Raw genomic sequence first — 106,258 nt, 5'->3', positions numbered from 1 at the left:
TGTGGTACCGGACTGGAGACACGCACCTCAAGGCTAGTGCGGGGCAGGAACAGGGCACACTGGACTCTCGAGGCGCACTATAGGCCTGGTGCGTGGTACCGGCACTGGTGGTACCGGCTGAGGGCACGCACCTCAGGGCGAGTGCGGGGAGAAGGAACAGTGCGTACAGGGCTCTGGAGACGCACAGGAGGCTTGGTGCGTGGTGCCGGAACTGGAGGTACTGGGCTGGAGACACGCACCACAGGGAGAGTGCGTGGAGGAAGAACAGGGCTCTGGAGACGCACTGGAAGCCTCGTGCGTGGTGTAGGCACTGGTGGTACTGGGCTGGGGCGGAAGGTGGCGCCAGATATACCGGACCGTGCAGGCGTACTGGCTCCCTTGAGCACCGAGCCTGCCCAACCTTACCTGGTTGCATGCTCCCCGTAGCCCGACCAGTGCGGGGAGGTGGAATAACCCGCACTGGGCTGTGTTGGCGAACCGGGGACACCATGCGTTAGGCTGGTGCCATGTATGCCGGCCCGAGGAGACGCACTGGAGACCAGACGCGTTGAGCCGGCTTCATGGCACCTGGCTCAATGCTCACTCTAGCCCGGCCGATACGTGGAGCTGGAATGTACCGCACCGGGCTAAGCACACGTACAGGAGACACCGTGCGCTCTTCCGCACAACACGGTGTCTGCCCGTACTCCCGCTCTCCACGGTAAGCATGGGAAGTTGGCGCAGGTCTCCTACCTGCCTTCGCCACACTACCCTTTAGCCCCCCCCCCCCCCCCCCAAGACATTTTTGGGATTTCTTCTCGGGCTTCCAGCCACGCTTCCGTGCTGCCTCCTCATACCACCGCTCCTGGGCTTTAGCTGCCTCCATCTCTTCACGAGAGTGGCGATATTCTCCAATGTGAGCCCAGTGTCCCTTTCCCCCAGAATTTCCCCCATGTCCAGGAGTCCTGTGTAGTGGGCCGCTGCTGCTGCTGCCCGTACTCACGCTGCAGTCTAGCTCTTCCTCCTCCTCGGACGAGGAGAGGCGAGAAGGATCGGAGGACCAATGTGCAGCATGGTAAGTTTCCATGATTTAATATACACGAAAAACAATACACGATACAAATAACAAACGAACATACCGTAACAGTCCCGTGTGGCACAAACACTGACACAGGAAACAACCACCCACAAATCCCCAACACAAAACAAGCCACCTATATATGATTCTCAATAAGGGACAACGATTGACAGCTGCCTCTGATTGAGAACCATATTAGGCCGAACACAGAAACAGACAAACTAGACACACAACATAGAATGCCCACCCAGCTCACGTCCTGACCAACACTAAAACAAGCAAAACACATAAGAACTATGGTCAGGACGTGACAAAAAGGCCAATGTGGGTGCAGTCAATTAGCTTAATTTCTCAGATAAAATTATATTTCAACAAAATAATGTTGCAGAGATGCTAATCCTATCTGTTTCTAACAAGCAATTTCAGAACAATCTGAGATTGTGGGTGTCAATCTTTAACATGCGCCTAATACAACAGGTGTAGGTAGACCTTACAGTGAAATGCTTAACTTACTTACAAGCCCTTAACTTCTTATGGCTGCAGGGGCAGTATTGAGTAGCTTGGATGAAAGGTGCACAGAGGTGCCCAGAGTAAACGGCCTGCTCCTCAGTTATAGTTGCTAATATATGCATATTATTATTATTATTATTCACCACCCAAAGTCAATACTTTGTAGTTTTTTGTACCTTTTGCAGCAATTACAGCTGCAAGTCTTTTGGGGTATGTCTCTATAAGCTTGGCACATCTAGGATTTTTGCCCATTCTTCAAGGCAAAACTGCTCCAGCGCCTTCAAGTTGGATGGGTTCCGCTGGTGTACAGCAATCTTTAAGTCATACCACAGATTCTCAATTGGATTGAGGTCTGGCCTTTGACTAGGCTATTCCAAGACATTTAAATGTTTCCCCTTAAACCACTCGAGTGTTTCTTTAGCAATATGCTTATTATCCTGCTGGAAGGTGAACCTCCATACCAGTCTCAAATCTCTGGTAGACTGAATCCTGTTTCCCTCAAGAATATCCCTGTATTTAGCGCCATCCATCATTGCTTCAATTCTGACCAGTTTCCCAGTCCCTGCCAATTAAAATTATCCCCACAGCATGATGCTGCCACCACCATGCTTCACTGTGGGGATAGGGTTCTCGGGGTGATGGGAGGTGTTGGGTTTGCGCCAGACATCGCGTTTTCCTTGATGGCCAAAAAGCAACATTTTAGTCTCATCTGACCAGAGTACCTTCTTCCATATGTTTGGGGAGTATCCCACATGCCTTTTGGCAAACACCAAATGTGTTTGCTTATTTTTTCTTTGAACTATAACTTTTTTCTGGCCACTTTACCGCAAAGCCCAGCTCTGTGGAGCGTACGGCTTACATTTACATACATTTACATTTAAGTCATTTAGCAGACGCTCTTATCCAGAGCGACTTACAAATTGGTGCATTCACCTTATGATATCCAGTGGAACAACCAGCTTTACAAATAGTGCATCTAACTCTTTTTAAGGGGGGGGGGGTTAGAAGATTACTTTATCCTATCCTAGTATTCCTTAAAGAGGTGGGGTTTCAGGTGTCTCCGGAAGGTGGTGATTGACTCGCTGACCTGCGTCGTGAGGGAGTTTGTTCACACCATTGGGGTGCCAGAGCAGCGAACAGTTTGACTGGGCTGACGCGGGAACTGTACTCTCAGAGGTAGGGAGGCGAGCAGGCCAGAGGTGGATGAACGCAGTGCCCTTGTTTGGGTGTAGGGCCTGATCAGAGCCTGAAGGTACGGAGGTGCCGTTCCCCTCACAGCTCCGTAGGCAAGCACCATGGTCTTGTAACTGTCTTGTCTCCTCTCTGCACAGACCATACAAACGCTTCACACCGCGTGGCCGCTGCTACTCTAACCTGGTGGTCCCCAGCGCGCACGACCACGTGGAGTTCCAGGTCTCAGGCGCCTCTGGAACTGCCGATCTGCGGCCAACAAGGCAGAGTTCATCTCAGCCTAATGCTTCCCTCCAGTCCTCGACTTCTTGGCACTGACGGAAACATGGATTACCACTGATAACACTGCTACTCCTACTGCTCTCTCCTCGTCTGCCCACGTGTTCTCGCACCACCCGAGAGCTTCTGGTCAGCGGGTGGTGGCACTGGATCCTCAATGGCTCCACGCTGTCGTACCATTCTATATTCTTCCCCTGACCTCAAAGGTTCTGTCTCTCGCCCTGGGTCCTTTGAATTCCATGCTGTCACAGTTACAAGCGCGCTTTTTTTTTTCTTCTTCAAGCTTAACATCCATCATTTGTATCGCCTCCAGGTGTCTTGGAGAGTGTCAATCAATGAGCTTGACGCCCTGATAAGTTCGCTTTTCCTGAGGAGTGGCTCCCTCTCATGCAGTCGGTGGACTTTAACCTCCTACGTCTACTTTGACTGGCATTCCTCTGCCTGCTCTTTGTCTGTTACCACACTTGCCTTCGCCTCTATTTGACCTCACCCTTCACGGCCTTATCCCCCGGCAAATCAGCAAACGTGCATGCAGAGGCATGAGGCGCGCTTAGGTACCGATCATCATCTTTACATCGCATGCTTGTGGTTTCTATGGGTTTAGTCCACTAGGTGAATTGCAACTCCCTTCAAGTCTCTGACCATACCTTGTATAGCTTTTCCTCTAGCTCATCCAACACGTCCAACTGGGACCCCGGTACTCGGATGGATATCTGTCAGGCGCATTCCCAACGCTTCGCTCTGGTTCCCGGTACTCCGCACTCGATCCGCATGGCACATCTATCAGTGTCTTCCTCATTTGCCTCACACCTTCTCCAACCTAATCTCCTGATGCTGACCAGAAAGCTCTGCTTCTCGAGGGTCCGCTTCTGTCCGCTGCACACTATCTCTGCATCTTGTTGACTCTCTAGTGTCCCCGATCTCCAAGACCGGCTGACGCGGGTCACGCATGCGCGCAGTCTAGGACCTGTCTACGCATCGTGTTACTGCGAACGCGAGGCTCCCAGTTGCGAGGTTGAGAGAAACAGGGCATCGGAGAACGACAAATGGACGGAATGCCGCGATCCCTGCGGACATGGCCACTACGGTTCGGACTACTTCGCTACTCTGGCTCCTCATTCTCCTCGTTCTTCTTTGGCTGCCTGAAGAGCCAATTCGATATACTCGACGTCCTAAGTAATTCAAGCATCTGCCTCTTACCGCTAAGGAACTCTGCTGTGCCCACTGTATCTTCTTCACCTCTGGGAAGGTTCGTCGCTCCTCCCCTCCTCGCCGTCGCTTCCGCCTCGTGGGGCTACGAACTGACGGTCTAGCGTAGTGCCAAACGATTGGGCTTCGGGAATAGAGCAACGGGCTCTCGATTTGCGATATCCGATGCTCGGTTTGGCTCAGGCTCACAACAGAGCAACCTCACCCTGGTCTGCGTTTCTGCTCACATTCTGCTCCTAGCCTGTGCTTTGGGCTTGGCCATTGGCGGGACCGCCTAACTCCTCTTCACGCAGTGACATTTCTTCGGGGTCTCTGTTGTAGGGTCAGGCGCCTAAAACCAACACTCGCCGCTTGACCCTAACTCCTCGGCTCGGTGCTAATCTAGCGCAGACGCATTTTCCGGGCAGCCTTCTCACCTTACAAATCACCCTCGCTCATCAACTCATCCTTGACCGCTGCGCTACGATACCTTTCCGCTTCATATTTGAGGGCACTTGGCGAGCAGTTGCTCCCCTTCTTGCACAACAACCTCGACGGTAAAGTGACATTAATCGAGTCGCCCGGGTTCCGATGGTCACACACTACAGACGTCAGCTACTCACCTTGCGCTTCTCTGTCTTCTTTCGTTCCAAAACTCTTGAACGTGCCGTCCGATCGCCAGCTCCTCCTCGCGCCGTATCTGCTCTCTCAAGCAATGATTCCTTCCTTGTTATACAGTCAGTAGGTCTCAGGAGACTAGATGCCAGATTCGAACCCATGAGACTTTCCCGGCGTCAATACCTCATCTGTGTCTACGGAGCCGCGGCTCCGCATGCTCCTAGTACCATCCTCCTCTGCTTCAATCGATCTCATTCTATTGACCTACTGGTCTTCTTGCAATTATACGCTACTGCCCTGGCTTACCACTGCAGTATTACTACCTCTCCATCGGCTCCCTTCCGATAGCTGGTGGCATACGTGCGTTCGCGGCGCGTCACGACTTGGATTGAGTTCCTAGGTTGACTGCACACTGATTCAGTTTGTCGCTTACTACAGGTGCGTGGCGAGAATCTTGTCTCCGCACACGTGCTCTCACGCACTGGTGTCCCCTTCAGGGCGGTCTCTGTTCTTAGCCCTCCCTATTCTTCTGCAGCTATAGCTCTACTGACTTCACACAAGGTTCAATTGGATCTTGTACATGTATTTACTCAGCATGGTCTCGGTCCTATACCATATGCGTATCTTAGACGCAGTACAGTCGCGATTACATCTCTTCTCATCTTCCACCCCTCAATGATAACCACAGCCCGTGGGTGTCGCATTCTATGCACGGCGTATGGCGCATAAAATGTGTGGTGCAAGAGATTCACAGCCGAAATCGAAGCTGAACTCTGCTAAAGCCGAGCTTTGCGTTCTCATCCTCCGGGGAAAGGACTGCGTTTTCGATCGATATCGCCACATCGACGGTTGACAACGTCCATGTGGCCTGCTCCACATACAGAGTAGACATAAGAACTCTGGCCAGCTGAGTCCTGGATAACAGGCACCCACCATGTCGCTTCTTCGAGGCTGTAAGCATCCAGGGAGGCAGGTGAATTCCGTCTCCTGGTAGGTTCATGCTTCTATTCACATCATTCGCAGAGTGAGGAGTAGCGCCATCGCCCGCAGATATAGGCAGGTTGATACGGAGCGTCGGAATCCATCAGGCAGGTGTGGTCTATCTCTTCCGCCGGTCATGGATGTACTGGCAAATTCGCGTGTTTGGTTCTGGCCTCCCTGCCTGTGCCATTAAGGAGAATTCTCGTAGCAATCATCCAGAACGGCAGTCACCGCGTCTGTGATATCTTTACCCACGTTCTCTCACACGCAGTCACCGCCGCTCATCGCGGTCGGATCTCCACTGGGCGGCTATCGCCGGAGGTTGGCAAGGAACGCGTGCGGGTCCGTTAGCAAGAATGGTGGCTTAGACCATACGAGAGAGCCGGTGAGGGACACAGCTTACCTCCAAGTACCGGGTCAGGCTCTGATGGAGGCACCCGCAATACACGCCAACGAAAGGAGCAGCGGATTCGTTACCTATGCACCGCTTAGAGCCATCGGCTGTCTGCGTCTCCTACAGGCCGGTACTGAGCGTAAGATACAGTTGCTTCTGTGGTGCAGTCTTCGTCAGATCACAGAGCTGTTCGCTTGCCCTAATCTTCTCGGAACCTCCATATTTGTTGCGGAATCACAACTCAGGCAACTCTTGGAGAAGCACGAGGGGTGCAAAGCCGGAGTCATATCCCACTGGCATCGGAGAGCGGACCGTTGGTGCGATAGAACTCGTAGGATTTGGTCAAAGGAAATCTTTAGACTGCTATGGCGCGAAAGGCTTATATAGGATAAAGTAAATCTTCTAACCCCCCCCCCCCTAAAGAGTTAGATGCACTATTGTAAAGTGGTTGTTCCACTGGATATCATAAGGTGAATGCACCAATTTGTAAGTCGCTCTGGATAAGAGCGTCTGCTAAATGACTTAAATGTAAATGTAATGTAAATGTAACGGATGCGAGCTTCAACTGGAAGCCAGTGGAGAGAGCGGAGGAGCGGGCTTAACGTGGTCCTATGGACAGATACTCCAATATCCACTGTGGAGCTTTGCAGCTCCTTCAGGGTTATCTTTGATCTCTTTGTTGCCTCTCTGATTAATGCCCTCCTTGCTTGGTCTGTGAGTTTTGGTGGGTGGCACTCTTTTGGCAGGTTTGTTGTGGTGCCATACTCTTTCCATTTTTTAATAATGGATTTAATGGTGCTCCGTGGGATGTTCAAAGTCTCGGATATATTTTTATAACCGAACCTTGATCTGTACTTCTCAACTTTGGCCCTGACCTGTTTGGAAAGCTCTTTGGTCTTCATGGTGCCGATTGCTTGGTTGTGCCCCTTGCTTAATGGTGTTGCAGAATCTGGGGCCTTTCAGAACAGGTGTATATATACTAAGATCATGTGACAGATCATGTGACACTTAGATTGCACACAGGTGGACTTTATTTAACTAATTATGTGACTACTGAAGGTAATTGTTTGCACCAGATCTAATTTAGGGGCTTCATGGCAAAGGGGGTGAATACATATGCACGCACCACTTTCCCATTTTGACATTTTTTATATTTTTGGAAACGTTATTTTTTTCATTCCACTTCACCAATTTGGACTATTTTGTGTATGTCCATTACATGAAATCCAAATAAATGTCAGTTTAATTTACAGGTTGTAATGCAACAAAATAGGAAAAACGCCAAGAGGGATGAATACTTTGCAAGGTGACTTATATCTTCAGGTTTTTTAACTAGCCACTGCCAACAAATGCTAATTGTAATTTCTTCACCAAACTGTCAATTTCCCCTCTTTGCCACATTCATGGCCAAATAATCTCTTGCGTAGATTGTTGGTGAATGATTTCACCTAGAATGTAATGGAAATGGTTAGTTAAACAAAACTCAATTCTGGATTGTTGAGCTATCATATAATGGAATCAATGGCCTCATTGACATTTACTTTCACAGATGGAGTGCTCCACATGCTCCAGCTGGTACTACACCTCCTGTGCTGGGGTATCCATCACCATTTACCATCAACACAGAGATAATCCTGCCTTACAATGGATGTGCCCACTCTGCCACCATTGGAAACCTGCACACCAAGGCTACTATTGCGTTGATACTGTGTCGAATCGATATAATGTCCAGAGGTGTAAACTAATTACAACTACATGGCATGTTGGCCCTGTCCGGGGGTATCATCGGACGGGGCCACAGTGTCTCCCTATCTCATCCTCCAGTATTTATGCTGCAATAGTTTGTGTCAGAGGGCTAGGGTCAATCTGTTATATCTATTTCTCCTCTCTCTCTCTCTCTCTCTCTCTCTCTCTCTCTCTCTCTCTCTCTCTCTCTCTCTCTCTTCCTCCCTCTTCTCTCTCTCTCTCTCTCATCTCTCTCTCTGCTCTCTCTCTCGTCGTCTCTCTCTTCTTCTCTCTCTCTCTCTCTTCTCTCTCTCTCTCTCTCGCTCTCTCTCTCTCTCTCTCTCTCTCTCTCTCTCAATTCAATTCAAGGCGGCTTTATTGCATGGAAACTACGTTAACATTGGCCAAGCAAGTGAAGTAGACTAATATACAAAAGTTGAAATAAACAATAAAAAATGAAACAGTAAACATTACCACTCACAGAGAATTCCAAAAAGAATAAAGACATTTCAAATGTTCACATTATGTATATATACAGTGTTGTAACAATGTGCAAATGGTTAAGGTACAAAAGGGAAAATAATAAACATAAACATAAAATATATTTTCGCTCTCTCTTCTCTCTCTCTCTCTCTCTCTCTCTCCTTTCTCTCTCTCTCATCTCTCTCTCTTCTCTCTCTCTTCTCCTCTCTCTCTCTCTCTCTCTCTCTCTCTCTCTCTCTCTCTCTCTCTCTCTCTCTCTCTCTCCTCTCTCTCTCTTCTCTCTCTCTCTCTCTTCTCCTCTCTCTCTCTCTCTCTCCTTCTCTCTCTCTCTCTCTCTCTCTCTCTCTCTCTCTCTCTCTCTCTCGTCTCTCTCTCTCTCTCTCTCCTCTCTCTCTCTTCTCTCAACTTCAATTCAAAGGGCTTTTTGGCATGGGAAACATACGGTTAACATTGCCAAAGCAAGTGAAGTAGACTAATATACAAAAGTGAAATAAACAATAAAACAGAACAGTAACATTACACTCACAGAAGCTTCCACAAAGAATTAAAGAGCATTTCAAACTGTACATTAGTATTATACAGTGTATGTTAAAACAATGTGCAAAATGGTTAAGGTACAACAGGGAAAACTAATACATTTCATCCTTCTCTCGCTCTTCTCGCTCTTCCTCTCTCTCTTCTCTCTCTCTCTCTTCTCTCCGTCTCTCTCTCTCTCTCTTCGCTCTCTTCCCTCTACTCCCCCCCTTCTCATCTCTCTCTCTCCTCTCTCTCTCTCCTCTCTCTCTCTGCTCCATCTCTCTCTCTCTCTCTCTCTCCTCTCTCTCTCTCTCTTCTCTCTCTCTCTCTCTCTCTCTCTCTCTTCTCTCTCTCTCTCTCTCTCTCTCTCTCTCTCCTCTCGTCTCTCTCTCTCTCTCTCGCTCTTCTTCCTCTCTCTCTCTCTCTCGCTCTACCTTCTTATAGCCTTCGCCTCCTCTCTCTCTCCTCTCTCTCTCTCGTGCTCCTCTCTCTCATGATCTCTCTCTCTCTCCTCCTTCTCTCTCTCTCTCCGCGCTCTCTCTCTCTCTCCGTCTCTCTCTCTTCCTCTCTCTCTCTCTCTCTCTCAGAGAGGACACTGAGCTTGGAAACGATGTGCCTCAGGACTTCCTGGCCTTGGATGACAAACAACTCCTCCCCTCAATAGTACGGTGCAAGACAAAGGGGCTTATCGGGACTATAGGAAAAGGAGGGCCGAACAGGCCCCCATTAACATCGACGGGTTCCAAGTTCCTTGGTGTCCACATCACCAACAAACTCTCATGGTCGAAACACACCAACACAGTTGTGAAGCTGCACCATCGAGAGCATCCTGAGAAGTTGTATAACCGCCTGGTATGGCAACTGCTGGGCATCTGACCATAAGGCTCTACAAAGGGTAGTGCGTATGGCCCAGTACATTACTGGGGCAAAGCTTCCTGACATCAAGGACCTATATACTAAGCGTTGTCACAGGAAGGGCCAAACATTTGTCAAAGACACCCCCCCAAGTGTTTTACACTGCTCCTACTCACTGTTTATTATAACTGCAAAGTCACTTTACAAATTACCTCAACTAACCTGTACCCCTGCACATGGACTCCGTACCGGTACCCCATGTATAAAGCCTCGTTATTGTTATGTAATTATCTTGTGTTACTTATGGATTTTATTACATTTTTTGACTTAGGAATTATCTATTTCTTGACCTGCATTGTTGGTTAAGGGCTTGTAAGTAAGCACTTCACGGTAAGGTCCACAGCTGTTGTATTCGGTGCATGTGACAAATAAAATTGTATTTTATTTGGCTTGGTTTTTGGAACTTTTTGGACCTTATATAGACAGGTGTGTGCCTTTCCAAATCATGTCAAATCATTTGAATTTACCACAGGTGTACTCCAATCAATTTACCACAGGTGTACTCCAATCAAGTCTCAATACATCCAAATGCTCAGGGTTAACTCAGTCTGACTGCTAGAGTAGTGGTTAAGGTGGTTGCTCTCCAAATGAACATTTGAGAGTTCAAATCCCAGAGGAGCAATTAATAGAGAAACATTTTTGTTATTGCCTTTTGGGCATGAAAGACCAACTTGAGGTTTGTAGGGGAATAGGGGCTAGTTCCCATAAAATAGCACGAATGAAGTGACACCTTGTATAGAATGTCCTTTTAATAGTGTTGTGATAACATAGTATGTCGTGGAGTAACAAACAATCCTTGTCAGCAAAAGCCTACTTTTACCTGGACTTAAATAAAAGTGCAATGCACAACTTTCATTAAATAAGTAAAGAACCAACTTGGAAATAAATGGAGAGCCCACAGCAATTCTGAACAAGCCTTGTAGACCATTCAAAGGCGTTCCGATACCTGGTCCCCCTGAAAAAACCCACATGTTATGATAGCTTAGAAACAGTAGTAGGCAAATGAAGGGAAAAAAGTACAATAATAAGCTAATGGTATAACTTTTCTAGCGTCTATTTGCTGGTAATGTGAAACACGTACCTTTCGAATTTCGTCCCCCATTCCTAATCACATCCATCCTATAGTGTAGGTTTTGAAGGTTCATATTCTATGATTGTAGTCATCGGAAGAAGATTGAGGAATGGTTGATAGATCCAAAAAGTACCAGCCCCCACACCATTCTCCAACCTCTGAAATGTTGTCTTTGGTATGTGCATTTTGAAGTACCCCTTAACATTTTGAGTTGTCTGACCGGTAGAGTTGTGGTTATGGTGGTTGATCTCCAAACGAGGATTATTATCCATAATCTTATTCCGGAGAGAACTGATTCAGTATGACCTAGGGTCGTAGAACAGTACTCCTCTGTACGCATTTATGAAATGTCTCAGGCTAAGAATGCTGAACTCGAATCAGCCCCCCCCACCCCCCGTCAAAGTAATGTTATTATTTCTACTCCGAAATGCTAAACAGATCCTAGTTCAGCACTCCTACTTCAAGCCATCAAGTGAATGTTGGGTCTTGGGTGCTAAATGTCTTGAACAGTGGTTGAAAAAGTACCCAATTGTCATACTTGAGTAAAAGTTAATAGAAAATGACTCAAGTAAAAGTGAAAGTCACCCAGTAAAATACTAAGTTAATGTCATTGCTAAAATATACTTAAGTATCAGTGGTAAAAGTATAAATTTTTCTCTTATTTTTTTATTGAAGAAATAGCCATGGGAACACTCCAACATTCAGACATAATTTACAAACTAAGCATGTGTTTAGTGAGTCCGCTCGATCAGAGGCAGTAGGGATGACCAGGGATGTTCTCTTGATAAGTGTGTGAATTGGACCATTTTCCTATCCGGCTTGGTATTCGAAATGCAACAAGTACTTTTGGGTGCCAGGGAAACTATGGAGTAAAAAATACATTATTTTCTATAGAAATGTAGTGAAGTAAAATTAAAAGTTGTAAAGAAACAAAAAGAGTAAAAGTACAGATACAAAAAAAACAGATATAAAGGGAATATAGTGGAGTACTTTAAATACATTTTTGTTAAGTAATTTACACCAATGGACTAGAAAGGAACACAACAATTACCTCGACTAACCGGTGCCCCCACACATTGACTCTGTACCGGTACCCCATGTACATAGCCTCGCTATTTTTATTTTACTGCTGCTCTTAAATTATTTGTTACTTTTATTTCTTATTTTTTACTTAACACATATTTTTCTTACAACTAAATTGTTGGTTAAGGGCTTGTAAATCAGCATTTCACTGTAAGGTCTACACATGTAGTATTTGGCACATGTGACAAATACAATTTGATTTGTTACACATGAAAACATGTTGTGAACCTGGTGTGACATTATTGAAACTGTGCTCACACCTAGTGGACATCAAGAAGAACTACACCACACACACACTCTATAACCTTAAAACAGCTATTTTTTATTAGACACTAATATATATGTCCAATAAACAGACTTTCAAAAGTCAGAATGTAAAGCACAAACGACTGGAAAGTTCTTCAAAAGCAGCTGTAGTGAATCAAGCATCTTGAGGTTACCTGAAATAGGTCAAATCATATATTTTACATTTTCTAATTTATTTAATCTTTATTTAACTAGGCAAGATGAACTCAACAACATCCACACAAGTTACCTGCTATAATTGGGAAATAGGATTAACACAGAGAGAACAATGTATGTTTCTGTAGTACGAGTAGGCTGGTATATACAGTATCATCGGTAAGAATTGTGTAAAAGTTACCTAGCTCATAAAATACTGGGGCTAGCGGTCATTAGTTACATTTCAACCATAGCGATTCCCTAATTGAGGAGCAACAGAGTTCACCGGCGAAGGCAGGAACACCGGAAATTATACCCACCCTGGAAATATATATTTTTTAAATGTCCCAAACAACAATGCATTGGCAGGTAAATTCAAGCAAAGTCCGTTTGCGGTGATATTATATTGGGCTTATAGCTTACTGCACAAACATCATTGCTACAGTACTGTTTTTAATTGGTTAATGTTGCATAGTCTTAAATTTTTTAAGTCATATTAATTTAAAAAATCAGAGCGGTAGATCTCGGCATGCATTTTGACTGAAAGTGACCTTGACTCAGAAAAGGTTGGTGACCACTGGGTTAGAGCGTTGGGCCAGTAACTGAAAAGATGCTAGATCGAATCCCCGAGCTGACAAGGTAAAATTCGGTCGTTCTGCCCCTGAAAAAGGCAATTAACCCACTGTTCCTAGGCTGTCATTGTAAATAAGAATTTGTTCTTAACTGAATTGCCTAGATACATTTAAAAAAAAACGTGTAGTAGTAGATTTTTTTTGTTACTTATTGATCTCCTTTCCAGTATGATCACAGCCAGGTGTCCATGTTGGCAAACCGCCTTGTACAGAAGATCATATCAGAGATCCCTGATGTTGTGATGAATGGTGATCCAGAGCAAAGATACTCAGGTGAAGCACAGAGCAGGGGATGTGTGGGTAGAATTATATTTTTCACAAGAACCATCTCGATGTAATTGACATAAACAGAACAAGTTCCACAGACATCTGACTAACAGAAATGGAATAATGTGTCCCTGAACAAAGGGGGGGTCAAGTAACAGTCAGCAGTAACAGTCAGCATCTGGTGTGGCCACCAGCTGCATTAAGTACTGCAGTGCATCTCCTCCTCATGGACTGCACCAGATTTGCCAGTTCTTGCTGTGAGATGTTACCCCACTCTTCCACCAAGGCACCTGCAAGTTCCCAGACATTTCTGGGGGGGAATGGCCCTAGCCCTCACCCTCCGATCCAACAGGTCCCAGACGTGCTCAATGGGATTGAGATTCGGGCTCTTCACTGGCCATGGCAGAACACTGACATTCCTGTCTTGCAGGAAATCACGCACAGAACGAGCAGTATGACTGGTGGCATTGTCATGCTGGAGGGTCATGTCAGGATGAGCCTACAGGAAGGGTACCACATGAGGGAGGAGGATGTCTTCCCTGTAACGCACAGCGTTGCGATTGCCTGCAATGACAACAAGCTCAGTCCGATGATGCTGTGGTACACCGCCCCAGACCATGACGGACGTCCACCTCCAAATCGATCCCGCTCCAGAGTACAGGCCTCGGTATAACGCTCATTCCTTCGACGATAAACGCGAATCTGACCATCACTCCTGGTGGGACAAAACCGTGACTCGTCAGTGAAGAGCCCTTTTTGCCACTCCTGTCTGGTCCAGCGACGGTGGGTTTGTGCCCATAGGCGACGTTGTTGTCGGTGATGTCTGGTGAGGACCTACCTTACAACAGGCCTACAAGCCCTCAGTCCAGCCTCTATCAGCCTACTGCGAACAGTCTGAACACTGATGGAGGGTTTGTGCGTTCCTGGTGTAACTTGGGCAGTTGTTGCCATCCTGTACCTGTCCTGCAGGTGTGATGTTTGGATGTACAGATCCTGTGCAGGTGTTACACGTGGTCTGCCACTGCGAGGACGATCAGCTGTCTGTCCTGTCTCCCTGTAGCGCTGTCTTAGGTGTCTCACAGTACGGACATTGCAATTTATTTCCCTGGCCACATCTGCAGTCCTCATGCCTCCTTGCAGCATGCCTAAGGCACATTCACGCAGATGAGCAGGGACCCTGGGCATCTTTCTCTAAGGGGTTTTTCAATCTGTAGAAAGGCCTCTCTTTACTGTCCTAAGTTTTCATAACTGTGACCTAAATTGCCTACCGTCTGTAAGCTATTAGTGTCTGATCGACCGTTCCACAGGTGCATGTTCATTGTTTATGGTTCAATGAACAAGCATGGGAAACAGTGTTTAAACCCTTTACAATGAAGATCTTCATATTTGGATTTTTACGAATTATCTTTGAAAGAGAGGGTCCTGAAAAAGGGACGCTTTTTTTGTTGTTGCTGACTTTATGAAACACTGTTCATACATTGATTCCATGCAGTGCCTGCACCTCTGCTTCATTGGAGCCTTCATGTGTCTTGAGAGCAATTGGAACAGATGAGGACCTGGCCCACTCCTCTGTCAGGTGAGTAACAGAAACACAAACCGGGGGACCTCACATTGATGGTCATGGGATTTGAAAGATGTAAACTTTCCTTTTTATTATTCCTAATTGAAAAAGTGCAGGGTCATGAAGAACATTTTGCAGCTGAATGGTATTATTTTGGTGTCTTACCTAGTCTGTTTTTGTTTCTCCAAATTGCCTGATGATTTGGAATTGGCCGATTTAGCGCAGAAGTGGACTATACAGCGGACAAGTGCATTCAGCAGGTCAAACGCCTGAGAGAGATGTGAGAGATTATGAGTAGAACATTCTCATACAAAGTTCTACCAGAGACAGATTAAGCCCAGTCCTGGACTACAAAGCAAACTCAATGGAGAATCTCCATTGAATTTGCCTTGTAGTTCAGGACTAGGCTTAATCTGTGTCCAGGAAACCGGCCCTTTCTAGGACTGTGGATCAATTTCCAAAGACACATATTTTTTGGGAGGAACTCCGATGTTGAGAGTTAGAATAGTAGAATACACAATTTGCAGTTTATGAATTTGGTCTTCTGGTCCACTGACAGTCACTCAATTAGCCCATGTCAGCTAACATTTTTTTAGATTGACCCGTGAGCCATTGCGGTCCTCATGAGTTCTTATTTTTGTTGTTGTGTCCACACCCCCATCAAAGTTGCCCATCCCTGAGCTAATGGAATACTATATATTAGCCTTTTATTTTGCAACATTATCAATGCACTCTAACAGTTCTCAATGTCTTCATTGTTCTCCAACTTATTTTTCTCTTCAGCACCTTATGGGAGATGATGCAAGAAGGGATCAATATAAAGAGCATTAAGTGGATGCAGCACTAGAGAGAGCCTTCAAGAAACATACCTAAGAGCAATGTGAATACTGAACTTGCTCAGTTTTCCACCTAATATGTCACTCCTGGGATGACTGGAAATAATTTATACTGTTTAGAAACACACACAACTTCCTGACTTATGTTAGTGTAGGCCTATAACTATATTTTGTATTGGCAGACCTGAATAATTTGTTCCTTTTTGTATTTGACAAAGTATTATTATTGATACAGAAATTATGTGCTCTTAAAGCAGGAATCCGTTACCCTGCTTGTGTTGTGCGCACGGTTATTAGTATTACTGTTCGCCCCAGCAACTTAATTGTTTTTGTTTCACCATAGTGCTGGGTCGAACAGTACTACTAATAACCGAGCACACAACACAAGCAGTGGGGCGGTAGCAGATTCCTGACTTTAAGTAGTTCAACAGCATTGACCATTGGATTTCATGACTGAGCAAGTTACAAAATGGTTAGTTTATGTAGTACAGTTGAAGTCGGAAGTTTGCTTACACTTAGGTTGGAGTCAATAAAACTTGTTTTTCAACAACTCCACAATTTAACAAACTATAGTTTTGGCAAGTCGGTTAGGACATCTACTATGTGCATGACAAGTAATTTTTCCAACAGTATTTTACAGACAGATTATTTCACTTATAATTCACTATCACAATTCCAGTGGGTCAAAAGTTTACATACACTAAGTTGACTGCCTGTAAACAGCTTGGAAAGTTCCAGAAAATGATGTCATGGCTTTGGAAGCTTCTGATAGTCTAATTGACATAATTTGAGTCAATTGGAGGTGTACCTTTGGATGTATTTCAAGGCCTACCTTCAAACTCAGTGCCTCTTTGCTTGACATCATGGGAAAATCAAAAGAAATCAGCCAAGACCTCAGAAACAAAATTGTAGACCTCCAACGTCTGGTTCATCCTTGGGAGCAATTTCCAAACGCCTGACGGTACCACGTTCATCTGTACAAACAATACGCAAGTATAAACACCATGGGACCACGCAGCCATCATACCGCTTAGGAAGGAGACGCTTTCTGTCTCCTAGAGATGAACGTACTTGCTGTTGTTCTGGGATTGATTTACACTTTTCGCACCAAAGGACCTTGTGAGGTGCTGGCGGAAATGGGTACAACAGTATCTATATCCACAGTAAAACGAGTCCTATATCGACATAACCTAAAGGCCGCTCAGCAAGGAAGAAGCCACTGCTCCAAAACCGCCATAAAAAAGCCAACCGCCATAAAAAAAAAAAAGCGAGACTACGGTTTGCAACTGCACACGGAGACAAAGATTGTACTTTTTGGAGAAATGTCCTCTGGTCTGATGAAACAAAATAGAACTGTTTGGCCATAATGACCATCGTTATGTTTGGAGGAAAATGGGGGGCTTGCATGCCGAAGAACACCATCCCAACCGTGAAGCACGGTGGCAGCATCATGTTGTGGTGTGCTTTGCTGCAGGAGGGACATGTGCACTTCACAAAATAGATGGCATCATGAGGCTGGAAAATTATGTGGATATATTGAAGCAACATCTCAAGACATCAGTCAGGAAGTTAAAGCTTGGTCGTAAATGGGTCTTCCAAATGGACAATGACCCAAGCATACTTCCAAAGTTGTGGCAAGATGGCTTAAGGACAACAAAGTCAAGGTATTGGAGTGGCCATCCCAAAGCCCTGACCTCAGTCCCATAGAAAATTTGTGGGCAGAACTGAAAAAGCGTGTGCGAGCAAGGAGGCCTACAACCTGACTCAGTTACACCAGCTCTGTCAGGAGGAATAGGCCAAAATTCACCCAACTTATTGTGGGAAGCTTGTGGAAGGCTAGCCAAAACGTTTTAACCAAGTTAAACAATTTAAAGGCAATGCTACCAAATACTAATTGAGTGTATGTAAACTTCTGACCCACTGGGAATTTGATGAAATAAATAAAGCTGAAATAAATCATTCTCTCTACTATTATTCTGACATTTCAGTCTTAAAAAATAAGTTGGTGATCCTAACTGACCTAAGACAGGGAATTTTTACTAGGTTAAATGTCAGGAATTGTGAACGGAGTTTAAATGTATTTGGCTAAAACTTCCGACTGCAACTGTTTAGTTGGCAGAAAGAAGAGGGACAAAGTGGGACAAATAAGGACAGAAAAAAAGGGAAAGGGGCATTAAGGTGAAGCAGTCCTCTAAAGACACAAAGACAATAATACAAGAAACAACACTTCTATTGCCTCTCCCTTTAACGATACGCACTTCCGGTTTGGTTTGGAGCGAGTAGTTGCATTCCGCTTTGCTCCACAGGTAGTATTACAGGTAGTATTACATTTCATTTCATTACAGTACAAAACAGTTTGATTTGTTTGATCTTAGCTGGCTACATAGCCGTCTTTGTATCCAGATAATTGTGTAGTCTAGAGTAATTGTCGAGGTTACCTAGCCAGTTAGAGGTTACCTAGCCAGCTACACTTTCAAAACAAAGTCAACAACGCAGCCACTGCTAGCTAGCCTATTTACCAGCCAGCAGTACTATATCATTTTAGTCAATAAGATTTTTTGCAACGTAAGCTTAACTTTCTGAACATTCGAGACGTGTAGTCCACTTGTCATTCCAATCTCCTTTGCATTAGCGTAGCCTCTTCTGTAGCTGTCAACTAATGTGTCTGTCTATCCCTTGCTCTCCTCTCTTGCACAGACCATACAAACGTTTCACACCGCGTGGGCGGCTGCTACTCTAACCTGGTGGTCCCAGCGCGCACGACCCACGTGGAGTTCCAGGTCTCAGGCAGCCTCTGGAACTGCCGATCTGCGGCCAACAAGGCAGAGTTCATCTCAGCCTATGCTTCCCTCCAGTCCCTCGACTTCTTGGCACTGACGGAAACATGGATTACCACTGATAACACTGCTACTCCTACTGCTCTCTCCTCGTCTGCCCACGTGTTCTCGCAACCCCGAGAGCTTCTGGTCAGCGGGTGGTGGCACTGGATCCTCATCTCTCCCAAGTGGACATTCTCTCTTTCTCCCCTGACCCATCTGTCTATCGCCTCCTTTGAATTCCATGCTGTCACAGTTACAGCCCTTTCAAGCTTAACATCCTTATCATTTATCGCCCTCCAGGTTCCCTTGGAGAGTTTCATCAATGAGCTTGACGCCTGATAAGTTCCTTTCCTGAGGATGGCTCACCTCTCACAGTTCTGGGTGACTTTAACCCTCCACGTCTACCTTTGACTCATTCCTCTCTGCCTCCTTCTTTCCACTCCTCTCCTCTTTTGACCTCACCCTCTCACCTTCCCCCCTACTCACAAGGCAGGCAATACGCTTGACCTCATCTTTACTAGATGCTGTTCTTCCACTAATCTCATTGCAACTCCCCTCCAAGTCTCCGACCACTACCTCGTATCCTTTTTCCCTCTCGCTCTCATCCAACACTTCCCACACTGCCCCTACTCGGATGGTATCGCGCCGTCCCAACCTTCCGCTCTCTCTCTCCCGCTATCTCTTCCTCTTCCATCCTATCATCTTTCCCTCTGCTCAAACCTTCTCCAACCTATCTCCTGATTCTGCCTCCTCAACCCTCCTCTCCTCCCTTTCTGCATCCTTTGACTCTCTTGTCCCCTATCCTCCAGGCCGGCTCGGTCCCCTCCCTCCTGCTCCGTGGCTCGACGACTCATTGCGAGCTCACAGAACAGGGCTCCGGGCAGCCGAGCGGAAATGGAGGAAACTCGCCTCCCTGCGGACCTGGCATCCTTTCCCTCCTCCTCTTACATTCTCCTCTTCTGTCTCTGCTGCTAAAGCCAATTTCTACCACTCTAAATTCCAAGCATCTGCCTCTAACCCTAGGAAGCTCTTTGCCACCTTCTCCTCCCCTCCTGAATCCTCTCCCCCTCCTCCCCCTCCCTCCTCTCTGCTGATGACTTCGTCAACCATTTTGAAAGAAGGTCGACGACATCCGATCCTCGTTTGCTAAGTCAAAACGACACCGCTGTTCTGCTCACCTGCCCTACCCTGTGCTTTGACCTCTTTCTCCCCTCTCTCTCCAGATGAAATCTCGCGTCTGTGACGGCCGGCCGCCCAACAACCTGCCCGCTTGACCTATCCCCTCTCTCTTCTCCAGACCCATTTCCGGAGACCTTCTCCCTTACCTCACCTCGCTCATCAACTCATCCTTGACCGCTGGCTACGTCCCTTCCGTCTTCAGAGAGCGAGAGTTGCACCCCTTCTGAAAAAACCTACACTCAATCCCTCCGATGTCAACAACTACAGACCAGTATCCCTTCTTTCTTTTCTCTCCAAACTCTGAACGTGCCGTCCTTGGCCAGCTCTCCTGCTATCTCTCTCAGAATGACCTTCTTGATCCAAATCAGTCCAGGTTTCAAGACTAGTCATTCAACTGAGACTGCTCTTCTCTGTGTCACGGAGGCGCTCCGCACTGCTAAAGCTAACTCTCTCTCCTCTGCTCTCATCCTTCTAGACCTATCGGCTGCCTTTGATACTGTGAACCATCAGATCCTCCTCTCCACCCTCTCCGAGCTGGGCATCTCCGGCGCGGCCCACGCTTGGATTGCGTCCTACCTGACAGGTCGCTCCTACCAGGTGGCGTGGCGAGAATCTGTCCTCCGCACCACGTGCTCTCACCACTGGGTGTCCCCCAGGGCTCTGTTCTAGGCCCTCTCCTATTCTCGCTATACACCAAGTCACTTGGCTCTGTATATCCTCACATGGTCTCTCCTATCATTGCTATCCAAATAGGTAACTACTTGTATTCTCTAGACGACACACTTAATTAATTTCTCCTTTCCCCTTCTGATAACCAGGTGGTGAATCGCATCTCTGCATGTCTGGCAGACATATCAGTGTGGATGACGGATCACCACCTCAAGCTGAACCTCGGCAAGACGGAGCTGCTCTTCCTCCCGGGGAAGGACTGCCCGTTCCATGATCTCGCCATCACGGTTGACAACTCCATTGTGTCCTCTCCCAGAGTGCTAAGAACCTTGGCGTGTCCTGGACACAACCCTGTCGTTCTCAACTAACATCAAGGCGGTGACCCGTTCCTGTAGGTTCATGCTCTACAACATTCGCAGAGTACGACCCTGCCTCACGCAGGAAGCGGCGCAGGTCCTAATCCAGGCACTTGTCATCTCCGTCTGGATTACTGCAACTCGCTGTTGGCTGGGCTCCCTGCCTGTGCCATTAAACCCCTACAACTCATCCAGAACGCCGCAGCCGCGTCTGGTGTTCAACTTTCCCAAGTTCTCTCACGTCACCCCGCTCCTCCGCTCTCTCCACTGGCTTCCAGTTGAAGCTCGCATCCGCTACAAGACCATGGTGCTTGTCTACGGAGCTGTGAGGGGAACGGCACCTCGTACCTTCAGGCTCTGATCAGGCCCTACACCCAAACAAGGGCACTGCGTTCATCCACCTCTGGCCTGCTCGCCTCCCTACCTCTGAGGAAGTACAGTTCCCGCTCAGCCCAGTCAAAACTGTTCGCTGCTCTGGCACCCCAATGGTGGAACAAACTCCCTCACGACGCCAGGTCAGCGGAGTCAATCACCACCTCCGGAGACACTGAAACCCCACCTCTTTAGGAATACCTAGGAATAGGATAAAGTAATCCTTCTAACCCTCCCCCCCCTTAAGAAAGTTCACGCATGCACTATTGTAAAGTGGTTGTTCCACTGGATATCATAAGGTGAATGCACCAATTTGTAAGTCGCTCTGGATAAGAGCGTCTGCTAAATGACTTAAATGTAAATGTAACTGTATGTGTTACATTCCATTTAGTTAATGGATCATTATTCACTATACATTGACAACATTCAGCATGCTAATGAGGTTGACAGTAACACTGGTTTCATGTCACAGTAAAGGAGAAAATGGAGAATTTGTTTTTGCCTCATCTCAATTTGTGAATTTGAATCCCAACCTTGTGGAGCAATATTTGTATATAATAATTTTTTTCATTAGGGAGAGAAATGCTGACATTTTACTAGCTAGCCACACAAGCAGAAGCTGTTATTTTCTTTCTAGATTTCTACATGGCATTTGATACCATTGAACATAAATTCCTTTTTCTTTGGAAAAATGTTGTTTGTTGGAAAAAAATTGAAAACTGTCAATGAGTACATAAGGACATTAAGTTCAGTAATTTTACAATCAAACTATTTATCAATAGTAACTGGTTTGCCAGTTATGCGGAATTTCACCTTTTCTGGTTTTAACTTTGGAATTAATATGTCTAAGTATCCTTAATGACCCATACATCAAAGGTCTATCAATATTTGGGAGAGGTTAGGATCTCACAGTTGGCTGACAATATTCCTGGAAAGCAAATATCAAATTGCCAAAGCACTTGACACCTATTGATTTGTTTTCTGTTATATGATTAAAGTTGGAACGTCTCAGTGTGATCTCTGTTTATATGATAATGAGAAACTACAATAGGTAATATTCCTGTTAGAGACAGTGTTGGTATCTGGGTATTCATATTCCCAAAAACCACATTGTCAGACAGCAGATTAATTTCTCATCCAGACTTAAGATGACTCTCCTGTTCAATAATTGGTTACAAAGGGACCTGTCTATACTAGGCAGAGTTATTTTGGTTTAAGTAGATGGGTTGTCTTGTTTCATATACCCTGCACTTTCATTATTTGTCCATGAAACTACTTGCAAAGACATTAACAAGGCCTTTGTGGATTTCTTCTGGAAGAATAAGCATACAAATCTTAAGGAAGCAGTTAAAGCTGGGAAGAAAGCAGGAGGGTTTGATATGTTAGACTTTTTTGATGGAAATAATACCTTTTAAAGTTAACTGGATGAAGAGGTGTATCGTTGCATCTGACTCCATTTGGTACTTCGTTCCACAATATCTTTGAGAAGATTGTTGGTTAGAATTTGTTAACATGTGACTACATCTAAATTGCCCATAAAACTATCAAAACGTCATGAATCTACCTACCTCATCCCCATATTGTTTTTATTTACTTTGCTGCTCTTTTGCACACCAGTATCACTACTTACACACCATCATCTGCTCATCTATCACTCCAGTGTTAATCTGCTAAATTGTAATTACTTTGCTACTATGGCCTATTTATTTCCATACCTCCTCATACCATTTGCACACACTGTATATAGACTTTCTTTTTTTCTATTGTGTTATTGACTGTACACTTGTTTATTCCATGTGTAACTGTGTTGTTGTTTCTGTCGCACTGCTTTGCTTTATCTTGGCCAGGTCGCAGTTGTAAATGAGAACTTGTTCTCAACTAGCTTACCTGGTTAAATAAAGGAGAAATAAAAATGAACATCTGTTGGTGTGGAAGTTGAGCTTCGTACACAACTTTTCTCTTTATCAAACCAAAATCTTGAATAATAAGTTACTTCATTATAATACAAAACATACATACATACATAATTTGGTGCAGTGATCAATGCGATCCCCAATGGCCTTATTCACCTAATGAGGTCATATTGGATCTGAGATTCTGAGACTTAACCATAAATGTTTAGTTGGAGGAATGGATATTTATAATGATCCAAGATGTGGTAACAAACAATTAAGAGGTGTTTCATTGTCAAAAGAGGGTCACCCCAAGAGAAAGTTTAAGTTTAACTCTATTCAAGACCCAGCATGGTTAATGCCTTGCATGTTTTGTATACCAAACAACGTTAGAAAGGTCCTTTAGAAGGTGCTACATTATTTACACTGTGTACAAAACATTAGGAACACCTACTCTTTCCATGGCATAGACTGACCAGGTGAAAGCTATGATCCCTTATTGATGTCACCTGTTAAATTCACTTTTATCAGTGTAGATGAAGGGGGAGGAGACGGGTTAAAGAAGGATTTTTAAGCCTTAATGGATTGATACATAGATCAGTTGTATTTGTTTTTAAGGAAATATACAGATGGTTCAAAGGATGCAGTCAGTGATATGGTAGGGTGGGGGCAAGGGTGTATATCCCAGATTTAAATGTCAGTATGTAAGCGGTTAACTGATTGTGTCAGTGTATGTGGCCGAGTTGATGGCCGTGATTATAGGTTTGAGATGGGTGGAGGAGATGAAACGCTCTGAATCGGCTGCAATGTTGTAGTGTGAAGACAGGCTGGTCAGATAGGGGAGAGTTGTTTGTGGAGATGATGGTGCTGTTAATGGGATTGGAGAGGATGGGAGTGGTGGTAAGCCTTTGCTGGGTTCCTGCCCATGTGGGTGTGGAGGGTAATGAGAAGGCTGATGTGGTGGCTAAGAGTGCATGAGGAGAGGGGTTAGATATTCAGGTCCCGTTGGGCCGCAGGGAAGTCAAGTCCTTGATCTGGGCAAAAGGGCTCCCTTTGGCAAAGGGAGTAGGATGCTAGTAGTAAGGGGAAACAATTTTATCGCAGTTAAGGAAGAGGTGGGCAGTATGGGATTTAGGAGAGGAAGCTGTGTAGAGTAGACTATGGTTTGGGCACAGGTTTGAATGCCACGTTGTTGATAATAGGGATACATGAAAAAGGTCTGTGTGAGGGTTTAGTGGAGGAAGGGAGAGTGTGTGAAAGGGTTAGAGAGGCTGGGTGGGGTTTGGGTGGTGTAGTGGGGGCAGGGAAGTGTTGTCCAGGGCTCTATTTTACTTTCTTAAAGGAACCGGACTAATGAAGACAATTGAATGTAGTTAGGCTGTGACTGGCCTCACAATCCAGTACAGTAATTGGCAGTGTATGCACTTTAAAATTTGGTTGCGATCCGCCAACCCAATCTAGAAGAAGACATGGATTGTGTATGTGTGCAATTCAGAGGGTGAATGGGCAAGACAAAATATTTAAGTGTCTTTGAATGGGGTATGGTGGTAGGTGCCAGGCACACCGGTTTGTGTGTCAAGTACTGCAACACTGCTAGATTTTTCACACTCAACAGTTTACTGTGTGTATCAAGAATGGTTTCGACACCTTGTTTTACATTTACATTTAAGTCATTTAGCAGACGCTCTTATCCAGAGCGACTTACAAATTGGTGCATTCACCTTATGTTTTAGTCCATGCCCGACGAATTGAGGCGTTTGGAGGGCAAAAGGGGTGTAACTCAATATTAGGAAATTGTTCTTAATGTATTGTACACTCAGTGTATATCCAACAAACGCCTCTATTTAGAAGTTGTTTTGTATCAATGTAATATCCAAATTCTGGGATCTTGTTGGACATTTCTCAAATAAGTCTGTTTAAACCTTACCTTGAGCAAAAAAAATAAAAAAAATAAACATTAAGAAGCTAGATTTTATTGTTAACTTCAATACTGAGTAAATTCAAGATATGTACATTTCCCAAGAACCCAGATTTCAAGCCTTCCCCTATGAATTTGTAGCTTTTAAATTACTTATGTTACTATGTAATTTGGAGGATCTGTACTGTAGAATATTATAATGTTATATTTTATGTATGATGTGATTAGCTTTTTAATAAAAAATAAAAAAATTGTGTACGGTGGTTTTTGATGTGTTCTTTCCTGAATTTAATATTGTATTGTCTATTTATTGTTACAAAAAAGAAAAGCTACACAAGCAGAGAGAGAAGAGCAAGAGAGGAGGACGCACCATAAAATACAGATCTGTTTGTTAACAGATATTTCGGTAAGGACCAAATAAAAACACAGCAGACATGCAATTACAGAGACAGTAATAATGAAATGGTTGTTACAGATGAGGGAAAATATAAACCTGCATTTAGTGGTGACTATAGCGTTAGATATTTATTTGGGGGTGCATTTGAGATGTTCGGCCTGCCCACATGGGGTAACGTTAGCTAGCTATGTGTTTAGCGAACAACAGGCTATATCACTCATGTATTACGTTATGCTTTTCGTGAGCTTTAGAAATGTGGGAACTAGCTAGCTAAACATTTGGGTTTGCTGTTCTCGTGTTTCGCTAGGTAGCTACTAGTCTGAATAACTACGTTGAAGGGCAATTGTTCTCTTTAGCCAATGATGCTAGCTAGCTACCCATCTTGCTAATTAACTAGCTAGCTTCTAGGTCGGAGAAGGGGGTTTCATTGCAGGACCAACACCATATTGGCTGTCTGCTCTTAATATCAATCCAAGTAACGTTAGCTAGCTAGCACGACGCCCTTACTCGAGTAATGTTGTACACATCCAAATGGATATTGGCAAAAATGTTGAAATGGCTGGATATAATTTGTCTGTGGTCTCTTCCTGTAGCCTTGCATAATTTGCTGTCTTTCTGTAGCCCTTCACATTTGGAAACCGCTTTAGTACTGTGACAGACTGAGCTTTTAGCTACGTTATTGGCAAATGTGTTTTACAATGAAGTCTCGTTCATGTTGACAGCGTTTTCGTGCCCATGCAATTCCATTGATATTTCATCAACTTCCCCCAATGTGTGCTATTTGTCGTGACCAGAGATTGGGGGACAACAACCATGGATTGGGCAGTCCAGGGGTGTATTCATTACGTCTTGCAGCGGAAACCGTTCACCGTTTAAGAACGAAACAGGGAGGGACCTACCTGGATTTGTCCAATAGAAACTCGTTTTCGTTGGAAAGGGTTTCTGTTTGGAGTGAACGATTTCTGTTGCAAAGGTTTTACAACGGTATACCCAGCAGGGGTGTAACCATTAGTCCAAACATGGTTGTAATGCACAAATTGAATCATTGAATTCATAAATTGAATTTATATTTCATGATTTGAAACTGAATTGAATGAATATTGCATTCAGTTTTAAAATGTGATTTCAAATTGAATATTTATATATTCAAATTTGAATATGGTAGATTGCATTCATTGTTTGTATCAAATTTACAGACTATCATTTAAAGTTGATCAAAGTTTCATAATTTCAGATTAAAAACCAGAGACAACACCCTGGTACTTTGCCAGCCAGGATAGGTAAAGGAGCACGTATCGAATCAAACTGTATGGTAAACAAAAGCTTCTGGTGGTTTCTGAAGCCAATGTGGCATGATGACCACAGGCCTCGCCAGGATACTATAGAATGGAGTGGCACAAAAAAAACATGGATAAACTTTTCACTCTATATTTAATCTTTTGACTGACTGGGTTCCAACCAGGTCTCCTGCATGTCACAAGACTGTGTTGGCCCACTTGGCTAAAGCCTATAGGGATAAGTTCAGGAAGTTAATGTAAAGGACGACACGCTGCTTTCTTATTGAGTACCGTTTCCCCCCGATTCAGCTCATATCGAGACTCGAACTCAGGACCTCTGCCTCGCAAACACATGTGACTGCCCTCTTGAAGAGTTCCAACCCCCCGCGCTGTTGAAAAAGTCCTTCAATTGCGCAAGGGGTCACACTTCAGGCTGATGAGTGAGTTTCACAGATCCCCATCTGCTACATTCACCCCCCCAAACTCACTCCATAGCGACTCCAGTGGTTGAGCTGAGCGCAACTGTAGATCTGAGTCCAGTGGCACCATTGTATATGAAGATGGCGCCGACAGACATGGCAGCTCTGCTTCTAGCTCCTAAGCAACTTTTCAGTATTTTCTTTTTTTGTTGGTGTGATTTCTTACATTATTAGCCCAGAACGGTTTTTGTGTTATTACATACAGCCAGAAATAACTTTTGGATATCAGAGCGGCGGTAACTCACCAGCATTACAACCAGAAATATGACTTTCCCAAACTGGATCCTTTGTTCGTACCCTCCAGGGCAACTGAACTTATCCCAGAGGCTGCTCCAAGACGCTGCTGGTGGAGAAGAGGTATTCTGAGTGGACTTGTAGTCCAACTCAGGAGGCGTGCACACCATCCACCGCTAATGTTCAGTCCCCGGACAATAAAGTAGACGAGATCAGGGCGAGGATCTCCTTCCAGAGAGACATCAGGACTGCAACATACTGTTTTATAAAATCATGGTGCTCTCCAGATATGCTGTCCCCGTTCATACAGCCAGCTGGGTTCTCAGTACATCGCTCAGACAGGAATAAAGAACTCTACGGGAAGAAGAAAGGTGGTGTATGTTTCATGATTAACAACTCATAATGGGATTGTGATAACGTACAGGAACTCAAGTCCTTTTGTTCCCTCAACCTAGAATGCCTCACAATCAAATACTGACCGTATTACCTCCCAAGAGAATTCTCTTCGGTTATAGTCACATCCGTGTTTATTCCCCCTCAAGCCGATACCACGATGGCCCTCAAGGAATTACACTGGAATTTGTGCAAACTGGAAACCACATATCCTGAGTCTGCATTTATGTAGCTGGGAATTTTAACTCAGCACATTTGACACATCAAAACATTGCCTATAGTACTCGCACATCAGACTGGGATATGTTCCGGGTAGCCTATGAGAATAACATTGGCGTATACCATGACTGAGTTCATCAGGAAGTGTATAGGGGATGTGGTTCCCACTATGACTATTAAAATCGACCCAAACCAAAAACGGTGGATAGATGACAGCATTCGCACAAAACTTAAAGCGCAAACCACCGCATTTAACCACAGCAAGGTGACTGGGAATATGGTTGAATACAAACTGTAGATATGCCCTCCGTAAGGCAAGCAAACAGGCAAAATGTCAGTACAGAGACAGTGGAGTAGCAATTTAATGGCTCAGACACGATACGTATAGGAAAACCAGTCAAGACACGGACACCAGCGTCTTGCTCCCGGACAAGCTAAACACCTTCGCACGCTTTGAGGATAACACAGTGCCACCGACACGGCCCACTCCCAAGGACTGTGGGCTCTCGTTCTCCGTGACCAATGTGAGTAAGACATTTAAGCGTGTTAACCCCCGCAAGGCTGCCGGCCCAGACGGCATCCCTAGCCAGGTCCTCAGAGCATGCACAGACCAGCTGGCAGGAGTGTTTACGGACATTTTCAATCTCTCCCTATCCCAGTCTGTTGTTCCTACTTGCTTCAAGATGTCCACCATTGTTCCTGTACCCAAGAAAGCAAAGGTAACTGAACTAAATTACTATAGCTAAGCCTTCAACACAATAGTACCCTCCAAGCTCATCATTAAGCTCGGGGCCCTGGGTCTGAACCCTGCCCTATGCAACTGGGTCCTGGACTTCCTGATGGGCTGACCCCAGGTGGTGAAGGTAGGAAACAACACCTCCACTGCTGATCCTAAACACAGGCGCCCTACAAGGGTGAATGCTCAGCCCCCTCCTGTACTCCCTGTTCACCCATACACGCCTCCAACTCAATCATCGAGTTTGCAGACAACACAACAGCAGTAGGCCTGATTACCAACAATAAAAAATGACGAGACAGCCTACAGGGAGGAGGTGAGGCCCTGGAGGAGTGGTGCCAGGAAAATAACCTCAACGTCAACAAAACAAAGGAGCTGACCGTGTATTTCAGGAAACAGCAGAGGGAGCATGCCTCTATCCACATCGACGGGACCGCAGTGGAGAAGGTGAAAAGCTTCAAGTTCCTCAGTGATGCGTACACATCACTGACAATCTGAAATGGTCCACCAAATCAAAGTTTATTTGTCACGTGTGCCGAATACAACAGGTGTAGACCTTACAGTGAAATGCTTACTTACAGGCTCTAACCAATAGTGCAAAAAAGGTATTAGGTGAACAATAGGTAAGTAAAGAAATAAAAACAACAGTAAAAAGACAGTGAAAAATAACATTAGCGAGGCTATATAGAGTAGCGAGGCTACATACAGACACCGGTTAGTCAGGCTGATTGAGGTAGTATGTACATGTAGATATGGTTAAAGTGACTATGCATATATGATGGACAGAGAGTAGCAGTAGCGTAAAAGAGGGGTTGGTGGGTGGCGGGACACAATGCAGATAGCCCGGTTAGCCAATGTGCGGGAGCACTGGTTGGTCGGGCCAATTGAGGTAGTACGTACATGAATGTATAGTTAGTGACTATGCATATATGATAAACAGAGAGTAGCATCAGTGTAAAAGAGGGGTTGGGGGGCACACAATGCAAATTGTCCAGCTAGCCATTTGATTACCTGTTCAGGAGTCTTATGGCTTGGGGGTAAAAACTGTTGAGAAGCCTTTTTGTCCTAGACTTGGCAATCTGGTACTGCTTGCCATGCGGTAGTAGAGAGAACAGTCTGTGGCTGGGGTCTTTGACAGTTTTTAGGGCCTTCCTCTGACACCGCCTGGTGTAGAGGTCCTGGATGGCAGGCAGCTTAGCCCCAGTGATGTACTGGGCCGTACGCAACTACCCTCTATAGTGCCTTGCGGTCGGAGTCCGAGCAATTGTCGTACCAGGCAGTGACGCAACCAGTCAGGATGCTCTCGATATTGCAGCTGTAGAACCTTTTGAGGATCTCAGGACCCATGCCAAATCTTTTTAGTTTCCTGAGTGGGAATAGGCTTTGTTGTGCCCTCTTCACGACCGTCTTGGTTTGTTTTTGGCCATTCTAGTTTGTTGGTGATGTGGACACCAAGGAACTTGAAGCTCTCAACCTGCTCCACTACAGCCCCGTCGACGAGAATGGGGGTGTGCTCGGTCATTCCTTTTCCTGTAGTCCACAATCATGTCCTTAGTCTTGGTTACGTTGAGGGATAGGTTGTTATTCTGGCGCCACCCGGCCAGGTCTCTGGCCTCCTCCCTATAGGCTGTCTCGTCGTTGTCGGTGATCAGGCCTACCACTGTTGTGTCGTCTGCAAACGTAATGATGGGGGCCTACCACGTGTTTAAAGCGCAACTGAAGGCAATAAACAACTTATATCGATGCCACTTAGGCCGTTTTCTATCAGATAAGTCAAACATTTACTCTAGTTTCAAAATCGACTAGTGTAAATAGGATAATGTTGGTCATAAAGTCAGTCTCATCCAAAACAGTGAGTATGTCATGACTTGAGGGTTTGGTTTTGATTTCAACAAAGCTAACTTGCCCACTAACACGGGATACACACTGCTGCGCACTATCCAATCCTACCACAGAATACACATACGGTGAGACAGACCTGCCTAGCAGTGCAACAGATCAGAGTTTGTTTACATAAGACATGTCACACCTTGGCTAGAAGTAAAATTGCGCGACTAAAACTTGCTCTGCAAAAACGTAAACTCAAGAAATCTGTAATTTATTTAATCTTAGATTGACTATTTTGAGTAAATGATACTGGCATTGTATGGCCTCAAATTATGCTTAAAACTATGATTTTGATATCTTGGATTGCCAGTCATTGCATCAATAGCCATCTATGAATTTGAAAGTGGTTACATTTCTCCAGGCCTTTTCCTCAGTTTTTACCCAAAATAGAGGCGAGGTGCCGCTTTGTTATTGTTTCAACTGCAGATTGCCACTTTAAGATGGCTAGGTGGGACAACCACAGTTGATGACCTCACTTATTGTCCATTGTTGCAGATGTGGACCATGTTGTTAGGTGCTTTCACAGGAGTGACCATTGTCCCCTGTATGTTTTGTGGAAAGATTCCCACACAGTTTAGATATTGTAGTGTGCTGAAGCTTTGAGTTCACACACATGCAGGTGATTGTTTTTTCTCTAGCATTTTGCATACAAAATAAGGAATATGCGAGGCTACATTTTAGTGTAGGCCCAGGCTTACGTTTTTCATGGGGCAGGGTCTGAATACAATCCTCAGTGCGAGACTGATGACGCAGCAGACCTGATTTTAGGTTTGTCCATAGTATGTTCAGGTATTGGGCTTCAGAGTCTCTTGATAATCATGATCAGATTATGTGTTTGGTGGGAGATGAGAATCATTCTTCCAACTGACCGGTCCATTACCATATTACTATACCTTATTTACATATGTAGGCCATATAGTTGACATCATTTTACATAGAACACTTTAGAAATAAGTAAGGATAAGCTATCGAGGGAAACTTGAGCAATGAAATACAAGTTTTCAATGGCATGGATGTTTATTTCACTCTTATGGATTTCTGTGATGAATGAAATGTATTTTCATGCTTGATGTCAACATGAGAAATTATGAGATGCATAATCTTTGTGAAATATATTAATTAGTGTATGGCTTTTTGGCGAGGCAGTCATTTGAAAGAGTTTGTGCTCTAATTGTTGAAGCCAATTTACTGCATTTCTCCTGATGCAAAACAAAAGCTGATATGTGGTTGAATCAAGAGTGTTTTGTACATGCTGTTCACTAAGGATGCCTACATTTGCCTGCTTTTTGCTCATGTTTTTGCTTCCATTTCCTATTGTTTTGTTAGTCAAGAATTGATTTAAATTGCTTGCTGTCAGGATTGGCTTGGATATATCCCGTGCCGCAGTTTTAACGAAGCACCATTATTACAGGTAAGCTTGTGAATATGTCCTGAACAGGCTAATTCAACTGACTTCCAGTCCAACCCCCACAACCTTCTGTCTGCTCTTCATGGTTTTTTACCAGTAATTATTAGCTTTGTTAGGCTATATTCATTGACCTTATTGATTCCCTTTTTGGTTAGTGTCCCTTTTAGGATAGTGTACTCTATTGTGGAAACCTCTGAAGTTAAGCAGAGCTAAGAATGACCTACCAAGGTATGAGTGGTATAGAGGAAGAGCATGGTATGTTGGTGGCTTTCTTTGACAAGATACCACATTATCCACAAGCCCCAAGTAAATGTCTCCACTTCATGACCTGATCTCCTTCTGTTGACCACATTTTCTACTTGCTTTTTAATAGGTTGTTTTGGCCAACACCTGCTCTGAACAATGCTTGAGACTTGAGCCTACACATAGGCTAATTGTCTTGCACCTTTAGTGTTTTAATGTTGTTATGCATTTATGCGATAACACATGGCCTAATTTGTCTGATCCTCTCAGAATTTTAAACAATTCATCAAATCAATTTGTATTTGTCACGTGCCGAATACAACAGGTGTAGGTAGACCTTAGTGAAATGCTTACTTACAAGCCGTTAACCAACAATGCAGTTAAGAAAAAAATAAGTGTTAAGTAAAAAATAAAAATAACATAGTTAAAGAGCAGCAGTAAAATAACAGTAGCGAGGCTATATACAGGGGTTACCGGTACAGAGTTAATGTGCGGGGGCATAGGTTAATTGAGGTAATATGTACATGTAGGTAGAGTTAGTGACTATACATAGATAATAACCAGAGTACCAGCAGCGTAAAAGAGGGGTTGGGGGGACAATACAAATAGTCTGGGTAACCATTTGATTAGCTGTTCAGGAGTCTTATGGCTTGGGGGTAGAAGCTGTTAAGAAGTCTTTTGGACCTAGACTTGGCGCTCCGGTACCACTTGCCGTGCAGTAGCGGAGAGAACAGTCTATGACTAGGGTGGCTGTAGTCTGACAATTTTTAGGGCCCTATGAAATCCATTTAGTTTTTTCCCAAATTCATTTTTTTCTATTTTTGTCTGAATTCTGTGTTTTACAATTTATGCTAATTTTATCATCTGAAAGAGTGTCTAATAATGTGAATGAATAAAACGTCAACAATTTAATAAGATAACAGTACATTTGTGATGATGCAATACAACATTGCACAATTTTTTTATCAAGGCAAGTGCTTCAAAACAGTTATACTAAGTGTTTCATTGTAAATGAAAATAAAATGATTCAGGCAATAATGCAGCAATAGGCAAAACCTATGGAACTACCTGTCCATTGTAAGTTTTCCATCTATCACAGACATCTCCATTGAAGTACATGATTGTCAGCCTATTTGTGTTGAGCTCAGTGAGTGCCTCTCGCTTGTCTGTGAGTAGAGTCTTGTATTTGCTGAAACTCCTCTCACAGTTGACTGAGCTGACTGGGAAGTAGATGTAGGGCACTGCCACTTCTGCAACTCTTGGGAATCTCGCACTCAGGCCCCTCCAGTAATCAGCAAGCTCCAAAGCAGGTGAGGGCTCCCTGGACAGTGCTGATAGGAAATCCATTCTTCACTGAGCTCTGTTGATGGGCGTGCGATGAGTTTCAGATGTTTGTAGGCTTCAAGCTGCTTTTCCATGGCTGGAGCCTGCCTAGGATCGAACACCCTAGCCAGCCGGTAGACCTCTGTGGCTGGATGTATGTCCCAGTGCTGAGAACTTTGTGAAGGCCAAGTGGAATGCATCATGAAGATGGTCAAGTACCTCCCTCCTCTCTCCAATCCCCATCTTTCTCAATAGTTAATCTGTCTTGGCACCATACCCACATGTTTTTGCCGTTCCATTCACTAGGTAAGAGCCCAGATCCTCCGTGACATTGTATGCAGACACTGCTGTGGGACGGTGGGTTTCTTCCAGGATTGACAGAGCTGTCATCAGTTTGGAGTAGCCCTCTGAGATTAAGGTTAGCTTAACAGTGAGGGCCTGCACCTTCTCTGTCTCCAGCTTGCTGATGTTTGTGACTGCCTGGGATGATGACTTTTCTGCCAACAAAAATTCTACAGATGAACATGCTCTGCATGGCACTACACTGCCTCAAATCAGCTATTCCATCTGGAGCTCAATGCTTCAGGAGGAGCCTTGGCCTACACAAATTCCTTCATAATGAGGAAGCTCACCCATCTTCTGTTTCTGGCAGGCTTCTTGAAGAAGACCGATCTCATCCATGTCACAAGTGATGCAACTTCAGAGAAGTATTTGAAGTGCTGCCAGGTCTCACCCACCAGATTGATGACATGGCAGAGACAGGTTACATGGACACTGTTGGGCATCACTCCTTTCAGAACCTTCTTGCATGCCTTCAGGCAGTAGGAGGCATTATCTGTGACCACTGCCCAGGCATCATTCAGGTTCAGATCGTTGCTGTGGAGGGAGGCTAGTATAGCTTGGGAAAACGTTGAGTAGTTGCATCTGTCCATGAAAATGACATCCACCAGAAAGTACTGGTTTTCAACACCTGCAATGAAAGATAAGGAAAAACTTTAATTATGTTTTAACCTAAAATAATGACATAAGTGTTATTTAAATGTCAAGTGTAAACACAATATAGATACAGCGACAGTTAGCTAGATGGCGAGGCAGACAGCTGCTGACATTATGCATCGCTATATTTCACCACGATAGCTCGTCGTTTGAAATATCACAATTTGCATGCGGACAATTCACATTGCAGAATGTAAATGTAGGCTATTGCAACAGTATATTAATAGGCTGTTAAGTTAACTCACCAATGACGATGTTTAGAACGCTGCAATCCCTTACATCTGTCTCGACAACAACCACCTCCAACTCATATGTTGGTCGAACACACGGGGCAGGTGAGTTTGACAGAGGCTACTCTCATTTTCAGGCAACGCTTCACTAAAAACGGCTGTAGCTTTCTTAGCTTTTCTAAGGGGATGTCAGACTTGGCGCACACAGCCACAAAGTCCTGAATAGATTGTAATTTGAAGAGTCATGCTCTGGCTAACACTGTGCTTTTCCTTGTTTTTCACATGGGCTTCAGACTAAGTGCTCCAATCAATAGTAAGTTAAGCTCCTTTGCAAATTCTCTCATCACCTGACTCATAGTCCTTTGGGTATTGCTCTGAATGTAGTGGCAAGGGTTGAATTTTTGTGTGTTTTTGACGACTCTCAGATAGCCTCTTCGACATGTTTCTCAAAGTGATAGCAAGTTGTGGTGACGTAAGGGTCCCACGCCCCCCTCTCAAAACACCCCAATCGAAAACTGAATTGTTTCTCTAGGCCTACTCATCTGTAACTTTACAATTATTAAATCCTTTCGGTTACTACAATTAGGCCTAATTTAGATTATTCAAAAATATATATATATTTCAATATTCCACATTTTACATGTTTTTATTACCAAATTCCGCGATTCCGTCCATGTTTTCCGCATCACGGAAATCATAGGGCCTTCCTCTGACACCGCCTGGTATAGAGGTTCTGGATGGCAAGAAGCTTGGCCCCAGTGATGTACTGGGCCGTACCCACCCTCTGTAGTGACTTGCGGTCGGAGGCGGAGCAGTTGCCATACCATGCAGTGATACTCTCGATGGTGCAGCTGTAGAACCTTTTGAGGATCTTGAAGACCCATGCCAAATCTTTTCAGTCGGGAATAGGCTTTGTCGTGCCCTCTTCACGACTGTCTTGGTGTGTTTGGACCATGATAGTTTGTGGGTGATGTGGACACCAAGGAACTTGAAGCTCTCAACCTGCTCCACTACAGCCCCGTCGATGAGAATGGGGGCGTGCTCGGTCCTCCTTTTCCTGTAGTCCACAATCTCATTTGTCTCTATCACGTTGAGGGAGACGTTGATATCCTGGCACCATATGGCCAGGTCTCTGACCTCCTCCCTATAGGCTGTCTCATCGTTGTCGGTGATCAGGCCTACCACTGTTGTATCGTTGGCAAACTTAATGATGGTGTTGGAGTCATGCCTGGCCTTGCAGTCATGGGTGAACAGGGAGTACAGGAGGGGACTGAGCACGCACCCGATGTGTTTTTACCTACCCTTACCACCTGGGGTCAGCCTGTCAGGAAGTCCAGGATCCAGTTGCAGAGAGAGTTGTTTAGTCCCAGGGTCCTTAGCTTAGTGATGAGCTTTGAGGGCACTATGGTGTTGAACGCTGAGCTGTAGTCAATGAATAGCATTCTCACGTAGGTGTTCCTTTTGTCCAGGTGGGAAAGGGCAGTGTGGAGTGCAATAGAGATTGCATCTGTTGTTGCGGTATGCAAATTGGAGTGGGTCTAGTGTTTCTGGGATAATGGTGTTGATGTGAGCCATGTGTGGCTCACATCACAGCCTTTTAAAGCACTTCATGGCTACAGACGTGAGTGCTACGGGTTGGTATTCATTTAGGCAGGTTCTTGGGTACAGGGACTATGGTGGTCTGCTTGAAACATGTTGGTATTACAGACAACGTCAGGGACAGGTTGAAAATGTCAGTGAATACACTTGCCAGTTGGTCAGTGCATGCTCGGGGTACACGTCCTGGTAATCCGTCTGGCCCCTCGGCCTGAATGTTGACCTGTTTAAAGGTCGGCTACGGAGAGCATGGTCACACAGTCGTCCGGAACAGCTGATGCTCTCATGCATTCTTCAGTGTTGCTTTCCTCGAAGCGAGCATAGAAGTAATTTAGCTTGTCTGGTAAGCTCGTTTCACTGGGCAGCTCGTGGCTGTGCTTCCCTTTTGTAGTAATAGTTTGCAAGCCTTGCCACATCCGACGAGCATCTGAGCCGGTGTAGTATGATTCAATAATAGTCCTGTATTGACACTCTACCCTTTAGCTCAATGCGGATGTTGCCTGTAATCCATGGCTTCTGGTTTTGGTATGTACGTACGGTCACTGTGTCGATGTCATCGATGTCATCGATGCACTTATTGATGAAGCCAGTGTGGTGTACTCCTCAATGTTATCGGAAGAATCCCGGAACATATTCCACTGTGCTAGCAAAACAGTTCTGTAGTTTAGCATCTGCTTCATCTGACCACTTTTTTTATTGACCGAGTTACTGGTGCTTCTTGCTTTAGATTTAGCTTGTAAGCAGGAATCAGGAGGATATAATTATGGTCAGATTTGCAAAATGAAGGGCGAGGGAGCTTTGTAATCTCTGTGTGTGGAGTAAAGGTGGTCTAGAGTTTTTTTCCTCTGGTTGCACATTTAACATGCTGGTAGAAATGAGGTCAAACGGATTTAAGTTTCCTTGCGATCAAGTCCCCGGCCACTAGGAGCGCCGCCCATTTGCTTATGGCCTTATACAGTTCATTGAGTGCGGACTGAGTGGTTTGTGGTGGTAAATAGACAGCTATGAAAATTATAGATGAAAACTCTCTTGGTAAATAGTGTGGTCTACAGCTTATCATGAGAAATGCATTTGTTTGTGTTTACAAGTTGCTACTGAGATGAGTGTTAGGGATACTGCATTGCAATTATATCAAATTGGCACGTTTATAGTTTAAAGGTTGAGTAAGTAAGATTTTCATCAACAAATGTACCCACATTTATATAGTAAATTGTTTATAATTAGAGAATGCCAGAATGTAGTTATTATGTTAGATACTTCTCCTTATTAGCTGAGATCAGATTTTCTCAAAGCCATTTTAGTTGTCGTGCTAAATGTTTGTTTGTTCCCAATCTAGCATAGAACCATGCGAAATTGTAACACTATGCTGACTTTGCCTCCCAACCCTCCATGTCCCCTAACCCTTAATAAATAACTCTAAACCACAACTTAATTGCTAGATTCAGATGGTGTAGTCAGATAAAGCAATGAAAGTCGACTTCAAAATGTGGTTTAGTTTTATTAGGATTTGCATCTGTTTTTGGTAAGTAATGCACCCTGTAAGCTTCTAAAACGACTTACACAACCTTTTAAATTCAAGCCCCTTCTTCCACCTGAAATGTATTGGACATGAGCCTAATTATGTATCAGATTGATCAATTGGAAGTTGAGCTATACAGTGCATTCGGAAAGTATTTAGAATCGTTGACTTTTTCCCCACAAAATTGTTACGGCCTTATTCTAAAATGTATTAAATTGTATTTTTTCCTCCTCAATCTGCACACAATACCTCATAACGAAGCAAGAACTGTTTTTTTAGCAAAAGTATAATACATAAAATACTTATCACAGACCCTTAACTCTGTACTTTGTTGAAGCACCTTTGGTAGCGATTACAGCCTCGAGACTTCTTGGGTATGACGCTACAAGCTTGGCACACCTGTATTTGGGGAGTTTCTCCCATTCTTCTCTGCAGATCCTCTCAAGCTCTGTCAGGTTGGATGGGGAGCGTCGCTGCACAGCTATTTTCAGGTCTTTCTAGAGATGTTTGATCGGGTTCCAGTCTGGGCTCTGGCTGGGCCACTCAAAGACTTTCAGAGCCTTGTCCCAAAGCCACTCCTGCTTTGTCTTGGCTGTGTGCTTAGGGTCATTGTCCTGTTGGAAGGTGAACCTTCAACCCAGTCTGAGGTCCTGAGCGCTCTGGAGCAGGTTTTCATCAAGGCTCTCTGTACTTTGCTCCGTTCATCTTACCCTCAATCCTGACTAGTCTCCCAGTCCCTGTCACTGAAAAACATCCCCACAGTATGATGCTGCCACCATGCTTCACCATAACGATGGTGCCAGGTTTCCTCCAGACTTGATGCTTCGCATTTAGGCCAAAGAGTTCAATCTTGGTTTCATCAGACCAGAGTATCTTGTTGGTCTGAGTGCTTTAGGTGCCATTTGGAAAACTCCAAGCGGGGGAGCATTTACTAAGGAGTGGTTTCCGTCTGGCCATTCTACCACAAAGGTCTGATTGGTGGAGTGCTGCAGAGATGATTGTTTTTCTGGAAGGTTCTCTCATCTCCACAGAGGAACTCTGGAGATCTGTCAGTGACCATTGGGTTCTTGGTCACCTCCCTGACCAAGGCCTTCTCCCCCGATTGTGCAGTTTGGCCGGACGGCCAGCTCTAGGAAGAGTCTTGGTTGCTCCAAACTTCTTCCATTTAAGAATGATGGAGGCCATTGCTCTGACATGCACTGTCAACCTTGGGACCTTACAATTGAAGTCGAAAGTTTACATACACCTCAGCCAAATACATTTAAACTCAGTTTCACAATTCCTGACATTTAATCCTAGTAAAAATTCCCTGTCTTAGGTCAGCTAGGATCACCACTTTATTTTAAGAATGTGAAATGTCAGAATAATAGACAGATTTTATTTCAGCTTTTTTTTATTTCTTCACATTCCCAGTGGGTCAGAAGTTTGCATACACTCAATTACTATTTGGCAGCATTGCCTTTAAATTGTTTAACTTGGGTCAAACGTTTCCGATAGCCTTCCACAAGCTTCCCACAATAAGTTGGGTGAATTTTGGCCCATTCCTCCTGACAGACTTGGTGTAACTGAGTCAGGTTTGTAGGCCTCATTGCTCGCACACGCTTTTTCAGTTCTGCCAACAAATGTTCTATGGGATTGAGGTCAGAGCTTTGTGATGGACACTCCAATACCTTGACTTTGTTGTCCTTAAGCCATTTTGCCACAACTTTGGAAGTATGCTTGGGGTCATTGTCCATTTGGAAGACCCATTTGCGACCAAGCTTTCAAATCAAATTTATTTATATAGCCCTTCTTAGATTAACTTCCTGATGATGTCTTGAGATGTTGCTTCAATATGTCCAGCAAATTTTCCTTCCTCATGTTGCCATCTATTTTGCGAAGTGCAAAGCACCCCCACAACATGATGCTGCCACCCACGTGCTTCACGGTTGGGATGGTGTTCTTCGGCTTGCAAGCCTCCCCCTTTTCCCTCCAAACATAACAATGGTCATTATGGCCAAACAGTTCTATTTTTGTTTCATCAGACCAGAGGACATTTCTCCAAAATGTACAATCTTTGTCCCCATGTGCAGTTGCAAACCGTAGTCTGGCTTTTTTATGGCGATTTTGGAGCAGTGTCTTCTTCCTTGCTGAGCGGCCTTTCAGGTTATGTCGATATAGGACTCATTTTACTGTGGATATAGATACTTTTGTACCTAGTTCCTCCAGCAACTTCACAAGGTCCTTTGCTGTTATTCTGGGATTGATTTACACTTTTCGCACCAAAGTACGTTCATCTCTAGGAGACAGAACGCGTCTCCTTCCTGAGCGTTTTGACGGCTGCGTGGTCCCATGGTGTTTATACTTGCGTACTATTGTTTGTACAGATGAACGTGGTACCTTCAGGCATTTGGAAATTGCTCCCAATGATGTACCAGACTTGTGGAGGTCTTGGCTGATTTATTTAGATTTTCCCATGATGTCAAGCAAAGAGGCACTGAGTTTGAAGGTAGGCCTTGAAATACATCCACAGTTACACCCCCAGTTGACTGAAATTATGTCAATTAGCCTATCAGAAGCTTCTAAAGCCATGACATAATTTTCTGGAATTTTCCAAGCTGTTTAAAGGCACAGTCAACTTAGTGTATGTAAACTTCTGACCCACTGGAATTGTGATACAATAAGTGAAATAATCTGTCTGTAAACAATTGTTGGAAAAATTACTTGTCATGCACAAAGTAGTCCTAACCGACTTGCCAAAACTATAGTTTGTTAACAAGAAATTTGTGGAGTTGTTGAAAAACGAGTTTTAATGACTCCAAACTAAGTGTACAGTTGAAGTCGGGAAGTTTACATACACTTAGGTTGGAGTCATTTAAACCCCAAACATACTTCCAAAGTTGTGGCAAAATGGCTTCAGGACAACATAGTCAAGGTATTGGAGTGGCCATCACAAAGCCCTGACCTCAATCCCATAGACAATTTGTGGGCAGAACTGAAAAAGCATGAAAACTGAGTTTAAATGCATTTGGCTAAGGTGTATGTAAACTTCCGACTTCAACTGTATCTAGAAAGGTGTGTGCCTTTCCAAATTATGTCCAATCAATAGAATTTACCACAGGTGGACTCCAAGTAATAGAAACATCAAGGATGATCAATTGAAACAGGATGCACCTGAGCTCATCATTTGAGTCTCATCACAAAGGGTCTGCAGATTGATGAGGGGAAACATTTATTTAATCCAATTTATTATAAGGCTGTAATGTAACAAAATGTGTAAAAAGGGAAGGAGTCTGAATACTTTCTGAATGCACTGTAGGTTTATACAATTAATTGCATTAGGCTTGGGCTGTATCCAGATTGTCATACATTTTTATACCGACCTTGTACCACAATGGGATATTAGGTAGTACTGAACACAAGGGGCGCTATTTTCAAACCCCACTGAGCCTTTGTAATCCGACAGTTAGCAATGCTAACAAGTAAATGTAAAACCCCATCTAAATGTTAACATTTTATAAAGTCTCTGACCTAAAGTATTTGCAAGATAGACATCCCAACTCAAAGTTATACAAATAACAAAAAAATGCTACACTGTTTGCTGCACGCACAAAACAAATATTAGACAGCGAGGCTTTTGATCCAGTAGGGAATTGTCTGCTGTTACCAAGCAGAGCTTGATTTTGAAAGAAGCTAACCACTTAGTGAGATGGCTAACTAGCTACTAAATTAGCAAACCAAATGCACAACTGCAGAGCATTTACAACATTTTAGATAGTTAACTTAATATTTATACGATATCTAGCTTGCAAACATTTAGATGTGAATTCCATACAGTAGCTAGTGCGTGCTTAGCAACAGTGAGTGACTCAAGGCTCTGGTCTCTCATCGTTGTGCTTGTAAACAAACACCACGTGACTTGGGACTACCAACAAGCTTCATAATGAAAAATTGTGACAGGTGAAATGAGTGTTCGCAATCTTCATCTCCTAACGTATTACACAAGTTGACTGCAGGTAAACTAGCTACAAATGTTCCAATTCATTAAAAAAAGTTAAAGAAATTGTTTTGACGGTAATGAAAAACCATCCTGTGGCTATTTCCAAATACCCCGCTGTTCGGTATACCGCCCAAGCCTAAATTTGATTGAAATGTGTGGTACTATAATTATGAGCAAGATTTAGGCCTACGAGTAACATTTCTACATTCAAGATTTGCTTGTTAGACCTAGGGTCTACATAATGTCCTTGAGCCAAGGCTGATGTATGTGGTGAATGAAGCAATGTGTGGATGGCTGTGTAAGAGTGGTGATGAGTGGACAAACCGCCTAATACTTGCACATTTATTTTGAATTTCTCTGATGCATTGGGCTCTCATCAAATATATACAAACGTAAGCCGTCTTGTAAATCATGGTTTCTCTCCTGCTCTTTGTTTCTTGTGTGTTCATTGCTCTTTCCTCTAGTCTTACGGTGGTTGCCTTTTTTTACCTGCAGGTGTGTGTTGTTTCGCCTCAGCAGCATGGCTGTGCTCATCCGCTTGCAGGGTCTCCCGATAGTGGCGGGGACCATGGACATACGCCATTTCTTCTCTGGATTGACCATCCCAGATGGTGGGGTGCATATTGTAGGGGGTGAACATGGTGAGGCTTTTATTGTTTTCGCCACAGATGAAGATGCCAGGCTTGGCATGATGCGTTCAAGGGGAGCAATCAAAGGTTCAAAAGTGTCACTTTTGCTGAGCAGCAAGACCGAGATGCAGAATATAATTGAGTTTAACCGCAGGCGTTTTAAAACGGGCAATGTCGGGGGAGCAGCAGGAAACGGTAGCAGGGCAGGTCCCCCCGTCAACACATGTGGGAGGGGCAGTTTACGCAACACTTTACAAGGGTTCAGCAACACCACACCAGCCACCGTCACCAGAGCTGCCTCTGCACATGAAACCATAAGAAACAAAAATGTGTCCACGTTTGCCACCACTAGCATGGGAAACATGCCCCCCAGTTTCAGCAACAACTTCAGCAGCCCAATCTCACCATGGTCCAGTATGAGAACAACCATGTCCTCCCTCAACTCTGTACCACACCTATACCCCTTTGACAACCATGCCATCCTGCCCCCCCATGCCTTCCATACCCCCCATGCCACTTCCACCACCAGTGTTCTCTGTGCCTCCTGTTCCACTGTGTCACCTTTAACCCAAGGCCCCCTGTCCTTCCCATGAGTCTGTCTCACATGGGCTCAATGCCACCATTCAACCCAGGTGTCCCACCCCTAGTGGACTGGCCCAAATCACATGTTTGTTGGCCATATGAACCCTCTGTTAAATCTCCAGGCACACATGAAGGCAGCAATAGGTAATTCAGATGAGTTATATGTCCACCTTCAAGGCCTGCCCTTCTCAGCTACTGAAATGGATATTAGGGAGTTTTTCTGTGGGATAGTAGTGGACTCCATCCGAAAGGTCAGGGACAACATTGGCCGGAGTAGCGGCAGGGCCCTGGCCAAGTTCTTTTCCCCTCAGGACACTTTTGAGGCACTCAAAAGAAGCTGCGGAATGTTAAGGCAAGGGTACGTGGACATCTCTCCGGCCACAGAGAGCCAGTGGATGAGTGTCGGCAGTGGGGCAACGGGGTTGGAGGGCAAGCCCACTCAAAATCCAGTAATGTGCCCCAAGACCAGCACCGCCGCAGCAACATGAGTTCAGTGTCTCCTTCAACCAGAGATCATGCAAGGTCTCGCTCCCCTCACAACAAGGAGTTCTGTGTCTACCTAAAAGGCCTGCCCTACGAAGCAGTAAATAAACAGATCTGTGAGTTCTTCAAAAACCTGAACATTATGGAAGACTGCATTTACATTGCTTATGGACCCTCTGGCCGAGCTACAGGTCAGGGCTTTGTCCAGTTAAAAGATGAAATGGATTACAAGGTTGCCCTCAGCTGTCACATGCAGTATATGGGAAGCCGATTCATACAAGTTCACCCCATCAGTAAGAAAGCTATGTTTGAAAAAGATTGATTCCATTCGTCAAAGGATGCAGGGTGTTGATAAGAAAAAATTCTGAATCAGGCAAGAACCTAGAAACTGTGCACACATCTCAAATATTCCATATAATGTGTCAAAGAAAGATGTCCATCTGTTTCTGAAAGGCATTGCGGTATTTGAAGAAAGTCTTAAAGTTCTGGTTGACAGCAGTGGTAACGGTTTAGGTCAGGTGTTGTGCAGTTCAGGGGAGAGGAGGATGCGCTAAATGCTGAGAGACTACACAGGCAGAAGTTAAATGGCAGAGATGCCTTTGTGGATTTGGTCACCTTTGAGCAGATGAAAGTTATCGAGAGAAACCACCACCACAGGTTAGGAGAGTCAAGAAACTTGAAGGGAACTCTCAAGGCCAGGCACACGGCCATGCTCAGGCACAGAATCCTATTCAAGCCCAAGCTCACCCCTTTGCCGGTATAACAGGAGAAGAGTTCAACTTCCTCAGAAACACTGTTGGCAATTTAGGCAATGGTCCTTTTGCTCAATTTACTGTCCCAGGTAATGGACTCGTGGGCCCTCCACCTCTACCCCATTTGCAGCCAGTCTAGAGAATGTAGCCCTTAGCATTCCCCCACCCATGGTTGCCGGTCACTTGCCTGGAGCAGTTCTGGCACCCCCAAGCTTCCGACCAGGTAGCAACAATGGCCCACCTGGCTTTGGACCAGAGGGCTTGAGGGGCAGGCCACCTTTTGACAATGGCTCTAGAAAGAGCGGAGGCCATAACAACCGAGGAAGTGGCCAAGGGCGTTCAGAAGTGCGCCCTCAGTCTGCCTTGGGCCGTGGCCCTGGCTCTGACCCTCTGAGAGAGCAGTCAACCGGAGGCCCTGGTAACCCTCGTGGACCAACCATTGTAAAGATCCAAAACATGCCTTTCGCCGTAACAGTCGATGGAATCCTAGATTTATTTTATGGGTATCAAGTGCTGCCTGGTTCAGTCTGTCAGCAGTTAAGTGAAAAGGCCTGCCCACTGGTGAAGCAATGGTTCCCTTTGAGTCACACGAGGAGGCATCATCTGCTGTCATGGATTTAAATGATAGGCCTATTGGGCTAGGAAAGTGAAGATAACCCTAGGATAAGACTCCAATGTTCCCCTCTACCAATAATGATTAAGTGAAACATCCGGTTTCATTAATGCAAAGGTAAGAACTTGCATTTAGGATTTAAGCTCCCAACTATCTTTACCAAAGTTATCAAGTTGTTAGTAGCGTAAGAATAAAATGGAACGCTGCTATATTGATTTGATGTATAATATGATAACTAAAGTGGGATGGGGCGGCAGGGTAGCTTAGTGGTTAGAGCATTGGATAAGTAACCGAAAGGTTGCAAGTTCGAATCCCCGAGCTGACAAGGTACTAATCTGTCGTTCTGCCCCTGAACAAGGCAGTTAACCCACTGGCCGTCATTGAAAATAGGAATTTGTTCTTAACTGACTTGCCTAAAAATAAAATAAATTTTTTGGGATTTTCCAAATGGCAAAAAGCCTACTGTTGCCATGTTGATGTAGCTTGAGTCCAATCATATTTAGAGTAAGAGCCTTGAATGATATGGTTGGAGAGGATAGTCTTATTGCTGTGCTGAGATGTCACTTTTACTTGGAAGCATGTATTATTTTCAAATGCCCTGACACGTTTGTGTTCTTGTATTTCTTCCATAGATTTAACATTTTCTTTGTGATGATTTTCTAAAGGGGGTACTCACCAAATGCTGCCATGCATGGTGTTATACAGAGAACACTCATTGTGTCATGGTTAAAGCATTTGCTTATTTGCTCTATGCTGTTTTTCACTGTTAATAAATGCAAATGTCAATGTTGTTGCTAGCTATGTTGTATGATAAATTGTACTGCTTGTTTCTGAGAAAAAGATGTTGAACTTGCATTTGGTTTAATGGTCTGCAGAGCTCTTTAGAACTTTTTGTATCTGCCAACCCTCCACTGCGATATACTCTTTTTGAATATGAGCTGTTTTGCAGAGATGTAATACTATTTGGAATGTTTTAGTTTTGTAGTGTTGTCTAACAAGAGACACTTAAATTTTATATTTTTGGGGACGTTCCAGCTTATTTCACAAGTGTGTGTATATACTGTTTAGCCTACACTTTTGTCAATAAAATGACATTCCTGACAGATTTACCAGCCAATCTATTTTTCACTTGCTTGCTGATTTTCTATATGAACAATAATGGTTTTGGGAAGGCACCCAGATTTTACCAAACGTTCCATGAATTAAATCATTTTAAGGCCCAATGTAGCAGTTTTCAAACCATTTTGGGTAACAATTAAGTACCTTAATGTGATTGTTTTCAATTAAAATGGTCAAAAATAAGCTGCAAAGAGCAACTTCTTTGTCTTGGGGGGGGGGGCTGGCCAAAATGGCAGGCCAAACCCATCCCACCAAAACAGGTTGAAATTTTCTGGCAGCCTTTTCAAACCGCTCTTACGGGGGGGGGGGGGAGATAAGGGCATTATCATTTTCAGTGTTATTCCAACCTCATTTTATTTATTTATATAACACAGGAAAAGTTTGACTGCAATGGGCCTTTTAAGTTAGGCCTACATTTTGCTGTATAAACTACTTAAAGGGTAATATAGGCTATATCTAGGTTTTTGCAAATGAACATATAGGGTTGAATGGGAAATTTGATAGGGTTTGCCAAGAAACCCATACAGTAGGCTGGTTTTCCAGACCCAGATTAAGCCTAGTCCTGGACTAAAATGTCCTTTCAATGACAATTCTCTGTTAAGAATTATTTTTAGAACAGGACCATGCTTAATCTGTGTCTGGGGAAACCAGCCTTTAAAGCACCTCAAACGCCAGTCCTTGAGGGCCAAGTTCTGCAGGTTTTCACACCTCCCTTGTACTTGATTAATTAAGGTAATTGGTTGTCTAGATCTTAATTGCAAACAAATTGAAAGGAAAGGACCAAACCCAGCAGACACATGGCCCTCCAGGAACTGAGTTGTACACCCTTGCCTTTTAAAAGGGAAATGTAAAACTTTTTTTTCAACTTTATATTCATCATCTCCATTTTCACATAAGTTGATATTGGGGTGGTGCTGGAGATGAATATGAAGTTGACTTTTTTTTAAATTTCCCTTTAAGGATCACTTTACTCAATGTTTTAGTTTTTTTTTTTTTATCGACCACTGATATGGTCTCACATTTTTTATTTCAGCACAAACAGTTTACAGATGGAGCACTGTATATAATTATGTTCATAAATTGTGTGTGTGTGTGTTTTAAGAGAGCACACATTTATTCCACTGTCACAAGGCTTTCAATTCCACTATAGATGCTAGTGGCAAACATGCCTACTAGAAGGCTAAGAACATCTGTTTCTTGTGTCTTACAAGCTTGCCTAGCACTAAACCTAAATGTACCTTGTTTTTATCATGTGGTTTAATGGAATATTTTTGACTGATTCATATGAGTTCTCTGAACATTAATTTAATATTTAAGTGGTGTAAAACGTATACCGCCTTTTTTATATAGGCTACTCATCAATTAAGTTGTTTATTTCATAATGTTTTAAAGAGTGAAATGCTGGGTGTTCTTTGATATTTGAGATATCTGCATTTCTCACTTTGTCCTAATGAGCCCACAGATTGAGAAAGGCCTAGTATACAGCACTGGGGTGAAATGGTAGGTTGCTTTGTGGACATACATGACAACCTAGGGCTTTGCTTTGAACATGCTGATGAACGTAAAGCATATTTAGAAACTGATATGGCCTGGAAGATGCCTTTTTCACTGTTAGAGCCTATGGAAAGAGCTGCTGAGTTGCAATGCAAAGCAAGTTCGGACTTACCTGTCATTCAGTATTCATACATGCCTATTTTGGTTTGCTTCCTTTAAAAGTCACTGCGTGTGCTTCTGGATTTTACTTGTTAAATATTATGCATTACACTACTTTTTGTGTACCAAACTGTCAGGTATAAGGCAATGAAAGCCAATTGGTTTACTGTTGGATTTGCATGCAAAGGTAAGTACTAGTTATATTTATGAATTGTGCGAGGTGACATGGTGTATAATAGATTAAGTATTTGTGGAATTATGCTCCCAATATCTAGGCAAAGTTTTGCTGGACATGATTTATTATGGTTGGACTTCACGATATTCTTTATTTTCCCATCTGATCTCACACTTTTGAAATCAAGCCGTTAACCGGATTGTAATCTAAAGCAGTAGGCTATATCAGAAATTGCCATATAGCTGGTCTTTGTTGATATAATAGAGGACCACACAATCCCAAATCCGGAGTGAATCTGACATGGGACGCAAGCACAGCCTTGTGCAGAATAAGCCACGGTTTCATCACTTCCAATTGACACTGGATTTCAAATGGGGTCAACATTGTGATGCATATTTTTGTTCAGTAAAAAGTGTCTCTGATTGATTTGCCTAATTTGTGTCGTTCCCAATTAGTCTCAATCAACTCTACAAATGGCTATTTATTGAGCGAAGTTGATAGGCCAACAACACTAGAAGATTTAATGTATTGGGTTGTAAATGGCTACATTATCATACAGAAAAATCATTCAGTGATGCAGTGAACAGCTAAGACTACAGTGTTGCTGGCTATTAACTAACTTACTTGACTTCTTTTTTTATTAATTGATGTGCTGAACTTCAGAGTGAGCTGAACTGTCTGTTCTACAGGATTGTATTATCATTTGAGCTGAATAGGCGTTCTGTCCAAGGATATGGGTAGAAATGCATGCATAGTTATAAAATATATAGATGTGGAGAAATGGATAGCCATAATTTGAGAACAAAAATTACAGCTCAAAGTGGAAATGTTAGATAGCCTACATAGGAAATGGAGCCTTGGTATTTGCTGTATACAGAAAGGGTTTGTGTGCCCTTTGTGTGTGATAGCCTAATATGCAAATGACTTCAGTTAGTGGTGTTAATGTTACTTAATTGTTCACATTTAGATGAGTAGTAGTGCAGAAATAAGTTGCACACCTTTTAAACCAGTAGAAAGCATAAGTGGATTATAACAAAACTGATTTGAATGAAAACATGTATATTTTGATGTTGAATTTTACTGCAGACGTCCATATTTTAAATTAGGTGCTTGGCAAAAATGCACCAGTTTCACAAGCTCTGCTCTCTGTCATATGTAAGAATATTTTTGATCAGGACATAGTAACCAATTAATTTGCAAATTCGCAAGGCACGAGAGATCTGTGCTGCGTTTCAAACTGATAAAAGACACACCTTCGTCAATTTACCATCGCCTCATGCCCTTAGGGGAATTGCCGCGCCCAATCTTGTCGTTGGTCCAAATGAAGACGCCAAGCAAGGGAAGTTAGCAACGTAAGCACCTCAGCCCTCGTTTTCAATGGCGTTTGCGAATGTACAATTATGTTCACGTCGGGCATGAAACGCCCCGATGATTGTACATCTGCTAAGAAAAGTCTGCCAAAACGTAAAACTTCAACATTAATATGGAGATGTCAACATACAAGTGTAAGTAAAAACAAATGCAAATAAGTTATAAATTGTGCTACTAATTCACAAACACGTCTAGTAAAAGTAATTATGTTTTTGTTTTTGGTTAGTTTTTGGAGATTGTAGAAATAAAACATTTTCCTTCTTCAGAGGTTCCAGCTAGGCAGGCTAACGTTAGTTAGCTAATTAATTAGCTAACTATTATACAGTAGGCGTATATTAATAATTACATATTTAATGTAAGTAGACATGCAATCATAATTGACTGTAGCGCAAATAAAGCACCAACAAACTACCGGTGGATGAAAACACAGTCATCGCGGGATGAACGTGTGACGAATTTCCGGGCAAGGGCGTTCCGTTTAAAAATCCTTCCATCCTTCCTCGCCCCGCAAGTGTATACTCGGCTAAACCCGCCTATTTCTACCATTTCTAAACTTAACCCTAGGCACACTGATAACACTATGACTAACCTTAATCTTAAATTAAGACCAAAAAGCACATTTTGGTTTTCATACATTTTTACTATACAGGCAATTTGTGGCTGTGGTAACTAGTGACAACCGGGATATGTGTGTAGTCACTTCCTGCACGGCCAGTACTATCTGGGATTCTTAGCACGTCCCCTACCTAACCTTACCACAAATATTTGCCTTAACCATGTTAAACTTCAACGATTTGCATGGGGTAGGGACGTCCCAAGGATTCCGGTTAGCACGGACCCTTCCCCCTGCACTGCGGGCACCGGGTGAGTGACGTTGTCTCTTGTCCAATAGGAACGTTTTTATGCTGGCTGATCATCCAATGTTGAGCTCACTTGACCATCTGCCACACCTTTTTTAGGAAATATTTCCTATTCATTTCGTGTTACGGCAGTGTGCTTTTTAGTTGCAAGACAAGTACAACTGTTTCATAAGAGACCTGATATTCCGTTTCGTGCGACAAGGTAATATTTGTAGCCTACCTATTTTTATAAAGTAAGCCTCTGTTAGTTTAGAGATCGAGGTGAGCAGGCAAATCCGTTTATTGTTATTTTATGGGCGTAATGGGCCCTGGCCTTGGGGTTCTTGTCAGTCAGTCAGTTTTTTTGTTTTATGGTTGAGTTAACTTCATACAAAGTTCTCTCTCCATGTCGAGTCTCTACTATAAAATAAGCGTCTGGTAGTTTTCAGCGTGTCTGATTCACAGCTGAACTTTTGCTGTTAACTAGGAAGTATGTAGTTTATTGTAAATATACAGTACCAGTGTGTTGTGAACAACATTAGCGTGAGCCAGGGTTTTTAGCACGACGACTACTCAAAACCCGCCCAAAGGCCTGAAAACTAGCCCAACATTTTTTTAACAGCAAGAGAGTTGACATATTTATACAATAAACCCTTTTTTTCCCACCATAACGTTTCGAGGCAATTAAGAAGAAATATCGTAGTAATTTGTAACAACGTTAAATGCAAAATTCGGTTTAACTCTAAATAATCATTCTTGCGAGCTATGACTTAATAAAGGAATTTGAATATGTCGCAATAGTGGATAATTCGCTCGTATTAAACTCCACAGATCATTTTCCATCACTTAATAAAGGAATTTGAATATGTCCCAGAAGAAGATAATTCGCTCGTATTAAACTCCCAAGATAATTTCCCATCAATGGATGTGGATTTAACTCGTTTGACTGTTATGATTACGCAATAAGGCACAAGGGGGTGTGGAATGTGGCCAATACACCACAGTTTACGCTTCGAGAACACCGATAGTATGCGTGCGCAAAATAGTGTGTATCTGGATATGTATGTATGCAACTAAAGTAAAACATTCACCTTCTGCTACGGTTTGTATCAAGCCGTACGCATACAGTTTGACGCATACGTTCGATCAATATGCAACACACCAAACGCCCTGCAACTGCCAGTTGCAACGCAATGATGCAAGGCAAACGCAGTGTTTCATTGGAAATTAATGTCATTCTGGTGTACCAAAATGCAATGAAGCTGTCGGTGTGATCGGAAGGTAAGGGCTGTTCTCAGCATGACTCAACACGGAGTGCCTGGATACAGCAACATATACCACAAACCCCCTGGGTGCCTTATTGATATTATAAACTGGTTAGGTTTTAATGTCAAATGCACAAGTACAGTGAAGTGCCTTTCTTGCAAACTCAAAACCCAACAATGCAGTAATCAATAACAATGTATTACAAAAAAAAAAGATTAGGAAATATGTAATGCACATTAAAGAAAGTAAGCATACTATATACAGGAAATATTTAAAGTCAGATCCAATACCATATTTAAATGTGCAGGGATACTGGAGTGATGGCGTTAGATATGTATAGGGGTAAGGGGACTAAGCAACAGGATATAAGATAAACAGTAGCAGCAGCTCATGTGAGCAGGTGTGTAGAGTCTAGGGTTGGGCGGTATACTGTATTTACTATATACCGGTATTGATGCACAGACTCGTTTGGGTTTATACTTTATCTTCTATTACAGTATTTGAATGTTTGGTTTGTTAAATGTGATACGCCGTGTGTAACGTCCATTTTTATAGTTTACTCCGCTACTTGAGTCATCCCTCCACTCTTACTCCATGCTGCTTTACACACAGACCTAGTCCCACCCCTTGTCACTCAAGGAGCGCATTTGTTGCTTTGACCACGAGACTTTCGTTCGTCTGCATGGTCAATGCAGCACATGCAACAATGTTGATGACAATTATATTGTTTCCAATTTGATCTTAATATAAATCCACAAGTGTTCAATAATTACATTATTTATATCTGCAAACAGCTAGTTTGTATTTTCTTAACAAATTAAGCTAACTAGTTAAAAGTAATGAGTCAGAGCAAACGTAGCTAGCTAATACAGCCTGATACCAGTGCTGGTGGAGGCCTAAATCAGCGTGTTTGTGCAACAGTATCTTTTAAATCAAAGAGGAATAGGCGAAGCATGAATATGTTGGCTATATGAATAAAGATTTAATGTAGCCAAAGATTATAGGGTCCCCTAGGAAACACAAAACATCACTTTGGTTCTTAGCCGGTCACAATAACTCGTCCTTGTCATGTCAGACAACACTGTATTCAAAGTCCCCACTATTATTTATATTCTATTTCCATGATTCCAAAAGTTCACCCAAGTGTTTTGATCTAAATCGCAATTGCAACATTTGGTTAAAAATAAGGCCTTGTATTTTTGCCCATATCGTGGCAGTGTGAAACTGATTTCAAATTGAGTGCAGGAAATTATTTTTGGTTGAAGTTGAATTGAACAGAATAAAGCAATCCGGATGGAGAAAGACCCATTGTAGCAAATTTAGAACTTTTATTAATCAAAAACATAAAATACCGTCAAAAACTGGGAAAGAAAACCATGAGATTATATTTTGGCCATATTGCCCAGCCCTAGTAGAGTCAGTATAAATGTATGTGCATATTATGTAGGAGTGAGCAAATTCTGGTGTGTGTGTGTTTGGCCCTGTGAGTGTGCATAGAGACAGTGCAAATATTGAAATTAATGGTCAATACAGATACAAGGTGAACTCAGGTATTCCGTGAAGCTATTTTGTTAGCTATTTATCAGTCGAATTGCTTGGGGATAAAAACTGTTCAAGAGCCTGTTAATGTCAGACTTGATTCACCGGTACCTCTTGCTGTGCGGCAGCAGAGAAAATAGTCTATGGCTTGGGTGGTTGGAGTCTTTGATGTTCTGGGCCTTCTTTTCACATCGCCTGATATAGAGGTTCTGGGTGGCAGGGAGCTCGGCCCCAGTGATGTACTGGGCTGTCTGCACCAGCCTCTGTAGCGCCATGGGATCGAAGGTAGTGCTATAGCCATACCAAGCATTGATTCAGCCTTTTCAGGATTTGAGGGTCCATGCCAAACTTTTTCAACCTGATGGTGAAGCGACACTCACGCTTTCTTCAAGTGTGTGTGTGTGTGTGTGTGTGGACCATTTTAAGTCATTAGTGATTTGGACACAGAGGAATTTAAAGTTGTCTACCTGCTCCCGGCACCACACTGCCAGGTCACTGACCTCCCTGTATGCTGACTCATTGTCGCTGGTGATCGGTCCTACCACCGTTGTGTCGTCAGGGAACTTCATAATGGTGTTGGGAGTTGTGCATGGGCACAGTCGTGGGTGAACAGGGAGTACAAGAGGGGACTAAGCACACACCCCTGTGGGGCCCCTATGTTAAGGGTCAGCGTGGCAGAGGTGATGTTGCCTACACTCACCACCTGGGGGTGGGCCCGTCTGGAAGTCCAGGATCCAGTTGTAGAGGGAGGTGTTCAGACCCAGAGTCCTAAGCTTGGTGACAAGCTTGGAGGGGACAATGGTGTTGAACACTGAGCTGTAGTCAATGAACAGCATTATCACATAGGTATTCCACTTATCTAGGCTGGTGAGTGCAGTGTGGAGAGCAATTGAGATTGCATTGTCTATGGATCTGTTGGGGTGGTATGCAAATTGGAGTGAGTCTAGGGGGGCTGGGATAATGGCGTCAATGTGTGCCATAACCAGCCTCAAAGCACTTCATGTATACAAAAGTGCTACAGGAGGGTAGTCATTGTGACATGGACCCTTTGAGTTCTTGGGAACAGGAATGTTTGTGGTAATCATAAAACGTGGGGATTACAGACTGGGACAAGGACAGGTTGAAAATGACAGTGAATATGCCTGCCAGCTGTTCTGCGCATGCTCTGAGAACGTGCCCTGGAATACTGTCTGGGCCCGCGGCCTTGCGGGTGTTGACCTGATTTAAAGACCCTACCTGACGTCGGCCTCGGAGAGCGAGATCATCCAATCCTCTGGGTCGGTGACGGCCCTCACACCCGGCTCAATGTTGTTGTCCAAGCGTGCATAAAATGCGTTGAGTTTGTCTGGTAGAGAGGCGTTGTTGGGCAGATCATGGTTGGGTCTTCCTTTGTAATCCGTAATGGACTGTAGCCCCTGCCACATGCGGCGGGCATCGGAGCCTGTGCCATATGAATTAACTTTATTCCTATATTGTTCTTTTGCTCGTTTAATGACTCTGCGGAGGTCATAGCGGGCCTACTTGTACTTATTCCCGTCTTCAACCGTAGAAACAGGGTTGTCTACGATATCTCTGTGTGCGATAGCCCTTGGTGGAGAATGATACATATTACCAACGTAATTAGAACAGTAAAAAGTTATTTTTGTCATAACCGTGGTATATGGTCTGATATACCACGGCTTTCAGCCAGTCAGCATTCATGACTCGAACCAGGTGTATATAATTGTAAATAAATTCCTTGAAAGTTGGACATAGGATTTCAATCTCTGAGCAAGGAACACTTGGGCTAACAAAAAAAAGAATGTTAAGATTATTTTCTGACAATTGTGCTATTATGTGCCAGATGTTAAGACTACAAACTGTTATAAATGGCCCATTTGTGAGATTGACTTGTCATTTCAATAAACATAGACTACAGACTAAAATCTGGGTTTATGATTGAACTTCGACATGGTTTGCTTAGATAAAGGCAGGTAGCCTATAGCCCCTGATATGCCTATATCTCATTTCAGATAGTCTACTGTAGCCTAGACAAGATGTAGGCAAGATGTAAACAATTTAGCATCTTGCTTAGTTCAAATTTAGACTACTTTATTAAACATGAATAGCGTGAAGATTGAGGTAAGAAATAGTCTGCTAGAATAGGCTACTGAGGATTGGGTCATAATCACTGAATTAAATATTAATAATATTTACACTACCAGTCAAGTTTGGACACCTACTCATTCAAGGATTTTTAAATTTTTTTAAAACTATTTTCTACATTGTTGAATAATAGTGAAGACATCAAAACTATGAAATAACACATGGAATCATGAAGATCAGATAACATTTGTTGACCAATTTATGCAGAAAACACTAATTACCTGGATTTCTTGCAACTGTATGCTGAGCCCCTGTTGGCTACTTTTTCTTCACTCTGCGGTCCAACTGATCCCAAACCATCTCAATTGTATTGAGGTCGTGTGATTGATTGAGTGCTGCAACACATGACCTGGCCTTCACAATCCCCTTGGTCAAATAGAGGAGGTGTGTTTTGGGTCATTGTCCTGTTGAAAAACAAATGATAGTCCCACTAAGCACAAACCAGATGGGATGGCGCATCGCTGCAGAATGCTTTGGTAGCCATGCTGGTTATACAGTGGGGCAAAAAAGTATTTAGTCAGCCACCAATTGTGCAAGTTCTCCCACTTAAAGATGAGAGAGGCCTGTAATTTTCATCATAGGTACACTTCAACTATGACAGACAAAATGAGAAAAAAAATCCAGAAAATCACATTTTAGGATTTTTAATGAATTTATTTGCAAATTATGGTGGAAAATAAGTATTTGGTCAATAACAAAAGTTTATCTCAATACTCTGTTATATACCCTTTGTTGGCAATGACAGAGGTCAAACGTTTTCTGTAAGTCTTCACAAGGTTTTCACACACGGTTGCTGGTATTTTGGCCCATTCCTCCATGCAGATCTCCTCTAGAGCAGTGATGTTTTGGGGCTGTTGCTGGGCAACACGGACTTTCAACTCCCTCCAAAGATTTTCTATGGGGTTGAGATCTGGAGACTGGCTAGGCCACTCCAGGACCTTGAAATGCTCCTTCGTTGCCCGGGCGGTGTGTTTGGGATCATTGTCATGCTGAAAGACCCAGCCACGTTTCATCTTCAATGCCCTTGCTGATGGAAAGAGGTTTTCACTCAAAATCTCACGATAAATGGCCCCATTCATTCTTTCCTTTACACGGATCAGTCGTCCTGGTCCCTTTGCAGAAAAACAGCCCCAAAGCATGATGTTTCCACCCACATGCTTCACAGTAGATATGGTGTTATTTGGATGCAACTCAGCATTCTTTGTCCTCCAAACACGACGAGTTGAGTTTTTACCAAAAAGTTATATTTTGGTTTCATGTGACCATATGACATTCTCCCAATCTTCTTCTGGATCATCCAAATGCTCTCTAGCAAACTTCAGATGGGCCTGGACATGTACTGGCTTAAGCAGGGGGACACGTCTGGCGGCGTAGTGTGTTACTGATGGTAGGCTTTGTTACTTTGGTCCCAGCTCTCTGCAGGTCATTCACTAGGTCCCCCCGTGTGGTTCTGGGATTTTTGCTCACCGTTCTTGTGATCATTTTGACCCCACGGGGTGAGATCTTGCGTGGAGCCCCAGATCGAGGGAGATTATCAGTGGTCTTGTATGTCTTCCATTTRCTAATAATTGCTCCCACAGTTGATTTCTTCAAACCAAGCTGCTTACCTATTGCAGATTCAGTCTTCCCAGCCTGGTGCAGGTCTACAATTTTGTTTCTGGTTTCCTTTGACAGCTCTTTGGTCTTGGCCATAGTGGAGTTTGGCGTGTGACTGTTTGAGGTTGTGGACAGGTGTCTTTTTATACTGATAACAAGTTCAAACAGGTGCCATTAAGAACTTGCACAATTGGAAGCCAGCCACGACCCATCTTCAATGCTCTCACTGAGGGAAGGAGGTTGTTGGCCAAGATCTCGCAATACATGGCCCCATCCATCCTCCCCTCAATACGGTGCAGTCGTCCTGTCCCCTTTGCAGAAAAGCATCCCCAAAGAATGATGTTTCCACCTCCATGCTTCACGGTTGGGATGCAGGTAATACAGGTAATGAGTGGAGAACAGGAGGGCTTCTTAAAGAAAAACTAACAGGTCTGTGAGAGCCGGAATTCTTACTGGTTGATAGGTGATCAAATACTTATGTCATGCAAATTAATTACTTAAAAATCATACAATGTGATTTTCTGGATTTTTGTTTTAGATTCCGTCTCTCACAGTTGAAGTGTACCTATGATAAAAATTACAGACGTCTACATGCTTTGTAAGTAGGAAACACTGCCGATTTTGCAGGTTATCAAATACTTGTTCTCCCCACTGTGTATATATATATTTGTGTGTGTGTGTGTGTGTGTGTGTATATATATATATATATATATACTGCTCAAAAAAATAAAAGGGAACACTTAAACAATGTAACTCCAAGTCAATCACACTTCTGTAAACTCAAACTGTCCACTTAGGAAGCAACACTGATTGACAATACATTTCACATGCTGTTGTGCAAATGGAATAGACAAAAGGTGGAAATTATAGGCAATTAGCAAGACACCCCCAATAAAGGAGGGGTTCTGCAGGTGGTGACCACAGACCACTTCTCAGTTCCTATGCTTCCTGGCTGATGTTTTGGTCACTTTTGAATGCTGGCGGTGCTTTCACTCTAGTGGTAGCATGAGACGGAGTCTACAACCCACACAAGTGGCTCAGGTAGTGCAGCTAGTCCAGGATGGCACATCAATGCGAGCTGAGGCAAGAAGGTTTGCTGTGTCTGTCAGCGTAGTGTCCAGAGCATGGAGGCGCTACCAGGAAACAGGCCAGTACATCAGGAGACGTGGAGGAGGCCGTAGGAGGCAACAACCCAGCAGCAGGACCGCTACCTCCGCCTTTGTGCAAGAAGGAGCAGGAGGAGCACTGCCAGAGCCCTGCAAAAATGACCTCCAGCAGGCCACAATGTGCATGTGTCTGCTCAAACGGTAAGAAACAGACTCCATAGAGGGTTACAGCCCAACACCGTGCAGGACGTTTGGCATTTGCCAGAGAACACCAAGATTGGCAAATTCGCCACTGGCGCCCTGTGCTCTTCACAGATGAAAGCAGGTTCACACTGAGCACATGTGACAGACGTGACAGTCTGGAGACGCCGTGGAGAACGTTCTGCTGCCTGCAACATCCTCCAGCATGACTGGTTTGGCGGTGGGTCAGTCCTCCATGGGCTCGCCAGAGGTAGCCTGACTGCCATTAGGTACCGAGATGAGATCCTCAGACCCCTTGTGAGACCATATGCTGACACATGCACATTTGTGGCCTGCTGGAGGTCATTTGCAGGCTCTGGTAGCGGTCCTGCTGCTGGGTTGTTGCCCTCCTACGGCCTCCTCCACGTCTCCTGATGTACTGGCCTGTTCTCCTGGTAGCGCCTCCATGCTCTGGACACTACGCTGACAGACACAGCAAACCTTCTTGCCACAGCTCGCATTGATGTGTGCCATCCTGGATGGGCTGCACTACCTGAGCCACTTGTGTGGGTTGTAGACTCCGTCTCATGCTACCACTAGAGTGAAAGCACCGCCAGCATTCAAAAGTGACCAAAACTTCACAGGAGCATAGGAACTGAGAAGTGGTCTGTGGTACGCACCTGCAGAACCACTCCTTTATTGGGGGTGTCTTGCTAATTGCCTATAATTTCCACCTTTTGTCTATTCCATTTGCACAACAGCATGTGAAATGTATTGTCAATCAGTGTTGCTTCCTAAGTGGACAGTTTGATTTCACAGAAGTGTGATTGACTTGGAGTTACATTGTGTTGTTTAAGTGTCACCTTTATTTTTTTGAGCAGTGTATATATATATATATATATATATATATAAGGGTTCTTTACTCGATTGTTTATAAACAACAAGAATGTAAATGGCTTCAAATAATTTTAAAAAAATGTAATGGACTGTCGGTCCCTGCATCTGGAGCGTTATCTATGAATTTGAGAGGATTTTAATTTCACTGGCACATTCCCATAGCGGTATACCAAAGCAAGTGGCAGGGACCCCGTTGTTATTGTTTTTAACTGCAGACTTTAGCTTTTAATATAGTCATAGTTGATATGAAATCTTATTTTTCTTTTCTTTTTCAGATGGCTACTCAATGTGTGTCAAAAGTAGAACTCTCCATCTCGTGCAGCAATCTCCTCGACAAAGACGTTGGATCCAAGTCTGACCCACTCTGCTTGCTGCTGCAGAGCATTGGGGATGACAAGTGGACCGAGGTAAGAAGAAAGTCTAACTAATTGAAACATTTTAATAATTGGCAACGTTCAAAGGTATATTGACACTGATACATTGTGTGTTATACCCCGGTATTCCAGCACTTTGGATTTGAAATGATACAATGACTGAGGTTAATGTGCAGACTGTCAGCTTTCGTTTCAGGCTATTTTCATCCATATCGGGTGAATCGTTCAGAAATGACACTTTTTGTCCACATTTTAGGGAACCAAAAGTATTTGGACAAATTCACTTAAGAACAAATTCTTATTTACAATGACCGCCAAACCCGGACGACGCTGGGCCAATTTTGCGCCGCCCTATGGAACTCCCAATCGTGGCTGGATGTGACGCTGCCTGGATTCGAACCAGATACTTCAGTGTCACCTCAAATTTTTCTTCTCAACCTTTGTGTACCTACATTGTACATTTTTCATAGGCTAGCTTGCAGCAACCTCATGATGGGTATAGGGAAAATTTGAGTATCCAGTATTAGCCTAAACCTATCGCTGTTACATTGAACTGGGTGAATGGAAATTTAAATGTTCCAAAAGCGCGAATCGGCGGCCTGGAGATGCTAAATATGTTTAATCAATTACCGTGATACCGGCAGTCTTATGCATGACAATAACCGGCTGATAAAATGTAATGACCGCCACAGCCCTTGGTGGGCCTGATCACCAACGACAATGATACCGCCTATAGGAAGGTCAGAGACCTGGCAGCGTGCCAGGACAACTTCTCCCTCAACGTAGACTACAGAAAAGGCAGGCCGAGCACGGCACACATTCGCCACACGCACACTTATCACATACACTGCTGCTACTGTCTATCCTGTTGCCTAGTCACTTTACCCCTCCCTACACATGACCAAACGAATGTGGACACCTGCCCCATTGAACATCTCATTCTAAAATCATGGGCATTAATATGGATTTGGTCCCCCCTTTGCTGCTATAACAGCCTCCACTCTTCTGAGAAGGCTTTCCACAAGATGTTGGAACATTGCTGCAGGGACTTGCTTCCATTCAGCCACAAGTGAGCTGTGAGCTTGTAAGGCCTGCCACTTGGCAGCTGAGCCGTTGTTGCTCCTAGACGTTTACACTTCACAATAAAAGCACAGTTGACTTGGGCAGCTCTAGCAGCACAGACATCTGACGAACTGACTTGATGGAAAGGTGGCATCCTATGACAGTGCAACGTTGAAAGTCACTGAGCTCTTTGGTAAAGACCATTCTACTGCCAATGTTTGTCTATAGAGATTGCATGGCTGTGTGCTTGATTTTATACACATGTCAGCAACCGGTGTGGCTGAAATTGCTGAATCCACTAATTTGAAGGGGTGTCCACATACAGTACTTTCCGAATGCACTATATATACAAAAGTATTCCGACTTTGCTACGTTACAGCCTTGTTCTAAAAATGAGAAATAGTTTTTTCCCCCTCAATCTACCCAATACCCCATAATGACAAAGCAAAAACACGTTTAGTCATTTTTGTAAATAAAAAAAATTAAAACTTTAACATAATTATTCACTCTTTACTCTTTGTTGAAGCACCTTTGGCAGCAATTACAGCCTCGAGTCTTGACGCTACAAGCTTGGCACACCTGTGTTTGGGGAGTTTCTCCAATTCGCTCCGCAGATCCTCTCAAGGTCTGTCAGGTTGGATGGGGAGTGTCGCTTCACAGCTATTTTCAGGTCTCTCCAGAGATGTTCGATCGGGCTCAAGTCCGGGCCACTCAAGGACATTCGGAGACTTGTCCCGAAGCCACTCCTGGGTTGCCTTGGCTGTGTGCTTAGGGTCGTTGTACTGTTGGAAGGTGAACCGTCGCCCCAGTCTGAGGTTGAGTGCTCTAGAGCAGGTTTTCATCAAGGATAAATCAGGTTGTAGAAACATGTCAAGAATGATCAATGGAAACAGGATGCACCGGAGCTCAATTTCGAGTCTCAGCAAATGGTCTGAATACGGATTTGTATTTGTATTATATTTGCAAAAATGTAATTTCATGTTATTTAATCCATTTTAGAATAAGGCTGTAATGTAACAAAATATGGAAAAAGTCAAGGGGCACTGTATACTACTAACATTAATGACTTTCAGCTTAAACTTTAACTGACTTGCCTAGATAAATAAATAAGAAATCACTGCATCAGCTGTATGTGACCAGGCAAAAAATAAAACTTTCCAGGCCAAACCATATCGTAACTGCTACACACCACCTCCAGCGAGGTCACCATATTAGCTAAAGTAACGTCATAGTTAACATAGCTAATAGAAATAACACGTTAGTAAACCCGCCACAACAGGGGTTCTTAAACTTTTTCACCCTGGGACCCAAATTAGAAATTCCTTTTTTTTTTCCTGGGACCCAAGCTTATGAAAACATGCAACTATACGTAAACATCAGTACATTTCATTGCCCTTATGCCAGCCTAAAACAAATGCAATGTAGACAAATAAATTAAATGTAATAATATAAATAGCTTCATGTTTTATTTTTCCCCATTTTTAAAAACACTTACATATCTGTCGAGGTTGGAACTGTTGCTGTTAAAATACAATACATTTGTATTCTGAATTGGAATAAACTGACTGATCACATCACACAGAAAACCCACACACACAGTCCTAATGAGAGGGGTGTGTGTGTGGCTGGTTGAAATTTTCAACAAGCATGTCTATGTGACAGGTTAAAGGAAATACTAATAGCCTGTTATACATTAAAAAGTATTAGTAAATTCATAGTATGTGAGGATCTTAAAACATCTAAGGTTAAGAAGATCATGCATTCAGTATTAGTTGATAGATTGATAACATTTATATAATTCTGTTAAAATCCGTCAAGCATACAAAGGGTACGAATTGTGAGAGGAATGTGTAAACGTTATGTTGATTACTTTATGTTGTCGTGGATAAAAGTGTTAATCTGTGATCTACTAAATGCTCTTAATCTATGAGCCTGAGATCGATTGCTCTGGTCTCCACTCAAGTTCACGGAGAATTCGCGGTCTTTTTCTCATTGCACTAAACGTTCCATGAGTAAACATTCCGTATCACGCTCTCGTGATTCTTTCTACCCTTTTTCAGGGGTGTAACATCTATTCTGGGCTCAGTTTAACACTGCACCCCTGGGGTCGTGCTCACCATTGAGTCTGTTTCCGTACTTGTTTTTTTAAAGTACACCAGAGTTAAGAGCCCTGACTCACACAGGTATGTGGTGCCATCAGAACATTACCGCTTTCTCAGTCAGGCAGGAGACCGCTTCTTGCTGTAAATGCGCAACCGAGAACTGTGTGCGTGTGTGGTTTGCCTCAAAAAGCATCTTGCTTCAATCAGTTTATTCCAGTTCAGGAAAATAACGATTACTTGTATTTTAACAGCAACAATTCCAACCTAGACTTGTTTTCACCAATCATTTCTACAGTAAGATGTACATTTGGCCTGCATTTTATCTTCATATGTACTTTTACTTAGGGTTGCAAACTCAGTAGCTAGCTTGCTTTGGCTAATGTTAGCTATCTAGCTATTAGCTGTGTACAAGGGAATTGTTTGAAAGAAACTCACATCTACTATGAGAGTACTGTCTTCTGCTTATCACCTGTTATAAAATGACAATGCCTTGCTAGCTGACTTCTCCACTGTCGAAGCAGTTCCTTTAAGCATTCTTCCCTGTTCTGAAAGGACTCCCTGGGTTTAACGTCATGCTGTGGATGTTTGGTCAGGACGTGTCGTTTTGTAAAAATTTGTTCATTTTGAGAGACTCATTACTAAGCACTTCTCCGCACAAAACACATTGTGGGCGCCCCTCATTATTTCTGTTCGTAAATTCGCCCAGAATAACTGCTGAATTTACGAACGCTCAACACCCGTTGAATATAACCGGTGTCAGTAGACGTAGGCAAAAAAAGCGTAATTAAATTGTGCCCAGCAGCACAGTTAGTCACCAACGCTATGGATAACATGAAAACAGCCTAACCAGCTCTGCTAGGGTGAGTAAAATGGTCAGAGGTGTTATCTCATTTGTGTCTGGAAGTAGCTAGCCAGTTAGCTTGGGTGCTTGACCGCGGTTGAGGACAGAACGCTCGGATCAACCCTACTCCTCGGCCAGAGCGTCCAGTATGCTCCGAGAGCGCAAATTTCTGAATTTATGAAAACCCAGAGCGCACTCTGGCACTCCAGATTGAATGTATGAACATACCCCGAGAGATAAAACACTTACTGACTTGCCTAGATAAAAACTATTTGCGTTTCATGACGATTGAGTTCAGTCAGAATTTGTTGCTAGCTTGACTCCATTTGATGACATTGGCGATTGGGAATGACAAGTCATTGGCTGACAGCACATCATATGCTGCTGAACGACAGCGCTGCAGCGTGTGGGTCGCAGAGTGATCTTCAAGAACACTGCAGAAAAAGATCCGGTAAACTGCGACGCATCTCCCACTCGCACAGCTGACAAACTGACACCACTGCTGAGCAGAGAGCGCACTGAACAGAGAGCGCAGTTGCACTTGGCCAAATCAATTCCAGTAATTAATGAAATAATTATACATTTACTCGAACACATCGTGACCCACCATTAACAGGTCTGACCTGTACTTTAAGAAAGGCTGCGCTACAGTCATGCACTCACATTGGTGTACAGTCAGTAAGCAGTTTAGCACTGGCCCCGGTGGCAATAAATTTGTCAAATCAAAAGCTTACCTTGATTTAGAGTTCCAGTGTTGTGGTGGATAGTCATAGCCAGCTAGCTAACCTAGCATCCCTCTCTTTGACCGGGTGTTTGAGTAGGCTGCATTTGCTAGCTAAGTGAAACTGCAAGTAAAAACATAAATAATAATCTCTTGCATCTCCATTTTGGCAGAAATACATTTGTTCAAATATTGTCTCACTCACTCTGAGTCAACTGCTCACCGTATTTTATGCACTGCAGTGCTAGCTAGCTGTAGCTAGATTCATTCTTTTGATCCTTTGATTGGGTGGACATGTCAGACAATGCTGCAAGAGATCTGATAGGTTAGAGGACATTCCTCAGAAGTTGTCATAATTACTGTGTAAGTCTATGGAAGGGGGTGAGAACCAGAAGTGTCCTAGGTTTTGTTTTGAAGTCAATGTACCCAGAGGAGGACGGAAGCTAGCTGTCCTCCGGCTTCACTCCGGCTCAAACCCTAGTCATGGACTGTTCTCTCTGCTACCGCATGGCAAGCGGTACCAGAGCGCCATGTCTAGGTCCAAGAGGCTTCTACCCCCAAGCCATAAGACTCCTGAACATCTAATCAAATGGCATGTACATATTACCTCGACTAACCGGTGCCCACGCACATTGACTCTGTACCGGGATCCCCTGTATATAGCCTCGCTATTGTTATTTTTACTGCTGCTCTTTAATTGTTTTTTACTTCTTTTTTTCTTATAGGCCCTTAACCTCTCTGGTACCACCTCGACAACAGCCAGTGAAATTGCAGGGCGCCAAATTCAAAACAACAGAAATCCCATAATTAAAATTCCTCAAATATACAAGTGTTGTACACCATTTTAAAGAAACGTCTTGTAAATCCAACCACAGTGTCCGATTTCAAAAAGGCTTTACTGCGAAAGCACACCATGTGATAATGTTAGGTCAGCACCGAGTTACAGAAAACCATACAGCCATTTTTCCAGCCAAAGAGAGGAGTCACAAAAAGCAGAAATAGATAAAATGAATCACTAACCTTTGATGTTCTTCATCAGATGACACTAATAGGACTTCATGTTACACAATACATGTATGTTTTGTTCGATAAAGTTCATATTTATATCCAAAAATCTCAGTTTACATTGGCGCGTTATGGTCAGAAATGCATTGTCTCAAACAAACATCCGGTGAAAGTGCAGAGAGCCACATCAAATTACAGAAATACTCATCATAAACATTGATAAACGATACAAGTGTTAAACATACGAATAAAGAAACTTCTCCTTAATGCAACCACTGTGTCATATTTCTAAAAGGCTTTACAGCGAAAGCACACTTTGCGATTTATGTTAGGTCTGCGCCTAGCCAGAGAAACCCATACAGCCATTTTCCAGCCAAGGAGAGTGTCACAAAAGTCAGAAATAGCTTTAAAATTAATTACTTACCTTTTGATCTTCATCTGGTGGCACTCCCAGGTGTCCATGTTAGACAATAAATGTTTGTTTTGTTCGATAATGTCCCTCTTTATGACCAAAAACCTTCTTTTTGTTTGCGCGTTTTGTCCAGTAATCCGAATGCTAAGTCCAAAAAAAGTTTTTTAAAAGTTAGTAGAAACATGCCAAACGCTGTTTAAAATCAATCCTCCGGTTGTTTTTGTCATAAATAATCAATATTTAAACCGGACAAAAGCTTCGTCAATAGGAAAGGAGAAACAAGAAAGGCTCGTTCACGACCAGGCGCATGGCTGATGTCTGGAAATTTCCACTGGCCGCTGATTGAAAGTGCTGTATCTCCCTCATTTTTCAGAGTAAAAGCTTGAAACAATGCCTAAAGACTGGCCACATGTAGAGGAAGCCACAGAGCCCGTGAACTGGGTCCTAAGTCTTTGTATGGTGGATAGGCTTTCAATGGAAAAACAGCCTTTCAAAATAATAGTACTTCCTGGTTGGATTTTCCTCGTGTTTTTGCCTGCCATATCAGTTCTGTTATACTCACAGACATTATTTTAAAAGTTTTGGGAACATTAGAGTTTTCTATCCAAATCTACTAATTATATGCATATCCTAGCTTATCTTCTCTAGGATAGGGTGCAGAGTTTTCACTTAGGGAAAAATAGCGTGCGCAATTTCAACTTCGTGCTACTCATCCCCAGAATATAAGATATGCATATAATTAGTAGATTTGGATAGAAAACACTCTGAAGTTTCTAAAACAGTTTGAATCATATCTGTAAGTATAACAGAACTTATATAGCAGTCAAAACCCTGAGGACTAACTTTTTTATTGTTCAGTTCCTCTATGTTCAATGGATTGTGTTGGGCAAABKAGAATTCTAATCAGTAAATGCGCAGTTTCTACTGCTTCCACTGGATGTCGCCATTGTATGGAAAATGGTTAAGGTTTTTTCATAGTGAGGMGAAAAAGATATTAACCCGGAAGTGGAGTGACGTCGTTTGTTTATGTTTGAGATTTGGGCAACACATGAAATGTTCCGTGAGTTTGTTGATATCCTGTATTGAAAACAGATTGACCTGTCTTCAATTTGATCGATTATTAACGTTTACAAATACCTTAAGCTGTATTACAAAAGTACTTTGAAATGTTTTGGCAAAGTTTAGAGGTAATTTTTTTTAGATATTGTGTCGTGATTTTGCTCAAATTGAACGCTGTTTTTCCTGGTACAACGGCGCCAAATAAATGGACAATTTGGATATATATGGACGGAATTAATCGAACTAAAGGACCACTTGTGATGTTTATGGGACATTGGAGTGCCAACAAAAGAATCTCATAAAAGGTAATGCGTTTTTTATATTTTATTTCTGCGTTTTGAGTAGCGCCGGCATGGTTGAAATATGCTTCTCTCTCTCTGTTTATGGTGTATCCTCAGATAATAGCATCGTTTGCTTTCGCCGAAAAGCCTTTTTGAAATCTGACATGTTGGCTGGATTCACAACGAGTGTAGCTTTAATTTGATATCTTATGTGTGATTTAATCAAGTTTAATTTTATATAATTTTTTTGAATTTGGCGCTCTACATTTTGACATGGCTGTTGGGACGCAAGCGTCCCATCTATCCCAGAGAGGTTATGGGCAGTAGCAGGCAGTTTAATTTGGGCACGCTTTTTATCCAAAATTCCGAATGCTGCCCCCTACCCGAGTGAAGTTAACCAACAATGCAGTTAAGTAAGCATTTCACTAAGGTCTACACCTGTTGTATTTGGCACATGTGACAAATACAATTTAATTTTACCATGGATCTACCCTACGGAGTTATGTTGAAGCTACTGTAGACGTTCATTGTAAAATAGTGTGCGTTAATCATTTGGTGACGTGATTTATATTTAGTGTCGTTTTATATAAAAAGGATGTCTTGATGTCTTTAAAAAAAAATGCAATTCACTGAGGATGGTCCTTTCCTCCTATGAGGAGTTGCCTACTGTATGTTATCTGGCTGTGCACCATGCCGTAGGCTTGTTAATGTAGCAGACAAGATATGCTTAAGTTCTGTGCCATTTTGTAAAAAATATATTATATGATTTTATAGTAAGAAGAAATATAATTTAACTTGGATGAATGAAATAGGAAGAATATTTTTGCAAGAGATTATTTGAAACAGGTCCTAGATGCTAGATTTTGATTTATTTGCCAACTTTAGTTGTGAATGATGCAAACCTTTTTTGAGAACGCCTTACAATACAAATCAAAAGCTATGTGGACTGCGTGATGCGACTATAGGCTAATGATGATTTAATCTTGAGCTCTGTTCCTTGTTTCAGGCTGCAGAGGTTCTTCTCTCTTCAAGTTATATTTTCACCCATCAGACTATTCTCAATTTAATCTTGTCTTTACTAATATATCAAATTAGTTTATTCAGAATGGCCCATTATCAAATGGGCAGGAACAGGGGAATGAGGGTGGGGGGGGAAGTCATTTGTATGCACTCGAATACCAAATGGAGGCCACTTTCCCGCCGTTCATTTTTCACTCATGTCGGCTAGGCTACTCTGGTTATTACACTCTTAACCAACCACTGTTTGAGGACCATGCAGCCTCTCACTGCGTGATTGGAGATATTTCGCCCAAACTCTATGCCATGGGCTCTCCAACCCTGTTCCCGCAGCTACCCAGTGCTTATTTGAGAAACCAAGCAAAATCTGTTTGGGAACATCGATAGTAACATATTTTCACAACAAAACATATTTCATTAAACTGTTGACAGCCCCTCGAAAGGAATGAAGGAAAGGGGAGGAGATGGAATGCACATAGATGATATTCTGTAGCTAAAGGTAATGTCAGCCTATTAGTTATGAACATTTAGAAAATGCCCTATTACCAGGCGTTTCAAAATCAAATAGGAATTCACTGTAATTGTAGGCCAGTGCTGAAATTGATTAATTTCGGCTAACAATTATGTACCAAAGATATATACACTGCTCAAAAAAATAAAGGGAACACTAAAATAACACATCCTAGATCTGAATGAATGAAATAGTCTTAAATACTTTTTTCTTTACATAGTTGAATGTGCTGATAACAAAATCACACAAATTTATCAACCCATGGAGGTCTGGATTTGGAGTCACACTCAAAATTAAAGTGGAAAACCACACTACAGGCTGATCCAACTTTGATGTAATGTCTTAAGACAAGTCAAAATGGCTAGTAGTTGGTGTGGCTCCACGCTGTATGACCTCCCTACAACGCTTGGGCATGCTCCTGATGAGGTGGCGGATGGTCTGGAGGATCTCCTCCCAGATCTGGACTAAAGCATCCGCCAACTCCTGGACAGTCTGTGTGCAACGTGGCATTGGTGGATGAGCGAGACATGATGTCCCAGATGTGCTCAATTGGATTCAGGTCTGGGGAACGGGCGGGCCTGTCCATAGCATCAATGCCTTCCTCTTGCAGGAACTGTGACACACTCCAGCCACATGAGGTCTAGCATTGTTGCATTAGGAGGAACCCAGGGCCAACCGCACCAGCATATGGTCTCACAAGGGGTCTGAGGATCTCATCTCGGTACCTAATGGCAGTCAGGCTACCTCTGGCGAGCCCATGGAGGGTGTGCGGCCCCCCAAAGAAATGCCACCCCATACCATGACTGACTCACCGAACCGGTCATGCTGGAGGGTGTTGCAGGCAGCAGAACGTCTCCACGGCGTCTCCAGACTGTCATGTCTGTCACATGTGCTCAGTGTGAACCTGCTTTCATCTGTGAAGAGCACAGGGCGCCAGTGGAATTTGCAATCTTGGTGTTCTCTGGCAAATGCCAACGTCCTGCACGGTGTTGGGCTGTAAGCACAATCCCCACCTGTGGACGTCGGGCCCTCATACCACTCATGGAGTCTGTTTCTGACCGTTGAGCAGACACATGCACATTTGTGGCCTGCTGGAGGTCATTTTGCAGGGCTCTGGCAGTGCTCCTCCTGCTCCTTCTTGCACAAAGGCGGAGGTAGCGGTCCTGCTGCTGGGTTGTTGCCCTCTAGGCCTCCTCCACGTCTCTGATGTACTGGCCTGTCTCTGGTAGCCGCCATGCTCTGGACACTACGCTGACAGACACAGAAACCTTCTTGCCACAGCTCGCATTGATGTGCCATCCTGGATGAGCTGCACTACCTGAGCCACTGTGTGTGGTTGTAGACTCCGTCTCATGCTACCACTAGAGGAAAGCACGAGCATTCAAAAGTGACCAAAACAATCAGCCAGGAAGCATAGGAACTGAGAAGTGGTCTGTGGTCAACCTGCAGAACCACTCCTTTATTGGGGGTGTCTTGCTAATTGCCTATAATTTCCACCTTTTGTCTATTCCATTTGCACAACAGCTGTGAAATTTATTGTCACAGTGTTGCTTCCTAAGTGGACAGTTTGATTTCACAGAAGTGTGATTGACTTGGAGTTACATTGTTTAAGTGTTCCTTTTATTTTTTTGAGCAGTGTGTGGTATACAGTGGGGAGAACAAGTATTTGATACACTGCCGATTTTGCGAGTTTTCCTACTTACAAAGCATGTAGAGGTCTGTAATTTTATCATAGGTCACATTCAACTGTGAGAGAGCGGAATCTAAAACAAAAATCCGAAAATCACATTGTATGATTTTTAAGTAATTAATTAGCATTTTATTGCATGACATAAGTATTTGATACAGAAAAGCAGAACTTAATATTTGGTACAGAATCCTTTGTTTGCAATTACAGAGATCATACGTTTCCTGTAGTTTTGAAGGTTTGCACACACTGCAGCGAGGATTTTGGCCCACTCCTCCATACAGACTTCTCCAGATCCTTCAGGTTTGGCTGTCGCTGGGCAATACGGACTTTCAGCTCCCTCCAAAGTTTTCTATTGGGTTCAGGTCTGGAGACTGGCTAGGCCACTCCAGGACCTTGAAGTACTTCTTACGGAGCCACTCCTTAGTTGCCCTGGCTGTGTGTTTCGGGCGTTGTCATGCTGGAAGACCCAGCCAGACCCATCATCAATGCTTCTTACTGAGGGAGGAGGTTGTTGGCTAAGCTCGCAATACATGGCCCATCCTCCCCTCAAATACGGGCAGTCGTCCTGTCCCCTTTGCAGAAAAGCATCCCCAAGAATGATGTGTTCACCTCCATGCTTCACGTTTGGGATGGTGTTCTTGGGGTTGTATCTCCTTCTCTTCCTCAAAACGGCGATGGATGTTAGACCAAAAAGCTATATTTTTTAATCATCAGACCACATGACTTTCTCCCATTCCTCCTCTGGATCATCCAGATGGTATTGGCAACTTCAGACGGGCCTGGACATGCGCCTGCTTGAGCAGGGGACCTTGTGTGCGCTGCAGGATTTTAACCCATGACGGCGTAGTGTGTTACTAATGGTTTCTTTGAGACTGTGGTCCCAGCTCTCTTCAGGTCATTGACCAGGTCCTGCGTGTAGTTTCTGGCTGATCCTCACTTCCTCATGATCATTGATGCCAACGGGTGAGATCTTGCATGGAGCCCAGAGGGGATTGACCATCATCTTGAACTTCTTCTTTCTATTTTATAATAATTGCGACACAGTTGTTGCCTTCTCACAAGCTGCTTGCCTATTGTTGTAGCCCATCCCAGCCTTGTGCAGGTTACAATTTTATCCTGTGTCTTACACAGCTCTCTGGTCTTGGCCATTGTGGAGAGGTTGGAGTCTGTTTGAGTTGAGTGTGTGGACAGGTGTCTTTTATACAGGTAACGAGTTCAAACAGGTGCAGTTAATACAGGTATAGAGTGGAGAAGGAGGGCTTCTTAAAGAAAATAAACAGGTCTGTGAGAGCGGAATTCTTACTGGTGGTAGGTGATCAAATATTATGTCATGCAATAAAATGCAAATTAATTATTTAAAATAATGACAATGTGATTTTCTGGATTTTTGTTTTAGATTCCGTCTCTCACAGTTGAAGTGTACCTATGATAAAAAATTACAGACCTCTACATGCTTTGTAAGTAGGAAAACCTGCAAAATCGGCAGTGTATCAAATACTTGTTCTCCCCACTGTATATATATATATGTTTTATACTGAACCCAAACTGGCTGCACGCGTGCGCCATCGTGCGCATATTTATTTTGTCCCCCTACACCAAACGCGATCACGACACGCAGGTTAAAATATCAAAACAAACTCTGAACCAATTACATTAATTTGAGGACAGGTCGAAAAGCATTAAACATGTATGGCAATTTAGCTAGTTAGCTTGCACTTGCTAGCTACCTTGCTGTTGCTAGCTAATTTGTCCTGGGATATAAAGATTGAGTTGTTATTTTACCTGAAATGCACAAGGTCCTCTACTCTGACAATTAATCCACACAAAACAGCCAACCGAATAGTTTCTAGTCATCTCTCCTCCTTCTAGGCTTTTTCATCTTTGAACTTATATGGTGATTGGCATCTACACTTTCATAGTATTACCACGACAACCGGCAAAACATTTCATCTTTCACTCACCCATGTGGGTATAACCAATGAGGAGATGGCACGTGGGTACCTGCTTCTCTAAACCAATGAGGAGATGGGAGAGGCAGGAGTTGCACCGCGATCTGCGTCAAATAGGAATTACTTCTATTTTAGCCCTTGGCATTGCAGACACTCGCGAGCAGTGTGGGGAATAACATAGATTTCTACATTTATTTTGCGAAGCACGCGACGTGTCTGGTCAGCATGTTATGTTTTTCTACTGTGCATAATGTTTTGTATAACGGCACAATCATTATTTGAATTCTGGTTTTCTTTCGGGCTAGAGCTCATGTATAGGCCTATGCTTATAAATGTAATGGCAAACATTTACAGTTGAAGTCAGAAGTTTACATACACCTTAGCCAAATACATTTAAACTCAGTTTTCACAATTCCTGACATTTAATCCTAGTAAAAATTACCTGTCTTAGGTCAGTTAGGATCACCACTTTATTTTAAGAATGTGAAATGTCAGAATAATAGTACAGATAATTATTTATTTCAGCTTTTATTTCTTTCATCACATTCCCAGTGGGTCAGAGGTTTACATACACTCAATTAGTATTTGGTAGCATTGCCTTTAAATTGTTTAACTTGGGTTCCACAAGCTTCCCACAATAAGTTGGGTGAATTTTGGCACATTCCTCCTGACAGAGCTGGTGTAACTGAGTCACTATTGTAGGCCTCTTTGCTGGCACCCGCTTTTTCAGTTCTGCCCACAAATTTTCTACAGGATTGAGGTCAAGGCTTTGTGATGGCCACTCCTATACCTTGACTATGTTGTCCTGAAGCCATTTTGTCACAACTTTGGAAGTATGCTTGGGGTCAAACATAACGATGGTCATTATGGTCAAACAGTTCTATTTTTGTTTCATCAGACCAGAGGACGTTTCTCCAAAAAGTACGATCTTTGTCCCCATGTGCAGTTGCAAACCGTAGTCTGGCTTTTTTATGGCAGTTTTGGAGCAGTGCCTTTCAGGTTATGTCGATATAGGACTCCTTCTACTGTGGATATAGATACTTTTGAACCTGTTTCCTCCAGCATCTTCACAAGGTCCTTTGTTGTTGTTCTGGGATTGATTTGCACTTTTCGCACCAAAGTACGTTCATCTCTAGGAGACAGAACGTGTCTCCTTCCTGAGCGGTATGACGGCTGCGTGGTCCCATGGTGTTTATACTTGCGTACTATTGTTTGGACAGATGAACGTGGTATCTTCAGGTGTTTGGAGGCGTACAATTTTTTTGTGAGGTCTTAGCTGATTTCTTTTGATTTTTGCATGATGTCAAGCAAAGAGGCACTGAGTTTGAAGGTATGCCTTGAAATACATCCACAGGGACACCTCCAATAGGCTAATTGACATTTGAGTCAATCCGAAGCTTCTAAAGCCATGACATCGTTTTGTGGATTTTCCCAAGTTGTTTAAGGCATCGTAAATCTACTGTCAGCGTTAACACAGACACATGAGTTCTAAGAACCCTATTCTATTACATAAAACAACCATTTGATGCAATAACAGTATTATAACAATCTTGTAAATACGCCACCATACTTATTTTGTAAATAGGTTTGCTGCTGCCATCTCTTATGACTAATAAGAGCTTCTGGATATCAGAACAGCGATTACTCACCTCGAACTGGACGAAGATTTTTTTTCTTTAATGAGTTTGACGCAAAGTATATACTACTTCTCCGAGACCAAATCCCCATCATTCGCATGAAGAAAAGACAGAAATACAGGTGGCGGAGATCAGGCTACCTTGTGAGAATTCGTTGGCGAGTGGGTAACCAACCTCTACCATCCGTTCTATTTTCATCCACACAGACAAATACAAAGCTCTCCCTCGCCCTCCATTTTGCAAATCTGACCATAAATCTTGCTTACAAGCAAAAACTAAAGCAGGAAGTACCAGTGACTCGCTCAATACGGAAGTGGTCCGATGACACGGATGCTATGCTACAGGACTGTTTTGCTAGTACCGACTGGACAATGTTCCGGGATTCATTCAATGGCATTGAGAAGTATACCACCTCAGTCACCGGGCTTCATCAATAAGTGGATTGGTGACATCGTCCCCACAGTGACTGTGCGTACATATCCCAACCAGAAGCCATGGATTACAGGCAACATCTGCACCGAGCTAAAGGCTAGAGCTGCCGCTTTCAAGGAGCGGGACACTAAACCCGGATGCTTATAAGAAATCACGCTATGCCCTCAGACGAACCATCAAACAGGCAATGCGTCAACGCAGGACTAATATTCAATCCTACTACACCGGCTCTGACGCTCGTCGGATGTGGCAGGGTTTGCAAACTATTACTTACTACAAAGGGAAAGCAAGCCGCGAACTGCCCAGTGACGTGATCCTACCAGACGAGCTAAATGCCTTTTTATGCTCGCTTCGAGCCAAGCAACACTGAATAGTCACTTTACCCCTACCTACATGTACAACTTACCTCGACTAACGTTTATCCCCGCACATTGACTCAGTACTGGTACCCCCTGTATATAGCCTCGTTATTGTTACTTTTTATTTGAATTTTTACTTTAGTTTTAGTAAATCATTTCTTATCTCTATTTCTTGAATTGCATTGTGGGTTAAGGGCTTGTAAGTAAGCATTTTACGGTAATGTTATGTGTTGTATTTGGCATGTGACATCAAATTTGGTTTGATTGGTAATTTAACTTCACTAGGGTAGGGGGCAGCATTCGGTATTTTGGATGAAAAGTTTGCCCAAATTTACGTGCCTGCTACTCAGCCATAAAATCTAGAATATGCATATAATTAGTAGATTTGGATAGAAAACACTCTGAAGTTTCTAAAACTGTTTGAATGATGTCTGTGAGTATAACATAACTCATATGGCAGGCAAAAACCTGAGAAAAAATCCAACCAGGAAGTGGGAAATATGAGGTTTGTAGTTCAAGTCATTGCCTATCGAATATACAGTGTCTATGGGGTCATATTGCACTTCCTACGGCTTCCACTAGATGTCAACAGTCTTTAGAACCTTGTTTGAGGCTTCTACTGTGAATTGGGGGCGAATGAGGTCTCTCCCAGAGTGCCATGAGCTGACCACGCGCGTTCACGTGAGAGGTAGCTTGCGTTCATTGCCATTCTAAAGACAAAGGAATTCTCCGGTTGGAACAGTATTGAAGATTTATGTTAAAAATATCCTAAAGATTGATTCTATACATCGTTTGACATGTTTCTACGGACTTTAACGAAGCTTTTTGACTTTTCGTCTGCACCTAGTGATCGCGCCTCATGAATTGTGATTACTGGGCTAAACGCGGGAAACAAAAAGGAGGTATTTGGACATAAATGATGGACTTTATCAAACATTTTATTGTGGAACTGGAATTCCTGGGTGTGCATTCTGATGAAGATCATCAAAGGTAAGTGAATATTTATAATGATATTTCTGACTTCTGTTGACTACACATCATGGCGGATATCTGTATAGCTTGGTTTTGTGTCTGAGCGCCGTACTCAGATTGCATGGTGTGCTTTTTCCGTAAAGTAAAAAAAAAAAATCTGACACAGCGGTTGCATTAAGGAGAAGTGGATCTAAAATTCATGCATAACAGTTGTATCTTTTAGCAATGTTTATTATGAGTATTTCTGTAAATTGATGTGGCTCTCTGCAAAATCACCGGATGTTTATGAACTACTGAATGTAACGCGCCAATGTAAACTCAGATTTTATGATAGAAATATGAACTTTACCGAACAAAATATACATGTATTGTGTAACATGAAGTCCTATGAGTGTCATCTGATGAAGATCATCAAAGGTTAGTGATTAATTTTGACCTAACATAATCGTTTGTTGTGCTTTTGTCGTAAAGCCTTTTTGAAATCGGACACTGTGGCTGGATTTACAACAAGTGTATCTTTAAAATGGTGTAAAATACTTCTATGTTTGAGGAATTTTAATTATGGGATTTCTGTTTTGAATTTGGCGCCCTGCAGTTTCACTGGCTGACAAGGTGGGCCACATATCCTAGTGAGGTTAACCTATTTCTAGCGCATTTGATATTACCTATATGGTGCAAATTGCTGGGAGCATGGCTGGCAAGTGAGCTGCGTCACATATGCCTAAAATAACATTGTGTTTGGGAGCAGTTCTTGCGGTAGCAGGCGGGAGTCGGACAGAAAGCCAGCGGGTGCAGGTAGAAGCGGGATAAAGAAATCGGTTTGGCGCAGACCTCTACTGTGCACCATGACAGTTTATTGCTGTTTATTACCGTGTCAGTGTGAAAAGTCCGGAATTAGCTATGGAAACTGACAGATCAATAACGTTACATTGCCATACTGAGTAATAAAAATTCACATTGCACATAAATAACATCAAAATCAATCTTCAATTGTTCGGCCGATGGTTTCATTCAGGTTTAGTGTAATTGAGGCAAAAAGAATAGCTAATGTTTACCATTTGTTGGCCAGCTCTCTCTAACTGTACATCAACTGGTGAAAGCTACCCAAGTTAATTTACTTCTGTTAAAATGTGACTAAACAAAGACTACAAAACATGTCCATACAAATAACAGCTGTTAGTAATAATAGCCACTTCATATCACTATCTGACAGATCGCTAGAGGCTTGAGCTGACCTGGCTGTGGTAGCTAGTGTTGCCAATTTATTCACCTCAGTCGAGAGGGGACGAAACATTAGCTAACGTTACACGTCAGTAATAGCTCAGCACTGTGAATAAACACACGTTTTTTTTCTGTTAAGTTAAACAGCAGTTACCTTGCCAGCCACATCAATCAACTGAAGAGTAGCCAGTTTCTGCTCTTCTTGCATGACCCGTCCCGTGCCCAGTGAAAGTTGCGCCCCTGGAATCTGTTATTCAATGCATCAACAGGAAAAAGCTACCCAAGTTAATTTACTTCTGTTGAAACGGTGGATGAATACTCTCAAATTAAAGCTGACAGTCTACACTAATCTCATAATGGCTCCCCAGTGGCGCAGCGGACTAAGATGCGTCACTACAAACCCTGGTTCGATCCGGGCTGTATCACAACCGGCCATGAAAGGGAGTCCCATAGGGCGGCACACATTTGGCCAAGCGTCGTCCGGGTTAGTGGATGGTTTGGCCGGGGTAGGCCGTTATTGTAAAATAAGAATTTGTTCTTAACTGACTTGCCTAGTTAAATAAAATAGTTTCAAATCAAAAGTGCTGGAGTACAGAGACAAAAATAGTCACTTTCCAAAAACTTTTGGACCTCGCCGTATATACTCAAATGGCCTATTTGTTCATGAAGATGTTTTCTGTTTCACTATACAGTTGGACCGCACAGAGAGGGTAGAAAACTGCCAGGACCCCGAGTTCTCCAAGAAGCTGCTCCTGGACTACCACTTTGAGAAGGTGCAGAAGTTGAAGTTCGGTGTCTATGACATAGACAACAAGTCTGTCGATCTGAAGGATGATGACTACCTGGGGGGGTTTGAGTGCACACTGGGACAGGTGAGGATCTAAGAATGTGTGGACCAATTTGTCCGCATCCTTATTATACATTGTGCACTTTTTTTTTTCTTCTGAAGTGTAAACTTAACCCAATGTTATAGAATTTCTATACGAATGATGGTGTGCCTCCAACAACCAACCATTTTGCCTTTCAGATTGTGTCCAGCAAGAAGTTTACCAGACCTCTACAACTGAAGAAGGGGAAGCCTGCAGGAAAAGGCACTATTACTGTAAGTATTTAACTGGCTGTGTAAATGTTGTGATGACAAACATAAGGCTAATGCAAACACTGTCTTGAGATTATCAAATGAGTTCTCTAATTTGTGTTAAATTATGTGTTTTATAGATTACTGCTGAGGAGATAAAGGATAACAGGGCCATAGTGCTGGAGGTGGAGGCTAAAGGCCTGGATAAGAAGGTACAATAGAGGCACTTCTCAGTGCAGTCTTTTCAAATGGAAAGTGGCTTACTTTATTAAGATGTAATAAACAGTTCTGAATTCTCTCCCACCCATTATTTATTCCCCAGTGCTCATGGTTGTCTCTATTGCAGGACTTGTTTGGGAAATCTGATCCATTCCTAGAATTCTTTAAGCAAGGAGATGATGGCAAGTGGCAGCTAGTTCACAGAACAGAGGTATTTATCACCATATTTGTTTGGGATAGCTGCAACCCAATATGTTGAACAAAGACTGGGTATGTCAGAAAGAAAGTAGGCGCACATGTAATTGGTTTCTTTCAGTTCTTGCCAGCGAGTGCAGAGATTCGGGCAGACACGGCTGTAGAGAGGAAGGCTCATCGAAGTTGGTGAAACTCAGAATGAACGTTGTAAAATCACTCATACATTGGAAAAACATTGCATGTATCTTAACATCTTAATGTTGTGTTGTGAACATTTGACATCTATCGCGTTTAATTGCTACCGAGGGCAAGGTAAAATATTAAACTTGTCGATGTCCAGTTTCTAAACACCAATAGCAAGCTTGCTCAAGGGCCGACTTAAGAGTTTGCCTGCCCGGCTACAAGTTTGTTGACGAGCTGGTGACAACCAATTTACGAAGTAAATCGGGAAGAAATGGCCTACAGCAGGATTTTTCAATTCCGCTACTGGAGGGCTGAAACTTTTTTTTGTTTCTACCTGATCGTTAATTGCACTCAACTGGTGTCCCAGGTCTGAATCGGCCCCTTATTAGAAGGAGTGGATGAAAACCCAGTAAGTGTTTTGGCCCTTCCGGACTGTCATTGAACACCCCTGGCCTACCTTCATACCACTCTGATACCAGCACATTATATCAGCAGTGTCAAATTAGGATACACTGGTTGCTGATCTTCATGTTGTCACAATTGCTTTTTGGGGGGGGGTGCGCTGTGTATGGGAACTCAACTGCTTTAGTAGTCATGCTTTTCCTCAAGGAAAATGACTACGAGACTGAATACTCATCGGGTGTTCATGACACAGAATACTGGTAATAAATTGTCATGTTTTGCTTCCATAAAAGTTTTAGTTGTGTATGTGATTTAAAACTGATTTAGCAGTTATTCGCCATTAATTTCCTCAAGGACACAGAACAAAATAGGCTAATTCACGCGCATTTCACCACCCACGTTTCTTTTAAAATGCCCGCTTCTTTCCACAAGCCCACCACTACTCTGAGACCAGTCCAGAGTACAGCTACCTATTTTTGTAATGAATTCTGTCTGATGAAGTTGTTTTCACCAGAACAGCATGTTTGAAACGTTCTCTAATAAAGTAGTATTTCTTTAATGGAGAGAGTATCGTGCCTGACCTTATTTGTCTATATTGTTATTTTGGCATGGTGCAATTGTAATTTTTATTTGTTGTGACTTGTTTCTCTCAGCCATTTGTGACCCATTTCAAGAAACTAGGTGTATGTTGTGGGTCACTACTTCACAGAGCCGTTTGAACAAACTTTTTGTTAAATTATCACAATTCGTTTTTTTGGAAATGTAAGTTCACGTTCGAGAAGGCATGTGCCTTAATAACAAACTTGTATGCCATCTGTAAATACGAATACAATTGTTAAATTACGAGTCTAGTTGGTTTAGCCAAAGAAAAAGGCAGCAACCTTCGCGCTGGCCATGATTGGCTGAGATAATGAGTGAGCTGGACATGCTGAGAGATAATTTTGGATTGGTCTGCCATATAACACGCTTCTGTCTATTTGAGCTAGTCAGTCTGTATAGGTAATCCTAACGCAGCTTTTTTTATGTATTGTGTTTTAAAACTGCATGTTGCTCTCTGAAATCAGTGGAATTCAAGTATGATAGTTTCCAGATTACATCTTCAAACTAAGGGCAACCATGGCATCCGACAGGAGACGGGTCCAACCATGAATGATAGTCTGGCTAGCTACATTGTCAGATATTACATGTTTCTAATTTTGACAGAGCCATTTACTTGGCTAGCTATAGCCTAATGTTAGCTAGCTAACATTGAAACTGGTTGGTTCGCTACCTGCAGATTTCATGCAGGGTAGTAACGTTGTGATTATGGTTCATTGTTTACCAATCTAGCTGGCTGGCTCGCTATATGCCCTTATTATTTGTATCGCAGAGCTATTTGCTTAGCTAGCTATAGCTTAGTGTTAGTTAGCTAACATTGAACCTGGTTGCTTAGCTACCTGCAGGGTAATAACATCATGAGTTGTGATTTATGGTTCATTGTTTAGCTAGCTAGCTACGAACGCTCAACACCCATTGAATATGGCCCGTGCCCGTAAACTCATCGGCCAGAGCGTGCACGATGTTGGGCTAAAGCTTAAGAGGGTGTGAATGATGCTGAATTGGTGTAGACAAAGAACAGCTCTCCAGGAGAAGTACCAAAACATTCAAAGGACATTTTCTTAAAAGTGAGTTTACAAACATTCAAAGCAAAATCACATTCCCGTTGTTTCTCAACTGTAGTGTGTGATATACCATTTTGTAGCTCTGAGTCTCTACTGGGGTTGCACATTTTGGGGAATATTCAGAGGTGGAAACTTTCCGTCGGAATTAACGGAAATATATGCAAATTAATATAATTTAAATGTAGATGTTTATTGCATTGGAAATGGAGACAGAAACCTAAACCTTTTACCTTATCATAAGTAGACATAATTGCAAATGATTCAATCCTTCCAATAGAAATAAAAAACAATTCAGTTACCAATTGAACTAATTAAATGAGTTGACTCTTCACATGGGATGATTTCACTGAACAACAAAATTGAATATTGAGTGATCCCCCAATTATCCATTGCATCTCCCAAAAACATTTTCAATATACATCTGTAAAATGATAGAGGAAGACAACCAAAGCTTTAGTTTCTAGACTCGGGCTTCCATGTCTTCTCCCCGGAGCTCCTCAATGTCCACCTCTTGAACATCAGACTGAGGCCTCATCTTCAGTCACTTTCCAACCTTGTTGAGGATGACTCGTTGTCAGGCTCAAAAAGCCTAAAATTTGCCCGGATGGCAACCAATTTTTCAGCCCTTGTATTGGTCAGCCTGTTGCGTGCTTTAGAGTGTGTGTGTGTGTGTTCCCAAACAAGGACCAGTTGCGCTCTGAGGCGGCTATTGTTGGTGGGATTTGTAGGATGATGGAGGCAACAGGGGAAAGAGTCTCAGATCCACACAGTTCCTTCCACCAGGTGGCTGATGAGATATGTTGGCACGACTGCCATATTGCATCTCCATCCCAAAGCCCTTGCTTGGAAGTGTACTTCGCCAGACTGCCAAGAACCTTGCCCTCATCCAGGCCAAGGTGGCGAGACACGGTAGTGATAACACCATGGGCCTTGTTAATCTCTGCACCAGACAGGATGCTCTTGCCAGCATACTTGGGGTCCAACATGTACGCTGCCACGTGTATGGGCTTCAGGCAGAAGTCTTCACGCTTTTTGATGTATTTCAGAACTGCAGTTTCCTCTGCTTGGACCAACAGTGAAGTGGGCAGGGCAGTAGGATTTATTCTCTTACATCTGCAAGCAGAGTCCGAACATCAGACAGGATGGCATTGTCTCCCTTAAGCTGTGCAATGGCTACTGCTATAGGTTTCAGGCTGCTTACCACTCTCCCAAAATACATCATCCAGGAGGATCCTCCTGGTGGGGCTGTCCATATCGGCACTGTGACATGGCCATTTCTTGGAGAGACTCCTTCCCCTCCAGGAGACTGTCAAACATGATGACAACACCACCCCAACGGGTGTTACTGGGCAGCTTCAATGTGGTGCTCTTATTCTTCTCACTTTGCTTGGTGATGTAGTTTGCTGCTATAACTTGACTCTCTTGTAGAGTGTAACCATTGTTTTCAGTGCCATGATGTCCTTGAGGAGCAGATTCAATGCATGAGCAGCCGATGGGTGTGATGTGAGGGTAGGACTCCTCCACTTTAGACCAAGCAGCCTTCATGTTTGCAGCATTGTCTGTCACCAGTGCAAATACCTTCTGTGGTCCAAGGTCATTGACTGCCTTCAGCTCATCTGCAATGTAGAGACCGGTGTGTCTGTCCCTTGTGTCTGTGCTCTTGTAGAATACTGGTTGAGGGGTGGAGTTGATGTAGTTCATTATTCCTTGCCCACAAAAATTCAACCACCCATCAGAGATGATTGCAATACAGTCTGCTTTCTCTATGATTTGCTTGACCTTCACTTGAACTCTGCATCCAGCAAATGAGTAGATAAAGCATGTCTGGTTGGAGGGGTGTATGCTGGGCGAAGAACATTCAGAAATCTCTTCGAATACCCATTGCCTGTGAGCATCAAAGGTGAACCAGTTGCATACACAGCTTTAGCAAGACATTCATCAGCCTTTCTCTGACCTACGTTCCTCCATTGAGTCAAAAAAACGTGAGGACCATGAGCTGTTGCTATCGATAAGGTGTCTTCATCATTTTTACCTCAAATAGAAGTAGAGGGACTTTTGTCAGAGGTTGCTTGTGAGCACCGAGGGAACTTTATGCACTTGGCCAGATGATTCTGCATCTTTGTTGCATTCTGCACATATGATTTGGCACATTATTTTCAAATGTACACAGCTTTTCATTCTACATTAGCTGCAGTGAAATGTCTCCACATCAGATAGTGCCCGTTGCATTTTCCTGTAAAGATTAGAAAACAATGAGTAAAAAAATAATAATACAATTCCATGTACAGATAAATAGTTAAGCAGTTAGATTTAAACAACTCTTTTGTATGAAATGTTTTAAAATAAAAGGTGAATTAACACTCCTCATTTAGCAGGCTCAAGCGAGCTAAAACCCACATGGTAGCAAAAACTAACTAGCAGAAAGTGTTAAGTTAGAAATGATTTAAACACTTTGCTGTAGGCTACTCTTTAACAGTTAACAAAAATGAATGTATGTCATATGAAATATATACACTCCACCCAGTATTGTAATCAAAACTTACCAGAAAGCATGTAGTCCTTGGCTCAGACAGTGTAGTGTGGGCTTAAAGCATCTCATTAGTGTGCAAGATCTTGAGAATCAGCTGTACATGTGATGGAAGAATGCACTGTGCATGCAAAGGGTTGCAATTCCATTGAATTGGGGATAGTTTAACTAAAATATGCCACAAGACCTAGAATTGCCTTATGTGTATCCCACAAAAAAGGTTCACTGTTAAGATAACTTTTTTGACGAATTTAAGCAAAATTTGCAGAAAGTTTCCGACGCTTTGCAACCAAGTCTCTTTTATCCAATGAAAAAAATATATATAATTTAAAAAATACAATTTAAAATTTTGTTACATAAGACCGATTTGAGCCGGTCAGTCACATTTGAACTTTTTTTTATTTTACATTCTCTTTGTATTTATTTTGTTAGGTTGTCAAGAATAATCTGAGTCCGTCATGGAAGAAATTCACTGTGGCTCTGCAAACATTCTGCAACTGTGACATGAGCAAACCAATCAAGGTATGAATAGCTAAAAGACCATGGCATTTGGCAGACCTGCACTAGCATGTAGAGAACTTTCAGAGCTTATGGTGTCCTATAGAACCTGTTGAATTAGATATTGTGACAACAAAAAAGTTGTTTTGTCTTGATATAACCTACAGCCCTATTGTTATGGTATCTCTGACCTACTGTAGCCCCAGGGCTTACCTATGTGTCTGTTACTGGCAGGTCACTTGTTACGATAAGGACGAAGACACCAGTTCAGATATGATAGGCGAGTTTACTTGCACTACCCGCCAGCTTTTGGATGCTAAAGACCGTGCGGTGAGCCAAAGAGAACCTCTCTGTCCTTTTGTCTCTCTTAAACTCCCTCTCTCCTGTCCCCCTTCCCCAGGTCCACTGCTCTGATTATGATAGTGATGGCTCGCATGACCTTATCGGTGTTTTCCAAACTAATGTGTCTGAGCTGCAGAAAGCTGCCCATGGTTCGCCGGTGAGACCATGTATTTTTCTTCTAGCACTTTTACTTTTTGCTTGCCTTACTATTAAGCTGCTGTCTCTCTATTGGTCCCACTTGACATTAAATTGTAAAGATACCATCTTGCATGAATTTAGTTGTTTTGTGTAATTGTATCCCACTACACAGTAACTTCACTAATTACTCATTTATATATATTTTTTTGCCAGTTTCTGATTACAATTTAATCCTTGTTCTGTGCCTTTACAGTATAGATACCATATGCATTATATATTAACTACGTGTAAGAGCTGAGCAGCTTAATGTAAAGTGTTTCTGCCTCATGTATCTAATCATGGTGATGGTAGTTTTGTATTTGAGGAAGTTTTATATATTGCCCATTGTGATCAGGTGGAGTTTGACTGTGTCCATCCAGAGAAGAAGAAGAAGAAGAAGAGTTACAAAAACTCTGGAGTAATCAGTGTCAAGGGCTGCCAGGTAGGTTATAATTATACTGAACAAAAATATCAAATGCAACAATTTCAACGATTTTACTGAGTTACAGTTCATAAATGGAAATCAGTGAATTGAAATAAATGAATTAGGCCCTAATCTATAGATTTCACATGGGTGGGCCTTCTCCAAATTGGGTGGGTCTATGCCCTCCCAGGCTCACCCATGTGAAAACCATAGATTAGGGCCTAATTCATTTATTTCAATTGACTGATTTCCACCCACTGGGGTGCCAGCCTCAGCCAATCAGACCATTCCGCAGGTGAGGCCAGATATGGAGGTCGTGGGCTGGCGTGGTTGCACGTGGTCTGCGGTTGTGAGGCTGGTTGGACATACTGCCAAATTCTCTAAAACAACAGAGGTGGCTTATGATAGAGAAATTAACATTCAATTCTCTGACAACAGCTCTGGTGGACATACCTGTAATCAGCATGCCAACTGCACGCTTCCTCAACTTGAGACATCTGGCATTGTCTTGTGACAAAACTGCACATTTTAGTGTCCTTTTATTATCCACAGCACAAGGTGCACCTGTGTAATGATCATGTTGTTTAATCAGCGTCTTGATATGTCACACCTGTCAGGTGGATGTATTATCTTGGCAAAGGAGAAAATCTCACTAAAGGGATATAAACCCATTTGTGCACAAAATTTGAGAGAAATGTTTTTTTTGCATATGGAACATTTCTGTGATTTTTTTTAAATTTCAGCTCATGAAACATGGGACCAACACTTTAAATGTTGCGTTTATATTTTTGTTCACTATAATTGCACAGTAGCTTATCATTATCCCTTAGATTTTACCCTATTTTTAAAAGTTGATACTTCTAAAGCAAATTGTAATTTCCCCCTAGATACAGGCACAGTACACATTCCTGGACTATGTCATGGGAGGTTGCCAAATAAATTTTACGGTAAGTGCAGGCTCTTCAGATACAATCAGAAGTAAGGGGTTGAAGTTTTGTTTATTAGCTCATGTCTAAAACTCAAGCAATATGTTTGATGGATTGAAAATGTGTGATGTGGTTGTCCCACCTAGCTATCTTAAGATGAATGCACTAACTAAATCGCTCTGAATAAGAGTGTCTGCTAAATTACTTAAATGTCAAATGTAAACGGCTGAGGGATGGGGCTGGAGAAATGTAACCACTCTCAAAATAGAGTACATATTTTACAGCAATTACAAACAATTGATTAAAACAAGCTTATATTTGCGGTTCTGTTGTGGTACGGCAAATAGACTAAGCTCAAGAGGCATTTACAAGTTCTTTAAGAATCAATGGCTAGATCTATAAAATTCCAAAATTTGATGTACCATTCCCGGATTGCTTTTTGTACCAATTGGACCATCACTCATGGTTCCTATATTTTTCTAAGGTGGGCATTGACTTCACTGGGTCAAACGGCGACCCTCGCTCTCCACAGTCCCTGCATTACCTGAGTCCTGATGGTCTGAACCAGTACCTGTCGGCCACATGGTCAGTGGGCCTTGTGGTCCAGGACTATGACACGTAAGAAGAACTTTCTGCTCAGTAGAACGCCGAAGAGGGAGAGACCATGAGTAGATTTAATAGATGGCTAAATTCAGATTCCCTACCCTTCTCCTCAGTGTACACTTGTTCACCACCCACGCATTTAAAATAAATTATCTGGTGTAACGAATATGGTGGGTACGCTCTCCAGCCCATGCTGACACCAGTCCAATGCTGTTAAATTTATGAGAGGAAGAGGGAACTGCACATTTTGGGGGAGAGGCAAAGGGAATCTGAATACAGCAACTGAGATGAATAAGAGCACATGTCTTGACTTCCTGGTTGGGCAGATTTAGGTCATGGAAATGTTTAGCCCTAAGGATCATTATAGAAATAACAATTTGGTAGAGGCGTGGACCTAAATGGACTAACATGGCAGGTTTGGCCTGTTACTCTGACTCTCTTGTATTGAGGCGTGGACAACATCCCTCCATTGTTTTCATGGTCATTGTGATAGTCTACTCAAATCTCAAGTTATATGCGCTTCCTCAGTGACAAACTCTTCCCTGCCTTTGGATTTGGAGCTCAAGTGCCCCCAGACTTCAAGGTTAGATAAAAAATAAATAAAAGAATCATGGGTAAATATTTCAGGAAAACACGTTTTATAAATTAGTAAATTGTTGTGTTATTAACCCTGCAGGTATCCCATGAATTTGCACTGAACTTCAACCCAAGTAATCCTTACTGTCAAGGTAAATATTTCCCTTCTGTGAAGTGTGTATGTTAATATAATCCATGTCCATCAGCATGACTATCACCTCATGTTTATTAATCTAACCTGTTTAGATTAAATTAAACCATACTCTGCCTGTTGTTGGTCAAGATGCATAATGATTTATTCATTCATTTATTTGCCATTTTAAACATATAAACCTACAGCGCCCATACTCAATACGAACAACACAGAATTGATTTTCCTCTGTCAACCGAATGCGCCGCTTAGTTCTTAGAACCGTGGATATGTGTGTAACCTCCAATATCAAATTGTATTTGTCACATGCGCCGAATACAACAGGTGTAGACCTTACCGTGAAATGCTTGCTTACATGCCCTTAACCAACAATGCAGTTTTAAGAAAAATACCTAAAAAAAAGAAAACAAATGGTTAAAGAGCAGCAGTAAAATAACAATAGTGAGGCTATGTACAGGGGGTACCGGTACATGTGCGGGGGCACCGGTTAGTCAAGGTAATATGTACATGTAGGTAGAGTTATTCAAGTGACTGCATAGATGATAAACAGAGTAGCAGGAGCGGAGGGGGCACAATGCAAATAGTCTGGGTAGCCATTTGATTAGATGTTCAGGAGTCTTATGGCTTGGGGGTAGAAGCTGTTTAGAAGCCTCTTGGACCTAGACTTGGCGCTCCGGTGCCGCTTGCCATGCGTTAGCAGAGAGAACAGTCTATGACTAGGGTGCCTGGAGTCTTTGACAATTTTTAGGGCCTTCCTCTGACACTGCCTGGTATAGAGGTCCTGGATGGCAGGAAGCTTGGCCCCAGTGATGTACTGGGCCATACGCACTACCCTCTGTCGTGCCTTGCGGTCGGAGGCCGAGCAGTTGCCATACCAGGCAGTGATGCAACCCATCAGGATGCTCTCAATGGTGCAGCTGTAGAACCTTTTGAGGATCTGAGAACCCATGACAAATCTTTTCAGTCTCCTGAGGGGGAATAGGTTTTGTTGTGCCTTCTTCACGACTGTCTTGGTGTGCTTGGACCATGTTAGTTTGTTGGTGATGTGGACGCAAGGAACTCTCAACCTGCGCCACTACAGCCCCGTCGATGAGAATAGGGGCGTCCTCGGTCCTCCTTTTCCTGTAGACCGCAATCATCTCCTTTTGTCTTGATAACGTTGAGGGAGAGGTTGTTTACCTGGCACAACACGGCCAGGTCTCTGACCTCCCTATAGGCTGTCTCGTCGTTGTCAGTGATACCACTGTTGTCATCTGCAAATGTAATGATGGTGTTGGAGTCGTGCCTGGCCGTGCAGTCATGAGTGAAAAGGGAGTACAGGAGGGGACTGGGCACGCACCCCTGAGGGGCCCCCATGTTGAGGATCAGCCTGGCGGATGTGTTGTTACCTACTCTTACCACCTGGGGGTGGCCCGTCAGGAAGTCCAGGATCCAGTTGCAGAGGGAGGTGTTTAGTCCCAGGGTCTTTAGCTTAGTTATGAGCTTTGAGGGCACTATGGTGTTGAACTCTGAGTTGTAGTCAATGAATAGCATTCTCACATGGGTGTTCCCTTGGACCAGGTGTGAAAGGACAGTGTGGAGTGTAATAGAGATTGCATCATCTGTAGATCTGTTGGGGCGGTATGCAAATTGGAGTGGGTCTAGGGTTTTTTGGGATAATGGTGTTAATGTGAGCCATATCCAGCCTTTCAAAGCACTTCATGACTACAGGCGTGAGTGCTACGGGTCGGTAGTCATTTAGGCAGGTTCTTGGGCACAGGGACTATGGTGGTCTGCTTGAAAAATGTTGGTATTACAGACTCAGTCAGGGACAGGTTGAAAATGTCAGTGAAGACACTTGCCCGTTGGTCAGCACATGCTCAGAGTACACGTCCTGGTAATGCATCTGGCCCTGCTGCCTTGTGAATGTTGACCTGTTTAAAGGTCTTACTCACATCGGTTGCGGAGAGCGTGATCACAGTTTTCCAGAACAGCTGATGCGCTCATGCATGTTTCAGTGTTACTTTCCTTGAAGCGAGCATAGAAGTAATTTAGCTCGTCTGGTAGGCTCGTGTCACTGGGAAGCTCTCGGCTGTGCTTCCCTTTGTTGTCTGTAATAGTTTTCAAGCCCTGCCACGTCGGAGCCGGTGTAGTACGATTCGATCTTAGTCCTGTATTGACGCTTTGCCTATTTTGATGGTTTGTTGGAGATTATTGCGGGAATTCTTATAAGCTTCTGGGTTAGTCTCGCTCCTTGGAAGCGGCAGCTCTACCCTTTAGCTTAGCGCGGATGTTGCCTGTAATCCATGGCTTCTGGTTGGGGTATGTACGTGCAGTCACTGGGAACGACGTCATCGAAGCACTTATTGATGAAGCCAGTACCTACTGTGGTGTACTCCTCAATTCAATCGGAAGAATCCCGGAACATATTCCAGTCTGTGCTAGCAAAACAGTCCTGTAGCTTAGCATCTGCTTCATCTGACCACTTTCTTATTGATCTTGTCACTGGTGCATCCTGCTTTCATTTTTGCTTGTAATCAGGAGGATAGAATTATGGTCAGATCTGCCAAATGGAGGGCGATGTATAGTTTTGTACATGTCTCTGTGTGGAGTAACAGTGGTTTACATTTTTTTTTTTTTTTTTTTTTCCTCTGGTTGCACATTTAACATGCTGATAGAGATGAGGTAAAACGGATTGAAGTTTCCCAGCATTAAAGTCCCCGGCCACTAGGAGCGCCACCTCTGGATGAGCATTTTCCTGTTTGCTTATGGCGGTATACAGCTCATTGAATGTGGTTTTAGCACCAGCATCGGTTTGTGGTGGTAAATAGACAGCTACGAATGAGTTACTCTACCTTAGGTGAGCAAAACCTTGAGACTTCCTTAGATATCGTGCACCAGCTGTTATTTACAAATATACATAGACCGCCACCCCTTGTCTTACCAGAGGTGGCTGTTCTATCCTGCCGATGCTGTACGTTATTCATGTTGTTCAGCCACGACTCAGCCAAGATATTACCGTTTTTAATGTCCCATTGGTAGGATATACGTTCTTGTAGTTCGTCTACTTTATTTTCCAGCGATTGTACGTTGGCCAATAGTACCGATGGGAAAGGCAGATTAGGCACTCGTCGCTGGATCCTCACAAGGCACCACAATCTCCTTGTGAATGTTGACCTGTTTAAAGGTCTTACTCACATCGGCTGCGGAGAGCGTGATCACACAGTTTTCCGGAACAGCTGATCCTCTCATGCATGTTTCAGTGTTACACGCCTCGAAGCAAGCATAGAATTCATTTAGCTCCTGCGAATGACAGGTATGAGGGCCTGTTTGGGTGTCTGCAGTAAATCCCTCATCAAAATCATTAAAGAAAAAATAGTTGTTCAGTTCAAGGCGAGTAATCGCTGTTCTGATGTCCAGAAGCTTTTTTTCGGACATAAGAGACGGTAGCAGCAGTATTATGTACAAATTAGTCTTCTGTTTCCATCTACGACACTCATAAGCTTTGCACGGCTCGTTATAAGGGAGTGTGACGCATCCAGAGAATGACTGGGGAATATGAATTGATTCTCCACAGAAGATAATACACAGATTGTCATCCCTGATGTTTTCCTAAACTTTCCAATACCTTTTCTAATGCATTTCAATCACTTCAAAGCATATTGACTGCCACTGTTAAAGCAATAGTTCATCCAAAATGTTTGGGCCAAATTTCTCTTACCTTGAGTTGTCTGTAGACCACGAGTGACAGCATCCACAATAATTAGTTGTTTACTTTTGCCACTGCCATAATGAGTTAGCATTATTAGCATTGTCCAAAAATGAATGTAATCCATGGTACTGATGGCAAAGCTGCATTGCAAGCGCCTTAAACTGTTTGGTAGCGTTGATACTCTAAGAACCTTTTCATGTTATTTTCCCCACGGGAATGTAGTTATTTTTGCAGTAATATTCCAATGGTCTGATAGATTCACACCCCTGGCTTGATTGAACTATGTCTGAGATCCCAATGGAAGATTCAAATTACAATGCAATACAACTGTATTGTCCATGTTAAAGCAAACAACAGAAACAGATGTGATGTGAGACTACAGAAGAAAAAGGGTTGTTTTGAGTAACAAAATTCCAGCAATTATTTCATCAGTATGCACGTAAACAAATCCCTGCAAACTCCACTAACTACCGAATTTAGTTTAAAGTGTTTTTTAGGAAATTTCTCCTAATGCAGCTTTGCTAACATCGGTACCATGGATTACATTCATATTTGTGGACAATGCTAACCATGCTAACTCCTGGCTTTGGCAAAACAGATTATTGTGTTCTGGCCTACACACATCTCAAGGTAAGAGACATTTGACCCAAACTTATATTTTGGATGAACTATCCCTTTAACCTCTCTTGGGCACGTGAGATGGTAGCGTCCCATCTCTTCAACAGCCAGTGAAACTGCTGGGCGCCAAATACAGAAATACTCATTATAAAAATTCAGAAAACAAAACATATTTTATATAGGTTTAAAGATTAACTGCTTGTGAATCCAACCACGGTGTCAGATTTAAAAAAATAAAAATAAATTTAAAATTAAAAAAAATGCTTTGTGGCGAAAGCATACCTTAAGATTATTTGAGAACATAGCCCACTAGACAAATCATTACAAACAGTAGCCAGCCAGGTAGAACAGTTACACAATTTAGAAATAGAGATAAAATGAATCCATTACTTTTGATCTTCATATGGTTGCACTCAGCAGACATTAATTTACTCAATAAATGTTCCTTTTGTTCGATAAAGTCTCTTTATACCCAAAAACCTCAGTTTTGTTTGCGTTTTCTTCAGTAATCCACAGGCTCAAACGCAGTCAAAACAGGAAGACAAAAAAATCCAAATTGTATCCGTAAAGTTCATATAAACATCGTTTGACATGTTTCTATACAAACCTCAGGTTGTTTTTAGCCTAAATAATCGATAATATTTCAACCGGACAATAACGTCGTCAATTTAAAAGGTAAACAAGAAACGCACTCTCTCGGTCTGGCGCAGGAAAAAGCTCTGTGACACGGCAGGGTCCACTCATTCAGACTGCTCTTACTTAATTTATCAGAATACAAGCCTGAAACAATTCCTGAAGACTTGACATCTAGTGGAAGGCATAGAAACTGCAATTTGAGTCCTAAGTCAATGGATACTGTATTGGCATTGAATAGAAAACTACAAAATCAGGTTTTTGCCTGCCAAATCAGTTTTGTTATACTCAGACACTATTTTAACCGTTTTGGAAACTTTAGAGTTTTCTATCCAAATCTACCAGTTATATGCATATCATATATTCTGGGCCCGAGATGCAGGCAGTTTAATTTGGGCATGCATTTCATCCAAAATTCCGAATGCTGCCCCCTACCCTAGAGAAGTTAAGTCCTTGTCCGTTGAAGGCCATTGGTTCAGTGTACCTTTGTCATACAGATAACTATGCAACCACTTTGTTCTTCAGCAATGTCACAACTTTGCACTTTCTTTGCATATTTTCAGTCAAGTTTAATGTTGTACTAAAATATTTTTTTTGTTTTTAATTCATTTAAATATCTAATTAGTCTCATTTGATGTATTTACCAGTATTCCTCAAAAATGTTAAGCAAAAACATGTAACCCAAGTCATAAAATGTACAATATCCATCCAGACCGTTGCCGCATAGGAAATGTGTGTGATTGAACCTTCCCAAATAGTATTTTGAGTATCACTGACCTACAGTATATACACCAGTTCAAGCTCAAACTGTGGCCCTGTGTGTTGCAGGGGTCCAGGGGATTGTGGAGGCCTACCGCATGGCCCTACCTCAGGTGAAGCTCTACGGTCCCACCAACTTCTCCCCCATAATCAACCACGTGGCAGGCATCGCGTCAGGGGCGGCACAGCAGAACAACGCATCGGTGAGTCTAGACCACAGGCAACACCTCTTCCCCTCCATCTCATTAAAGGTTATCTTCACTTTTTCGGCTTACCTTTTAAAATAGACTATAACAATATAATACATGAGACTTGTATAGCGCTTTTCAAGGACCCAAAGTCGCTTTACAATTGTAGAAATTAAACAAAAAAACATCAGACTAAACAAAAACATGAATAAAGAGGGGTGGGCTCCAGGAAGGACTTCGGCCCATTCATCATCCACAAAGGATACTACAGCTGGCTCGGGTCCATTGGGCCCCACCGCCCTTCGATCCTTGAGGGGTTTGCAAAACCACTCAAGGGGAAAGAATGGCCGGACCTCCTCCGCCATTGCCCCAGCTGTTGTCATTGGCAGCTCTATTGGCCCACGAGTGTGAAAGATTCAGCAGGCTACTGGCATTACACACTTGGCTAAAAGATTACTGTAGCTCTGTTGAAATCACTCTTTATAGATAACTTTGACACCTGGAAACAGAAGATGCTCTACAGCAGTGGTTCCCAACCTCCAGTTGCGTCCCCACACACACACACACACACACACACACACTATACAATGCATTTATTAAACATAAGAATTCGTTTTTATCACAACCCGGCTCGTGGGAAGTGACAAAGAGCTCTTATAGAACCAGGGCACAAATAATAATAATCAATAATTTGGCTCTTTTATTTAACCATCTTACGTATAAAACCTAATTTGTTAATCGAAAATTAATGGGTTACAGGTTAATGAGAATGGTGTGCTTGAAAAGATGCACATAACTGCAATGTTGTATTGGAGAGAGTGTCTTAAATCATTTTCCACACAGTCTGTGCCTGTATTTAGTTTTCATGCTAGTGAGGGCTGAGAATCCACACTCGCATAGGTACGTGGTTGCAAAGGGCATCAGTGTCTTGCCAAGGCAGGATACTCTGAGCGCAGCCCAATCAAGAAATCTGGCAGTGGCTTCTGATTTAAATTACATTTTCACAGATATCGGTAAGTGGACTGGAGGCAGGGCATGAAAGGGATAACGAATCCAGTTGTTTGTGTCATCCGTTTCGGGAAAGTACCTGCGTAATTGCGCACCCAACTCAAGTGCTTCGCTGTTTCACATTTGACATTGTCCGTAAGCTTGTTCATTTGCACACAAAAAATCATACAATGATGGAAAGACCTGTGTGTTGTCCTTGTTAATGCAGGCAGAAAAGAGCTCCAACTTCTTAATCATAGCCTCAATTTTGTCCCGCACATTGAATATAGTTGCGGAGAGTCCCTGTAATCCTAGATTCAGATCATTCAGGTGAGAAAAAACATCACCCAGATTGGCCAGTCGTGTGAGAAACTCCTCGTCATGCAAGCGGTCAGACAAGTGAAAGTTATGGTCAGTAAAGAGAACTAAGCTCGTCTCTTAATTTAAAAAAAAAAGTGTCAAACTTTGCTCCTTGATAACCAGAATTTTTCTTAATTCCCTAGTTAAATAAATAAAAATGTGAGCCGTTCTTGCCATAATATGGATTTGGTCTTTTACCAAATAGGGCTATTTTCTGTATACCAACCTTACCTTGTCACAACACAAGTGATTGGATCAAACACATTAATAAGGAAAGAAATTCCACAAATTAAGGCACACCTGTTAATTGAAATGCATTCCAGGTGACTACCTCTGGTTGAGAGAATGCCAAGAGAGTGCAAAGCTGTCAAGGCAAAAGGTGGCTACTTTGAAGAATCTCAAATATAAAATATATTTTCATTTGTTTAACACTTTGGTTACTAGATGATTCCATATGCGTTATTTCATAGTTTTGATGTCTTCACTATTATTCTATAATGTAGAAAATAGTTTTAAAAAATACTGTATGTAAATGTGATATGTGAGAATATATTTTTTTAAGTTTGAAAAAATGTCTAAAGCTGTTTTTGCTTTGTCATTATGGGGTATTGTGTGTAGATTGAGAGAAAAAACACAGTTTAATCAATTTTAGAATAAGGCTGTAACGTAACAAAATGTGGAAAAAGTCAAGTGGTCTGAATACATTCCGAAGGCACTGTGTACAAACATGATACAAATCAGACATTTACAATACAAGCCTACTCAACAGATATGAACACAGTGGAAAGCAGGAAGATTTGCCATGTCTAGTTCATTTCAAACTAAATCAAATTTAACAAACTTTTCTGTCCTCTTAACTTCCCTCAGCAATACTTTGTCCTGCTAATCATCACCGATGGCGAGATCACGGACCTGGACCAGACCCGGGATGCCATCGTCAAGGCCTCACGGCTGCCCATGTCCATCATCATCATCGGGGTGGGTGAAGCAGACTTCAAGGCCATGGAGCTGCTAGATGGAGACGACGGCGTACTCAAGTCCCTGAGTGGCGAGCCCGTGACCAGGGATATTGTGCAGTTTGTGCCCCTCAGACAGTTTGCCAATGTATGTTTATTTTAATCTGCAGTTGTGTCATTGTGAAATGTGTTGTCAGTACCACACCAGTTTGGCGAGGATTCACAAGTGTACATCACTTTAGTCTGTATCAGTGGGTAGTGTGGCACCATTCCATAACACTTTGGCGAGATATTGACAGATTTTACATACTTTTCTATCTTGAATTTATTTGTATATTTTGTTGCACTGCTATTGGAGCTCTTTCCTTCTCACTGTCCTTCCGCCCTCTGCAGGCCCCTAAGGAAGCCCTCGCCCAGAGTGTCTTGGCTGAAGTGCCCAACCAACTTGTGTCCTACTTCAAGATGCTGAAACTGGATCCAGTCAACATTCCTGCCCTCAAAGCTTAGTGGAGCAAGCAGAAATGCAGCACTTTTCATTCCTAGCCACTTGAGGGAGCCAGCACACCCCACCACACAGGGTTATGAGTATGCCCACTATCGGATGTGAAAATCCTGAAATGATTTCACTGTCAATGCTCATTTTGCCTTTTGATGCCACTTATGACAATTCTGACCATATATATATATATAATTTTTTCTAGTCATAGATATTTCTCATTCTTTGCTGCTTCAGATATTCTTCTTTCATTCCTCTGGAAGTAACAAGGAGTTCAAGAAGGGTGATGTTAAAAAAAATAGTGGAAAGGAGAGCTTTAAATAAAGCTAAAATAATATTGCATTTCGTGAAATGCAGCTTCAAAACATTTGATGAAATAAAGTAGGCTACTCGCGTAACAAATAAAGTTTGAACTCCTCGATCAGACCAAGAGATTATTTGCGTTTTGGTACACAAACACATTGTGTTGCAGTGCGTTCTGTGTGGCGCATACATGGATTTATCCAACGTATGCATTAAATTGTATTTGTAGACTTGACGGAAATAGTAACAAAGGGTGAATGTTGAACTTTTGTTGCACACATCCAGTAAAACAATTGTATTACGTAATGAAAAAAGTTTGACCTCCAGAATTGATTATGCAGCATTGATGCAATGATGCTGTAGGTCTGATCAAGGCGTTACTGGTGGTACATCTTCAAAATAATAATGGCTACAAATGCTTAGAGCATGCACCGCACGTTACATGTTTCTAAAGGCTTCTGCATGCTTTGGTTCGGCTGGCACCTAGCAGAAATCGGCTAGGTGAACTGAACGAGTGTGCTTACATACTCCTTTAAAAGACCTTCGCTTGAAAAAAAGCAGCGATGGTACTGTTTGTACAACTTGAGACTCCGTAGCCAGTATACACTTCCTCAAAATAGTCAGAAATAATCTAAGATAACTGAAGAAATGTCATAAATTTTTACTTCGTTGAATGACAAACATTCCTGTTGACCAATGACTGACGAAGGGGTGTAGACTTCGGCTACTGAAATTCAGCTTGCCTCCAAGGTTTTTTTTGTGTGCGAACAGGAGAAAAAAACCTTGCTAAAGACCAAAACGAACAAAAACAGTCAATGTCGTCCTAATATATGCACACACACTATACCGAACTGTTTCGGATGGGAAGCATGCGGACGCCTTTTGTCTCGTGTGGCCAGCCTTTCAAATCCCGTATTGGAAGTCTGGCCATCTTCAAATTTGGATTTTCGAGTTTGAAGTGGCTGCATTCGTTTTGTATCTTGTGCATGTTCACGTGTTGCAAGTCAGAATCTCTTTGGAACTATACCAAACTCCAATTTAGAACCTCAGACTTTAACACAATAATGTGTTTCTTAGCAGTATTCGTTTGTTTGTAGCCTACTTTTTTTCCTTAGGGGATACTTCTCTTTATTTTCATTGCAAAGACGCTTCCTCCGTTATAGAGGTTAGGCAGGGTGATTCTACGTTATCAGTGCAAACGTCTTCATTTCCTAATTGTGTTTATTACATCATGGCCATTATCACTCCATCACTCGGTATTCCACCACTCAAACTTGAATACTTGTGCATGACTTTTTTCACTGCTTATTAACCTTTATGCAATGTAGTTTTTTATGATAGTGTATGTCACATTATGAGAGCTGGTATTATACACCACCTTGCACTTAATATGCTTAAAGTGTATACGTCACAAATGCCAAAATGTAAACATAACTGGAGACAAAGTCATTTTTGGAGGCATGACGCTACAGTATAGGTAGCAATAGGATTGGTAGCTAGCTAACTCTAAATCTCTAGCGAGCTAGCTGTGAAACGAAACTGATGTGGCTCCAGTAATGATAACATTTTGACATTTGTAACGTATCCAATTTAGAATGGTATTCTCATGCTGGAGATTATTTAGAAATGTATGCTAAATCATATTAATCTGCATGCTATGGATTGCTAAAGTTTTGTACCGAAGATTAAATGTGCCTTAATTAGAGTAGTGCTGTAGAACTTCTCACAAATTGTTTACTACCCCCATTTGAACACCATATTATCAGGAAATTGCTATTGATCCAGATGTTAGATGCTTTCGCCTATTCTATTTTCTCCCTAAAACAATGGAAACTAAAATGATAGATTTGAGAATGATGTTATATATTTAAATGAATTAAATCTAAGTGGCTGTGTTGGAGGATACCCCTTTTGATTAGAACATAACTTTGCCTACATATTTGCCCATGGTAGAAATGGTCAGAATATGAATATTTGACCGGAATGACCAACCGTTCAGGAGATAAAGCTCCACAAAGTTTGCCCATTTTGCTATTTCCCCCCCCCCCACCCACAAGTCATGAGACATCCATATCTTGGTCATTGATGTAATTTCAAAGCATACAAACAGGGTTGTTGTTTTTTTAATGTTAATTAACAAAACGTGTTTTTCTTGTGTTATGCTGTAGTTTATACCCTATTTCACATCAAATTAGGTGTTTGTGTTATGCCCACCATTGGTTGAAACGCAGTATACTAAAATGTGAATTAACATTTCAACTTCCAAATGGTACCATAAAAATTGTTGCAGGTCCACCCATCAGACAATGTTGACATGAACAGGAATATCCATTGACAATATTATTTAAAACAATCTTCTATAGCAGGGGTATTCAACTCACCCTACAAGGTCCGGAGCCTGCTGGTGTTCTGTTATACATGATAATGAATTCCACACACCTGCTGTCCCAGGTCTAAATCAATCACTGATTAGAGGGGAACAATGAAAAAATACAGTGGAACTGTCTTTGAGATCCAGAGTTGAGTTTGAGGGTTCTATAGGAAATGTGTTAATCGTAGAAATATAGATGATCGAATAGACCGCTCAAACTAAACTCTGACCTGGGACTCCAGGTGTGTGTGTAATAAATTCCAGTAGAACAGAAAACCAGCAAGCGCTGGACCTCGTTGAGTCCTGCTGGAATAGACAGTCCCATTCATCGGTGTGAGAACCGGCAGCCGTCTTTGTGGTAGTAGTTGGAAGTTAAAATGTCAATTCTATTTAATACCTATGGCGTACCAGCTAAATTTGCAGTGGTCTGAAGGGATAGGTCCAATCTAGGAATTATATTTCTCTGTTTTAAATTACACCCTCCCTGTTATCAAGTGTGCTGTGTCACAACTGATGGTGGGGACAACACAAACACCACAGATTTTGTAAAATAGGGTCTCCTCTACAATATGTGAATATGAAAAACTCTTGAGTTTAGATAATTGACAATTATAGTTTTTTTTTATTTTAGAAAATATGAAACAACCTTATACTCTGAGACAGTGAGACGACCTAATGATGGCTGTTTTTCAAAGGGGTCTCTATTTCCTAAATGTGGTCTGCAATTATAATTAAGACAAATGTTCTATTTTTATTTTATTATTTTTGTAAATGAGTTCTCTGTATGCCATGAATCTGGTTTGCTTTAGTAATGTGCTTTTGAGGCCAAAGAAGTGGATTTGGGTGTAATCTACACATTTGAACAGAATCTTAATTTCACAGGGCCATGGGATTGATTTTGTCTTCGTTATACAGCAAGACGGTGATGTGCCATTTAGATCAGAAAAAACACACTTTCTAACTTAATGCCAAACAGTTGTGTCAAGTGTTTATCTTATCAGATACTTAATTAAGGAGCCAAAACAAATTATATAAAAATGAAATATCATTGTAACCAAGAGACCATAACTTTATCTAAGCCTAGCCATACCAACATTCAGCCAATTATATTTAGAATGCTTTCGTTATCACCCTTTCTGAAATATAGCTTTTTGCAACATGTTTTTTTGCATTCTGAAATAAATACATATTTCTAAATGATTTGCCTGGTTTTATATAAAAAAAATTACCCCTTTTTTCTCCCCAATTTTGTGGTATCCAATTGGTAGTTAGTCTTGTCTCATCGCTGCAACTCTCGTACGGAAGGCAGAGAGCCGTGCGTCCTCCGAAACATAACCCAGCCAGGCCGCACTGCCTCTTGACACAATGCCCACTTAACCTGGAAGCCAGCCGCACCAATGTGTCGGAGGAAACACTGTACATCTGGCGACAGTGTCAGCGTGCACTGCGCCCGACCCACCACAGGAGTCGCTAGTGCACGTTGGGACAAGGACATCCCTGCCGGCCAAACCCTCCCCTAACCCGGACGATGCTGGGCCCAATGTGCGCCGCCCTATGGGTCTCCCAGTCACGACCGGCTGCAACAAAGCCTGGACTCGAACCCAGAATCTAGCTAGCACTGTGCCACTCGGGAGGCCACTGCTTCCATTTTTTGTAATTAGTTGAAATGCTGTAGGTAGGACTACTCTTTCCTATTTATGAACTCAAACTCCATAGTCCCTGAACCTGATTTAGCTTTAAGCTTTTTTGTAAATGTCTTCAACACTAGATAACCATGCCCCTTTCAAAACATCAGTTAAAAGTAGATCGAATGCCTGGTTCACTCCTGAATTATCTGAAGACATTCGTAAGAGAAATATTGCCAGGAACATAGGCCTGGATTGGCGATCTTTTAGGCATCTAAGGAATCAATGTATGACTAATTAGAAAGGCTGATTTATTATGTAAGTACTCTTTCTGATGGTAAGGGGAATCTGGCAAATCTCTGAAGGATTGTGCTTCTTCCTCTGCTCCAACAAATTCATTCAGACTCTGGCCCCATTACGGACAAAAATGCCATCAATGATGCGTTTTATTTTTTGAAAGAGCGTCTAGCTCTACTCTGAGCTAAATGCTGATTTTGAATTTTGCAGATTAACTCAGAAAATGGTAGTGAAGTTTTAGCATTTTGGCAATTCACAGAAAGTTGCCAAAGAAATCCACAGGGGCTGACCAATTGGAACCGGGTATGCTTGCTCAGTACCCCATATCTTAAGATATATTCCTAAAGCAGGGAAAACGGCATATGTACTGCCATTCCAAGGGCGGGGATAATATTGATAATTAACGTCCCATCTCCAGGCTTCCATGTCTAACTAAGATTCACAAGTATTTGGTATATAAGTAAGTAATAAGCTCTTTATCTGAGCATGGTATATTGAATATAAATCAATCTGGGTTTAGGCCAGTGCACAGCAACCACATTTGTCAATGCTTTAGAAACTAAAATGAATTGTGCTGCCTCGTTTTTGGACCTGTCAAAAGTGTTTGATACTGTTGGTCATGGTCATATGATTATCTTAGTGACAGAACTCAGGCCATCGTGATTGAGGTTAAGTTTGAAGTACATAAAGGTGTTCTGCAGGTGTCACTACTAGGACCTGTTCTTTTCACCATTTATATTAATGCTATTGATCAATATGTAAAAAAAAAAATACATTTCATCTATATGCGGATGATACTATTATGTACGCAATTGCCCCGACTGCTGACCTGGATATGACAAGACTACAGTCTGATTTTGCAGCTGTACAGAAGCCTTAACTGATTGTGCTTAATACGGGCAAAACTAAATACATGTTTTCAAGTTCCATTAAGATAACATCTTCACTCATCAGATGGTTCTATAATCGAACAAGACCCTGCATACAAATACCTTGGTATTTGGATTGACAATGATTTAATGTTTAAAAAGCATACGAATAAGCTTGTTAAGAAGCTAAGATTTAAAGAGGCAGTGGGAGAACCTATTCAAGTAATTAAATAAAAAAATATGTAAAAAGAAACCTATTAGCTAGCTATCTGGCTACTGTAGGCTAACTTTACTTACTGTTTAGCCAAGTGAATGAAATGCCATCAGCTAGCTGACTTTCTATTAGCTACCTATCCAAATTCAATTGTAGATAAGCCATGGAAGAGGGTGAAATTGCAGCTCCAGCTGTCAAAAGGGAGAATGTAGGCTACTGGATAGGGCAGGTCATTTTGTGGGAGGACATTATGAAAAGATTCTCCAGTTCCAATCCCTAGAGTGGAAAACTTAGAGATAATAGCAACATAATATTCAGTGCTGTCTAATTTGAGTAATGAAGCCTTTTTCTTTGTTTTCTATCCTCAGATATGGAAAGCTGTGAAAGCCTGTTTGCAGATGAAAAGAAAGGTCCCTTTGAATGCCACGAGACTAAGGGTATATCCTATATGCCATATCTGTAGGGCTACCTATGTTAGCAAATAATGTATACAAAATACAGTTAAACATCACAAGTGTTTAAACTTGTTTTATTTGTCAAATTATTATTCAAAATGAACAAGTGTCAATGTTGATTAATCACATTTACAATCCTGCAATAAAGAGGGGAAGGGGGTTCTGGTCTAATGTCTGTTTTATTCTTAAATTAACATTTCCTTTTTGTCTCGTAAGATCTCAATCTAATCATGTATACATTTTGGCCCTGCTGAAAGGTAAATTCCAATCTTAGAGAATTCAGGGATGTATTTGTGACTTGACACAATGACATAAAAGAAGAATTTTAGCTCAATACACCAGCGTGTTGATGTTAGCGTTCTATTAGCGTAATCGTACTTTTTGTGAAGTCATTTGAGTATGCTTATTGGCTTAAGATACATATGATTTGTTTTAACTAATGTGTTGGTTGCGCTATCCTTATGAATCAAACGTGCTAGTATATTGACTATTCACGCCATGCTTAACTAAATGGCATAGTCGTTTTGCATTGTTAAATGGGGTGCGTTGTAAATTCACTCTGGCTATTTTGTTTGGATTTCAGAGCGCAGGTTGAATATATCCAGTGTCAGTAAATGTTAGGGAAATAACATCATTTTAATTATTACCAGCAGCACAGGGTAGTCACCAACTTATGAATAAAGCCTAACCAGCTCTGCTAGGTGAGTAGAATGGAGAGTGAGGATGTATTCTCTTGTTTGTTTCTAGAAGTAGCGTTAGCTAGCCAGTTAGCTTGGGTGTGAGACAGGAAAAGTATTATATTTTGTGAGGTCAGAGAGCTTGGCTCAACCCTGCAATTTTTGTATATACGGGTTCGCTGTATCACCGCGCAGGGTAAAACAGAGAACTGGCAGGAAGTACGTAAACAGCTGTTCTTATACCGTGATGACGTAGTTCCAACCCGTCTGTTGGCCTATCACAGTAGAGGCTGAGCGTGGTTTAAACTTTGCTCAGCCTTTCGCCGGCACTCAGACTGGTCCCAGTCTCTCAGATGTCCGCATCTGGTCGTTGGGTAGATTAGATCTGTCTTGTGTCTCCCCCCAGATTCTACACTCAAACAGTTCCATATTTGGTATTGTCCAGTGTCCTACCCTCCCTGGTTGGCCTAGAGATATGCACCCCTCCCCTCTCCAGATTGACCACAGATTTTATGGCCTGTCACTTTATGTTACTCAGTTTTTACCTCTGCCTTGTGTGTGTGTGTAACAAAACAATATTCATCTTCAAACAATATGGTAGAGGGCTATAGTGCATAAACATAAACCATAACAAAACAGGCAGCGTGGGGGTCATGTAATTGATTCGGTTGGAGATATTGTGCTTTACAATGGTATTGACATTAGTTGATCTGGAAGTATTAAGTTTTTGTTGCGCTAAAATAAGGTAAATTGTACGGACCAAGGCGATGTACAAAAGTGAGTGAGTTTACGTTATATGGGCAAGAGCACGAATTGTTACGAATCGTCAAACTTTGTTTTAGGCCGCATTTAAACAATCGCTAAAGGGTGTAGATTTGAGGGTTGTGTTGATATATGTAGTGAATCTATTGGCATAAAAACCTGTGAACAGAAGTTGTTTGTTATGGCAAGTTTTAAATTGTCAAGTTTGTTTTAAGATGCAAACTGAACATTTTAACAGCTTGCTTAGTTCAAATACACAGTAAAAATAAATGTTTTAATTTAACTCCTTTTGAGTTGAATTCAACACTGTTTCAGATAACATTTGGTCCCAGTCTACATAGTGTTACATTTACTCTACAGGTAGTGTCACATTTCCAGAGTTAATTTGACTCAAAATGGTGTTAAAATGTACACTTAAACGTGTAATCATATTCAACACTGGTTTAGTTGCACTCTGCAGTGTTATTTAATCACGCTTTTCAGAGTCGAGTATACTCAAAGTTGTTACCCAGAAAGCTCCACTGCACAGTAAGTAGTATTATCCAATTACTTAACTTGGTGTCAATGTGAATAAACACAATTACACATGATAAAAGTCCAACATTTATTGTAAATGTCATAAATTTCAATGTTAATGCACATCAACCCGCCCATCACCTTGCCTTTAATCAATGTAACTATTTACACTGTCAACATCGCAAGTGACATGCTCACCAGAGAAAGCAATATGGGACAACAAATAGAGATGTAATTCATTCCATACAACATTTGTATATCAAATGGTCTATGATAATGCAGGTTGTCAACATGAAAGAAAACAAAACCATGTTTTAACTTGGTTACTTTGTATGCATTGAAATGTTCTTGAAAAGCTAGAGTAATTAAAGGCACAGTGAGCAGCAACACTTGGCCATTTGATAAAGAGGCATTTCAGATTACATTTTACAACAGATAACCAGGCTTGGGTGGTAAACAAAGCCATGGTATTTAGCCCAGTGCACTTTCATAACCTGAGTGCTAATGGCCACTTGCATTGCCATAGCAATCAGAACCACCTTTTACCATATTCAAAGACACCATTTCACAGGACCAATGTCTTATTGACAAAAAAATTGTAGAGGATTGCCAATTGTACGCCATATAGTTAGTTTTTTTGCCAAAGTTTTGGTAATATTTTTAAAAGATAGTAGTTTAAAAAAAGGTATGCTAACCTTCATACTGCATACACCAACTATGAATTACAGGTCCAATTTTCTAGATGCAGCGGGGATAATGGAGCTTTGGTAAACGTTTTTTTCTGGGGAAACAACTGTTTATATAAACACAGAGACCCTCTGTTAACATAGGAGGAAATATTATGTTAACTATTTGAAGTAATAAAAGGAGTAGGCCCCAGTGCTGTTCAGTAGAAGTTACCAAGTCCCCCAACCTAGCCAGTTACCGAGGCTACCTAGCCAGCTACACCTTCAAACTAAGTCAACAACGCAGCCACTGCTAGCTAGCCTACTTCAGCAGCACTGTATCATTTTTAGTCAATAAGATTTCTTGCAACGTAAGTTTAACTTTCTGAACATTCGAGACGTGTAGTCCACTTGTCATTCCAATCTCCTTTGCATTAGCGTAGCCTCTTCTGTAGCCTGTCAACTATGTGTCTGTCTATCCCTCTTCTCTCCTCTCTGCACAGACCATACAAACGCTTCACACGGTGGGCGCTGTGGGTGGTCCCAGCGCGCACGACCCACGTGGAGTTCCAGGTCTCCGGCAGCCTCTGGAACTGCCGATCTGCGGCCAACAAGGCAGAGTTCATCTCAGCCTATGCTTCCCTCCAGTCCTCGACTTCTTGGCACTGACGGAACATGGATTACCACAGATACACTGCTACTCCTACTGCTCTCTCTCGTCTGCCCAGTGTTTCGCACACCCCGAGAGCTTCTGGTCAGCGGGGTGGTGGCACTGGGATCCTCATCTCTCCCAAGTGGACATTCTCTCTTTCTCCTGACCCATCTGTCTATCGCCTCCTTTGAATTCCATGCTGTCACAGTTACCAGCCCTTTCAAGCTTAACATCCTTATCATTTTTGCCCCCCAGGTTCCTTGGAGAGTTCATCAATGAGCTTGACGCCTTGATAAGCTCCTTTCCTGAGGATGGCTCACCTCTCACAGTTCTGGGTGACTTAAACTCCCCACGTCTACCTTTGACTCATTCCTCTCTGCCTCCTTTCCACTCCTCTCTTTTTGACCTCACCTCTCGCTTCCCCCCCTACTCACAAGGCAGGCAATACGCTTGACCTCATCTTTACTAGATGCTGTTCTTCTAAATCTCATTGCAACCCCTCCAAGTCTCCGACACTACCTTGTATCCTTTTCCCTCTTGCCTCTATCCAACACTTCCCACACTGCCCTACTCGGATGGTATCGCGCCGTCCCAACCTTCGTCTCTCTCTCCCGCTACTCTCTCCTCTTCCATCTATCATTTCTTCCTCAGCTCAAACCTTCTCCAACCTATCTCCTGATTCTGCCTCCTCAACCCTCTCTCCTCCTTTTCTAACTCCTTTGACTCTCTATGTCCCTATCCTCCGGCGGCTCGGTCTCCCTCTGCTCCGTGGCTCGACGACTCATTGCGAGCTCACAGAACAGGGCTCCGCCTGCGGACCTGGCATCCTTTCACTCCCTCCTCTCTACATTCTCCTCTTCTGTCTCTGCTGCTATACCACTTTCTACCACTCTAAATTCCAAGCATCTGCCTCTAACCTAGGAAGCTTCTGTCCACTTCTCCTCCTCTGAATCCTTCCTCCACCCCCCTCCTCCCTCTCTGCGGATGACTTCGTCAACCATTTTGAAAGAAGGTCGACGACATCCGATCTCGTTTGCTAAGTCAAACGACACGCTGGTTCTGCTACACTGTCCTACCCTGTGCTTTGACCTCTTTCTCCTCTCTCTCCAGATGAAATCTCGCGTCTTGTGACGGCGGCCGCCAACAACCTGCCGCTTGACCCTATCCCCTCCTCTCTTCTCCGACCATTTCCGGAGACCTTCTCCCTTCCTCACCTCGCTCATCAACTCATCCTTGACCGCTGGCTACGTCCCTTCCGCCTTCAAGAGAGCGAGAGTTGCACCCCTTCTGAAAAAACCTACACTCGATCCCTCTGATGTCAACAACTACAGACCAGTATCCCTTCTTTCTTTTCTCTCCAAAACTCTTGAACGTGCCGTCTTTGCCAGCTCTCCTGCTATCTCTCTCAGAATGACCTTTTGATCCAAATCAGTCAGGTTTCAAGACTAGTCATTCAACTGAGACTGCTCTTCTCTGTGTCACGGAGGCGCTCCGCACTGCTAAAGCTAACTCTCTCTCCTCTGCTCTCATCCTTCTAGACTATCGGCTGCCTTTGATACTGTGAACCATCAGATCCTCCTCTCCACCCTCTCCGAGTTGGCATCTCCGGCGCGGCCCACGCTTGGATTGCGTCCTACCTGACAGGTCGCTCCTACCAGGTGGCGTGGCGAGAATCTGTCTCCGCACCACGTGCTCTCACCACTGGTGTCCCCAGGGCTCTGTTCTAGGCCTCTCCTATTCTC

At 42.7% G+C, this 106,258-nt stretch overlaps 2 protein-coding genes and 1 pseudogene across 6 annotated transcripts in view; all 3 read left to right on the top strand.

The window, feature by feature from the left end:
- Positions 1-4,183, top strand: part of LOC111960212 (uncharacterized) — a 26,634-nt gene extending 22,451 nt beyond the window's left edge. Inside the window, exons 5-6 of the mRNA XM_070446074.1 lie at positions 940-1,054; positions 3,949-4,183. Coding sequence (XP_070302175.1) covers positions 940-1,054; positions 3,949-4,183 — 350 coding nt within the window. The remainder of the gene's footprint in view (positions 1-939; positions 1,055-3,948) is intronic.
- A 21,092-nt stretch (positions 4,184-25,275) lies between these two features.
- LOC111961375 (RNA-binding protein 12-like) lies at positions 25,276-46,038 on the top strand (annotated as a pseudogene).
- Positions 25,297-98,984, top strand: LOC111961354 (copine-3). Of its 5 annotated transcripts, XM_070444481.1 has the most exons (17): positions 50,208-50,309; positions 57,171-57,230; positions 59,091-59,222; positions 77,153-77,332; positions 77,488-77,562; positions 77,679-77,750; positions 77,885-77,968; positions 83,158-83,247; positions 83,624-83,722; positions 84,098-84,184; positions 85,054-85,113; positions 85,577-85,710; positions 86,224-86,278; positions 86,372-86,423; positions 92,193-92,326; positions 94,526-94,762; positions 95,008-98,984. In XM_070444481.1, the coding sequence occupies exons 3-17, from the start codon at positions 59,091-59,093 to the stop codon at positions 95,119-95,121; spliced, it is 1,605 nt and encodes a 534-aa protein (XP_070300582.1). In that variant the 5' UTR covers positions 50,208-50,309; positions 57,171-57,230; the 3' UTR covers positions 95,122-98,984. The 5 variants fall into 5 exon arrangements, with proteins under 5 accessions (XP_070300609.1, XP_023839329.1, XP_023839320.1 ...); XM_070444508.1 differs by lacking the exons at positions 50,208-50,309; positions 57,171-57,230 and adding an exon at positions 25,297-25,360; XM_023983561.2 differs by lacking the exons at positions 50,208-50,309; positions 57,171-57,230; positions 83,624-83,722 and adding exons at positions 49,296-49,381; positions 83,458-83,553.
- The last annotated feature ends 7,274 nt before the right edge of the window (positions 98,985-106,258 follow it).

Source organism: Salvelinus sp. IW2-2015, linkage group LG1, assembly GCF_002910315.2.
Source record: "Salvelinus sp. IW2-2015 linkage group LG1, ASM291031v2, whole genome shotgun sequence".
Lineage (NCBI taxonomy): Eukaryota > Metazoa > Chordata > Actinopteri > Salmoniformes > Salmonidae > Salvelinus > Salvelinus sp. IW2-2015.
This window is presented reverse-complemented; position numbering and strand designations above follow the sequence as displayed.

Coding starts and splice junctions, on each gene's coding strand:
- LOC111961354 (XM_070444508.1), top strand. CDS start 59,091: ATGGCTACTCAATGTGTGTCAAAAGTAGAACTCTCCATCTCGTGCAGC. Junction 77,333..77,487: donor TTGAGTGCACACTGGGACAG/GTGAGGATCTAA, acceptor TTTGCCTTTCAG/ATTGTGTCCAGCAAGAAGTT. Junction 86,279..86,371: donor AAGTGCCCCCAGACTTCAAG/GTTAGATAAAAA, acceptor TTAACCCTGCAG/GTATCCCATGAATTTGCACT.